The sequence below is a fragment of the Pongo abelii genome, chromosome 18, assembly GCF_028885655.2.
Source record: "Pongo abelii isolate AG06213 chromosome 18, NHGRI_mPonAbe1-v2.0_pri, whole genome shotgun sequence".
NCBI lineage: Eukaryota > Metazoa > Chordata > Mammalia > Primates > Hominidae > Pongo > Pongo abelii.
Window position 1 is genome coordinate 45,967,971 of NC_072003.2, and position 114,853 is coordinate 46,082,823.

General features: G+C 42.2%; 1 protein-coding gene and 2 pseudogenes across 9 annotated transcripts; 1 reads left to right on the forward strand and 2 right to left on the reverse strand.

Moving 5' to 3' along the window:
• Positions 1–846: 846 nt before the first annotated feature.
• C18H16orf87 (chromosome 18 C16orf87 homolog) lies at positions 847–73,547 on the reverse strand. 9 transcript variants are annotated; one of them, XM_054533849.2, is made up of 5 exons: positions 62,150–62,471; positions 55,434–55,530; positions 40,571–40,753; positions 5,488–5,610; positions 847–1,052 (listed from the first exon to the last, which is right to left on the reverse strand). In XM_054533849.2, exons 1-5 carry the CDS (start codon positions 62,213–62,215, stop codon positions 982–984), a joined length of 540 nt encoding a protein of 179 aa, XP_054389824.1. In that variant the 5' UTR covers positions 62,216–62,471; the 3' UTR covers positions 847–981. The 9 variants fall into 9 exon arrangements, with proteins under 9 accessions (XP_054389824.1, XP_054389822.1, XP_054389826.1 ...); XM_054533847.2 differs by lacking the exons at positions 847–1,052; positions 5,488–5,610; positions 62,150–62,471 and adding exons at positions 32,989–34,004; positions 38,940–39,098; positions 73,331–73,547; XM_054533851.2 differs by lacking the exons at positions 847–1,052; positions 5,488–5,610; positions 62,150–62,471 and adding exons at positions 32,989–34,004; positions 38,936–39,098; positions 73,331–73,526.
• On the forward strand, positions 9,250–23,213 carry LOC100450499 (nuclear factor erythroid 2-related factor 3-like; annotated as a pseudogene).
• A 1,081-nt stretch (positions 73,548–74,628) lies between the features above and the next one.
• LOC129050891 (creatine kinase B-type-like) lies at positions 74,629–75,499 on the reverse strand (annotated as a pseudogene).
• Positions 75,500–114,853: the final 39,354 nt, after the last annotated feature.

Sequence of the window (114,853 nt, forward strand, 5' to 3'; positions counted from 1 at the left end):
CAATATATTATTTATTTCAATGGAAATAATACGTTAATTTTAGTTCTTTTACTAGAAATATTACCCATGGGATAACAAATACTAAACGTGCATGTGGGTTTTTTTTTTTCATTTTTTATTAATAAACCAGGCAGGATGTCTCTGCCTTGACTCTTCAGATTGATGGACAAGAAGTCCAATAAGGAATAAACTCATACCCTGAGGACAGGGTAAGTGGGTACCACACAGGGATGAGAGTCCCTACACCCTGGAAGCTGAGGTCAGATGGGAGAGGGTTAACAGACAAACAGCAGGCAGCAGGGAAGTGCTGCCAGGAGGCCTGTGAGCCGGGAAAGCTCTAGGGTGGATCAACTGTACCCACCTGCTTCTCTCTCTCCTCCCCCACCTTCCCCCATCCCCAGGCCCTCAGACTCATGCCCTACAAGTCCAAGCAGCTGGCATCTACCCTCAGGCAAAAGTAAACAAACAAGTCCTTGACAGTTCTCTAAAGCAATTAAGCATTGGTCTGGGCGGTGGCTCACGCCTGTAATCCCAGATCTTTGGGAGGCCGAGACGGGCGGATCACAAGGTCAGGAGGTGGAAACCAGCCTGGCTAACATGGTGAAACCTCGTCTCTACTAAAAATACAAAAAAAATGACCTGGGCTTGGTTGCGGGCGCCTGTAGTCCCAGCTACTTGGGAGGCTGAGGCAGGAGAATGGCGTGAACCTGGAGGTGGAGATTGCAGTGAGCCGAGATCTCGCCACTGCACTCCAGCCTGGGCGACAGAGCAAGACTCCGTCTCAAAAAAAAAAAAAAAAAAAAAAAAAAGAGACAGAAAAAGAAAAAAGAAATTAAGCAATCCATATCGGAGAATCAAAGGCTTTTATTCATCACCTTGGTACACTAAAGTCCTCATTCTGGGCAATCAAGTGACCTCATCCTCCTTGACCCCACACCCAGAGCACCCAGTCAGAATTCTCACTGGGGAGAAGCCACCAAGTCACATAGACCTTCTTTTTAAGATATGACCAGACAACCAAAGATCACCAAGACATTCCCAGGACCAGCGGCCTGAAAAAGAAAGAGCAAAATATATAGGTGAAAAATTAACTATGATGGAAAGAAAGATCATCAGGGAATAGAAGAAAACTTGACTCAAAGAGATTTTTTGTTTTTTGTTTGTTTGTTTCGAGACAAGGTCTCGCTCTCTCACCCAGACTGGAGTGCGTGGTGCAGTCATAGCTCACTGCAGCTCCAACCTCCCAGGCTCAAGCCAGCTTTGCAAAGTGCTAGGACTACAGACATGAGCCACTGTGCCCAGCCGACAAGAAGAGGTTTAAGAAAAAGTTTATAAAACCAGAACAGGTTGATCTAAAAAGAGAATAATCAGAAAACAAGAGGAAGCAATTAGATAGATTAAAAATATGATAGCTGGCCGGGCGCAGTGACTCACACCTGTAATCCTTGCACTTTGGGAGGCCTAGGCAGGTGGATCACCTGAGGTCAGGAATTCGATACCAGCCTGACCAATATGGTGAAACCCCGTTTCCACTAAAAAAAAAAAAAAAAAAAAATTAGCTGGGCGTGGTGGCGGGCACCTGTAATCCCAGCTACCTGGGAGGCTGAGATAGGAGAATATCTTGAACCAAGGAGGCAGAGGTTGCAGTGAGCCAAGATCACACCTTTGCACTCTGGCCTGGGCAACAGAGCGAGACTTCGTCTTAGAAAAAAAAAAACAATGATAGCTGAAATAAAATGTTCAAGGAATCATAAAAGAGGAAATTTCCCAGAACCTAGGGGAAAAAATAAACTGTGAAAGAACGGATGAGAAACAAAAGGACAATTCAAAACTCCACAATTCACTAATGGAGTCCCAGGGAAAGAGAATAAAGACTGGGGTGAACTGCAGTCTGCCATTCACTGCAGTCAAAGACTGCGCTCCAGCCATTTCCCCACCTTTGCATCTTTCACTTCCAGGGCATCTGATGGGAACCTGTTTGGCGGCCACTGTGGGAGCTTAGCTCCTGGATTTACTATCCCACAAAGACTGCGGGATGGTATTTTGAGGAAGGGGAATTGACAGACGGTGGTCAAAAAAATGACAAATGTGCACGACTTTCTTAATGTGGCCTGCTCGCACCAAGGAAGCCAGGGCCATAGCCTGTGTGTGTGGATGCTTGCTGTCTAGGGATAACTCATTTGAGTCATTAAAAGAAATGCTAAAATCAGAGCAGAGTGAGCAGAGCCCTTCAGCTCATCACTGACGACTTGTCTCCAGGGTGACATCAGTTCACCCTCTTTGGGTGTGGTTGTTCAATTGCTTACAATCGCACACAAGTCCCCAGCTCATGTTTCTCCATGTTTGGACAAGAACATCACAACTTTTGCAATCCCTTGGTGTACAGCATAGAGCAGGCATTGTCTTGCATGAGTGCCTGGCTAAACCCAGTCTACATTGATGGTAGATTTCTATCAATTTGAAACAACTGGATTTTCCATCCTAGGAAGTTAAAAATTGGTCTGGTAAGACACAGATTCTAGAGACAGTCTTTAGGTTTCAGCCTAGAGAGGCCATCAATGCCCATAAATCAGAAAGGACAGGGTGAAAAAAAAAACACAAATGAGGATGTACAAGACAAAAGGCTCAGATAAGAAACAAAGTATCTTTGTCAACAACGGGGGTTGTGGGGTGAGAGTAGGGCTGTGATATAGATAGAAGTAGATTAACTAAACAGGGCGTGGTGGATTATTCTGCCTGTAATCCCAGAATTTTGGGAGGCTGAGGTGGGTGGATTACTTGAGCTCAGGAGTTCAAGACCAGCTTGGGCAACATGGCAAACCCCCCACCTTTACAAAAAATACAAAAATTAGCTGGGCATGGTGGCATGTGCCTGTGGTCCCAGCTACTTGGGGGGCTGAGGCGAGAGGATCGTTTGAGCCCCAGAGCCCAAGGCTGCAGTGAGCCATGATTGCACCACTGCACTCCAGCCTGGAGGACAGAGCAAGACCCTGTCTCAAAAAAAAGAAGTAGCAGATTAACTGGAGACCTGGAGACTTTCAAACCTCAAATGAAGAAGCAGAATCCATTAAAGACAGGTTTAGGGAAGTCATTAAGGTTAGAGGTAGAAAGATGAGAACATGGTAAGAATTCTTAGGAAAGGAGACTTTTGAAATAATATTTTGTTCAGGAAGAAGTGGTGACACCAATGAAGAGAGAACACAGTAACTGAAATAAAAGCCAATCAAAATATGAACAAGGGCAGGCGTGGTGACTCATGCCTGTAATCCCAGCACTTTGGGAGGCTCGGGCAGGTGGATTGCTTGAGTCCAGGAGTTCAAGATCAGCCTGGGTAACACAGCGAGACCCCTGTCTCTACAAAAATACAAAAATTAGCCGGGTGTTGTGGCGCACCTGTAGTCCTAGCTATTTAGGAGGCTGATGTGGGAGGACTGCTTAAGCTCAGGAGTTTGAGACTGCAGTAAGCCATGATCACACCACTGCAGTCAGCCTGGGCAACAGACTGAGACCCTATCTCAAAATCCAAAACAAAATATCAACAAAATACTTGAATCCACCATTTGAATCTGGGCCAGGTGCAGTGGCTCATGCCTGTAATCTCAGCATTTTGGGAAGCCAATGTGGGAGGATCGCTTGAGCTCAGGAGTCTGAGGCTGCAGTGGGCTGTGATCATACCACTGCACGCCAGCCTGAGTGACAGAGTGAGACCCTGTCTTAAAAAAAATAAAAATAAAAATAGACCCCAAAATCCCCCAAAATTTGAATCTGAAAAGAAAACCTACAACATATGTAGTGAGAACACCTGCATCAACCAGAAAGGTTACGATGAGCACTTGGCCTTCTGCGCTTGGAAGTAACATTACCAACACAGCTTATGGACAAAAAGGTCTTTATATCCACTGAAATCCTCTATTTTCTAAATAATACCTACGTTGCTTTCCTAGTCAGTTGCAATAATACTAAGCTATTTGAAATGCGTTTTCCTGTTTCTCCTCCACCCAACAAGCTGTCAGTACTTCTGCTCCAAAACAGGAGTCACACTGACCTAGGTTTGTATCCAGGCTCTGTCACGTATGAAGTATGTGACCTGGAGCAACTTTCTTAGCTCTTTGAGCTTTGTTTTCCTGATTTGTAGTGATCGAACACAATCATACATGGAAAGTATTTGGTACCGTGTCCAGAGCAGTGACTACTCCAGAAATGGTCACTCTTTTCTACTGTTTTTACTATTGTTTCTTGTAACCACACTCAAATGTTGGCACACCATAAAAGAATTCATAACTGCTCACATGTGTTCAAGTGATTTTTTTTTTTTCGAGACAGAGTCTGGCTCTGTCGCCCAGGCTGGAGTGCAGTGGCACAATCTTGGCTCACTGCAACTTCTGCCTCCCGAGTTCAGTGCCTCAGCCTCAACCTCCCCAGTAGCTGGGATTATAGGCGCATGCTACCATGCCTGGCTAGTTTTTTTTTTATTTTCAGTAGAGACAGGGTTTTTCTATGTTGGCCAGGCTGGTCTTGAACTCCTGACCTCAAGTGATCTGCCCGCCTTGGCCTCCCAAAATGCTGAAATTACAGGTGTGAGCCACCACGCCCAGCTTCAAATGATTCTTTTAACTTGTAACAAACATGAGTTCTACTTTTTTTTAGGTGTTTTATATTCTTACAACCTCAAAATCCCACTTAAAACTTTGGACCCCGGGTTTCCTGATGAAGAGCAGGGGTGATATTTATCCGTATCCCTAATGGCAAGGGCATGTGTCTCCCAACCGAAATGGGGCACCTGGCAAATTCTGGCAGAGCCATTGCTGTTGCTGGTGATGTGAAATGACAGCAACCAGAGGCCAATAAGTGAGCGGTTTGTTTTGTTGTATTCTCATTGTACTAAAGAGATAAAATTTTCCAAGCAAAAGAAAAGTGAAGCTTAACAGGTCTATCACGGGAGCCTTGGGAGTCTCATTCCCAGATCACATCCCTGGTCAGCCACTGGTTTGTTTTTTTTTTTTTTTGCGACGGAGCCTCGCTCTGTCTCCCAGGCTGGAGTGCAATGGCGTGATCTCTGCTCACTGCAAGCTCCGCCTCCCGGGTTCACACAATCTCCCACCTCAGCCTACCGAGTAGCTGGGACTACAGGTGTCTGCTACCACGCCTGGCTAATTTTGTTTTTGTATTTTTAGTAGAGACGGGGTTTCACCGTGTTAGCCAGGATGGTCTTGATATCTCCTGACCTCATGATCCGCCCACCTTGGCCTCCCAAAGTGCTGGGATTACAGGCATGAGCCACCGCGCCCAGCCTTTTTTTTTTTTGGAGACGGAGTCTTGCTCTGTCACTCAAGCTGGAGTGCAGTGGTGCACTCTCGGCTCACTGCAATCTCTGCCTCCCGGGTTCAAGAAATTCTCCTGCCTCAGCCTCCCACATATCTGGGATTACAGGCGTGTGCCACTACCACCTGGCTAATTTTTGTATTTCTAGTAGAGACAAGTTTTTACCATGTTGGCCAGGCTGGTCAGTTGAATTCCTGACTTCAAGTGATCCACTCGTCTCGGCCTCCCAAAGTTCTGGGATTACAGGCATGGGCCGCCACTCCCGCCTCCTGGTCAGCCACTCTATAGCTGCATAGAAACAGAAAGGGCAGACTCTGGAAACAGCTCGGATACATGGAAAGCAACTTGAAATCACCATCTGCTTCATCTATTGCAAAGAAAAATCTGTCACATATGGGCAATTATCATGGAAACATGAAGCAATTTTCTATGGAGTACTTTCTAGATATGTTAGATATAAAACATCAGAAAGAATACCAAAACTCCAAAGATCACTTGGAGAGCAGATAGATTTGGGCATTAAGACATAACCCCTCCCAGGCCAAGTGCGATGGCTCACGCCTGTAATCCCAGCACTTTGGGCGTTTGAGGCAGGTGGATCACTTGAGGTCAGGAGTTTGAGACCAGACTGGCCAACATGGTGAAACCCCGTCTCTACTGAAAATACAAAAAACTAACTGGGCATGGTGGTGTGCACCTGTAGTCCCAGCTAATTGAGAGGCTGAGGCAGAAGAATCACTAGAATCTGGCAGGCGGAGGTTGCAGTGAGCCGAGATCGTACCATTGCACTCCAGCCTGAGCGACAGAGCAAGACCCTGTCTCAAAAAAAAACAAAAAACAAAATAACCACAACCCCCACTGAAACAACCCCATTCAACGGTTGTTCTCAAAAATGGTCAAGTGATTTAAATAGACGTTTCTATAAAAAGGACACAGAAATAGCCAATAAGCACATGACAAGCTGCTCAGTATCACTAGTCATTAGGGAAATGTAAGTTAAAACCACAATGAAATACCACTTCACACCCATTAGGATGGCTATTACTTACAAAAATAGAAAAGAACAAGTATTGGTGAGGAGGTGGAGAAACTGAGACACTGTGCTTCGCTGATGGGAATGCAAAAATGATGCAACCACTATGGAAAACAGTTTAGTGATTTCTCAAAAAGTGAAACATAGGATTACCACCTGATCCAGCAGTTCCACTCCTAGGTACATAACCGAAAGAATGGAAAACAGGAACTCAAACAAATACTGGTACACCTATGGTCACAGCAGTGTTATTCACAGTAGCTCAAAGGTGGAAACAACCCAAATGTTCAACAGATGAATGGGTAAGCAAAATGTGGAATATATATACGACAGAAAATTATTCAGCCTTATTATTACTCATTCAGAAGGAATGAAATTCTGATACTTGATACAACATGGATGAAGCTTGAAACCATTATGCTAAGTGAAATAAGCCAGATACTGAAAGGCAAATGTTGTTATGATCCCACTTATATGAGGTACCTAGAATAGGCAAATTCATAGAGACGAATAGTAGAATAGAGGTTGCCAGGGGCTGGGGAAGGAGGGAATGAGGAGTTACTGTGTAAGGGGTACAGAGTTTTAGTATGGGATGATGAAAAAGTTCTAGAATTAGATAGTAGTAACTGATACACAGCATTGTGAATGCCCTTAATGTCACTGAAATGGAGAGTTAAAAATGACTAAAGCCAGATACGGTGCTTCATGCTTTTAATCGCAGCACTTTGGGAGGCCAAGGCGGGCAGATGGCTTGAGCCCAGGAGTTCGAGACCAGCCTGGACAATATGGAAAAGCCCTGTCTCTACAAAAAAACACAAAAATTAGCTAGGTGGGGTGGCAAGTGCCTGTTGTCCCAGCTACTTGAGAGGTTGAGGAGGGAGAATTGCCTGAGTCCAGGAAGTTGAGGCTGCAGTGAGCTGTGATCGTTCCACTGCACTCCAGCCTGGGTGACGGAGCAAAATTAGCTCCTGTAATGCGCCCACCACCACGCCTAGCTAATTTTTTGTATTTTTAGTAGAGACCGGGTTTCCCCATGTTGGCCAAGTCTCCAGCTCCTGACCTCAAGTGATCTGCCCACCTCGGCCTCCCACAGTGCTCGGATTACAGGTAGCGTGAGCCACCGTGCCTGGCCAGAAGTGACTTTTTTAATTGACAAAAAAGAAAGAGGCCAGGTGCGGTGGCTCACACCTGTAATGCCTATCTTGGAAAAAAAAAAAAGGAAAAGAAAAAATGGTAAATGTTGTTATATAGATTTTACCACAACCAAAAAAAACGTAACTCCACCTCAACCCACATTCTAAAGTTCTTGGACCATATATAATGCATAAAAATGTTCGATAAGTACATCTGGGAAACAGCTCAGCCTAGGAATGTGATACCATAATAGATAATAAATAATAAAAGGATCTGAAGCAGATTTCTCTTACTGGTAAGGTCAGAAGTGACTTTTTTTTTTTTGGAGACAGTCTCATTCTGTCACCTAGGCTGGAATGCAGTGGCCCGATCTCGGCTCACAGCAACTTCCACCTCCTGGGTTCAAGTGATTCTCACGCCTCAGCCTCCTGCGTAGCTGGGATTACAGGCGCCCACCACCACGCCCAGCTAATTTTTTGTATTTTTAGTAGAGACAGGGTTTCCCCGTGTTGGCCAAGTCTCCAGCTCCTGACCTCAAGTTATCCGCCCACCTCGGCCTCCCACCGTGCTGGGATTACAGGCGGCGTGAGCCACCCTGCCTGGCCAGAAGTGACTTTTTTAATTGACAGAAAAGAAAGCGGCCGGGTGCGGTGGCTCACGCCTGTAATCCCAACACTTTGGGAGGCTGAGGTGGGTGGATCACTTGAGGCCAGGAGTTTGAGACCAGCCTGGCCAACATGGTGAAACCCCATCTCTACTAAAAATACAAAAATTAGCCAGGTGGGTGTGTTTGCGCACACCTGTAATCCCAGCTACTCAGGAGACTGAGGCACGAGAATCACTTGAATCCGGGAGGTGGAGATTGCAGTGAGCCGAGATCGGGCCACTGCACTCCAGCCTGGGTGATGAAGCAAGACTGTCAAAAAAAAAAAAAGAAAAAAAAAAAGAAAAGAAAACAAAAGGGAAAAGGAAGGAAAGGAAAGGCAAAGCAAAGCCAGAGCTTTTTGAGAGCTATGCTGTTAATAAATACACAGTGAATGAAGATTAGTACGGAGATCAAAGCAAAGGCATGGGCTTTATCATGCAGCAGGAAAATTAGTTAGAATCTCAAGTGTTTTTTTATCAACAGCAACTGGTTAAAATCAATATGTAGCCTATTTGCACATTTTAAAACCTTACAGTGAATATGAATATGAGCTAAATAATAAAGGTGGGGTACTCCTACATTCAGCCAAGATAAAGCAGGACTGGATTTACCCTCCTAAGGTAACAAGTAAGGATCTGGACAGGATATAGGAAAGATCAGTGCTCAAGACACTGGACATGGGTGATGCGGACAGTGAGGCATGAGAAGTGAGGAGAAAATGAGGTGAACCCTCTGATGGCCCCAGCATCCAGATAACTAGAGAAAAAGTAGATGTTAAGCAGAGACATGGAACACATTTTTACTTTTAAATTTTTTATTTATTTTTATTGTTTTGAGACACAGTCTCACTCTGTCGCCCAGTCTGGAGAATGGTGGTGCAATCTCGGCTCACTGCAACCTCCACCTCCCAGGTTCAAGCAATTTTCCTGCCTCAGTCTCCCAAGTGGCTGGGACTACAGGCCTGCACCGCTAAAGGTAGTGGCTGCTGTAATCACGCAGGCTGCAGCAGGGGCTACACACTCCGTGGAGCCTGAGGGAGCCCCGCCCCTGGTAAGTTGGAGCCAGGAGCTCCCCGAGTGCAACTGTAGCCACCCAAACCCAGACGTCCTGCCCTATGGAGCAGGCCAGGAGCCCTGCCCCGCCAAACTACAGCTGTGGATCCAAGCCTACCTGTGCTCTTGTGGGGGCGGGGTGTGAGGGGAGCACAGGAACAGGCAAGATCTACCCTCCCAGGCGCAGCGGACCTGTGGCTGCAGACCTGGGCCTCCCACTCTACACAGCAAGCAGGAGCCGGGGGACAAGCGTGAGCCTTCCGAGTTGGCGGGATGGGAGCTCCAGGGTGCAGCTGCGGCTGCCCTCCCAGGTGCAGGACTGGACATCTCTGCAGCCTGCACCCTCCAAGGCCTCCAAGGCCCCAGGAAGGACCCTCCCCCCATCTCTGCAGGCTCAGCGGTGTCTGCTCCCACTGCCTGGCCTCTCTTGGCTCCTGGCGCCTGCTCTCATCTCAGAGCGGGGTTGGGGCCCAGCCCCAGGGCCATGAATGGCAGCGGGAGACAGACAGAGTCCTGGGCAGAAGAGGCAGGTCCCCAGGAAGTCCCCACCTTCAGACCAGGGAGGGCCAGAAGGCTGGGGACTGGGCTGCCAGTCCAATGGACTGGAGTGGGGACTTGTGCTGCCTTTTCCTGCTGGTCTATGGCGGCCCATAACACCCATGGACCAATGGGCACATACTTCCTCCCCTCTGAGGTCCATAAAAGCCCTGGGATCAGCCAGGCAGGGCAGAAGACAGCCAGAGGATGAAGGGGGCAGAGAGACAACAGGATGACCAGCTGCAGAGAGGAGTACCATGTCTGCTGAGAGCTGGAGAGGACGGGACCACCACCTGCAGAGAGGAGCTACCCTCTCTGCTGAGAGTTGCAGTGACTACCTGACCGCAGAGAAGAGGCACCCTCTCCAGGGCCTCCTCTCCACTGAGAACTGCAGACATCTGGGACAACCAGTTGCACAGAGGAGCTACCCTTTCCAGGGCCTCCTTTCTGCTGAGAACTGAACACTTGGTGGATGACCTGCCTATAGACAGGAGCTACCCCCTGCAGGTCTCCTCTCGGCTACTGTAACACTTAATAAAGCTCATTTTCATTTGCTGAGTTGTTGTAATACTTGATAAAGCTCATCTTCATGTTCACCCTTCGCTTTGCTGAACGCAGGACAAGAACTTAGACAATTGGTCACCCTTCACTTGTCTGCTCTTCCTGGACACAGGACAAGAACTCAGGCAAAGGTGCCATGGCCTGCAGAGGTTTCTGGGAAGAATATTGACACCCCAAAGATCCCGGCCATGCTTTAGTAGATGTTGACCAGGCTGTTCTCAAATTCCTGCCCTCAGGTGATCTGCCCACCTCCGCTCCCAAAGTGCTGGATTACAGGTGTGAGCCGCCCACTGGGCCCGCCTGAAAACATTTGTTAAAGTCCGAAGTTGAAATTCTAGAGATGAAACCTAAAACATTTTAGATGAAAAATACACTGGATGGGACTAAAGGCAGGTTAAACACTACAAAGGACAAAGATTAGTGAAGATAAGACACAGTCATAACAATAGAAACTATCCAAAAAAAAAAAGAGGAAAAAAAGAGCAGTGAGCTGTGGGACTTTAAGTGGCCTAATATATGTATAATTGGAATTTCCAAAGGAGAGAGGAGAAAATAATGGCCATGTCATTCCCAAATTTGATGAAAACTATAAATCCAGCCAGGTGCATTGGCTCACATCTGTAATCCTAGCACTCTGGGAGACTGAGGCTGGGGGATCACTTGAGCCCAGGAGTTCAAGACAAGCCTCAGCAACATAGTGAAACCTCATCTCTACAAAAAATTTAACAAATTAGCTAGGCATGGTGGCGTGAACTTGTAGTCCCAGCTACTTGGGAGCCTGAAGCAGGAGAATCGCTTGAGCCCAGGAGGCAGCATGCAGTGAGCCAAGATCGCACCACTGCGCTCCAGTCTGGACAACAGAGCCAGACCCTACAAAAACAAAGAAAATAAAATTAAAGAAGAAAGAAAGGAGAGAGAGACAGAGAGAGAGAGAGAGAGCACAACTATAAATCCACAGATAAAAAGAAGAAGCTCAATGAACCTCAAGCACAAGAAACATCACTCTGTCATCAGGCCTTAGTTAAACGTCATCTTCCCAGACAGACCTTCCCTTACCAGTAAATCCTTAGAATCATTATATCATTATCTTGTTTTTAAAGTGGTTTCCTTTTTTATTGTGTATCCTTACCCAGCTCCACAAGGACGGGGACCTTGTCTGCATCCTCACCACTGAGTTCCCAGGGCCTAGCAAAACACCTGACATTTAGCAGGTGCTCAATACGTACTTCATGAATGAAGAGTAAATGACCTCTTCCATTCGTAAGCTTTAGGAATCAATTCCTATTTCAAAATCCCTCTCAAATTATTAAAACCATTCTTTCTGCATTCCCAACCTTTCCTTCTGCTCCCAGACTAATAAAATGTTATCATTCAACAATATTGGCCAGCCGCAGTGGCTCAAACCTGTAATCCCAGCACTTTGGGAGGCCAAGATGGGTGGATCATCTGAGGTCAAGGGGTTTGAGACTACCCTAACCAACATGGTGAAAACCTGTCTCTACTAAAAATACAAAAATTAACGGGGCGTGGAGGTGCACACCTGTAGTCCCAGCTACTCAGGAGGCTGAGGCAGAAGAATCACTTGAATCCAGGAGGCAAAGGTTGCAGTGAGCTGAGATTGTGCTACTGCACTCCAGCCTGGGCAACAGAGTGAGTGTCCGTCTCAAAAAAAAAAAAAAAACACAAAAACAAAACCCCAAAAAAAGGCCAATATGGTGTTTATTAGCACTAATTCTATCTATCATCTATCTATCTATCTGAGTCAGGGTCACTTTTTAAAAATTGGACATAATTGTACATATTTAAAGATACATAGTGATATTCTGATAATACAGTGTAGAGTGATCAAATCAGGGTAACTAGCACATCCATCATTTCAACCAGTTATCATTTCTTTGTGTTGGGGACATTCAATATCCTCTTTCTAACTATTTGAAACTATATATTAGCCTGGGCAATATTATGAGACTCTGTCTCTACAAACTACTTTTAAAAAATTTAGCCAGTCATGGTGGCACCCACCTGTAGTCCCAGCTACTCGGGAGGCTAAGGTGGGAGGATTGCCTGAGTCCAGGAGTTTTAGGCTGCAGTGAGCCAGGATCGCTCCACTGCACTCCAGCCTGGCCAATACAGTAAGACCCTGTCTCAAAAAAAAAAACAAACTATGTATTATTAACTATAGTCATCCTACAGTGCTATGGAACACTAGAATTTATTCCTTCTCTCCAGCTGCAATTTGTAGCACTAATTCTTTTTGACTAATAGTAAAGTCACTTCATTTCCTGAGGAACGACCTATTAAAAAAACTATCCTTCCTCTCCAGACTGACTCCAGGTAAGGTTCTAGCAACCCCACTGCCTGGCGTAACATCCAGTTCTACCAATCGTGTATTCCTAGCACTCCAATAGACCATCATTTCCATCAATACAGCAGTTTACTAAACAACTGCTCTGGTAAACACTTTATGCTTTATATACATTGTCTAATCTATGAGGAGTTTACAGAGGAGCAAACTGAGATCTAGGAAGGTGATGCGACATACCGAGTCACATCACTAGTAAGTGGCAAAGCCAGAATATAAATCCAAGTCGGTCTGTTTGACTTCAAAATGTTGTTCTTTATGCCACACTAAGATGAAATTTAAACTGTTATGAAATTGTAGCTAAGAATCAAACAGCATACATCTCTCTAGGAGGGTCATAAACTTTTAATCATCTTTTCTGTCTGATAAAATGAAAAAAACCAAATTCTTAATATGTATGTTTGACAACTCAGTCACAGAGCCTCTGCTATCGCCTGAAATAAGAATCAACAACAAATCATCGCCTCGGCCAAAATATTTTCTCTTAAAGCTAGAAACATTTTAAAATCTGAAGTCTTGGAACACAAATTATTTTACAGAAATTCATGTATCAAAGACATGTAATTGAATCAAGAAAAATAAAGTCTCTATATTCTAGGGATTGGCTGAAGCAAAACATATTTCATTGACTTTAAGATGCACTTTCTTTTTTTAATTTTATGTTGTTGTTGTTGTTGTTGTTTTTTTGGAGATGGAGTCTCGCTCTGTCGCCCAGGCTGGAGTGCAGTGGTGCGATCTCAGCTCACTGCAAGCTCCATCTCCCGGGTTCACGCCATTCTCCTGCCTCAGCCTCCCGAGTAGCTGGGACTACAGGCGCCCGCCACCACGCCTGGCTAATTTTTTGTATTTTTAGTAGAGACGGGGTTTCACCATGTTAGCCAGGATGGTCTCCATCTCCTGACCTCGTGATCCACCTGCCTTGGCCTCCCAAAGTGCTAGGATTACAGGCGTGAACCACCGCGCCTGACCCTTTTTTTATTTTTTATCTTAGGTAAAGACAGGGTTTCACCATGTTGCCCAGGCTGGTCTTGAACTCCTGAGCTCAGGAGATCCACCCACCTCAAGTTCCTAAAGGGCTGGGATTACAGGCGTGAACCACCATGTCCGGCCAAGATGCACTTTCTTCCCCCACTTTTTAACATCTCTGAAATTCACGTGCATTATACAATCAATGGTATCTGACACCATCAGCCAGGTAGCAGTTGTGGTATGGTTATCATTGTCTGCACATGAGTGAACTTGGCCACAGCTGTTCATCATCATTAACTCTATGTCTAAATAAGTCTAAAATAATTTTTTTTTTTTTTTTTTTTTTTTTAGAGACAGAGTCTTTCTCTGTCACCCAGGCTGGAGTGCAGTGGTGTGATCACAGCTAACTGCAATGTCAAACTTGAGGGCTGAATCCTCCTGCCTCAGTTTCTTAAGTAGCTGGGTCTATAGGCGTGCATCTGTGCATCTTGTCTGGTTAATTTTTTTTTTTTTTTTTTTTTTGTAGAGAGGCTGTCTCCCTATGTGGCCCAGGCTGGTTTCAAACTTCTTGCCACAAGCAATCCTCCTACCTTGGCCTCCCAAGGTGCTGAGATTACAGGCATGAGCCACCATGCCCAGCCTAAAATAATTTTTAAGTATAAAATTAAAATGTTAAAGGTTAATTGGCTTCCTTATACGTGTTACATGACACAAAAGTGTATTTGACAGCTGATGGTGTCTTAGATCGAATGAGGTTCAATATTTTGTTCAGAGAGACTTTTTTTTTTTGAGACAGAGTCTCGCTGTGTTGCTCAGGCTGGAGTGCAGTGGCATGATCTCGGCTCACTGCAACCTCCGCCTCCTGGGTTCAAGCAATTCTCCTGCCTCAGCCTCCTGAGTAACTGGGATTACAGGCACCCACCACCACGCCCAGCTAATTTTTTTGTATTTTTAGTAGAGACAGGGTTTCACTGTGTTGGCCAGGCTGGTCTCGAACTCCTGACCTCATGATCCACCCACCTAGGCCTCCCAAAGTGCTGGGATTACAAGCGTGAGCCACCGTGCCCAGCCGCAATAAATTTCTTAATGGTTATCTCCTACTGGTCCTCTTTCCTTGGTTGAACCCTGACTAACAATGCTTTACCCTCAACAGATAAAAGCAAAAAGGAAACCCTATAGTAAGATTATGGCATAAAACATTACAATATTTCAAATGGCCATTTTGGGGGGCATCCTGGAGGTTTTTGCACTCCAGAAAATGCCCCACAGTAAGATTCAGATGAGTGAAGGTTTCAACTTTATTTTGCCAGGTGGGGGAAGGACTGGAGAGAAAGGGGTAGTAGAAAAGAACTTACATGATGCCACAGTAAATAATAAAATAGAAGTTGAGGTTCTGGAATTGAGTTCCTTAAAATTACCAGTTGGAGATAAATATAATAGAGAATAGAAAAACAATAGAGAGAATCAATGAAACCATAAATTGGGTCTTTGAAACGATCAACAAAATTAACAAACATTTAGCTAGACTAAGGAAAAAGAAGAGGCAAATGACTAAAGTCAGAAGTGAAAGTGAGGACATTACTACTGACCATACGGAAACACAAAGGATTATAAGAAAAGACTATGCACAATTGTATGCCAACAAATTAAATAACCTAGATGAAACAGACAAATTCCTAGAAACACGCAAACTACCTAAATGACTCAAGAAGAAATAGAAAATCTCAACAGACACATAACAAGAGATTGACTCAGTAATCAAAAACCTTTCAACAAAGGAAAGTCCAGAACCAGATGGTTTCACTGATGAATTCTATAAAACATTTAAAGAATTTTTCTCTTTTTTTTTTTTTTTTTTTGAGACGGAGTCTCTCTCTGTTGCCTACGCTGGAGTGCAGTGGCATGATCTTGGCTCACTGCAACCTCTGCCTCCTGGGTTCAAGCGATTTTCCTGCCCCAGCCTCCCAAGTAGCTGGGATTACAAGTGCGCACCACCACGCCTGACTAATTTTTGTATTTTTAGTAGAGATGGGGTTTTGCCATGTTGGCCAGGCTGGTCTCAAACTCCTGACCTCAGGTGATCCCCCTGCCTCAGCTTCCCAAAGTGCTAGGATTACAGGCGTGAGCCACTGCGCCCGGCCTAAGGAATTTTAATATCAAATACTTCTACAAAACAGAACAGGAGGCAACACATACTAACTCATTCTATGAGGCCAGCATTACCCTGATACAGACAGACAAAGACATCACGAGAAAAGAAAATTAAGCTGGGCACAGTGGCTCATGCCTATAAGCCCAACACTCTGGGAGGCCAAGGCGGTAGGATCACTTGAGCTCAGGAGTTTGAGACCAGCCTGGGAAACACAGTGAGACCTCATCTCTACAAAAAATTTTTTAAAATTCGCTGGGTGTGGTGGTGTGTGCCTGTAATCCCAGCTACTCAGGAAGCCTGAGGCCAGAGAACTGCTTGAGCCCAGGAAATTGAGGCTGCAGTGAGCTGTGATCATGCCACTGCATGCCAATCTGGGTGAGAGAGCAAGACCTTGTCTCAAAAAAAAAAAAAAAAAAAGAAAGAAAAAGAAAATTACAATAAACATTAGCAAGATGGCAGAAAAGGAGAATGCTGACTTTATCTCCTCTCACAGACACACCAAATAAACATCTACGCACAAATTAAATCCCTCTGAGAGAATGCCAAAAACTAGTTGAAAGACTCTAACACACTGAGCAACTGAGAAAATATTCACATCAAAACAGGTAGTAAAAGCTGAGACACCTTTGTGCACAAACCTCACAACAGGGACAGCACTTTACAAACAGGAAGCATCACCCAACTCCCAGCTTCTCCCTCAGGAATGAAGGGTTTGTTTGTGAGCTCATCTAGCTTGTAGAGTTAAAGGGCACTTCCAGTGGCTGTAGCCCACCCAGGATCAGTCCAGAGAGAATAAGCAAAGAGGCCCAGCTCCAAGTATCTCTCTGAAAGAGGTCTGTCTGCATACTTTTCCAGCTACTGCCTGAGGGTCGGGCTTCCGGCTAGCCTGTATCTGGGAGCAAACAGAGCAGATAAACAATAAACCTGTGAAAGGCTCTAGGGAAGAATGGGCACTTCCTGCACCTTCTCCCCCAGCTCAACTGAGTGATAAATCCAGGTCTGCAGATTTCCTGGAAAAAGTATATGTATGCATCAAGTGCCCCACTTTTAACAGTTCCCATATGAGGAATTGATTGCTAAATCACCTAGCTCTGGGAGTTGATAGGGCTCTGTATTCTGGAGTCTCCCCAGAACACAGAAGACAAAAAAAAGCTGGTTGCTAAATGGGTGCACATCCAGTGGATTCCTTTGAAATTCAGAATGTGCAGACTGCATAAAAGTGCAGGCATTTGCCACAGATCCTCTTCCAGGCTTAGGACAGAGTGAGTGGGAGATAAACTCTAGCTCCCAGCTTCTCCCTGAGGTAGAAGGAATTGGAACATAAATCTAGCACTCCGACTTTTCAAGCTGCATGTCAAGGGATTGGCTTCTATCTCACATATCTTGGGGCACTGACAGAACTTGGCACACCCTAGTATCCAAAGGGCCATGAAGAACAAAGCAATTTGGACAAGCAAAAAGATGTGAGAGGCATCTAGAATTAGAATATCTGGTAGGGCTGGTTGGTGAGGTCCATCTCCCAGATGAGGCCAGTGTGACAAGACTAGAAGAGGTGGCTGTCTTACCTACTGTGCAAAAACCAACACAGAAAGTCAAGAAAAATGAAGAAACAGGGAAATATGTTATAAATAGAACAAGATAAATCTCCAGAAACAGAACCTAGGGAAATAAAGATATGTGATTTACCTGATAGGGAATGTGAAATAGGTCATAAAGACGTTCACCAAGATTAAGAGAGTAATTCTTGAACTGAAAATTTCAACAGAAATAGGAAATATTTAAAATTATCAAGCAGAAATCACAGAGCTGAAGAATAACTGAACTGAAAAATTCAATAGAGTTCAACAGCAGACTAGATCAAGAAGACAGGATCAGTGAACTAGAAAAGAAGTCAATCACAATTACACAATCTGAGAAGTAAAAACAGAATAAAAGAGTAAAGATAGCTTAAAAGACTTATTGGAAACCATTAACTAGAACAATCTATGCATTACTGGAGTACTAGGAGGAGAGAGAGAGAAAGAGATGGCTGAAAACTTCCCAAGACTGGGGAAGAAAAGAGAAATGTGGATCCGGGAAGCCCAAAGGATGCCAAATAAGAAGAATCCAAAGAGATCTACACAGAGACATATTATAATCAAACTAACAAAAGGTAAAGACAAAGAATTTTGAAGCAGCAAGAGAAAGGCAGCTTGGTACATACAAGGAAATCCACATTAGACTAACAGAGTTTTCAGCAGAAACCTTGCAGGACAGAAGGGAGTGGAACAGTACATTCAAAGTACTCAAGGAAGAAAACTGCCAACCAAAAATATTATGCCCATCAAAACTATCCTTAAAAAACAAGGGGCTGGGCCAGGTGGGGTGGCTCCTGCCTGTAATCCCAGCACTTTGGGAGGCTGAGGCAGGCGGGTCACCTGAGGTCAGGAGTTCCAGACCAGCCTAGCCAACATGGTGAAACCCCATCTCTATTAAAAATACAAAAATTAGCTGAGCGTGGTGGCAGGTGCCTGTAATCCCAGCTACTTGGGAGGCTGAGGCAGGAGAATTATTTGAACTCAGGAGGCGGAGGTTGCAGTGACCTGAGATCACACCATTACACTTCAGCAAGAGTGAGACTCCAAAAAAAAAAAAAAAAAAAAGAGGGGCCATAAAGACTTACTCAGACAAACAAAAACTGAGGGAGTTTATCACCACTAGACCTGTCTGACAAGAAATAAGAAATGATATGGGGAGTCCTTCAAGCTGAAAGAATGCTGAACAACAACAGGAAAGCAAAACAAAGCATAAAACTCATTGGCAGATGTAAACATACAGGCAAAAAATCTTTTATTATTCCAACCGTGGTGAGTAAATAGACTGCAATCTTACTATAAAAGTTTAGGCCAGGCACGGTGGCTCACACCTATAATCCCAGCACTTTGGGAGGCTGAGGTGAGCAGATCACTTGAGGTCAGGAGTTCGAGACCAGCCTGGCCGACATGGCAAAACCCCATCTCTACTAAAAAAAAAATACAAAAATTAGCTGAGTGTGGTAGTGCACACCTGTAATCCCCCAGCTACTTGGGAAGCTGAGGCAGGAGAATCACTTGAATGTGGGAGGTGAGGTTGCAGTGAGCCAAGATCAGGCCACTAGCCTGGGTGACAGAGCAAGACCCTGTCTCTTAAAAAGCAAAAAAAAAAAAAAAATCGTTTGAAGTATTAGGCTGGGCTCGGTGGCTCACACGTGTAATCCCAGCACTTGGGAAACTGAGGCGGGCGGATCACCTTAAGTCAACATGGCAAAACCCCGTCTTTACTAAAATTACAAAAAAATTAGCCAGGCATGGTGGCAGGCACTTGTAGTCCCAGCTACTTGGGAGGCTGAGGCAGGAGAATCTCCTGAACCAGGAGGCGGAGGTTGCAGTGAGCCAAAATTGTGACATTGCACTCCAGCCTGGGCAACAAGTAAAACTCTATCCCAGAAAAAAAAAAAAAAAGGTTAAAGTATTAAAAACAACTAATACTAAAATATGTTAATGGATACATAATACAAATAGTAGACAATTGTGACATCAATAGCATAATGTGGGAAGAGAAGAGAGAAAAGCATTCTTGCATGCAAGGGAAGTTATCAGCTTAAAGTAGACTGTGAGAACTATATTCTGTGTAAGCCCCTTGATAACCACAAAGAAAAAGGGAATCAAAACCTAGCAATGTAAAAAAAAAAAAAAAAAAAAGAAACAAAATGACAGCAAGAAAAAAAAAGAGGAATAAAATAACCACAAGACAAATAAAACAATTAACAAAATGGCAAGAATAAATCCTTCCTTATCAAAAATTACTTTAAATTTGAATGGAATAAATGCATTAAAATCATGCTGAAGAGGTATCTGCACTCCCATGTTTATTGCAACATTATTCGCAATAGCTAGATATGAATTCAACCTAAATATTCATCAACAGATGAATGGATAAAGAAAATATGATATATACAACAATAGAATATTATTCAGCCTTTAAAAAGAAGAAAATCCTGTTATTCGTGATACTGTGGATGAACCTGGAGGACATCATGCTAAGTAAAATAAGGCAGGCACAGAAAGACAAATGCCACATGATCTTACTTATATGTGGAATCTAAAAAATGTCAAACTCATAGAACTAGAGTAGAAAGGTGGTTACCAGAGACTGGGGGTTGGAAGAAGGAGAGAACAAGGAATCAGAGTATCAGATAAATGATCTAAGAGTACAAAGTTTCCATTAGGATGAAATAAATACATAAGATCTAACACACAGTAGGGTAACTATAATCAATGATAATGCATTATGTATTTCAAAATAGCTAAGAATAAATTTTAAAAGTCTTACAACAAAAAAAAATGAGGTGCTAGGTATGTTAATTAGCTTAATTATTCCACATTATATAATACATCAAACCATTACATTGTGCCCCATTCATGTATCCAATTATAGTTTGTCAAATAAAAATATTTTTAAAAACAAAAAAATGTAAATGGAATAAACTCCACAAAAGAAAGATGTAGAGTGCCTGAACAGATTTAAAATTTATATGCTGTCTACAAGAAACTCATTTAGATTCAAGGACACACAAAGGCTGAAAGTAAAGGGATGAAAAAAGATATTGCATGCAAATGTTAACCCAAAAAAGGTAGAAGTGGCTATAACTCATATCCAACAAGGCAGACTTTGTCAAAAACTGTCACTAGACACAAAGAAGGTCATTTAACAAAAAATGGGTCAACAAGATATAACAATTAGAAATATATATACACCAAACAAAAGCACCTAACAAAGCAAATATTGACAGATCTAAAAGTACAAATTGACAGCAATAGTAGTAGACTTCAACACTCCACTTTCAGTAACAGACAGAACGTACAGACAGAAAATCAGTAAGGAGTGAACTTGAACACTATAACAAATGGACTTAACAGACATAAATAGAACTTTTCACTCAACAGAATACACATTCTGCTTTTCTTCCTCCTCCTCCTCCTCCTCCCCCTTCCCCTCCCCCTCCCCCTCCTCCTCCTCCTCATTCTTATTCTTATTCTTCTTTTCTAAGATACAGGATTTCAATCTGCCACCCAGGCTGGACTGCAGTGGTGTGATCAGAGCTCAGTGTAATCTTGAACTGGCCTCAAGCGATCCTGTCCCTTCAACCTCACAGTGCTGGGACTACAGGTGTGAGCCACCAAGCCTAGCCTACACATTCTTAAGCACACACAAAACATTCTCCCAGATATATTGATCACGTTAGGCCACAAGTCTTAACAAATTTAAGGTCAAAATCATATCAAGTATGTTTTCCAACTACATGGAGTGAAATTAGAAATCTGTAACAGCACACACACAAAAAAGGAACATTCACAAATACGTGAAAACTAAATAACATAGTCTTAAACAGCCACTGGACTAAAAAGAAAGTAAGAAAATGGACCTCACCCTCTGCCTAACACCGCCCACCCAGCTCCGCCCACCCAGCTCCGCCCAGCCAGCCAGCTCCGCCCACCCTGCTACCGCAATGAGCTGCTGCTCCCGAAAGGCCCCGCCAGCTCCGTCTACGCGCTCAGCCCCTTCCTCGCCTCGGGAGGGTGAGCGGGCCAGCTGCACACCAAGGGCCAGCCGCTCCGGGAGGTGCGCGCGCTCGGGGTCCCCTGCATCCCCCGCACCCAAGTGGATTCGTGGCTGGTGCACAGCGTGGCAGCTGGGGATGCAGACTTGGTTCACGGGCTGCTCGGCGCCACCGCCACGTTGGCCAGAGGAGTCGGCGCCAGCCAGGCTGCGCAGTGGGGGCGGCGGGGATCCCCAAGCAGCTCGGAGTAGCCCCTGGGCCGGCGGGGAAGAACGAGGAAAATGAGGCACTAAGAAAAGAGCATGAAGCTGGGGCTCCCAGTTCCCAGCACGAGGAAAATGTGTCAACCCAGAAGAACTCATTACAAAGCAGAACAATGAAGATGAAAACAAAGAGCAGATAAACCTGACTGGGAGGCAGAAGAGACCAGTGAACCTAGAAATGAGACATCTGAATGGGACAGATACTTCTCTCTGGAAGATTGTTGTTTTCATCATAGCCTGAAAATTCACTGGAGGGATCTCATCGGGAGATATTCCTCCTCTTCCAGGCAGTATCAATGATGGCATGAATTTCTTCAGCACATTATAATGGAGACTTTAGCCAGGCTGTAAGTCACGATGTCAATATTCATGAGGCCATGTTACTGTGTCCCAACAATACATTTAGAAGAGATCCAGTAGGAAGCACTTCACGGGCACAAGAACTATTTCTACAGTTACATTCACCAATCCTGGGCAAACCCTTCCTAGAACTAATTTGACAGGATCTCTTCCACATGTTGACAATCAGATGAGGAATCTAAAAAGCCAAGACCTACTATATGACCTTCCTGTAAATATATTTGATAAACTTAATGTCATTAGCCACAGACAATGACTTTGATCCAGTGGATGTTTCTCGGCTTTTTGACGAACCAGATTCTGATTCTGGCCTTTCTTTAGACTCGTCACAATAGCACCTCTATCACCAAGTCTAATTCTTCTCACTCTGTGAAGGTGCTATAGGGTTTTAGTATAGTCTCGTTCCCATCATGACTTAGAAGGTTCTGTAGGAGGCTGCTACCCAGAACCCAGTATGTTTTGTCACATGGATCATAGTAGTGATTATGGTTTCCATGGGGATCTTGCATTTCAAGACATATTTTATAACCACACTTACCACTTACAGCCAAGTGCACCAGAATCTACTTCGGAATCTTTTTCAGGCCTGGAAAGTCACAGAAAATAAGGAGTAGGTACCTCAGTGACTGATAGAAACTTGAGCTGTGATGAATGACATGCTAAAGCTTTGCATATCCCTTTTTCTGTAGATGAAATTGTCCACGTGCCTGTTTTTTGTTTTTTTGAGACCGAGTCTTGCTCTGTTGCCCAAGCTGGAGTGCAGTGGTGTGATGTCATCTCACTGCAACCTTTACCTCCTGGGTTCAAGCAATTCTTCTGCCTCAGCCTCCCAAGTAGCTGAGATTCCAAGCACCCGCCACCACGCCTGGCTAATTTTTGTATTTTTAGTAGAGACGGGTTTTCACCATGTTGGCCAGGCTGGTCTCGAACTCCTGACCTCAGGTGATCTGCTCAGCTCGGCCTCCCAAAGTGCTGGGATTATAGGCATGAGCCACTGTGCCCAGCCCACCTGTTGATTCTTTCAGTAGCACATTAAATAGGTACTATCTGACAGACCTACAAGTCTTGCTCATCTGTGATATCAGATGAAGAGGGAAAAATAAAGTTGCTGCTCAGAACTGTTACAAATGCAAATTAGACATAATTTTGAATCTAGAGGATGATGTATGTAAATTGCAAGCAAAGAAGGAAACTCTTGAGAGTGAGCCCAATGTAATAAAGCTATTAACATAATGAAACAGAAACTGCATGACATTTGTGATGTTTTTAGATTAATAAGAGATGACCAAGGTAGGCCAGTCAATCCAAACCAGTATACTCTTCAATATAGCTGTGATGGAAGAAGAGCAAACCCTCAGGTAAGAAAGAAGCTGTAGCAGGAAATATAAGTTGAAAGAAAATAAAATTAAAAAAAGAGCAAACACAGGAGATCTAATTATTTTAAGATATATTTCAGTTTTTTATGATTTAAAATGCAAAATAGCCTTATTTTCATTTAGTTTGTCAGCAATGAAGCAGTGGGCTTTTCAAACACTATTTTAGTTTAATCTTTATATTTAGCTTATAAATTTTTCTATATGGAAATAAATTTTATATGCGAATTTTAAAAAAAGAAAATTTAAAAATATCTCAAGCTGGGAATGGTGGTACACACCTGTAGTCTCAGCCACTTGGAAGGCTGAGATGGGAGGATTGTTAGTTTGAGCTCCGCCTGGGCAAAACAGCAAGACCCTGTGTATATAAATACATACATATACATACATACATACATACATATACATACATACATACATACATACACACAAATGAAGACAAAAATACTACATATCAAAACTTAAGGGATGTAGCAAAAGCACTACTAAAAGGGAATTTTATAGTGATAAATGCCTGCATTATAAAAGAAGAAAGATCCCAAATAACCTCAGTTTACCCCTCAAGGTACTAGAAAAAGAACAAACTAAACCCAAAGTTAACAGAAGGAAGGAAATAATAAAGATCAGGACAGAAATAAATCAAAGAGAGAATAGAAAAACTGCAGAAAATCAACAAAATCAAGTTGGTTTTTCAAAAAATATAAAAGTTGAGAAAACTTTAGCTACACTAAGAAAAAAAAGAAGACTCAAAATCAGAAATGAAAGCGGAGACATTACAACTGATGTCACAGAAATAAAAAGGACCATAAGGGACTATTATGAACAATTATATGCCAACAAATTGGATAACCTAGAGAAAATGGGTGTTTCTAGAAACATAGAACCTACAAAGATTGAATCAAGACTAGAAAACCTGAACATACCAATCACAAATAAAAATATTAAAGTTGTAATAAAACACTTTTCATCAAAGAAAAGCCCAGGACCAGATGGCTTCATGGTTGAATTCTACCAAATATTAAAATAATTAATACTAACCAGGTGCAGTGGCTCATGCCTGTAATCCTAGCACTTTGGGAGGCTGAGGCAGGCAGATCACCTGAGGTCAGCAGTTTAAGACCAGCCTGCCCAACATGGTGAAACTCCATCTCTTCTAAAAATACAAAAATTAGCCAGGCGTGGTGGCAGACGCCTGTAATTACAACTACTCAGGAGGCCAAGGCAGGAGAATCACTTGAACCCAGGAGGCGGAGGTTGCATGAGCCAAGATCACGCCACTGCATTCCAGCCTGGGCAACAAGAGCAAAACTCTTGTCTCAGAAAACAAAAAAAGAATTTATACCAATCCTTCTTAAACTCTGCCAAAAAGTAGAAGTTCTGAACTCACTTTGAGGGCAGCATCACCCTAATACTAAAGTCAGACATCGCAATGACATAACATCCTTTTATGATAAAAGAACTCTCAACAAAATAAATATAAAAGACAAATTCCTCAACGTAATAAAGGCAATTTATGAACAGCCTACATTCTCAGCTAATATCATTAATGGGGAAAAAACTGAAAGCTTTTCCTTTAAGATCTGTGTAAGGCAAGGATGCCCACTCAATACTTCCACTGAACATAGCACTAAAGATACTAGCAAGAGCAATCAGGCAAGAAAAATAAATAAAAGGCATCATATCAGAAAGAAAGAAGTACAATTATCCATTTGTAGATGACATGATCCTCAATATAGATAACCCTAACAACTTCATAGAAAAATTATTAGAATAAATGAATTAATAAGTTGTAAGATACAAAATCAAAATACAAATATCAGTTGCATTTCTTTACACCAATAACAATCTATCCAAGAAAAAAATCACATTTACAATAGCATGAAAATAATAAAATACTTAGACTTTTTTTTTTTTTTTGAGATGGAGTTTCGCTCTGTTGCCCAGGCTGGAGTGCAGTGGCGCAATCTCGGCTCACTGCAACCTCCACCTGCCAGGTTCAAGCAATTCTCTGCCTCAGCCTCCCAAGTAGCTGGGATTACAGGCACCCACCACCATACCCGGATAATTTTTGTATTTTTAGTAGAGATGGGGTTTCATCATCTTGGCCAGGCTGGTCTTGAATTCCTGACCTCGTGATCCACCTGCTTCGGACTCCCAGAGTGCTGGGATTACAGGCGTGAGCCATCACACCCAGCCCAGAAATAATTTTAACTAATAAAGATCTGTACCCTGAAAACTACAAAACATTGATGAAAGAAACCGAAGACACAAAAAAGGAAAGATATCCCATGTTCATAGATTTGAAGAATACTATTTAAACTACCCATATTACCCAAAATGATACAGATTCAACCCAACCCCTATCAAAATTCCAATGACATTCTTCACAGAAAAAAAAAAAAACTCTTAAAAAAACACAAAAGACCCCAAATAGCAAAAACAATCTTGAGAAAGGAAAACAAAGTTGGAGGTATCACAATTCATGATTTCAAATTATATTACAAAGCTAATCAAAACAGTATGGTACTAGCATAAAAACAGACACATACACCAATGGAAAAGAATAGCAAGTCCAGAAACAAACCCAATCATATATGTTCAACTAATTTTCGACAAGGCCACCAAGAAGACACAATGGAAAAAGGATAGTATCATCAACAAATGGTGTTGGGAAAACAGGCTATCCATATGCAAAAGAACTAGACTGGACCCTTACCTTACACCATATACAAAAAATCAACTCAAAATGGATTAAAAAACCTAAACCTAAGACCAGAAATCATAAAATTACTAGAAGAAAACAGGTAACAAGCTAGAAAAACTCCTTGATATTGGCATTGGCTATGATTTTTGACTATTACACCAAAAGCACAGGCAACAAAAGCAGAAACAAACAAGTGAGACTACATCAAACTAAAAAGCTTCTACACAGCAAAGGAAACAATCAAGAGTGAAGAGATAATCTGTTGAATGGGAGGAAATATTTGCAAAACATACATCTAAGGAGTTGATATCCAAAATACATAAGTAATTCAAACAACTCAATAGCAAGAAAATAACCCAATTTAAAAATGGGCAAGGGATGTGAATAGACATTTCTTAAAAAGAAGACATACAAATGGTGTACACATATATGAAAAAGTGCTCAGCATCACTAATCATCAGGGAAATGTAAATCAAAACCATAATATCAGCTCACACCTGTCAGAATGGCTATTATTAAAAAGACAAAAAATAACAAGTGTTGGTCAGGATGTGGAGAAACAGAAAATCCTGTACACTGATGGTGGGAATGTAAACTGGTACAGCCATTACAGAAAATGGTATGGAGGTTCATCAAAAAACTAAAAATAGAACTACCTTATGATCCAGCAATCCCATTTTTGGGTATATATCCAAGGAAATGAAGTCAGTACGTTGTACGTTGAAGAGATATCTGCACTCCCATTTTCATTGTAGCATTATTCACAATAGTCAAGATATAAAATCAATGTAAGTGTTCAACAGATGAATGGATAAAGAAAATGTAGCATAGACCGGGCACAGTGGCTCATGCCTGTAATCCCAGCACTTTGGAAGGCCAAGGTGGGCAGATCACAAGGTCAGGAGATCAAGACTATACTGGCTAACACGGTGAAACCCCGTCTCAATTAAAAAATACAAAAAAATTAGCCGGGCATGGTGGCGGGCGCCTGTAGTCCCAGCTACTCGGGAGGCTGAGGCAGGAGAATGGTGTGAACCTGGGAGGCAGAGCTTGCAGTGAGCCAAGATCACGCCACTGCATTCTAGCCTGGGTGACACAGCGAGACTCCATCTCAAAAAAAAAAAAAAAAGAAAATGTAGTATATACACACAGTAGAATACTCTTCAGCCATTAAAAAGGAAATCCTACCATTTATGACAATATGGATGAACCTGGTGAATATTAAGTGAAATAAGCCAGGCACAAAAAAACAAGTATTGTATAACCTCACTTACATGTGGAATCTAAAAAAGTCAAACTCATAGAAACAGAGAGTAGAATGGTGGTTACCAGTGGTGAGGGAGGGGAGCTAGGGAGATGCTGGTCAAATGAAACAAACTTTCAGTTAGGAGGCATAAGTTCAAGAGATCAATATACAGCATAACGACTATAGTTAATAATATATTGTATACTTGAAAATTGCCAAGAGAATTGTTCCAGCCACAAAAAAATGGTAAGTATACATGATAATGCATATGTTCATTATCTTTACTTTAGACATCCTACAATGTGAACATACATATTGAAACATCATGCTGTATACAATATACGATTTTGTTAACTGAAATAATTTATTAAAATAAAATAAATGAACAGAGGTTCTGAGATCTGTGAGATAATACCAAAGAGTCTAACATTTGCATCACTGGAGCCTAAGAGGGAGGAGAAAGTAGAGCAGAAAATATCTGAATGGTTTAAAACTTTACATAATTTGATGAAAGGCATAATCTTACAAATTTAAGCTCAACAAATCCCAAAGAGAATAAATTCAAACACCCAGGCACATCATAATCAAACCAATAAAAACCAAAGACAAAGATTCCTGAAAATACTCAGAGAAAAATAACATGTTTCATATAGGGGAAATATTACTTTAATGGCTGCACATTTCTCATCAGAAACCATGGAGGCTGAAAGAACAGAACTGTCAACACAGTATTTTATATCCAGCAAAAATATCTTTCATGAATTAAGGCAAAATAAAGACATTCTCAGATGAAGAAAAAATAAGAGAATTAAATGTCAATAGACCTGCACTAAAAGAAATTTTCCAGATGAAAAGGACTGATACCGATGTAAACTTGGAACATCAGGAATTAAGGAAGATTAATACAAATGATAAATATTGTGGTAAATGTGATAGACTGTTTTCCTCTTGGGTTCTTAAAAATATCTATGATAGTTGTAAGGAAAAAATACATTGTCTGATGAGTCTTATTTTTTATTTTTTGAGACACAGTGTCTAGCTCTGTCACCCAGGCTGGAGTGGAGTGAAGTGATCTTGGCTCATTGCAACCTCTGCCTCCTGGGCTCAAGTAATCCTCCCACTTCAGCCTCCTGAGTAGCTGGGACTACAGGAACATGCTACCACGCCTAGCTAATTTTGTGTATTTTTTGTAGAGTCGGGGATTCACCATGTTGTCCAGGCTGGTCTCGAACTCCTGGACTTAAGCAATCTGCTCGCCTCGGCCTCCCAGTCCTGGGATTACAGGGGTGAGCCACTGTGCCCAGACAAGTCTTATGATTTATAAGAAAATTATAACACAAAGGGGAGAGGGTAAAGGAATGTAAACAGTGGTAAGATTTTTCTACATTCCACTTGAACTGGTAAAACATTGACTTCTAAATGAACTGTAAAAAGTGAAGTATGTTTATAGTAATCCCTAGAGCAAATACTGCAAAACTATTCAAAGAACTATAGTTTAAAAAAACAATAAATTACAATCAGTATCAGAAAGATAACTGAAAAAAACTATATTTGAAAATTATAATATCAAGAAAAATCAGAAATATTCTAAATTGAACACAAAATTACAACACAATAACATTTGTGAGATGAAGCAAATGGGAAATTTATAGCATTAAATGCTTTTGTTAGAAAAGCACAAAAAGCCTTCTGATCAGTCTTGAATTAAATAAATAAATAAATAAATAAATCATAAAATCAATGATCTGAGCTTCCGCCACAATAAGCTAGAAAAGGGAGCAAATAAGCCCAAAGCAAAGAAAGGAGAAAATAGTAAAGATCAGAAATTAATGAAACTTAAAACAGAAAAACAGCAAAATATCAATAAACCAGAGCAGGTTCTTACAAAAGAGAAATGCAGCCGGGCGCGGTGGCTCATGCCTGTAATCCCAGCACTTTGGGAAGCCAAGGCGGGTGGATCACCTGAGCTCAGGAGTTCGAGACCAGCCTGGCCAACATGGTGAAACTCCATCTCTACTAAAAATACAAAAATAAGCTGGGCGTAGCGGCGTGCGCCTATAATTCCCGCTACTCGGGAGGCTAAGGCAGGAGAATCGCTTGAACTCGGGAGGCAGAGGTTGCAAGGTTGCATTGAGTCAAGATCGCACCACTGCCCCTCCAGCCTGGGCGACAGAGCGAGACTGTAATCCCAACACTTTGGGAGGCTGAGTCAGGAGTTGAAGACCAGCCTGGCCAACATGGGAAACACCTATCTCTACTAAAAATTCAAAAATTAGCCGGGCATAGTGATGCACACCTGTATACCCAGGTACTTGGGAGGCTGGTGAGGGAAGCTTGAACCCAAGAGGCAGAGGGTGCAGTGAGCCAAGATCGCACCATTGCACTCCAGCCTGGGTGACAGAGTGAGACTCCGTGTCAAAAAAAAAAAAAGAAAATCTATCAGTATGTTTCAACATATGAACATTCTAAAGGGGAGAAAAAAGGTCCTATCAATTATGCAGAAAAAGCATCTGACAAAATTCAACATCTGTTCCTGACAAAAAACTTCCAACAAGCAGAAATAAAAGAGACTACCCTCAATCTACTAAAGGGTATTTTTTTAAGCCAACAACAACAACAAAGTTATTTAATGCTTAATGACTGAATGTTCCCCCCTACAATTGGATCAAGGCAAAAAGTCCCAACCAGTGCAATAAGGCAAAGAAAAAAAGAAAGGAATTATCAATAAAAGAACAAAACAGATTCCTTAATAAGGCAAAAGGCAAATACTTGACTGGGGTAAAAAGAATTATTCTATTCCAGACTCTGTTATATGTCTCATAGTTTTAATCCTGGAGAGTCTGCTTTGTATGTTAGGATACTTATTAGTATAGTTGTAATCTTTGAGCAGTAAGTACTACTAATATTCAAACTATAATAAATGGGTTAAGGCAGCACAAAAGAATAATTTAAAAAAATAGTTCCCTAGAAAACAGATCCTGAGAATAAAAATATATAAACATATATACATGTACTTCCAAATGTAAAAATAAAGCTTGTCATGTAGTAAAAGAACCCAGCTGTACAGAAAAAACTTTAATTAACTTAAATAAGAGATTTGTTAACAACAATATGCCTTAAAGGCTAGAAAGACAGAAAATACTAGGAAAAAAATGCTTTTAACTAGCAAGAATATAAGGCATCAAACCAAACTAGAAGGTAAAGTGGAAATAATTAAGAATGAGTTTCAAAGAATGACGGACAAAATGTTTTAGAGAAGAACACAATTTGGCAGAATGACTACCTGTATCTAGAGCATATTTTGAAAGTGGAATCAAACAAATTCAATACTTTTTTCAGACAGTATTTTCTTGCTCTGCCTCCCAGGCTGGAGTGCAGTGGCAAGATCATCACTCACTGCAGCCTCGAACTCCTGGGCTCAAGTGATCCTTTAGCCTCAGCTGCCTAGTAGCTGGAACCACCACACCCAGCTAATTTTACGTTTTGTAGAGACACTGTCTCATCATGTTGCCCAGGCTGGTCTCAAAGTCCTGGCTTCAAACAACTCTCCTGCCTTGGCCTCCCAAAGTGTTGGGATTACAGGTGTAAGCCACCATGCCCGGCCAATTAATATTTTATATAAAAGTAAGTAAAGAGCTTAATTTTTCTAAATTTAAGACAAACATGCAGATTGAAAGGCAAGCCAAAATTAAATATTGCCAAGTCATTTTAATCGTCAGAATTAGAGAATCAAGTGCAATTACTAGAGTTAAAGAAGTCAAATACTCTTCAATTTGAAATCTTATCTGAGGGAGAACACTATCTGTTGAATCTCAGAAATCATACTGACCTTTTTTTTTTCCTTAAGTATTTCTGAAATTTAAAGAAATAAGAACAGACTCCGGCTAAATTTTCAGGTCATTTGCAATTTTAAATTTTTATCATAAACTGCTTCAAGCTGTTTGATCACTTCCACTGATTACTACACAAGAAATAATTTGCAGAATTTCCCTTACTTTTATATCATTTACATTTAAATACAGCCAAAAAATGCCCACAAAAATCTAAGAAATGTTCATTTCAAAAACTAACAAACAAAATCAAACTACAAGTATTAAAGTGCCCACAAAAACATTTTGGAATACCATGGAGTTGAGGCAGGGAGTAACAACTCTCAAACTACTTTTATTTAATCTTACTCATATTTAAGAATAAGTTATCTTCAACAGACCTAATCTAATTGTGGAATCATTTCAAGGTATTTTGAATAATCATATCATTTATAGATATCAGAGTGGAACAAATTTTGGATTAAGAACTATAATTATACTCTTAGGACATCTGCTGATGACAGAGGTTTCTCTGACACCAGTGACAAAGTAATATTTTCTGGGACCATTACAACATGCCTAGACAAATTAAATTTTTTAGCTTTATAACAAGAAAGCTCATAGAATACAATTTTTTGAAAAATTGGTTAATAGGTTATGTCACACAGGAAACCTAATTTGCCTCTCTGCCAAGGAAATTTTTAAACAAGCCAATAATTTAACATTATGAGATCTGAAGTAATTACTTTTCTACACGGCAAGCTCCAGCCCAGCCACCAGTACCTCCTTTACCATATCCAATGAATATTTTAACATGACTTTCCTGTAATGGTCTTCAGCTTTAAATGGATAGACTCTGACATCAATAATTCCTTAAAGAGGTGCTTATTCCACAAGCTGTTCTTGCTTTTTCTGAGGACATATATATGTATACAAGCATTTTTAGATATTAACCATTTTTAAGCTTTTTTGCTTAAAATCAAAAGTTTCCTTACAGTATGTTTCAAAGATAAAATCACGTTACATTCTTGGGGAAACTACTAGTTAAGACTCTAAAACGCATACAAGGCTGGGTGCAGTGTCTCATGCCTGTAATCCCAGCACTTTGGGAGGCCAAGGCAGGCAGATCACCTAAGGCCAGGAATTTGAGATCAGCCTGGCCAACATGGTGAGACCCCATCTGTACTAAAAAATACAAAAAATAAATAAATAAATAGCCAGGCATGGTGGCACACGCCTCTAGTCACAGCTACTCGGGAGGCTGAGGCATGAGAATCACTTGAACCCAGGAGGCAGAGGTTGCAGTGAGCTGAGATAGTGCCACTGCACTCCAGCCTGGGCGACAGAGCAAGACTCTGTCTCCTAAATAAACAAATAAAATGCATACAAAATAGTTATAGTAGTACCTGCAGATAGATACAGGGATTAAAGGAAAAGGTATCCTTAGGAAAATTCTATATCCTATCTAGAGAACCTCTTAAGCTCCCTCTGCTGGTTACCATTTAAATAAAGTAGGAAAAAATGTTGACCTTTTTTCTTTGAGGAGGTTGATGGGAGATGCAGGATGAAGTCTGAAGTTGATAATGTTACTGCTAAAATTGAAAGGGAGATTCTCTTAAAAGGGGGCTAAATCTAACTGATGACTATCTTCTGTAAGAAGGCTTTAAAAGGATTTCCAAACAGATTGGGGGAAGAGGGACTGAAAATAAGGGGAGTGATTGCCAAGTTTGAATATGTTAATCATTAAATTGATATGCCAAAATGCAAAAGGATTTAATATAAATCAACTATAAATGATTATGACTTAACACTAGAAAAATTAAGAATTTAAATATATTTCACAAACTTCACCAGAACAAAAAACTTTTATCACACTATTTAATCTACTTAGTTTCAATATTAAGGTTTATTTTTTCTTCCAGAGTGAAAGTAACAATTTAAATAATTATCAGGATGTATAAACGAATATCCATTCAGATAAAACATTACTGCTTAAAAGTGGCTAAGAAATATTTTGCATGTAATAAATATATTTCATGTTTAGGTTAACAGGCACCATCTTGAGAGCAGAAGTTTGTTTTTTTTTTTAACTAATAAATAAATTACATTCAAGAAAACAAGGTGTTTATATCTGAGTATATTATTAAATGTTTTTCTTCATATAGCACCCAAACTTCAAACTGTCTAGAAAGTATCTCCTAAAATATAACTCATACCTTAAGTAATAAAAATAAAGGCCAAGAAAAAAAATCAATTTAAGACAAAATTTACAGTTTATATTCTTAATTCCCCATTCAATAAAATATCAATTGCCAATTTAATAAAAGTAAATGAACTGTATATATGCAATCTGTTAGCACTGAAAATCTGAAATATATATTTTTAAAAATCACTCTTTCTGACAGTATTTAAAATATTGCATCTCTGGTGGCAAACCTGAAAACAATCAAGCATCTTATTACCCTAGTTTTCATACCTACCCCACACCCCATCACTTTTTATCCTTTAACATCCATCCAGCATTTTTTTTTTTTGGCAAATACACTTACTTATATCCCAAACACAAAACACTGACAATACTCCTTGGTAAACAAGGAAATCCCAGAATAGTCCAAGCCTACACAGCTTTGCTCCCAAAGTGTGGCACAGGCTAAACAACAGGAGAGAAAGAAACAATCAATGGCCCTTATTGATGCAGTCAGAATGCTCCTGAGAGTCCATAACTGTTTGAGAATTTGCTGATGTTATCCTTACAGAAGTTTCAGCAGATTTTGCAAACAAGTATCAGAGAATAAGTCTTTGATTGATAATTTTTCTATTTATTTCTGCCAAGGCGACTGAAAACACGAAAGCCTTTTCATCAGACAGGTTAGCATAGATGTCAATTTCCTTTTCCTGTTTCTCTGTTAAAAGAAAAAGGGAAAGTTTAATATAAAGGCAGTAGACGCAGTAAATTTAAATTTTTTAAAGCTTTCAAGTATTTCTTCAAATGACAGTATTATATATAATACTACAATATACATTAAATGTTACTATGCTACTGAACTAAAAAGTTTTTAAAATTATACAAAGGAGTTACTGAAATGAAGATTAAATGAAGACAATATATATTTCTATCCACAGGCACTCTAACAGCTACATCATTTCTCTAAGAATCTCATACATTTCTATCTCCTCACTGTCTCAATCAAAATGAATTTTCTCTGCTAGACGAAATTCACTCTGAGAGATGGTCCCCTTCTGAACATCAATGGTGACTTTATGAATACATTAACATATTCATCTTCATCTTCTTATACAGGAAATGACATTTATTTCTATTTTTCCCCTCTCGATTACAAATGTAATCCAAGTTCACAGAAAATTTGAAAAAGAAAATAAAAATCACTCGTAATCTCATGAGTCAGCAAAAATCACAATTAACATCTTGGTATATATTCTTCCAAGTTACTTTTTCAGGATCCCCTGATTCTATTTTTGTTTATTTTGTTTTGACATTCTAATCAAAGTTAAATGCATATAATTTACAATCAAATCATTTTTATAAAACTTGTTAAAAAAAAAACAGAAGTCCTTTGCCCCATGCACATTTCCCATTCTCCAAATGCAACTACTTTTTTTGTGACTACTTTTTTTTTTTTCAGTTGTTCCTTTTTGCTTTTACAAAAACAAGTCTCTAAGTAACATTTGTACAAGATGCTACTTCAGGGTTTTAGGCATTACTGATTCACTTTCCACCACGGAAAATAAGGGTTACATTGTTTTGCATCTCTTGCCCCAATAAACACTCTGCCCATCCCTCATCTTCTCACTATAATTAAATCACAACTTCAGTAACATCAATTTTCAGTGATTACATTATTATGCCTATGGTAAGTGATTTTTCACTTTTCCTTTACATTGTTTTCCCTGAAATGATTCTCTTTTTACTTGCTTAGTTTTCATTTCTAACTCAACCCAAAGTCTTTCCTAGATGTATAAACCATTTTTCAGGATGTTTACACATATCAGGTATTTTATCATTTTTATCTTCTTGAAGAAATCTCTCCAAGTCTTCCAACGTGCTCCAGTATGAAATGGTTGCTCTCTAGGCTTACTGCAAAATTATCATCTTGTGCTCTTTCATCAGCATCATGCTGGAGACTCTCATCTCTAGAGTCAGGTGGACCCACCTTTGTCTTGAATCCAAAGATCCTTTCTTGGTTTATTTCTTCATTTTGGTAGCAGGTAACTTGTAGGGGCTTCCTGAGAAAGGGAGTATTGGTAGCAAATTTTTTGAGACCCTGAATGTCAGAAAATATCTTTAGTCTACCTTCACATTAATTCATAGTTTGATTGAGTATAGACTTGTAGGTTTCCGCTTAGAACTGTGAAGGCAGTAAACTGTCTTCTGACTACTGGTGCCATTGTTGAGAAAACCCAATACCTTTTTTATAGTTATTTTTAAAATCAATGATAAATTTACATATAGTGAAATACACAGATCTTTTATGTGTTCAACTGGAGGAGTTCTGACAAACATATACAAACATGTAAACCATGTCACAATCAACATATAACAAATTTCCTCCAGAAATTCCTCATGCTTCTTTCCAGCCAATCCCTCTCTACACCTACAAGCAACCACTGTTCTGATTTCTATTACCACAGAATCATTGTCTGTTCCTAAACTTCATATAAACGGCATCATATATAGTATGTACTCTTTTGTGTCTAGCTTATTTTGCTCAACATGTTTTTGAAATTCATTGATGCTATTCATATATCAGCAGTTTGTTCTTTGCTGGGTAATATTCCATTGTATTAGTTCCAATATCATTTTGCTTTTCTTTTTTCTGAAAACCTGAAAAATTTTCTTTAACAAAAGATATGAGATATGATGACAAACTCTGGTATAATTTCTCTTTTTAACCATCCATTAGACTGGGAATTTGTAGGCCCTTTTAACAAAGAAACTCAATGTCCCTTCTGGTTGGAAAAATTTTCTTGAATAAATAACTGCCATTGTTAAAGTCGTTGATGACTTCCTTCTCCTCCATCTTCCATGTTCCTTATCTGAACCTTTAAATTATTTACAGATGTCAGACCTCACACTGGTCCTCTAAATTTCTTACGGTTTCCATTTTGTTTTTTCCATCTCTTTTCAATTGCTATACTTTCTGGAACCTTTCTTCAATTTTATCTTTAAGCCTTTTATTAAAGTTGTTCATTTCTGTGTATCATCTATGTTTTGGGGTTTTTTGGAATATTTTAAAGTTCATTTTCCAACTGGCTTTTTGACCTCTGCAATTTCCTTTTAAATATCATCTTGTTCGTTTTACAATTACAATTACTTCTTTTGCTAAAGATATTAATAATAGTTTCTATTTATAGTTTTTCTTTTCCCTGCAAAAACTTGCTTTTTTCCAAGTTATTTTTTCTCTCCTGTTGATTTGGTCTTAGATTTTCATACTATAATAGATGCTTTCTTCCAGATATCTGAGTAATTCTTGGCAATATGCTCATATTTAGGAGAGTGACCAAAGAAGCTGATTAGAAACGTACACATATGTGGAGCTTGACTGTAGTCATCAGATTAGGATGATCCAATTAGGCCACTTCTCTGTGAATCTCTAATGAGAGTATCTTTATTTAGGGCCTTTTCTCTTCGGTCCTTCGGATTCTCTAGAGAAGATATGTTCAATCTTTTTTTACCTGGACGCTAATAAGCCAAACTCAAGAACTCAGTATTTACTATGTCCAATTTTCACCTAGGCTTCCTGATCTTAACATGGTATCCTGGCTGTCAACAGACACCTGGTGTTCCTGAGACCAAAGACTGTATTATTTACCTTTTCAAAGGATAAACTTGGGGGATAAGAGGGTAAACAGTCCTAGCGGGCTATTCATAAAAAGACTTGCAAACAATCTTCTCATTTTTAGCCTCAATTTCACTTCTACTTCCAGACATAACTGATACACAAATTCCTGACTTTTAGGTAACTGTGTAATAAAAATCAGTTTCTTTGTTAGATTTCCCCAAAGGAGTTTAGAGCTAGATGTGTTTCTTCAATCCACAATCTTCAGCTTGAAGTCTACATTCATTCTTTTTTTTTTTTTTTTTTTTTTGAGACAGAGTCTCACTCTGTCGCCAGGCTGGAGTGCAGTGACGCGATCTCAGCTCACTGCAACCACCGCCTCCTGGGCTCAACTGATTCTCCTGCCTCAGCCTCCCAAGTAGCTGGGACTACAAGCATGCACCACCACACCCGGCTAATTTTTTTTTGTATTTTTAGTAGAGACGGGGTTTCACCATGTTGGCCAGGATGGTCTTGATCTCTTGACCTCGTGATCCACCAGCCTCAGCCTCCCACAGTGCTGGGATTACAGGCGTGAGCCACCACGCCTGACCCATTCATTCTTAAGTTCATTAATATGATGTTCAGAATTGCCTAACATATTTTAATCAGTCAAAATGTCACTTCTATATTATAATATTCAGAATACCCTTATATATAAAACGAAGACTTACATTAGACTAACCAAAAATTGTTGTTTAATGATTTGTTTTTATGACTTTATAAAGATATATTATTATGATGATGTCTAACAAGCTTTCCTTTTCCATTCTTCCTTCTTATTCTGTTTCAAAATAGAAAAGTCATTTTTCCCCCTTTGGATCTCTCATCTGACTAGATAGAAAAGTCCATTTTTAAGTTAGGTTTTTTAGACATATTGTCAGGTTTTCCTTAATTCATGGTTAAAATAAAGTTAAAACTGCTTCAAAATTTTCAAATGCTCTAAGAGCAAGGAATCAATAAAAACCAACTAAATAGCTATTTAGCACTAAGAAGCATATCCAAGAAATCTATTCTAAAACACAGACATTTCAAAAGTTCATGTTAGACTGGTACAAAAGTAAAACCGCAATTACTTCTGCACCAACCTAATAGTTCTTGTCCATATTATATTTAAGAGTACAATGGTTTACAACAAAGACTGGCTAACTAGGCCGAGTGCAGTGGCTCATGCATGCCTGCAATCCCAGCACTTTGGAAGGCCAAGCTGAAAGGATCCCTTGAGCCCAGGAGTTTGAGACCAGCCTGAGCAACATAGTGAGACCTCATTTATACTAAAAGTAAAAAAAGTAGCCTGGCATGGTGGCATGCACCTCTAGTCCCAGCTACTTGGAAGGCTGAGGCAGGAGGATCACTTGAGCCCAGGAGTTTGAGGCTGAAGTAAGCCATGATCACTTCACTGCACTCCAGCCTGGGTAACAGAGTGAGACCCTATCTCAGAAGGAAAAAAAAAAAAAAAAAGCAAGGAAAGAAAAAGAAAGAAAGAGATTGGCAAACTATAGTACAAGTACCAAATGTGGCCCACCACCTGCTTTATAAAGTATTACTGGAACACAGGCATGCCCATTCATTTATGCATAGTTTATGGCTGCTTTCCAGCTACAATGGCAGAGCTGAGTAGTTGTGACAGAGATAGTATGGCCCACAAAGCCTAAAACATTTACTATCTGGCTCTTTACAGAAAAAGTGTAATGACTTCACAGTCTACATAAGATTTCAGTTTGTGCTACAAAAATTAATTTAAGCAATTTCCTGCAATTTGTATCAAAAACAAAAAAATTAAAAGCATATCTTACTCTAGAAATAGCTTCCTTAAAATTTTTCTGTAATAAACAGAAAATGCCTAAAAAATATTTACAGCCAAATAAATGCTTCTTTTTTCAAGTAATCATGAAATAAAAGCTGAAATCCTGCATATATACAGTTCTACCACAAGTATATAGACTTCATTTCCCCAGCTAAAGACTGTCATTATCTGCTTTCTCATCTTCTCTCACCCACCACCAGAAGCATTCTCTTCTTTCAGCTGCATTCCCTCTCCTTCAACTGAAAAGAATGTTGTTTTCTGAGCCACGCAGTATTTCTTTTCCTTTTTCTCTGCTGACTTTTCTTTACCTAGTTTCCCTTCTAAAATAGTCCTCGGCATAGGTTTCCTGCACCCTATTGTTAAAGAAACATACAAATTGAACAAATAACTCAAACCCTCTGGAAGAGCATAATAGAAAGAGAAAAGCAGTAAAATTGCCCAAGGAATATGGAGTACCTTAGTACAGCCTTCCTAGAATACAGTCAAAAATGATATAAACCTTACTCCTTTAGCCATACAATACTAAGACACCTTTAACTTTGATAAAAACTAGGAATGGCTATACTGGTGAAGCTGTTTTCTAGCAATAGTAAATTTATTCAAATAAAAGCACATAAAGCAGAGAGAAATAGCGAACTGGTAGAATGTTCTTATTGTCTAAAATAAGTGAAATTTAGATTTATACAAAAAGCACTTGAGTTATCTAAGACAGAATGTCTGAAAAGCAAAGCACAACTCACAAATAGTGTAAGAAATTAAAAATGCATTTCAGTGAAGATGAAATCATTTTGACAGAGGTTTTTAAAGAACAATAAAGAGCAACTATCCCTTTAAATTAACTACTGGCTTGAAAGTCTCAATTTTAAAAAGGTATTTGTGGACATATAGAGGTTCATTATACTATTTTCTCTACTTTTGCATATGTTGAAATTTTCTGTAAGTTTTTAAAAAGATGCATAAATCAAAGAAAAAGAGAAACTGAAGTTTTAATGTCTAAAAACAAGTTATTGGTAGATATTCGTCAGAAGAAAGAAGACCTGTAAGGAGAAAAAGAAATATACTCTGGACCAAGAAGAATTCACCTACGCAAAAGCTGCCTCAGAGTAGGAAGCACACAAATCTCCCAATGAGCAATTAAAAACTCCACCAACACTTTCAACAGTAAAATTTTAAAACTCACAGTATAATAGTTTGAAGTAGTCTTAACAGAACTCAGACATGTCTTTAAAAGACAACAACAACAACAACAACAACAACAAAAGAGGTCCCAACACTTTGGGAGACCAAGGAGGGCAGACTGCTTGAGCCCAGAAGTTCAAGACTAGCCTAGGCAACATGGTGAAACCCCCCTCTACAAAAAATTAGCTAGGCATGATGGTGCACACCTGTAGTCCCAGCTACTCAGGAGGCTGAGGGAAGAATCACCGGAGCCCTGGAGGTTGAGGCTGCAGTGAGCCATGAACCGCGCCACTGCACTCCAGCCTGGGTGACAGAGCAAGATGCTGTCTCAAAAAAAAAAAAAAAAGTACAATCATTTAAACAGGCTTCTTCAGGATGTCATATACAAATTATCTTTGAACTCTATTATCATCAGTTTATAGCAAGGTAAATTTTACCTAACTAAGCCTTTAGGTTTCCAATAAGAATTAAATTCCTGTGATTAAAAAATAATAAGCATCTACCACAGAGGAAATGCTTTCAAACTAAAATATGAGTTGTGATTTTAAGTCCAGGAGCTCAATGCCTCCACTTTCTTCACTACTACCTAATTAAGATCCCAGATCAATTTAATACTTGAAAAAAAAACTGCTTGATTTGTTCATACCTCTTTCTTCCTCATGTTTTTTGGCAGATGCACTTTTAGGTCTTCCTCTTCCTCGTCTGATATGATCTGAATGGCTGTTACTTCGAGACCTCTTTCTGTTTTCTAAATCTTTATTTACTGTAGAATTTATCTTCTCTCTCCTAACTCTCTCTGTTCGCCTCCTCTTGGCCTCATGCTTGTTTTCTGTATGGATGAACAAAAGTGATATATTTTAGGGCTTAGCAAGAACTGTTTGCCCAAGTTCTCATTGTCTTCCTTTTCCTTTCTAAATAGCACTAGAGCATGCTTCCTGGCATATTTCATAGAACTACAACCATAACATATATGTCTCCCCCACACCCACATAAGAAAAAAAGAAATTCAACAGAATTCAGATCACAGTAACACATGAAGTAGGAGGAATCTTGGAAGAGAAAACAAGTTTCTTCATTTGGCAGCTTAAATTTCAGCCTCTACAAGTTCACACAATTCCATAGCAACCTTTCTGCCTTTTTCTTCCTGTTTCCAAGCTAAAAATAGTGAAATATTAAGAAAGGAAAAAAAATTGCATGCCTTTTTGCCCTCTACCTGAATTAAAGATTAAAATATGTTAAATATGCAAAAGCAAAAGTGATCTTAGAGATAATGTATTAAGGTTACAATAAAAATCAAACAGAAAGCATCCATAACAAATATAAAAACCCTAGGCAAGTGAGTAGTTTTTACTTTAGCCACAGATAAGGTAATTTCTGATATAAGAGCATGTTGTTCCATAAATGGAATAGCAATAGGGAAACTTTACTAAATATGGTGATTTAATTAGTGCAAGAAGCCACCCCTCCCACTCTAAACAAATCAAAATGTTGGATAAGACAAACAATAAACTTAAAGAAAAAAAAAAACAAAAACAAAAAATATGATACCTTGCTTTAACACATACCTGCACTCAAAAGCAAGAAAGAGAATTCCCCAAATGCCAAAAATCACAGTGGTAAAGGGGCAAAACAAACAGAAAAATTCATATTCAAAGAACTAAAGGGAACAATGTGAAAGACTATAAAATAAGTATGTTTAATAGACTGCTGTAAAAAAATTAAAAGTAAAATAGTAATATTATCCCCAAATACCATATCCTTGGAGAATTAATCTGAAGTTTCAAATTAGACATATACCAGATAATACAAGAACATTTAATTATCCCAGATTGCAAGAAAGTTATCAAAGACAAGCAGGGTGTTGTTAAAGACTTGGGCTAACATGAAGAGGCTCCCACTATTACAGGACAATTTGAGCATCAATAAAAATAATAACTGTAATAGATTGAAATATATCAAGCATATGAGTACATTAACATTAAAAACAAAAACTACTTGGCCACCATACGAAGATACTAAAGAACCAACTCATTACTTTGAAAACTTAAATAAAGGGCAAGAACAAAGCATTTCTTCTGCTTTTTCTATTTAAACTGTGCTACTCACAGGGTAACCAAAGGGCAAATGAAGAGGTTTCTCATATTAAAGCTAATAAATGAAGAAGGAATGACAGAATCAGAGTATCAACACTTTTCAACCTGCAATGAACTAAAGGTTCTAAGCACTAAACATCAGCAGGTACTAACATCACTAAAAGAGAGAAGCAGGCCAGGCACGGTGGCTCACACCCGTAATCCTAGCACTTTGGGTAGCCAAGGCAGGTGGATCACCTGAGGTCAGGAGTTCGAGACCAGCCTGACCAACATGGCAAAACCCCATCTCTACTAAAAATACAAAATTAGCTGGGTGTGGTGGCACGTGTCTGTAATCCCAGCTACTTGGGAGGCTGAGACAGGAGAATCGTTAGAACCTAGGAGGCAGAGGTTGCGGTGAGCTGAGATAGCACCATTGTACTCCAGCATGAGCAACAAAAATGAACTCCATCTCAAAAAAAAAAAAGAAAGAGTGAGAAGCAGACTTTAAGCACCTCTGGATAGAGGTACACATCACTACCTATTAAGTAGTCTTGTAAAAAAAAAAAAAAAAAAAAATTCCAATCTCTCCAGCCCTTAGATCTAACTTACAACTAATAGGAAAAAGAGAAGTTATTCAAGGAATATGTTAAGTGACACCATGGGGATACAAACAGCACATACAAATGGACAGGTGATGCCATTTCTTCAACATCTAACTTGCAAGGAGGAAAAGAGAAAATAATAGATAATAAGAGGGTTAAAAAAGATATAATCTAGCCAGGCTCAGTAGCTCATGCCTGTAATCCAAAAGCACCTTAGGCATTTGGGAGGCCGAGGCAAGAGTATTGCTTGAGGCCAGAAGTTTAAGACCAGCCTGGGCCACATAGCAAGACCCAGTCTCAGCCTGGGTGACAAAGCTACACCCTGTTCTTAAACAAATGATGGGGTGTGGTGGCTCACGCCTGTAATCCCAGCACCTTGGGAGGCCAAAGGGGGCGGATCACCTGAGGTCAGGAGTTCGAGGCCAGCCTAGCCAACATGATGAAACCCCGTCTCTACTAAAAATACACAAATTAGCCAGACATGGTGGTGTGTGCCTGTAGTCCCAGCTACTCAGGAGGCCAAGACATGAGAATTGCTTGAACCTAGGAGGAGGAGGCTGCAGTGAGCTGAGATCGTGCCACTGCACTCCAGCCTAGGTGACAGAGTGAGACTCTGTCTCAAAAAATAAATAAATAAATAAATAAGATAGCACCCATAAGCAATTTGTGGACCTTATTTAAAATCTCTTTTTAAAATTCTAAGACAATTTTTGAGAAAAGTGAAAATGTGAACACAAGTTGGATATTTAATAATAAGGAATTATCATTAATTTTTTATGTTATAATGGCATTGTGCTTACATTTTTTAATGTTCATCTTTTGGAAACATAATGAAATATTTATAACTGAAATTATATGGGATTTGCTTCAAAATGATGCAAGGGAAGAGGTATACAGAATTGTGGATGGGGCAGGGTTGGTCATTTTCTACTTTTGCATATGCTTAGAATTTCTCAAAAAAATAAAGGTTAAGAGAACTAGTGATAGATGAAGCTTTAAATAGTATGCCTATTAAAGTCTAACACTGAATTTAGGTTTGTTCCCCCAGCTACCCAGTCATCTCTGCAAACTTCTTCACAGCCAAACTTCTCAAAAGAGGTGCCTGTACTTTCTGCCTTCAGTTTCTCATCTCCCATTCCACTCATCAAATCTATTCCAGTATAGTTCCTATCCCAATGAAACTGACTGTCAAAAACAACAAAAACCTGTTATCAAATCTTAATAGACACCTCACTTATCATCTTACACCATCTCTCAAAAATTCAACAAAGATGACTACTACTTTCCTTGAAATTATTTTGCTTGATTCTCAGGCTCCCCCAGTTTCTTCATCTCATCAGTCACTCCTCCTAATCGCCTTTGCTGTGTGCCCTTCCCCCAGATGCTTTCCCAATCTAATGTCAAGGCCCCAGGATTCTGTCTGGAGCCCTCTTCTCTTACTTAGACTTTGCCTAGATCATCTCGTAAACCCACAGCATTAAACACTATTGTTATGACGGCTCCAAAGTTTTCACCTTCTGCTCTGATTTCTTCCCTAAACTCTAGACTGCCTACCTGACAACTTCACTTGAATGTCTCAAAGGCATTTCAAATTGTATCAAAAAAAACTCTTGATTCTCCCTCTCCCAAATCTGTTACTCCTCCTACTTTCATCATATTAGTAAATAGCATCACCTGGTTGTACAAGTCAAATAACTTGTAATCGTCTGTGACTCATCTTGCTTCCTGTACCATCGCAAAGGTCCACAGATACTCCTTGCAAAATATACCCATAATCTCTTCATTTCTCTCCACCTCCACGGGCAACATCCCAGCCAAACCTATTCTCTATGTACCAGCCAATATTATCTTAAAAAAAAACAAAAATCAAACTGCATAGCTTCCCTTCTAAAGCCTTTCATAAGCTTTTTTCCATATTTAAACTAAAAATTCCTTACCAAAGACAAGTCCCCAACAGATCTGGCATTTGCCTCTTTCTCCAGTCTCATGATGCTCATGCTCACCACTTTGTTCACTACAGTCCAGACGTGCCTTTCTTTTAATAAAACGAGCTCCTTCCTCCGCTGAGTCTACGTATACGCTAATCCTTCTGCCTAGAGCTCCCTTCCCAAGGCTCTTCATAAGATAAGCCTTTTTTTCCTTCAGATATCCATATACAGGTCACTTGCTCTGATTCTCCCAGCCCAAGTTACTTCCTGTAATCTACTACAGCTATAATCTGTTATTTATTTACTTATATGCTCAATGTGTCTCCTCCAACAAAATATAGGCTTTATGAAAGTTGGGAATCCTTTGCCTACCTTATTTGCAGAACCCAGAACATTACTTACACAGACTGTTGAATAAATAAAATCGGATAGGACACACATTTATCTCACCACCTTCTCAAAATCCCATTGAATGAGAAGAAACATGGGAAAAGGGGAAGGAGAAAAAGGAAAATATATCTGTGGTGCTGGAAACAAGAAAAAGGTACTATTAATGACCCAAAATTACAGAATTTCAGCAAACTGGCAACCTGATGGTTCTGATAAGAAACAAGAATAAAATAAACTACAATCCAAAAATAGGAGTAAGTGATAGCTGCTATAGAACGGAGAGCTGTTCCTCCCAAAGGAGGATTCTCAAGGATAATCCCAGGGCAGGACAAAAAGTACAGCAAGGGAGAGCAGGCCACCAAGGTGATCATCAAAATAACTAGAGACTATTGCAGTACAGTTGGGCCTATGTATACAGAGCAACTAACACAAGGAAGCTCTCAGGAACAGAGCAATGTGCAAGAGAACTTCAAACCTCCATAATATAGGAAAAAGCCAGCTCCTCACAGGAATGAAATACTGTAAGAGATTTCACATTCCACCCCAGAATGAAGCCTGCCTTATTTTGGCAATAAGGGAATTCACCAGTGTACTGCCTGCTCACCTCCTGCCACTAAACTCCCAATTATACACTGAAGAGACCTTTTGTCAAAACAAACGTTTAAAACAGTGTAGGATATTCATTAAACTTATCTACACTGATAAACCAAGTCCTTCATTTGTATCACACCAACAGTCAATTTAACATTACTAGCTATAAGAAGAAAATAATAGTCGAGAGAAGAGCCAAAATAAAACAGGAAGAACAAAGATAGTTCAACAAACAAGCAAACAAAAAATTAAAACATTCTAATGCATACCTTGAGAGATCTGAAAGGAGATTATCATTAAGAATAAGATTATTTTTGCAGAAACAGAAACACCCATCCTAAAATTCACATGGAATCCCAAGGATTTCCAAGTAGCCAAAACAATCTTGAAAAAATTCAAAGTTAGAGGTCCCACACTTATTGATTTCAAAACTTACTACAAAGCTATAATAATCAAAACAGTGTGGTACTGACATAAAGACAAATATACAGACCAAAGGAATAAAAATAAACCTCAGACATAAACACACACATACAGTCAAAGGATTTTCAATAAGAGTCTGAGACAATTCAAGGTAAAGTACAGTATCTTCCACAAGTTGTAACAGGAAAACTGGGTATCTACACAATGTAGCATAATTCACACTAGCCAAAAAATGAAGTTAGACCCTTATCTTACTCCATACACAAAAATTAACTCAAAATGGATCAAATATCTAAATATAACCACTAAAACCATAAAACTGTTTTAAAAATCATGAAGAAGCTTCATGACATTGGATTTTGGCAATAATTTCTTGGATATGATACCAAAAGTGAAAGCAAAAGCAATGAAAGAAAAAAAAAAACCAGACAAAATGGACTTCATCAAAATTAAACTTCTGTGTATCAAAGGACACTATCAACAGAATGAAAAGGCAATACATGGAATGGGAGAAAATACATGCAAATTATTATGAGATTAATATTCAGAATAATATAAAGAATTTAAAAGTCAACAACAACAACAAAAAAATCCCCAATTCAAGAATGGGCAAAGAACTTGAATAGGTATTTCTCCAAAGAAGATATATAAATGGCCACTAAGCACATGCAAAGATGTTCAATATCACATCAATAAGAAAATGCAAATCAAAACCACAGCAAGATACCACTTCATACTCTTCAGATTATTATAAAAAGCAAAGCAAAACAAAACCAAAAAATAAGTGTTGGTGAGGATGTAGAGAAACTGGAACATTTGTACACTGCTGGTAGAAATGTAAAATGGAGCTGCTATGGAAAACAGTAAATTCAGTCCTCAAAAAATTAAAATAGAATCAACACATGATCCAGCAATTCCGCTGGGCATATACCCAAAAGAAATGAAAGCAGAGATCAGGACAGATATTTGTATACCATGCAGCATTATTCACAATAGCAAAAAGGTTAAAGCAACCCAAGTGTCCACTGATGAATACATAAACAAAATATGGCATATACATACAATGGAATATTATTTAACCTTAAAAAGGAAATTGTCATGCATGTTACAACATGAATGAAACCTTGAGGACACTGTGTTAAGTAAAATAAGCCAGACCCAAAAGTACAAATATTGTATGATTCCATTTATATGAGATGCCTAGAGCAGTGAAATTCACAGACAGAGAAAGCAGAATGGTGGTTGCCTGGGGCACGGGGGAGAAGGAAGTGGCAGTCATTGTTTAATGGGTACAGGGTTTCAGTTTGGAAAAACAAGTTCTGGAATTGGATAGTAGCGATGGTTAAGAATACAATATGAATGCACTTAATGCCACTAAACTATACACTTATACATGGTTAAAATAGTATATTTTGTTATATTTTACCACAACAAAAGTATTTTCAAAATTCTATGAAAAAGAATAAATTAGAAAACAAGATACCCCGCTAAAGTTTAGGTGCTAATAAGCTAAATTTGACATGCTTGATGACAAAATTATAGATGTAGAAAGGAAAATCAACAAAATTTCCTGGAATAAAGCAAAAAGACAAAAAGAGAATGTGACAGAAAGTAAAGAAAAATAAAGGAAAGATCCAAGAAACCTAATAGATATCCCTATGGCAGAACTGCTAATTATCTACCCATTATTCTTTCTCCGCATCTTCTTTAAGAACAGAATCTTGTTCTGTTAAAGAGGACAATATGCCTAAAATAGGTATACATTCTCAAGACTCTCCCTGCAGGTGAGGTGGCATCTAGCTCTAGCCAATGACAGGTAAGTGAAACTGGGTAAGGTTTCCAGAAAGATTTTTTTCAAGGGAAGAAGCATAGCTGGCATGCCCCTTTGTCTCTCTGCTCTTCCCTCTTCTTCCTTCTTGAAATGTGTATAGGATGCTTAGGTGTGCAATAAGAACTACCTCAGAACAATGAGGATAACCCACATCTTCTTAAGGTGGAAGAAAGAGACTAAGTCTTTGATGACATCATTGAGCCAATATCCTTGTACTGCCTATCTTTATCCTTCTTCCAATACACTGTCAGTTTCCAAGACAGTGTACAAGGCAATCCTAACATGATCCTATAGGCATGCCAGAATGAAAAGAAAAGGAAATGGAGGGAAAAGCAATAATGGATAAAAACCGCCTTGAGTTGAAGACCTGAGCTTTCAGATGGAAAGGACCCACTGAATGCCAAGGAAGAATGAGAACAAAATTAAAGTGTGAATGCAAAACAAAGGCACTCTCCACAATAGAAGATAGGAAATGTACATTATGGCTTTTCCGGAAAAGTTTTTCCAGAAATAAAACAATTTCTGGGAAATTTGTTCCAAAAGTAAAAACACATGGGTAAAAAAGAACAAAGACATAGCATGTAAGAAAGAGTGGTACCAGGTGCGGTGGCTCACCACTGTAATTCCAGCACTTTGGGAGGCTGAGGCGGGCAGATCCACCTGAGGTCAGAAGTTCAAGACCAGCCTCGCCAACATAGAGAAACCCTGTCTCTACTAAAAATAAAAAAGTTAGCCGGGCATGGTGGCACACACCTGTAATCCCAACTACTAGGGAGGCTGAGGCAGAAGAATCATTTGAACCCGGGAGGTGGAGGTTGCAGTGAGCCGATATCAGGCCACTGCACTCCAGCCTGGGTGACAGAGCAAGACTCTGTCTCAAAAAAAAAAGAAAGAAAGAAAGAGTGGGATTATCCTGGGAGTACAATGGAAAGAAATCCTAGTACAACAGCTGTACGGCAGACCTAAAAACAATCAGTCTTAATTAGAAGTCAAAGAACTCCATGAAAAGTGTTTTAAAGATGAATATAGATATCATAGACTATATGATTAAGAACCTAAAAGTACAAGCTCAGAGGTAAAGGTATGCATTTTTTTCATCAAAAGGCAAAAAAAAAAACCCACAGTAATCAACTATATAAAAGCCATGTTCCATATAGGAATGTACAGCACTTTTATGCAATTAGCATGTAAGGGACGACGATTCCTTTTCTTTTTTTCTAATTTTTGTATTTTTAGTAGAGATGGGTTTTTACCATGTTGGCCAGGTTGGTCTTGAACTCCTGACCTCAAGTGATCCATCTGCCTCAGCCTCTCAAAGTGCTGGGATTATAGGCATGAGTCACCAAGCCTGGCCAGCAAGTAAAGAACAATACTTTCTCAATAACAGAACCAAACCTCCACAGTCAAGTAATTCAGAGTTGAGGACCACTTATACTACTGAATTAATACTCAATCACTTTGGATTTATAAAAGGTACAGGTGATAATCATTTCTCCATTTTTTTCCCTTAACTAAAAGTGAACTTGTCACTTATAAACTTCTTCGCTTATCAGCCTTAGCCTATTAAATTATATTAAAGAATAATTTGAAAACTAAGTTTAGGTTTTTTTTCCCTTTTTTCTTTCTCCCAATAAAAAAATGAGGAGGTTATTTGACTATTCTTACTCTAAACCTTTTACTCACTGAAAATTACATAGTTAAAATACTAATAAGCAATTATAATTTCCTATTATCTCAACTATTTTTCCTTTCCTTTACAGGAAACTCTAAATTTTAAATTTTATTAAATTTTAAATTCTAAATTTTATGAACCAGTGTCCATTTAGAAATTTACTTTTTCTTCTATAGTTTTTATAATTAAAATTTTCTTCTTCTTAAATTTGAGATAGAGTCTCACTCTGTCACTCAGGCTGGAGTGCAGTGGTGAGATCACTGCTCACTGCAACCTCTGCTTCCCAGGCTCAAGCAATCCTCCCACCTCAGCCTCCCAAGTAGCTGAGACAACAGGCACACACCACTGAGGCAGAAAAATAGGGTCTGGAGGCAGGGAACTAAGGCAATCTCACACTTCAGCTATAACAGGAAATATCCTCTTTATAGGGCATAGGCCAAGAAAATGACTTTGTAACTTTACTTCATCCTCTCCATAGGACATAGGCCAAGTAAATGACTTTGTAACCTTACTTCATCCTCTCCTTTTACATAGGGTGTGCCCCAAATACAGGGTATTTAAACTCACAAAAACTCTGTAACTAACAGGGCCTTTGAGCCCCTATGCTCCAAGCCCACTCCCACGCTGTACTTTCATTTTCAATAAATCTCTTCATTCCTTCCTTGCTTTGTGTGTTTCGTCCAATTCTTTGTTCAAGACACCAAGAACCTGGACACCCTCCACAGTTAACATCACCATGCCTGGCTAATTTTTTGTATTTTTCTTTTTTACAGACAGGGTTTCGCCATGTTGCCCAGCCTGGTCTCGAACTCTTGAGCTCAAAGTGAACTGCTAGCCTTGGCCTCCCAAAGCACTGGGATTACAGGTGTGAGACATTGTGCCCAGCCTGAGCATTTCTTTCTTTCTGTCTTTTTTTTTTGAGATGGAGTTTCACTCTTGTTGCTCAGGCTGGAGTGCAATGGTACGATCTTGGCTCACTGTAACCTCCGCCTCACTGGTTCAAGCAATTCTCCTGCCTCAGCCTCCCGAGTATTTGAGATTACAGGTGCACACCACCACGCCCGGCTAATTTTTGTATTTTTAGCAGAGACGGGGTTTCACCATGTTGGCCAGGCTGGTCTCAAACTCCTGACCTCAGGTAATCCGCCCGCCTCGGCCTCCTAAAGTGCTGGGATTACAGGCGTGAGCCACCGTGCCAGCTGAGCATTTCTTAACACAGTGTTACTGCTAACACACATCTCTTTCTCTCACCAAAATTAATTTTAAACTTTAAAAAACTCATTAATTCCACCAGGCGCAGTGGCTCATGCCTGTAATCCCAGCACTTTGGGAGGCTGAGGCGGGCGGATCACCCAAGGTCGGGAGTTTGAGACCAGCCTGACCAACATGGAGAAACCCCACCTCTACTAAAAATACAAAATTAGCCGGGTGTGGTGACACATTCTTGTAATCCTAGCTACTTGGGAGGCTGAGACAGGAGAATGGCTTGAATCCAGGAGGCAGAAGTTGCAGAGGTTGTGGTGAGCCAATATCGTGCCATTGCACTCCAGCCTGTGAAACAAGAGCGAGACTCTGTCTCAAAAAAAAAAAAATTTTTTCATTAATTCCTGCAATAGATTTTATGTGTACATATTTTCAGCTACACTAAGTTCTATATAGTTTTACTCTACCACCTCCCTATTTCTCTGAATGTTATGAAGGTATAAATAATTAATTAGTATATATGAAAAACGTGAGTTTTAAACAATTCATATCTAGCTAAATCTATTCAGCCTAACAGATTCTTTTCTTCCTGCACATCACAAATTGTGTACAATAATTAAATAAGAGCTTTCAAACTAGTGAAATTTTAAAAATATCTTTTATAGCTTTATTTTTAAAATCAATGAGCTTTAATTATACTTCTTTTTTAAAAAAGATGTTTACTTATGCAAACAAGTCTTCCTTGACTCTGTACTTGTTATATAGTTACCTATCTATCCATTTATGTATTTACTTATTAATACTATATGTAGAAATCATTTTGTGGGGTTTTAAAAACAAACAAGCTCATATCCAAGTATTGTTTTACAGTTTTTCCTTAAATTAACAATGTTTTAGAGATCTTTCCATTTCAGTACATAAAATCTGTATCATTCTTTCAAACTAGCATATACTATTAACTAAAAGATAATTTAGCTACTTAATTTAACCATTCCCCTACTGATTACATCTGGCTTACTAACAACCTTCTGCTATTATAAAGTGTTGCCTTGAAAACCCTAGTAAATGCTTCATTGTGTATATAAACAATTAGGCTCTCTAGGCTACCTACCTACTGATTAAGAGCTCTGCATTCTAGGCTATGTGTATTTAAACCTTTTAACAACTACTGGTAAAACTGGTCTCCAAAACGGCTGTACCAACTTATGCTCCCACCAACAGTATGAGACTATCCATTTTGCCATACTTATGAAAGTACTTAGAAATTCTTTACATTTATGTGAACTGTGGGCAAAACGAATGGCATTTCGTTTCAACTGTATTTCCCTGATAATTAGTGAAGTTGGTTATCTTTCAGATATATAATGTACATTTTCGTTTCTTCTATTAATTCTCTACTACTTTCCTTAAAACTGAAATGTTCTATATCTCACTGACAACATTGAGCACTTGATAAATTGTAGTGACCTTAAACTCTTCTCAATTCTCTACATACTATGGGATTATCCAAGGCAAATCTTACTTCTAAGAAATTTAATTGTAAAAACGAGTATTATTGAGTACCTAAAACTTACCATGCTTTGCAAATGTTGGACATTTTCATATGTACTTCAATCCTCTAACACTGGTACTATAAATCTATCTTATAAACAAACAACAGTTGCTCATGGAGTTTAACTAGGCTGCTTAGAAAGGGACAGAATTTGAATCTGAAGCCAGGTTGTCTGACCCCCGTGTCTGTACTCTACCAAACCGTTTTTGAGGCTTTGAATACTCTTAATCCTCTCCCTAAAATCTTTTCCTCCTGTGGTTTCTATGGCACAGCCTATCCTTGATGTTTCTCCTTCCTTTCTGGTTTGGTTTTGTTGCTGGTTCTTCCTCCTCCTGCAGGGATTTCTGGGCTTCAATGTTTCATCTTCACTTCAAAGTCAAAAGACCACTCTTACTAAACAAGGAAATCTCAGGAAACTCCAAATACAAAATAATAATGAATTGCTTCTTAAAACTCATCGCCATGACTTACATAACATTGTGCTGTTGGTTTTTCTCCTACAGCTCACGTTTCTTCTTAGTTGATCTGACCTGTCTGTAAAATTGGTGCTTGTCACAGTTTAGTCCCTGAACGCCTTCCTCTTCCTAACTTACAAACTCTGCACTGCGAGCTCATCCATTTTCCATGATGACAACTACCATCTAGTCACTGATGGCTCAAAAGTTTTACCTGCAGCTGAGGCTGCAGACTATATGTCCAACTGAAAAAAAAAAATCTGCATGGATGATGTTTCTATACCCAAAATTAAATTCTTCATCTTTCCCCCACAGCTTGTTTTCCCTCTTATATTCTCTTTTAACTAGCAATCCAAGTCAGAGATCTGGCAATCTTCTAAATTCTTCCCTCTGGTTTAACTCGTTAAACTTAACAACTCATTAACACTTGTATCATCTGTTCCTTCTTTTTTTCATTTTGTTTTAGACAAGGTCTCACTCTGTCACCCAGGCTAGAATACAGTGGTAGAATCACAGCTCACTGCAGCCTCAACTTCCCAGGCTGACGTGATCCTCCTGCCCCGGCCTCCCAAAATGCTGGAATTATGGGCATAAGCCATCATGCCTGGCCCTGTTCCTTCTTTTATCTTTGTTGACTTTCTTAACTCATTTCTCATCTGAATCACTGGTACATAAAAGGAGCTCAAAAATACTTGAATTAAAAAAAATAAGCACTTTGTCTCCCTAAGAACAAGGACCATGTCTTATTCATTTTTAGAAACTCAGCACTGAGCTGACACGCCACCCCAAAATAGCTACCGAGTGAATCATCATTTCAGGGTTCCTTTATCTAAACCAAACCCTCAAAGAGTAAGATCCAGAAATGCATTTTTAACAAGTTCTCTGGATGAATCCTATATAGCCAACCCAGCAACCACCCTTAAGAACCAATGAATTATGTTCATTCTCATGATGAGAAGAGAACTGAAACAGTGACAGAAATGGAACTAAACAAGTTTCCTGCCACTTCTATATAGACTTAAGATAAATAAACCTCTCAGACATAAATAAAAATTATTATTGAATCATCTGCTACTATAACCACTCTTTGTCTAACTCAGTATCCTTAGTTAACCTACTGCAATAATCCACTTCTATATTTGTACCCCTACAAACTATTCTCTACACAGCAGCTAGAATGCTGCTGTAGTCTTTCTAAAACTCAAATGAGAGGATGCCATCTTCTCCTCACTTCATCCCACCCCATCTCAGGGACAGTTTCTCCTCACAGTTTACAAACAAAATCCGAACTTCTTACTCTGGTTTACAAAGCCCTATATAATCTAGCCTCTGCCTAGCCCTGTGAACTCATCTTCCACTCTTCTAATCATACTGTCTACACTGCAATCACAATGGTCTTTTTTGTTCCTAAAATATAAAAAATTTTTTCCAACCTTAGAACTTTTGCACTTGCTATTTCCATCTGTCAAGAATGTTCTTCTCCCAGATCTCATCATGGCTAGCCCCTTCTATCCACTGAGACTCCATTTAAATGTCACCTCCTCATAGGGGCCTTCTCTAACCACCCAATCAAAAGTAGCCTTCCAGTCACTTGATAGGACTATAAAGCATTTATCACAAGGTTACATTTTCTCTGTATATTTGTTCACTGTCTATCTCCCACCCACAAGAATATAAGCTCCATGACAGCAGTAAATCTGCCTTAACAGTAGAATTCAGTGCTTTGTGCCCAAAGCTTGGAATAGTGTCTAGCATATAGCAGGTGCTCAGTATATATTTGTAATCAACCTACTCTTATTTCGAGGTCACCACCATATGAAGGTCTGCTTTTAGCCAAGAATAAGTAACAAAATTGTATCTTTTAATATTAATAAATATGTCTATTGAATAAATCCAATTTGTCTACGTTAATGGAAAAGCAACAAGTTCAAACAAAATCATTTTTTGGATATCCTCAGTCAGGGAACTGTAAAATATAGCCAACATGTCTAAAAACGTTTTTCATACCAAAACCAAGTTATATTTTTCAACAGCCACTAGTTTAAAAAAAAAACAAAACTTAAAAGTTGCTGCAAATTTTACCACCATCGTGAGAGAAAAAACTCAAATGTCCATCAACAGGAGAATAGATAAACAAATCTCCATACAAAGACTCCCACTAAGCAATAAAAATGAATGAACTCTTATTGGTACATACAACATGGCTGAATCCTAAATAATTACACTCAGTGAAAGAAGCCAGGCAAAAAAGAGTACACACTATATGATTCCATAAATATGAACAGTAACAGAAAGCAGATCTGTGGTTACCTGGGGTGGAGGTAGCAGGAAGGAGGGATTACAAGGGGAACTAGGACACTTTTGAATTGATGAATGTTCATAATATTGATTGTGGTGATTGATTGGTATATACATACGTCAAAACTTATCAAACTGTGCAATTCAAATACATCCAATTTACTCAATGTCAATTATTACTAAAGCTATTTTTTTAAAAAGTTTTTATATCAGATCAGGTCACTCCCTTGATAAAACCCTTCAATGGTTCTCCACCTTCAAAAATAAAAAATTTGTTACAAGCATTATCAGCATTGTAAGGGACTTAACATTTAAATGGAATGCACATGAAACCAACGTCATAAACTAATTCCAATAGTTAATAAAAGCCAAAAACACTTTAATAGATTTAAACTTTTAACTTCAACAAAAAATGTAAATAGTAAATTACAAAAATTAACTTTACATTTCTACATCAAAAAGCTAAAAATGTATTAAACTCACAGTTACCTGTAGAAGGCGGTGATTTCTCTGAGTGTTTTGCATTTAAAAGTTTTCTGCTAATAAATATGTAACCACAAGGACATGATTTACATGCAACAGGAACCTGTAGGAAAAAAAGAAAAATATATATTATTACTATTTTTCTATTGTTAAATTTCTCAGTGTCTATGTGGTCTCCTCAAATGAATGATAAATTACTTGAAGGAGGAATCATGTATTTATTTAAACCTCAACTCCTTACAACAAATGATCTGAGATGAGTATCATATCACATAGATATTCACATTCTTTTTTTTTTTTTTTTTTTTTTGAGACGGAGTCTCACTCTGTCACCCAGGCTGGAGTGCAGTAGCATGATCTAGGCTCACTGCAACCTCCGCCTCCTGAGTTCAAGTGATTCTTCTGCCTCAGCCTCCCAAGTAGCTGGGACTACAGGCACGCACTACCATGCCCAGCTAATTTTTGTATTTTTAGTAGAGATGGGGTTTTACCGTATTGGCCAGGTTGGTCTCAAACTCCTCACCTCGTGATCCGCCCATCTCAGCCTCTCAAAGTGCTAGGATAACAGAAGTGAGCCACCACACTCGGCCTGATACTCATATTCTTCTACTGCTTAACTGCTTCTACTGCTTAACAAAACCAGGAGGACTATACCATACCAATATATAAAATATACCAATATATAAAAAATAAATGCATATTAAATATGCACTGATGTGAGTGACCAATAGAAAACTGTAATAGGGTCACAGCAAGGGGAAGTATGTGGGGGAAAAAGGTAGCATTTCCTAAAATGTTAGTTTGACAGCATTTTACGGTATAGAACAAATTTGAAAAGGGTGAGTGGGTAGGAAGTCATTAAAGTAATCCCGGTAAAAGATTATGAAGGACCAAGTGGAACAGTGAGAATGGAAATGGAAAAAGGTAGATCTGCCAGAGTTTCAAAGGCAAGAAAAACAGACAAAGGCCCAAACAGATGACTGGTGATAAAGTGGGAAGAAGTGAAAATAACTCAGGATTCTAACATGAGAGAAGATATCAACTACCACTGACAAAGAATAAAGAATAGTTTACAGCAACCAGATTTTTTTTAAATTGTTGTGGGTAGATAGTAGGTGTACATGTTTATGGGGTACACTAATACAGACATGCAATGCGTAACAATCACATCATGGAAAATTGGGTATTCAACCCCTCAAGCATTCATCCTTTGTGTTATAAACAATCTATACTCTTTTAGTTATTTTTAAATGTACAATTAACTTATTATTGACTATAGGACTGGGCGCGGTGGCTCACACCTGTAAACCCAGCACTTTGGGAGGCCAAGACAGGTGGATCACTTGAGGTCAGGAGTTTGAGATCAGCCTGACCAACATGGTGAAACCCCGTCCCTACTAAAAAAAAATACAAAATTAGCCAGGCGTCATGGCACATGCCTGTAATCCCAGCTACTTGGGAGGCTGAGGCAGGAGAATCGCTTGAACCCGGAAGGCAGAGGTTGCAGTGAGCCAAGAGCGCACGCACCATTGCACTCCAGCCTGGGCAACATGAGCAAGACTCCGTCTCAAAAAAAAAAAAAAAAATTATTATTGACTATAGTCCCCCGTTGTGCTATCAAATATTAGGTCTTATTCTTTCTAACAACAACCAGTTTGAGGGGCAAAAGTATGCTGACATAAAAAAAAGAGAATGTAGGAGAAAGCAGGAATTTAGATCCAGAATCTTATATCTTAGTTCCAGGAATGACTCTGGACAAGATATTTAAGATCTTCAAGCTTCTGTTTCCAAATCTGCAAAATACGTAAATTTCCTTTCTCTACTCCAAACTTATAACTGTTTTTTAAGCCAAGTGCTACTGAAAATCACTGAAAAAATTTTTTAGTTTTCCCCATAATCATTTCACCCATATCAAAGTTAATGATCCTTGGAATCAAGACATGTTCACCAAAAGTCTGAAACTAATCTCAATGAAAAAGTATTTACAGAATAATTACAGTAAGAAAACTGCAATTCCCTTTGTAAGATAAATTCCCCCATTTGGCAGTTGTTCTGCTATGTAAAAACTGAGTTAAAATTATGAAGCTTTTTATCTATGTATGTACAGAATGCCTCATGTTATAGAATCTAAATACTTGATCTAATTGAGCTAAATTGAAATTTTGGCAGAATAATTCCTTTTCTTTGTATAAAAACATTGAACAAAGGATCTCCAATTTGTATTTAAGAAAAATAACAAAGAAATCAATAAAAATAATCAAACTCCAGATTTGTCTAACAGCTTGCTTTGTTAAGAATGTAATGAGATCCCTTCAAATCACGACAAAAAAATGCTACATTTTTTAAATAGTGTAAAATCTTTCTAAAATAGATGTCTGACATTTTTTCAAATTTCGTATCTTCATAGAAACCAAGCTCAAAGGCACTGACTCATTTCCTTTACACCTAAACATATCATTAAGGGCATCCACAGTAATGTAAATTGTTTTAAATTAATGCTATCCAAAATACGCAAATGCATGTTCTTACTCAACAGCTCCTTTCCTAATCAGCAAGCATTTTCTTCTAGCTACTGAAACTCAATAAATTTGAATTTGGGTTTCAGTCTTATACAAAAGAACATCATATCAATCCATCTCCAGAATTAACAGTGTTGCAGTTAGATGAGAAATGTACATTTGGCTTTGGGACCCAGAATGCACAAACACTGACTAACTGAATTGATAGGTTGATTTTCATCCACAAATGAAAGTGTTTTATGCTCAATAAACCCTCATGTGCCTGAGTTAATTCATTCTATAGTCCTGTTTAAAATAAAAAGTTCCTTCCCCACAACCTCTGCCCTGGAAAAAAAAAAAAAAAAAAAACACACCACCACCACCATCACCACCCTAGATCCTGTAAAAAGAATTATGAAATAGGTTGGACAACTTCAGTAATATTAACCTCATTTCATTAATTATAGTATAATTTAGATTTTAAACAAACACACTAAAGTTTCTTTAAATTTCAGTTGATAATACTAAACCTAACAGTAATGAAATTCTAATGTTACACTTTCAGGATTTTAAAAGAAAAGAAAATATTCAAAGTATTGTTTACTGATAGTTTACTGGGCATTAATTCACTTTTTGAAAAAAAGATTTAGGTTGTTTGTATGTTTTACAAGTAAAACAGATTTTTTATTTATTTATCTTTTTTTTTGAGACGAAGTCTCATTCTTGTCCCCCAGACTGGAGTGCAATGGTGCGATCTCGGCTCACTGCAACCTCCGCCTCCCAGATTCAAGTGATTTTCCTGCCTTAGCCTCCTGAGTAGCTGGGATTACAGGTGCCTGCCACCACGCCCGGCTAATTTTTGTATTTTTAGTAGAGACGGGGTTTCACCATGTTGGCCAGGCTGGTCTCGAACTCCTGACCTCAGGTGATCCACCCACCTCGGCCTTCCAAAGTGCTGGGATTACAGGTGTGAGCCACCGTGCCCGGCCTGGATTTTTTAAATCTGAAAAAAAAATAAAAAAAATTCTGGTCCTATAGTGTTTCACTGATTTTTTTTTTTTTTTTTTTGAGACAGAGTCTCTGTCGCCCCGGCTGGAGTACAGTGGTGCAATCTCGGCTCACTGCAACCTCTGCCTCCGAGGTTCAATCGATTCTCCTGCCTCAGCCTCCCGAGTAGCTGGAACTACAGGTGCATGCCACCACACCCAGCTAATTTTTTAGTAGAGACAGGGTTTCACAGTGTTAGCCAGGATGGTCTGGAACTTCTGACCTCGTGATCCACTCGCCTCGGCCTCCCAAAGTACTGGGATTACAGGCGTGAGCCACCATGCACAGCCATTTAACTGATTTTTTAAAAGCTCCAAAATAATTATATTACAGATAACTCATTTATATTCTCTACTACTGAAAGAACCAAAGGAACTTATACCAGACATATTTTCTATACATCACATAAAATGTCCTTTAAATTAAAAAAAAAAGCTGCTCTACTTTTTTAAAAAATGAAGGCAAAAACAGAAGCATACACAAAAGATACCAGAAAACTGACAAGAATCTTGAGCACTGATGCACACTAAACAGCTCAGTAATTTTGAGTGATTGATGGATATGAAACCCCTTGAAAATGAAAAGCACTGTGGTTTAAGATGTTTTAGAATGATATGTTCAATAGAAGCCTGCAAAGGAGATGTTATAAAGCAGTTGAAAATCTAGCTTTTTCTTGTTTGCTGATCTCTGTACCCGTTTTTCAAACTTACACACACACACATACCATTAAGTAAATCTAATCAACTGGGAAATCTCAAAGATTTTACATTTATGTTTATAAACTATACCTAAATTCGAATTTAATTTTTTTAGGCAACTTAGAATCATAGCAGTACTCTAATGTTTAGAAAATGGCTTTCTGGATTATAATCATATTCTGGCTTGTAACTTAAGAAGCTAGTACTTTTAAATAATTAGAAAGCTAAAATTAATCCATTATTTCTTCACATAAGGTTCATATCACCAAAAGTTTTAATTAGTCCTTATGTATGTTATATTCACTTAAGTATTTGCAAAAAAGGACAAAACAAACCAACTCATTAAATTATGTACTAGTTTGCTATGGGCGGAATTATGCACCCCCCGACATTCAAATTCATATATTGAAGCCTTAACCGCAATGTGATGGTGTTTGGAGATGGGCCATTTGCGAGATAATTAGGTTTAAATTAAGTCATGAGGGTGGGGCCCTCATGATGTAATTAGGGACCTTTTAAGAAAAGGGAGGGAGCTTGACCCTCTCTCTGCCATGTGAGGACATCAAGAAGACAGCCATCTGCAAGCCAAGAAGAGAGCCCTCACCAGAACATAATCATGCTTGCACCGTTTATCTTGGACTTGCAGCCTCCAGAACTGTGAGAAAATAAATTTCTGTTGTTTAAGCCACCCAGTCTATGGTATTTTGTTATGGCAGCGAAAGCTGGGTAAGCTGATTTTATATGAAAGAATAAATATGGGAGAGGGGGTGTATAACAAAATGAATGTGATCTGTCCAAATAAAACGCTGATCTTGTTTTGTTGAACAGTTTTTCTGAAACTCCTATGTTTATTATCCTTTGCTGTTTTATATAAAAATAGCCATAAAAAACTGGCTATTTTTCCTAAAAGGTTGCTTTATGCCAATTAGAACAAAGTCAGGATTTGCAAATACTTGTGCCTTACAGAAATTGGAATGCATAACGCATACCATGTAAACCTTATACTTCTACACAATTAATTGGAATAATTGGAAATGATTTAAACACTGAAATAATCTCCCACAAACAGTCATATCGCAAAGTCCAGTTTTGTCAAAATTTAACAAATTTAGTTCAGTAGTAAGAATGAAAGTAACTCTTTGGAAAACATGACTAAACTGTTTTTACACTGCATACTGGTATAGCTCCTCCAACTGTATTTCTTGCACAACCTTTTTCTGATGAGCATTTTTACTACAGCCCATAAAGGATACTTAATAAAACATGTAACATGTTTTCCGTTAAAAGATTTGAAAAACCTACAAGAATTCTCCTTGAAAAATGCACTAAAATCAGCTTATTAAAGTCTCCAGCCATTTCAAATTACTCTTGATTTTTTAAAAAAAGGCGGTGGGGGGAGGGGAGGAGAGAAAGGTAGTCATTTTGAAAAAATCCACTCAGTGGAAAAGGAAAAAACACACCCAGATCTACATGTTGGTAACAAACGAGGGCCTTACGAATGGTTTTAACTGAAGTAGTTTTAACTCATTAGATGTTAAGGCTTAAAGGAATGTCTATTATTCCAGTAAAGAATTGAGACACGCTTAAACACAGCGATCACTGAAATGAGATGTTTTGAATTACAACTATTACACCATGAACTCAATGTAGAAAGGAATCGTTTCAAATTCAAGAAACGAGATAGAGAGAGAGAGAGAGAGAGACAGACAGACAGAGACATTCAGACAGACTGAGATATAGATCTGGAAGCAGACAGGCCAAATTTCTAACAGTGGATACTGCGAGGGGTGGGGAAGTAAGGAGCGCCCAAAAAGGAGGAAGGGCTTAAATGGGGGCCTTATTCAATCATGACCCATTAAAAACAATGTAAAGGCAGGATTCGCGATTGCACAGCAAAAATATAATAAATACATGAGGAAGGGAAAAAAATCTCCAAATTCGCCGAAACTCAAAATCATTACACGCGGCCCCCTTTGTCCCACTCAGGCGCCCGCCCCGGTCGCGGAGGGGCCGTTTTGGGGGAGCCCCGCACCCGTCGGAACCGGGAACAAAGCCGCCCCGGCCGCAGGAGGGGCTCTCGGAGCCAGGGCCTGGCCTCGGAGGCGGGCGTGCGGCGCACTCTCGCCGGGGCTGCGGCCCGCAGGCTCCCACCGCTGTCACCGCCGCCGGCGAGGAGAGTCTGGGGCTCCAGACAGCCGCCCGGTGAGCCCACCACAGGCGCGCTCCTCCAGTGGCCGGGACACAGCAAGAAGGGGCTTGGCCGTCTGGCCGCCGCCAGGTGGACTGGCGGGCCACGGCCCCGGGCTTTTCCCGGGAAACCCCTCGGTGCAGCCCGACCGGCCCCGGACCCCCGCCGCAGCCGGCGGGCCCCAGGATCTGCCCACCGCTCGGCCGCCGGGAGCCCGGCAAGGCCCCCCTCCACAGACAACGGCCGCCAAGCCACTGCCGCCCGGCCGCGCGCCCGGCCCCCGGCACCCACCTGTTGGTCGCACTCGGGGCATGATTTGGTGGCCATCTTCACTTTCTTGGCTCGAGTTGCAGACATGCTCCTCTCCCTCAGCGGCGGCAGCAGCGACGGCTCGGGCTCCTCCCCTCGCACTTCAGCAGCCCGGCCTCCGCCCGCCCCGTCCCCGCGGGCCTCAAACAAGCCTCTGGCGGGTGCGCGCGTGCGCGCGTGCACGAGCTAGCGCGGGACCTGCGCGCCAAGGGGGCGGGGCGGAGCGTCGGCCGCCGGCTCCTGGGGACCGCGACACGCGCTCCCACGGCAGCTCGCGACCCACACCCCGCCCGCGAACTCGCCCAGAGTATCACGAGAGGAGAGGAGACCCGCCCCCCCTGCACCGGACCGCCCCGTAGCGGCAGTGGCCACGCCTCCTCTCGGCCTGGCCGACTACGAGGGGGCAAGGCCTGGGCGGGACTCGGCAGCAACGGGCGTCGAGTTCGACCAACAAATGCATACGTAGGGCGGGCCGTAGTGCTGGGCACGCCCCCTCCCCACAGAGAACGTGGGAGCGAAGGCTAGGGAATGAATGGTGAAGGGCATAGCGTGGATCCTGGCATTTAATAAACTTAAGTAGATGTTACCAAGGCTAATCATTGAGGAATTATGATAGACTTTTTATGAGAGCACTGGACCCAGCAGCAGAGTGAAAATTCATTTATTTATTCAATATATAATTGCCTAAGTCCCACTGTCAGGAAAATTTGAATAAAATGCAGTGTCAGCCTTCAAGGAGCAGCCTAGCTGTGTATACCAGTGCTACTCACTATCAAGATGAGGGATCAGTTGTTTTTCTTTTTCCAATCTGTCCGTGACTGATACTTACTAAATTAACATTAAAATTAAATTATTCGAGGCTGGGCGCAATGGCTTACGCCTGTAATCTCAGCACTTTGGGAAGCCGAGGAGGGCGGATCTCTTAGCCCAGGAGTTCCAGACCATTCTGGGCAACATAGCGAGACCCCCACCTCTACAAAAAGTAAAAGATTTTTAAAAATTAGCTGAGCGTGGTGGCCCATGCCTGGAGTCCTAGCTAGTAGAGAGGCTGAGGTGGGAGGATCGCTTGAGTTTATGAGATTGAGGCTTCAGTGAGCCGAGATTGCGGCCACTGCACTCCAGCCTGGGCGACAGAGCGAGACTCCGTCTCAAAAAAAAGAAAAAGAAAGAAAAAATGAAATTTAAAAACAACTATGCAAAATATAAGCTTACTTTTAAATATTTAATTTGACAGACCCAAAGTTATACTTAATAAACAATCAGAACAAACATAACAGAAAGAAAATTTACAAACTGTACACTTGGCTCAGAGAAAATTTACCAATATGTATTTATTACAGAGACTGGCTATTCCACTGATAACTTTTTATTCTACAATTGTTAACTAAAGCAAAGTTATGAGTTACAATTTTACATAGTAAATGCCTGTAAGCACACTTTGTATAAATAACAGGTATATAAATGTTTAAAGCTTTTAATATGAAACCCATGAGATTGCTTCCTGTTTGGTCATTTACAGGCATACCTTGGAGAGACTGGGGGTTCAGTGCCAGGCCATTGCAAAAAAGAGAGCCACACTCAATTTTTTGTTGTTTCCCAGTATATATAATAAACATGTTTCCACTATACTGTAATATATTAAAAGTACAACAGCATTATGTCTAAAAAACAGTGTCCACAACTTGATGTTAAAATTGGACTAAAAATCCTGGGCAAAATGGTGAAACCCATCTCCACAAAAAATTAAAAAATAGCCAGGTGATGACAGCATATGCCTGTAGTCCCAGCTACTCAAGAGGTTGAGGCGGAGGATCCACTGAGCCCAGGGGGTCAAGGCTGCGGTGAACCATGATTGCGCCATTGCACTTCAGCCTGGGTGACAGAGAAAATCTCTGTCTCAAAAAAAAAAAAAAGGAGTTAATCCTCTCAAACCCTGCCACTGCTTTATCAACTAATATTTATGTAATATTCTAAATCCTTTGTTGCCATTCCCCTATGTTCACAGAATCTTCCCCAGGAGATTCCACCTCAAAAAACCACTTTCTTTGCTCCTTCGTAAGAAGTAACTCCTCATCTGTTCAAGTTTTATCATGAGATTGCAACATTAATCCCAGCACTTTGGGAGGCTGAGGCAGGAGGATTGCTTGAGCTCAAGAGTTCGAGACCAACCTGGGCAACATGATGAAACCTCATCTTCACAAAAAAATACAAATCTTAGCTGGTCGTGATGTGCACCTGTAGTCCCAGCTACTTGGGAGGCTGAGGTGGGAGGAATGCTTGAGCCCAGGAGGTCGAGGCTGTAGTGAACCACAATCGTGCCACTGCACTCCAGCCTGGACAACAGAGTGAGACTCTGCTGTGTGTCCCGCATTTGCAATTACATCCTGCACTGAAGTCTTGAACCCCTCAAAGTCATCCATGAGGATTGTAATCAACTCCTCCCAAGCTCCTGTTAATGTTTATATTTTGACTTGCTTCCATGAGTCATGAATGTTCTTAATGCCATCTAAAATGGTGAATCATTTCCGGAAGGTTTTCAATTGACTTTGCCCAGATCCATCAGAGGAATTGCTATCTATGGCAGCAATAGCCTTACAAAATGTATTTCTGAAATAATAAGACTTGAAAGTCAAAATTACTCCTTAATCCATAGGTTACAGAATGGATTAGCAGGCATGAAAATAACATTAATTTCTTAAACCTCCATCAGAGCCCTTAGGTGACCAGGTGCATTGTCAGTGAGTAATAACATTTTGAAAAGAATCTTTTTTTCCAAGCAGTAGGTCTCAACAGGGGGCTTGAAATATTTAGTAGACCATGACAGATTTGCTGTCATCCAGACTTTGTTATTCCATTTATAGAGTATAGGCAGAGTAGATTTAATATGTTTCTTAAGGGCCCTAGGATTTGGTGAATGGTATATGAGCACTGACTTCAACTTAAAGTCATCAGCTGCACTTGCCCCTAACAAGACAGTGAGCCTCTCCACTGAAGCTTTGAAGCCAGGCCTTGATTGCCTTCTTCTCTCTAGCTATGAAAGTCTTAGGTAGCATATTCTTCCAGTAAAAGGCTGTTTTGCCTACAATGAAAATTTGTTCTTCAATGTAGCCACCTTTATTAATAAAATTAGCTAGATCTTTTGGATAACTTGCTGCAGCTTCTACATCAGCACTTGTTTCCCCACCTTGTACTTTTACATTATGGAAACGGCTTCTTTTTTTTTTCTTTATGATGGAGTCTCGCTCTTTCATCCAGGCTGGAGTGAAGTGGCATGATCTCGGCTCACTGCAATCTCCACCCACCTCGACGAGCTCAAGCAATTCTCCTGCCTCAGCCTCCCCAGTAGCTGGGATTACAGGCACCCACCACCATGCCTGGCTAATTTTTGTGTTTTTAGTAGAGATGGGGTTTCACCATGTTAGCCAGGCTGGTCTCAAACTCCTGACCTCAGGTGATCTGCCCTCCTTGGCATCCCAAAGTGCTAGGATTACAGGTGTGAGCCACTGCACCTGGCCAAGTTGCCTTCTTTATTTAAACCTCAAGAACCAACCTCTGCTAGCTTCAAACTTTTCTTCTGTAGTCTTCTGTAGAACTGAAGAGAGTTAGAGACTTGATCTGGATTAGGCTTTGGCTTAAGGGATTGTTGTAGCTATTATGATCTTTTATCCAGACTACTAAAACTTTCTTCATATCAGTAGTACTGCTGTTTTTCATTCTCATCATTTGCATGTTCACTGGAGTGACACATTTAATTTCCTTCAAGACTTTTTCTTTGCATTCATAACTTGGTTAACTATTTATCCCATAGTGTAATAGTTAAAATTTAAATTATCTTCAGTGGAAAAGTGGATTTCAGATCTATGATTTTTCTATGCAGGAATTTTCTTTTGAGGGAAAATAAACTTCCAACTGTTCTATCACATTTGTAAAATGTTTAATTATACCATTCACAGAGGTCCAATGTCAGGTTCATTGCCTCTTTAATAATTACTATAAAAACATGGAACATATTATAATAATATGTAAAATCTCTGTTCTTTCAAGTTTCTAACTTAAATTTGCATCCCTCAATCATAATTACCAGGGAAAAATATGCTGCCTTCCTTACTTGCGCTAAAATTTTAAGATCCAAAAATCCTGCACAGAATACTAGCAAACCATCTTCAGCACAGTTTAAAGGGATTATACATCATGATCAAGGAGGATTTATTTCTGTAATTCAGGAATGATTAAACATACAAAAATCAATCAATGTAATATACCACATTAATAGAATGAAAGGGAAAACGACATGACCTTTTTGAGACAGAGTCTCACTCTGTCACCCAAGCTGGAGTGCAGTGGCTCGATCACGGTTCACTGCAACCTCTGCCTCTTGGACTCAAGTGATCCTCCTTCCTCAGACTCCCAAGTAGCTGGGATTACAGGTGTGCACCACCATGACCAGCTAATGACATGACTATTTTGATTGATGCAGAAAAGACATTTGACAAAATTCAACACCCTTTCATGATAAAAACACTCAATAACAGAAAACAAGCGTTGATATGGATATGGATATGGAGAAAATGCAACCCTTGTGGGAATGTAAAATGGTGCAGTTGTTGTGGAAATGCAGCCTGGAGGTTCCTAAAAAAATTAAACATAGAATTACTATTTGAGGCCTGGTGTGGTGGCTCATGCGTGTAATCGCAACACTTTGGGAGGCAGAGGCAGGAAGATCACTTGAGTTCAGGAGTTCAAGAAGCCTGGCCAACATGGTGAAACCCCGTCTCTACTAAAAATACAAAAATTAGCCAGGCATGTTGGTATGTGCCTGTAATCCCAGCTACTTGGGAGGCTGAGGCATGAGAATCACTTTAACCTGGGAGGCAGAGGTTGCGGTGAGCCAAGATCGTGCCACTGCACTCCAGCTTGGGTGACACAGCAAGACTCCATCTCAAAAAAAAAAAAAAAAAAAAAGAATTACCATTCAATCTAGCAATTCCACTTCTAGGTATACACAAAAGAATTGAAAGCCAATACTCAAGCAAATATTTGTATGGCAATGTTCGCAGCAGCATTATTCACAATAGCCAAAAGGTAGAAACAACCCAAATGCCCATTCACAGATGAATGAATAAACAAAATATGTTACGTACAGTCATGCACCATATAACATCATTCCAGACTACACATTCGACTGTGGTCCCATGAGATTATAATACCATATTTTTACTGTGTTTAGATAAACAAATACCATTGTGTTACAATCACCTACAATATTTAATATAGTAACATGCTATGCAGGTTTGTAGCCTAGGAGCAATAGGCTACACCACATAGCCTAGGTGTATAGTAGGCCATACCATCCAGGCTTGTGTAAGTACACTCTACGATGCTCACACAATGATGAACTCACCTAATGACACCTTTCTCAGAACATTTCCCCATCGTTAAGTGACTCATGACTGTGCATACAACAAAATATGATTTAGCCATAAAAAGAAAGGAAATTCTGACACCACAACATGGATGAACCTCGAAGACAGGACGCTAAGTGAAATAATTCAGACACAAAATAACAAATATTGTATGACTCTACTTAGATGAGAGACCTAGCGTCATGAAATTCATAGAAACTGAAAGTAGAACAGTGGTTGTCAGGGCCTAGAGGAAGGAGGGAAGGGGGCATTATTGTTTAAAATGGGTATGGAGTTTCAGTATGGGATGATGAAAATGTTCTGGCAATGGATGCTGGTGATGGTTGCACAACAATGCCAATGTACTTAATGACACTAAACTGTACATTTTTAAATGGCTAAAATAGTAAATTTCATGTTATGTATATTTTATCACAACTAAAAAGAAAAAATATTCAATAAACTAGGAATACGAGGAAACTTCCTCAACATATTAAAGGCCATATATGAAAGACCCACAGCCAACATCATATTCAATAGTGAAAGGCTGAAAGCTTTTCCCTTAAGATCAGGAACAAGACAAGGTTGCCTGGTTTCACTTCTATTCCACATAGTATTAGAAGTTCTAGCCAGAGGAAATTAGGCAAGAAAAAGAAACCAGAGGCATCCAAATTAGAAAAGAAGTAGGCCGGATGCAGTGGCTCACGCCTGTAATCCCAACACTTTGGGAGGCCAAGGTGGGCAGATCACCTGAGGTCGGGAGTTCAAGAACAGCCTAGCCAACATGGTGAAACTCTGTCTCTACTAAAAATACAAAAATTAGCCAGGTGTGGTGGCACACGCCTGTAATCCCAGCTACTCAGGAGGCTGAGGCAGGATAATCACTTGAACCTGGGAAACAGAGGCTGCAGTGAGCCAAGATCACACCACTGCACTCTAGCCTGGGTGACAGAGCAATACTCAGTCTCAGGGGAAAAAAAAAAAAAAGAAGTAAAATATTAGGATCATTAAAATACTGAAGATATTAGAAAAATTAGCACATCTGATTGACCAATCCTTGTCTTTAAAAGTTGGCACTTGGCCAGGCACAGTGGCTCACGCCTGCAATCCCAACACTTTAGGAGGCTGAGGCAGGCGGATCATGAGGTCAAGAGATGGAGACCAGCCTGGCCAACATGGTGAAACCCTGTCTCTACTAAAAATACAAAAATTAGCTGGGAATGGTGGCATGTGCCTGTAGTCCCAGCTACTTGGGAGACTGAGGCAGGAGAACTGCTTAAACCTGGGAGACAGAGGTTGCAGTGAGCCAAGATCACGCCCCTGCACCCCAGCCTGGTGACAGGGCAAGACTCCACCTAAAAAAAAAAAAAAGTTGGCACTAAGCTGAGCACATGCTCATAATTCCAGCTACTCAGGAGGCTGAGGCAGGAGGATCGCTTGAGCCCAGGAGTTTCAGACCAGCCTGCACAATGCAGCGAGACCCCATTTCAGAAAAAAAAAAAAGTTGATATCTCAAAATTGTACTGGAAGTTCTGGCCAGGGCAGTTAGACAAGAAAATGAAATAAGGCATCTAGATTGAAAAGGAAGAAGCAAAACTATCTCTATTTGCAGATGACATTGTCTTATATGTAGAAAATCCTAAGAAGTCAACCTATTATTAGAATGAATAAATGAGTTCAGCAAAGTTGTAGGACACAATATATAAATATCAAATCTATTTCTATACACTTGGACTCAACAATATGATAATGAAATTAATTCCATTTATAATATCATCAAAAAGAATAAAATACTTAGGAGTAAAACAAAAACGTGTAAAACTTATACTCTGAAAACTACAAGAAACTGTTGAAAGGAATTAAAGATCTAAATACATGAAAAGATATCCTGGCTGGGTGTGGTGGCTCATGCCTGTAATCCCAGCACTTTGGGAGGCTGAGGTGGGCGGATCCCTTGAGCCCAGAAGGTTGAGACCAGCCTGGGCAACATAGCGAGACTCTGTCTCTAGTTTCATTTTGTTTTGCTTTTTTTAATGTATTAAAAAAATAAGATATCCCATGTTCCTGGATTGGAGGTCTTAATATTAAAATGGCAATATTCCCCAAATTGATCTGCTGATGAACACAATCCCTATAAGAATCCAGCTGGTTTCTCTGCAGAAATTGACAAAATGATCCTAAAATTCATATAGAAATTACAGGGACTCTGAATTTTTTCCCCAAACAACCTTGAAAAAGAATAATGAAACAATCTTGAAAAAGAAGAGCAAACCTGGAAGACTCACACTTCCAGATTTTAAACCTACAAACCTACATAACAAGCCAGTGCAGTACTAGCAGAAGGATAGACATACAGATCAGTGGAATAGAGTTGAGTGTCCAGAAACAAACCACATGCGTGGAGGAAGGCAGCCTCTGATCTCTTGGCCAGACTGACTTCACTCACATACCCAATATCTTGGCAGACTGGAATCAACTGGGCTCCTCTCCTTCTCCACATAGACTTAGGGCCTTGCCATATGGTCTCTCTTTTTACACAGTCAAACCTCTTATGTGGCAGTTCAGGGCTCTAATAACAAGTATTCCAGAGACCAAGGTGGAAGCTGCAAGGCTTTTATGGGCTCAGAAGTCATGGAGAATCGGCCAGGTGTGGTGGCTCACACCTGTAATCCCAGCACTTTGGGAGGCCAGGAGCCTGAGACCAGCCTGGCCAACATGGCAAAACGCTGTCTTTACTAAAAATACAAAAAATTAGCCAGGTGTGGTGGTGCGTGCCTGTAATCCCAGCTACTTGGGAGGCTGAGGCAGGAGAATTGCTTGAACCCAAGAGGTGGAGGTTGCAGTGAGCCAAGATCACACCACTGCACTTCAGCCTGGGCAACAAGAGCAAAACTCCCATCTCAAAAAAAAAAAAGTCATGGAGAATTGCTCCCACTGAGTTCTATTAGTAACACAGGGTTAGGCCATATTCACTGGCCTGGTGGAAGAGAGCTACACAAAGACATGCAGTTGATTCTTGTTATTTGCAGTAGTTATGTTCTAGAAAGTCACTGTGAACACCTAATTAGCAAATTCTGACCATTGCTCCCAGGGAATATGCAGGATTCGTTTCCTGCAAGCCTCTGGTCACGTTTTTCTCAAGAGATTAATCCAGAACCTTAGTCTATGTGTACTTCTGTTTAAAAACACGTTAGTTAATATATATTGTTCATTCATTAACATTGAACTCATGGCCAGCAGCACAACAATTTGTGCCTGAAGCTTCTCCAACACGCGTATTTTTTCTGTAAAGCACATGAGACTTCTCGCACTTCGGAACATGAGGCAGCACTTCGGCATTGTGCTTGGAGGCATTTTTTGTTTGTTTTTTTGTTTTTTTTTTTGAAATGGAGTCTTGCTCTTGTTCCCCAGGCTGGAGTGCAATGGTGCCATCTCTGCTCACTGCAACCTCCGCCTCTGGGGTTCTCGCGATTCCTTGGAGGCCATTTTAAACAGCAAAATCACTAACAACATCCCCCCACCCAAAGTGTCACTAAATAGACCACAAAATGGGACGTTTGTTTACAGTATAAGAGCCAAAACAAGAGGCAAAGCATCGACTTTGACCACTGCTGGGAATGGGAGTGTCAGTCAACTCAACTTTTTTACCACTCTGAACATGTCCACAAATGACCGCAAAAGCACTTCAAGTATTGATTTTCGGATTACAAATAAATTTTAGTGAGTAGGCTAATTTGCAAATACAGCATCCATGAATAACGATTCATAAATAATAAAGATATCAGGACTTGCTACAAGCTACTATGGCATACAGTAACAATTGTTTATGATCACCTTCCATATTATCACCTAACAAAAAGAATAATCTCAAATTTAATGCATTCACTTTTACATAATTCACAATTTTTACTATATGCCTAACTGCACTGTTTATTTCAGCTGACTTTTTTTTCATAGCATGACTTTCTTAAGGAAAGAATCATTGTTTTCACTGACATTTTGATCTTTGCTCCTTAAACTGCTCCAGGGTATTTTTTTGTTGCAGCTGTGCCATCCAAACATACTTCTCCACAGTTCTAAAGCTCCACACCACATTTGTTGACAATATCAGACCTAGTTGTGTTTGTGACCAAAGAAGCAGGAAAACAATTTTTTTCTTTGTATCACCTTCATGTTCAAAATGCACATCTTAGCAATATCTCAGCATGTATTATATTGCAATGAAAAATACTTTGCTAGCTTCCTTTTTTCTATTTTTTTTTTTTTTTTTTTTTTGAGACGAAGTCTTGCTCTGTCACCCAGGCTGGAGTGCAGCGGCACAGTCTCGGCTCACTGCAACCTCTGCCTTCTGGGTTCAAGCGATTCTCTTGCCTCAGCCTCCGGAGTAGCTGGGACTACAGGCGCGCACCACCACGCCCGGCTAATTTTTTTGATTTTTTAGTAGAGATGGGATTTCACCATGTTGGCCAGGCTGGTTTCGAACTCCTGACCTTATGTGATCCTCCCGCCTCGGCCTCCCAAAGTTCTAGGATTACAGGCTTGAGCCACCATGCCCAGCCCTTGTTCTATTATTCTTGCCATAGATTCACACAATATTGTGTGACCGGAGGATCACTTGAACCCAGGAGGTTGAGGCTGCAGTGAGCTGTGATTGTGCCACTGCACTCCAGCCTGGGTGACAGAGCAAGAGCCTGTCCCCCTCCCCCAGCCCCGCTCCCCACAAAAAAAGAGAGACTGAGGTTGCAATTACTTTCATGACCAAGTCTCAAAAGTCACAAACCATCATATGTGCTATATTCTATTTATTAGAAGTAACTCAAGTCCGGCCCACATTCCAAGTAAATATCTTTGTCATCTTATGGTTTTATTTATTTATTTTATTTATTTATTTTCTTATTTTTATTTTGAGATTAAGTTTCACTCTTATTGCCCAGGCTAGAGTGCAGCCGTGCAATCTCGGCTCACTGCAACTTCCTTCTCCGGGTTCAAGCAATTCTCCTGTCTCAACCTCCTGAGTAGCTGGGATTATAGGTGCCTGCCACCACGCCTGGCTAATTGTTGTATTTTTAGTAGAGATGGGGTTTCACCATGTTGGCCAGGCTGGTCTCGAACTTCTGACCTCAGATGATCCACCCGCCTCGGCCTCCCAAAGTGTTGGGATTACAGGTGTGAGCCACCTCGCCCAGCCTATCTTATGGTTTTAGTGCACCTTTATAAGAAGCCAAAAAGCAGTAATGTTTATGTGGGAAATATTGAATGTCTGCTTCTGCTGGCTTTAACAGTAGCTTTATAGAGACATAATTCACATACCACCTAAAGTGTGCAATTCAGTTTTTAGTATATTCACAGATGTTATGTAACTATCAGCACTATTTAATTCCCAGATATTGTCATCCCTGCAAAATGAAACCTTATACCCAATAGCAGCCACTTCCCATTCTCTATTCTCAGCTCCTGGCAACCACTAATCTATTAATACTTTCTGTCTCTTTGGATCTGCCTATTTTGGTCATTTCCTATAAATGGAATTCTACAGTATATTCCTTTTGTGTTTGGTTTCTTTCATTTAGCATAGTGTTATCAAGGTTTACTATGTTATAGCATCTATCAGTACTTGATTCCTTTTTATGGCTGAATAATATTCCATTGTATGGATATACCACATTTTATTATCCATTCATCAGTTGATGTACATTTGGATTGTTTCTACGTTTTTTTTAGGCCAAAACTCTAGTTTATTTCAGCATCAGCAATATCTTACCATTAAAAAAAAAATGCTAGCAAGGTGACAGAAGTCTCTACAGCAAGGCTAAGGGCTCACCAGGTGGCCAACATCAGGGGTGCATGGCAGGCACTGGCCGGGCGATAAGTTAGGAAGCAGCAAGGGCTGGTGGCAGGTGCGGGCTGGGCAAGCATTAGGCCATAGGTGGCCTGGCCCTGGTGATGCCACTGCTCCATCTCAATGAGCAGCTTTATGACGCCCACCCGCATCTGCACCGGCTCCACCTCCGAGAAGCCCGGGAGGTCAGCGTTGCAGACGTCGAAGACCCCACCCACCGCGGCCACGTCCACACCGTCTGTCCCTCGCTTCTGAAGTCACAGCCTCTTTTTTTTTTTTTTTTTCCTTTTTTTGAGACGGAGTCTCGCTCTGTTGCCAGGCTGGAGTGCAGTGGCGCTATCTCGGCTCACTGCAACCTCCGCCTCCTGGGTTCAAGCTATTCTTCTGCCTCAGCCTCTGGTGTAGCTGGGAGTACAGGCGCGCGCCACCACGCCCAGCTAATTTTTGTGTTTTTAGTAGAGATGGAGTTTCACCATGTTGGCCAGGATCATCTTGATCTCTTAACCTCGTGATCTGCCCGCCTCGGCCTCCCAAAGTTTTGAGATTACAGGCGTGAGCCACCACGCCTGACCGTTTTTTGTTTTTTGTTTTTGAGACGGAGTTACGCTCTTGTCGCCCAGGCTGGAGTACAATGGCGCGATCTCCGGTCACTGCAACATCCACCTCCCAGGTTCAAGCCGTTCTTCTGCCTCAGCCTCCTGAGGAGCCGGGATTACAGGCATGCGCCTGTAATTTTTTGTATCTTTAGTAGATACAGCTAATTTTTTGTATCTTTAGTAGAGATAGGGGTTTCTCCACGTTGGTCAGGCTGGTCTCGAACTCCCGACCTCAGGTGATCCGCCTGCCTCGGCCTTCCAAAGTGCTGGGATTACAGGCGTAAACCACCGCGCCCAGCCACAGCCTCTTTTTTTTTTTTTTTTTTTTTTTTTTTTGAGACTGAGTCTGGCATTATCTCCCGGCCTGGAGTGTAGTGGCGTGATCTTGGCTCACTGCAACCTCTGCCTCCCAGGTTCAAGCGATTCTCGTGTCTCACCCTCCCGAGTAGCTGGGATTACAGGCATCCTCCACTACGCCCGGCTAATTTTTGTATTTTTAGTACAGACGGTGGTTTCACCATGTTGGCCAGGCTGGTCTCGAACTCCTTGACCTCAAGTGATCCGCCCCCCTCGGCCTCCAAAGTGCTGGGATTACAGGCATGAGTCACCGCGCCCAGCCTGAAGTCACAGCCTCTTAAGCACCTCCGAGAACTCGTGCTTGCCCAGGTGGGGCAGCCTGATGTGCACACTTGCCCCCGCAGCCCTGTGCCCAGGTTGGGAGGGCAGGTGAGGATGGAGCCCAGGTGAGGATTCCACATGAACTCGTCGTTCCTAGACTTGAAGAGTTTCAAACCGGGAGAGGCCGAGGCAGAAGCAGTAAACGCCTCCTTCGTGTTGCCCCACTGTTGCACGGAGATGGCCCGCAGGTGGTCCTCGTCGCCGCCCCACACCAGGAAGGTCTTACTGTCCTTGTGCCAGATGCCCCGGGCGTTGGGCCATGCCCGAGGCCAGGAGCAGGGGCGGCACAGGCTCGTGGAAGAGGAAGTGGCTGTCGAGGAGCTGCTGTTGCTGCTCCGCGTCGGTCCTGCTCTTGCGCGCGTCGTCCGGGCCAGCCAGGTCGCTGACCAGTCTCTAGGGCGTCCACCGCGGGACCCACAGGAGGCAGAAGTCGAGGCCGTGCGCACCGCGAGCTCAGCACTGTTGGGGGCCAGGTGGCCGCCGCCCGGCAGGTTGTCGGGGTTGAGCTGGGTCTTGTGCTCATCGCTGGGCTTGTAGTGCCGTGCGGGTCCTCAAGGATGGGGCCAAAGAGGTCCTTGAACACGTCGTAGGACTCCTCGTCGGCCGCCACGTGGCTCACGGCCCTGAGTACGGGTGGCCCGGGCTGTCCACGTGGGTCTGGATGGCGCCTCCAGCGCGAAGCCACCCCTGGCGCGCAGCTCCGCGTTCAGCTGAGGCAGCGCTTCGGCCACTGGGTCTTGGTGGCCGCTCAGGTCGGGAAACTAGTCCTGCGCCAGGAAGCGAGCTTCAGTGCCCCGCGGCTGTCGGAGAAGGGCATGTGCGGGCGCTCGGTCGGTCCGCAGCTCTGAGCGTGGCCACTTTTTAACCGTTATAAATAATTCTGCTATCAATATTCATATGTACACTTTTCTTATGAGCATATTCTTAGTATTGAAATTGTGGGATCATATGGTAACACTATGTTTATTTTTCTTTTTTCCAGACTGGAGTGCAGTGGCCCTATCTCGGCTCACTGCAACCTACCCCTCCTGGGTTCAAGCGATTCTCCTGCCTCAGCCTCTCGAGTAGCTGGGATTACAGGAGCCCGCCACAACACCCGGCTAATGTTTGTGTTATTTTAGCAGAGACGAAGTTTCACCATGTTGGTCAGGCTAGTCACTGACCTGAAGTGATCCACCCGCCTCGGCCTAACAAAGTGCTGGGATTACAGGCGTGAGCCATCCAGGTTCTATGTTTAAATTTGTAAAGAACTGCCTGTTTTCCAAAGGAGCTGCCCTATGTTTCTGTTTTATCTTTAGCAATCTTTGTTTTAAAATATTATTTTGGTTTTGAATTTATTTCTTTGGTTTTTTTTTTTTTTTTCTTTTTGAGACGGAGTCTGGCTCTGTCGCCCAGACTGGAGTGCAGTGGCGCAATCCCGCCTCACTGCAAGCTCCGCCTCCCGGGTTCACGCCATTTTCCTGCCTCAGCCTCCCGAGTAGCTGGGACTACAGGCGCTCGCCACTACGCCCGGCTAATTTTTGTATTTTTAGTAGAGACAGGGTTTCGCCATGTTAGCCAGGCTGGTCTCGAACTCCTGACCTTAGGTGATCCACCCGCCTTGGCCTCCCAGAGTGCTGGGATTACAGACATGAGCCACCGCGCCCGGCCCTGAGCTCCTGGCTGTACCTTTTGGCTTTCTCGAAAAAACAAAAATATGGCCAGGCACGGTGGCTCACGCCTGTAATCCCAGCACTTTGGGAGACCGAGGTGGGCAGATTGAGCTCAGGAGCTCAAGACCAGCCTGAGCAACATGAGGAAACCTAGTCTCAACAAAAATTAGCCAGGCATGATGGCACACACCTGTAGTCCCAGCTACTCAGGAGGCTGAGGTGGGAGAATCGCCTGAGCCAGGGAGGTCAAGGCTACAGTGAGCTGTGACTGTGCCATTGCACTCCAGCCTTGATGACAGAGTGAGACCATGTCTCAATCAAAACAACACAACAACAAAATACTGAAAAAAAACAAAAATGATAAAGTTTGTTTTGCCACACTTGGGTGAAAAATAAATGAAACAAATTTTAATTCCTTAATTTAGCTAATAAGATTAAACCATATACACATATTTTAAAGGCCTAATTTAAAAAATTAAATGATTATTAGGAGCAGCTTAATTCGGTGGTTCTGGCCCAGAGCCTCCCAGAAGGGAGTTGTAATCGTGCTGTTGGCCAGGGCTGAGCATCTGAAGGCTTGACAGGAACTAGGGGATGTGCTTCCAAGATGGTGCCGGCCCCTGGCTATTGGCAAGTGGCCTCATCCCTTGCCACATGGACCTATCTATAGGGATGCCATAATGTCCTTGTGACATGTCAGCTGACTTCCCTCCCAAATGAAGTGATTCAAGAGAGAGGCCCACTTTGGGAGGCCCAGGAAGGTGGATCATTTCAGCCCAGGAGTTGAAGACCACCCTGGGCAACACAGTGAAACCCTTTCTCTGCAAAAGAAAAGAAAAGACAAGACAAGAAAAATTAGCTGGGTGTGGTAGTGCATGCCTGTAGCCCCAGCTACTTGGGAGGCTGAGACAGGAGGATCACTTGAACCTGGGAGGTTGAGGCTGCAGTGAGATGTGATCGTGCCACTGCACTCCAGCCTGGGTGACAGAGCAAGAGCCTGTCCCAGTCCGCAGGCCCCCCCCAACCAAACAAACAAACAAAAAGACTGAGAATAAGGTTGCAATTACTTTCATAACCAAGTCCCAAAAGTCACAAACCATCATGTCTGCTATATTCTATTTATTAGAAGTGAGTCAACAAGTTCGGTCCACATTCAAGGAAAGGAGAAAATTAAACTCCACTTTTTTTTTTTTGAGACGGAGTCTCGCTCTTTCGCCCAGGCTGGAGTGCAATGGCACAGTCTCAGCTCACTGCAACCTCTGCCTCCCAGGTTCAAGCGATTCTCCTGTCTCAACCTCCTGAGTAACTGGGATTACAGGTGCCTGCCACCACACCTGGATAATTATTGTATTTTTAGTAGAAACGGGGTTTCACCATTTTGGCCAGGCTGGTCTCGAACTCCTGACCTCAGGTGATCCACTCCCCCCAACCCCCCACAGCCTCTGGGATTACAGGCGTGAGCCGCCATGCCCGGCTTTTTTTTTTTTTTTTTTTTTTTTTTTTGAGACGGGATCTCACTCTGTTGCCATGGCTGGAGTGCAGTGACATGATCTCAGCTCACTGCAGCCTTAGTCTCCCAGGCTCAAGTGATCCTCCCACCTCAGCCCCCACCTCAACCCCATCCCTCCAGCTGAGACTACAGGCCCGAGACACCATGCCCAGCTGATTTTTGTTTTTTGTTTGGTTGGTTGGGTTTTGGTAGAGATGGGGTCTCGCCATGTTGCCCAGGCTGGTCTGCAACTCAAGCTCAAGCAATCCACGTGCCTCAGCCTTCCAAAGTGCTGGGATTACAGGCGCGTGGTTTAAACTACACTTCTTAAAGGGAGACATGTCAAAGAATGTGTGGACATCTTTTAAAACTACTACACTGGCTGAGGTCAGGTGGCCTCAGTTACTTAGAGTGTGGGCTTCCCCAAGGACTGCTTAAGTATCCTTTTAACATAGCAACTGTTCTTCTACAGGGCACATTTTCCATCAGAGAACGGGAGGGAATCCACAACGTCTTTTATAACTGAACTTCAAAACTCACACTCTGCCATTTTTGCAATATCCTATTAGTTACACAGGTCACCCCAGCCAGTGTGGGAGGGGACTAAATAAGGGCATGTATCCCAGGAAGTAGGGATCATCTCGGATGCCGGCTTTCATAGGTACTCAAATGAAACAATAATTCCATCAGGGCATGCTGGGGAGAGGTCCACAGAGGAAGTGACAGAGAGATGGGCCTTTGGGGTCCCACTGACCTGGAGAAAAATGAGAAGGATCTGTGTAGGTCATCTATCCTTGACCTGAAGACAGAAAGAAAGAACCAGAATGGGTGCCAGAAGAGTCCACTTTTCACTGGTTTTTGATCCTGTTTCTAACTTTGCTCAAGATTTTTCATGCTTGCTATTAAAGTGACTGCAGGTGCTTCTAATCTCACAATATGCAATTAGACCTAGCAAGAGGTTCTTTAATAATAAGTACTTGATGAATGAACCAAAATGGCTATTCAAAGCCACTTTTTGTTCTCTCTTGTAATTAGGACCTGAGCTTACCCCGGAGATTGGGAGAAATGAGATGTAGCCTCCACCTCTACACCTGTCACTGTTAACATTCAGGACACAAAGCCCCTATCAATGAGCCTTTTAAGGCTTTTACATTTTTAGTGGGAGAAGAGGAACAGTAGGAGCCTTAGCAATCTTTAAAATATAAACATAACCACTTATCTTAGAAAATAGATCCTAGGCTGGGTGTGGTGGCTTGCACCTGTAATCCCAGCACTTTGGGAGGTCGAGGCAGGTGGATCACCTGAGGTCAGGAGTTTGAGACCAGCCTGGCCAACATGGTGAAACCCCGTCTCTACTAAAAATACAAAAATTAGCCAGGCATGGTGGTGCATGCCTGTAATCCCAGCTACTCGGGACGCTGAGGCAGGAGAATCACTTGAACCTGGGAGGTGGAGGTTACAGTGAGCTGAGATTGCACCACTGCATGCCAGCCTGGGCGACAGAGCAAGACTCCGTCTCAAAAAAAAAAAAAAAAAAAAAGAGAAAAAGAAAATAGATCCTGAGTTATAAATTAGAGGGGTTTGTGTTCTTTCTTGTTTGTTTTTTCACCAGCAGCTTTGGGAACCATCACAATGCTACAAATATGGTCATCGTTTGTTTATTCTTTTAATTTTTTTTTTTTACAAATTTTATATATTTGCACAAAGGAATCATCTTTAAATAACAACAGTAACAAAAATGAATACAAATAATTGTCCAGCTGGGAGCAGTGGGCTCACATCTGTAATCCTAACAGTTTGTGAGGCCAAGGCAGGAGAATTGCTTGAGCCCAGGAATTTGAGACCAGCCTGGGAAACATAATGAGACTTTGTCTCTACAAAATATAATAAAATTAGCTGGGCATGCACATCGAGGCTGCAGTGAGCTATGATCATGCCACTGCACTCCATCTTGGGCAACAGAGCAAGACTTCATCTCGAAAAAAAATAAATAAATAAATAAATAAACAACAACAACAACAACAAAACCCCCAAAACTGTCCAGATGAAGAGAAAGGGTATGAGAAGCCTCATTTTTGGCTAGAAAGAGTGCTTTTCTTCTCCTCCTACAGAGCTAATAACACACTGGGTGGGCACATTAATTGTTGAAAAGCCACAGGCTCAAAGCAGCTCAAGAGGCAGCTTCCTTTGTAGCTAGGTAACTCTGGACAGCCCAAACCAGGCACCACCCTCGCTGAGCACTGAACTCAGCCCGCTGCCTGCCCTGGGCACAGAGGAGTCTCCAGGAGTCCCACACCTTGCTTTGCCTCCTTTGCTTTTCCCTTTCATGCTATTTGCTATTTATTGGGCATATACTTTGCAGCTTGTCCTTTACATTACTTGTCGTTCTTTCTCTCAAACCCTGCAAAGTGGAATCATGAGCCCCATCTTACAGTTAAGGAACATGAAACTCAAAGAGTATATAAATCAGGAATCAGAAATTTTGTGAAATAAAAACTCAACTCAAAATGGCTTAAGCAAAAAGAGTATTTCCTGGCTCACATAACCAAAAGAGCCAAGAATCTGATGGGCTTCAGGCACAGCTGGATCTATACACTCATGTGAGCCATCAGGGCCCCATTTCTCTCTCTGCCCCTTGTTTCTGTACCCCTTGCAGGTAGGGTCTTCCTTATTGGTGTTGGAGGGATGACTGGAATAACCAAATACACTACATTTCATTAAGTGTGGCAGCCATGAAAATGCTCCACTTGGATTTCTTTTCAAAAATAACTTGCAGGCTGGTATGGTGACACACCTTTCATCCCAGCACCTTGGGAGGCTGAGGAGGAAGAATCACTTTGTTACCGGAAAGGGGTCCTGATCAAGACCCCAACAGAAGGTTCTTGGATCTCACGCAAGAAAGAATTCAGAGCAAGTCTATAAGGTAAAAGCAAGTTTATTAGGAAAGTAAAGGAATAAATGAATGGCTACTCCATAGGCAAAGCAGCCCCAAGGGCTGCTGGTTGCCCATTTTTATGGTTATTTATTGATTATATACTAAGCAAGGTGTGGATTATTCATGCCTCCCCCTTTTAGACCATATAGGGTGGCTTCCTGATGTTGCCATGGCATTTGTAAACTGTCATGGCACTGGTGGGAGTGTAGCAGTGAGGATGACCAGAGGTCACTCTGGTGGCTATCTCAGTTTTGGTGGGTTTTAGCCGGCTTCTTTACTGCAACCTGTTTTATCAGCAAGGTCTTTATGACCTGTATCTTGTGCTGACCTCCTATTCCATCCTGTGACTTAGAATGCCTTACCATCTGGGAATGCAGTCCAGTAGGTTTCAGCCTTAATTTACTGAGCCGCTATTCAAGATGGAGTTGCTCCAGTTCAAACACCTCTGACAACTTGATGCCAGGAGTTTGAGATGAGCCTGAACAACATAGTGAGATGCCATCCCTATAAAAAAAAAAAAATGAGCAGGCATGATGTTGCACACCTATAATCCCACCTACTTGGGAGGCTGAGGCAGGAGGATCACTTGAGCCTGGGAGTTTGAGGCTGCAGTGAGCTGTTTGTGCCACTGCACCCGAGCCTATGCAACAGAGAAAGACCCTGTCCCAAAAAACAAAACAAAACCAAAAACACAAAAACTTGCCATTCAGCTGCAAGGAGCGTAGTTAGTTACCAGCCTCCAGCTGTACCACCTTTAGGATTCATGCCTGGCTCAGTCAGCCACCAGCCAATGACCGGACATAGCAAAGTGTACCAGGGCTTGGTCATTTTTGCCCAATGCATGACTCCTGTAATAGGTAATCTTTGCTCCACAGCTCGGCAGATAACGTAAGATCTGATTGTGTTCTGAGCCTCTCCCTGCCCGACCCTACTTCCCCATCCTTTATCCTTCACAGCTGTTGCCCTTTCCCCCAAACACACCTCTGATACTTCAAACTCCATCTCTGCATCTTCCTCCCAGACACACTACACCTCACTGGCCCCCCATCCCCATTCACAGCAGCTTTCCTGGCTTTACTCATATTCCTTTGGATCTCTGTATGCTTTTCAGTTGCTCTGTAGAGTATAGCAGGCTAGTCAACCTTGTGGGCTGGTCAGAGGCATCTGCAACAGTTGTGACAGCTGCGGAAAAAATGGATGCAAATTCTACAGCCTCAGAAGAAACGAGTGAAATTTTCCATGCTTGGTTTATTAGAGCTATTTCTGAAGTAAGACTTTTAGGACTTATAAGACCTACCAAACAGAAGACTGACCATGTGGCAAGGCTAACATGGGGCGGCTGCTAGAAAGCAAATGAGTGAAGCCAAAATATCACGTTGAGTTTAAGAGAAAAAGGATGCCCGTCATATTTACATACCACTTACAGGAGCCAGTTTTGGCAAGAAGAGAAATGTGTAATCCCTTGTGATGTTTAACCAGAAAGTATGTTGCTAACCCCAAACAGGTGTCTATCAAAACACCTGCGGAGTACTTTAGAATTCAACAAATAACATACTTACATTATAATTAAAATCTCTCATACATTATTGCTGTACTTCTCACAAAGTCATTACTAAATTATGAGTAAATTTTCTTTTCTTTTTTTTGAGATGGAGTCTCGCTGTGTCACCCAGGCCAGAGTGCAGTGGCATGATCGCAACTCACTGCAATCTCTGCCTCCCAGGTTCAAGTGATTCTCCTGCCTCAGCTTCCCCAGTAGCTGGGATTACAGGTGCCCGCCACCACACCCTGCTAATTTGTGTATTTTTAGTAGAGTTGGGGTTTCACCATGTTGGGCAGGCTGGTCTCGAACTCCTAGCCTCAACTGATCCGCCCATCTCAGCCTCCCAAAGTGCTGAGGTTACAGGCATGAGCCACAGCACCCAGCCTATAAGTAAATCATTCTTGAAGATACTTGGTTCAACCCAACATGCAGAAAGTCAAAGTGCCTGGGATGACTCCCCCACTTCCCCTCCTGCCCTCCCACTTGATCAATGACTGATAGGTCAGGAGTTCAATGCCAAGCTCTTGGCCTGCAGTCAGACCTCCTGAAACAACTTCCCTTTCAGGGTTGCCCTGCAGGTCAAGCTGGAGCTACCTCCACAGGTATGCCTGCGGTCACACCTGCTGGCTTCCTCTCCTCTGCCCTGCTCCCTGCTACTCCATTTTCTCTCTCCCCTGGGAGCACTCCTTAACGAGTCAGTCCCAACTGAATCCACAGCTTAGGGAGTACTTCTCCGAACCCAACTAAGAACCAGTCCCTGGGGTTGGTGCCTGTGCAGGAGCTCTGGCCTACGGAGCCATCCTGCTGAGCTCCTGCCCTCTTCCTGTCCCATCAGTTCCAGAGGGTGGAAGCAGCTTCCTCCAGTCACTGACCCTGGCCTGCTTCCCTGGACTTTGATTGTTTCCTTTGGTCCCTTCTCACACCTTTGTTAGTAGCCTATCATTAAACTCTCCCCAGGCATCCCTTTGTAGTGTACTACTGAAACCACCTTTGCAAAATTTATAACTGAGGAAATTATGACAGTGAAAGAGATCAGACTTAATCCACTCTATCTTGCTTCTAACCTTTAAGCGCTCCTTTTTTTTTTTTTTTCGAGATGGAGTCTCACTCTGTCTCCCAGGCTGGAGTGCAGTGGCACAATCTCAGCTCACTGCAACCTCTGCCTCCCAGGTTCAAGCAATTCTCCTGCCTCAGCCTCCTGAGTAGCTAGGATCACAGGTGCCCACCACCACGCCCAGTTAATTTTTGTATTTTTAGTAGAGACTGGGTTTCACCATGTTGGCCAGGCTGGTCTCGAACTCCTGACCTCAGGTGATCTGCCCCTCTTGGCCTCCCAAAGTGCTAGGATTACAGGCTTCAGCCACCTCGCCCAGCCTAAGCTGTTCTTACTCATTCCTGGGTGTAGGCCAAACTAACCTTGGGAGCGAATTCAGTTTCATGGTTTGACTCTGAAACAAAATTGATAATAGCCCTTTCCTGAAAAGACCCCCTTTTTGCCTGGGGCCCAGTCTGCCTTTGCCAGACTAACAAATTAGCTACAATATTAGAAATTGTGGTTTCGGGGTCATGCAGACTCTGGCTCCAAAGAGTATGAACCTCTCCAAATTGCTCCTGGGGATACATAACTATTGTAAAACCTAAAATCAGTGCTTGAGATATTTTGCAGACTCTGCACTTGATGAATCAGCTGACACCACCCAGACCCGTAATCTGGCTCACCCAGTTCTGCCATCCCACCCAGGAATAGAAGACAGCAAGAAAACCTCACTTCAACCCCCTGTGATTCTATCTCCAACCCGAACCATCAGCACTCCCTACTTCCCAAGCCCCTATCTCCCAAATTATCTTTAAAAACTTCGATCCCTGAATGCTCTGATTTGAGTAATCATAAAACTTCAGTCTCCTGCACAGCCGGTTCTGCATGAATTACTCTTTCTCCATTGCAATTCCCCTGTCTAGGCAGGTCTAGGCAGCGAGCAAGGTGAACCCACTGGGCAGTTACACTACCTGCCTATTTTCTGCCAGAAACCTGAATCATAAATAGGACCTTTACAGGATTTATTTTTAAAATATCCATCTTTTTAAAAATCCTTCTTTTTTTTTTTTTTTTTTTTAAAGAGGTAGGTCTCACTCTGTGGCCCAGGCTGGAGTGTGCAGTGGTGCTATCATAGCTCACTGCAGCCTCAAACTCCAGGGCTCAAGCAACTCAGCCTCCCGAGTAGCTGGGACCACAGGCATGCACCACCATCTTTTGTGGAGACTGGAGCTTGCTATGTTGCCCAGGCTGGCCTCGAACTCCTGGACTCAAGTGATCTCTGGCCCTCAGCCCCCAAGGTGCTGGGATTACAGACATGAGCCACCATGCATGCCCTTAAATGTCTGTCTGTCTATCTATCTATCTATCTAATCAATCTATCATAGCACTCTAGAGATTTGGAATGAAACAGAAATTAATGTTGTTCAATGATTGCCCATTTTTGTCATCTAGTCAATTTGGCTCTCGGAATATATGTATAATAGTCTGATTTAGAGATAATACTGAAAGTCTGATTTTAAGGTTCTTCCTGAATATGAAGGTAGAGGTACTGGCCTACCCCTTTCCCCCAAAATTGGCCCTCAGAAAGCCCTTTCAGCTGGAAACAGCCAGTAAACAACTTGCAAAAGCCGGCATCCAGCGCTAGATGGCAGCTGTGACCCACTGGTGTTGTTGCTAACTGAAGCCCATTAACAATTCCAGCTTGCCTGGCCCAGCAGGTTCACCATTTGCAGTCCAGCAAAAGCCAGCTCTCCTGCTGGCTCTCCACTCTCCAATCAGGGTTAGTCCACATTCCTCCAATGCAGAGGCAGTTCGTGATTTTCCAGCCCTTTGGGTACCTGGGACTCCCTGCCCTGTCAGGGCCTGGGAAGGTTCCTATTGGTATCTCTCTCCAACCACCCTCCCTCAGTGCACCCGTTGCTAGACACTCAAACAAATGGAAACCCAAGGGTCAGGGTCTCTGAGGAGAAGACCAGAATACAGACACTTAGGGGGAACTTTCCTGGTGCAGGAAAGATTGCTGTGTTTGGGCTCTCCCTGGCTAGATGACCTCCATAATCGCTTTAGCTGGCCTCCCTTACCCTCTTTGGACTTAACAAATAAGTGCCATTGGTCTTGCAAGTAACTGAAGCCCTGTGCAAACTAGCCTAAGCCATATAAAAAGATGGATAGTTATTTAGTTAATAGCTTTTTTTTTTTTTTTTTTTTTCAGACATCCAGGCTAGAGTGCAGTGGTACTATCATGGCTCACTGCAGCCTCAACTTCCTAGGCTCAAGTAATCCTCCCACCTCAGCCTCCTGAGTAGCTGGGACTACAGGTGCGCACCACGTTTTTGTTTTGTTTTGTTTTGCTTTTGTTTTTGTTTTTTGTTTTTTGTTTTTGGTAGAGAATGAGGTCTTCCTATGTTGCCTAGGCTGGAAACTCCTGGGCTCAAGCAATCCTCTGACCTCAGCCTCTGTAACCACAGAGTGCTGGGATTACAGGCATGAGCTACTTCACCCAGCCTAGTTAATAGCTTTAAAAGCCATAGGTGTGTTAATTTAGACACAACTATAGCCACACGAGTTTCAGGTATGGCTGGATCCAGGTGCTCAAAAAAAAAATCAGAAATCAATTTGTCTCCATCTATCTCTATCCTTCTCTTTCAAGCACAATATCCAAAGTGCTGAAAGAAATGCAGGTCTTTCTTCCTAGTTATGCCAAAAATCCCAGACTTGAGTTAAATTCAAACTCATTCCTAAATTAATCACATGGGAGGAGTCCTGGTAGATGACATACTCAATTTGGCTAGGTCAAGTGCCCATTATTAGAAAGAGGGGTAGGTCAGGATGAGAAGGAGGGAGGCTTGGATCCTCCAAAAATCAGGGTCCTGCCACCTGGAGAAGACACAAAACAAACCAATTCATTGATGCCCACAATGACCAGAGGGCGAGTTTCCATCCCCTTCCCACTCACTTTCATCGGTTTACTCATTCGGTACACTTCAGGACATCCTGAAAGCACTTCCAGCCCTCCCTCTCCCTTCTTCCCAGATAAAAGTCCTGCTTATCCAATCTCTGGGTGCTCCTATCAGACAGTCTCCTAACATTCTGTTTTTTTCCTTCAAAGCATTCTGTTTTTTCCCTTGATCAGTTCAAGATAATATTGTGATATGTGTGATTATTAGCCTAGTGTGTAACTTTCCGCTAGACCATAAACTTCAAAGGGACAAGGTCTTGGTGTCCCCAGACCCTCATACAGTAACTGGCACATAGAGGGTATTCAGGAAATGTACATTTGTTCATTCATTCGATAATTGTCTATTAGAAACTGAGGAAAATAAGTTCAATCAGACATAGTCCCTTTCTGGCCTTTACTTTAGTGATGGAGGCAGACTAGTAAATCAATGATCACTGTCCAATTGTAATGCTTTCTCCAAGAATGGTGAACTCAAGGGAGCCTGGGGAAGGAATATCAAAATCAGAGGGCTCCAATAGCGTTTCCCAGCAGAGTCATGACGTTGGCCTAACTTTAGAAAAATGAGAAGGCATTAGACAGATGAAGGAGAGGAAGAAGATTCCCTCTGAAGCGTATTTGAAAACATGGAAATGTAACATAGCCTGATGTATTCTGGTGGGACTTGATGACCTTAGTCTCATTGTATTAACTCTCTAGAACAGGAAGTAACTCTCTAGGAACCAGGTCCTTTAGATAAGCCAATGCCTTTTTTAAAACAGTAGAAAATAAAGGGGCAGACTGGGCATGGTGGCTCACACCTGTAATCCCAGCACTTTGACAGGCTGAGGTGTGAGCATTCCTTGAGGCCAGGAGATTGAGACCAGCCTGGGCAACATAGCACGACCCCATAGCTGGACATGTTGGCATGTGCCTGTAGTCCCAGCTACTTCAAAGGCTGAAGCAGGGGGACTGCTTGAGCCTAAGAGTTTGAGGTTGCAGTGAGCTATGATCACACGGCTGCACTTCAGCCTGGTGACAGAGTGAGGCCCTGCCTAAAAAAAAAAAAAAACAACAGTAACAAAAACAGAAAGGAGATTTATCAAAAGTAGTTTTTTTTCTTTTTCTTCTTTTCTTTTTTTTTTGAGACAGAGTCTCACTCTGTCACCCAGGCTGGAGTGCAGTGGCGGGATCTCAGCTCACTGCAATCTCTGCCTCCCGGGTTCAAGTGATTCTCCTGCCTTAGCCTCCCGAGTAGCTGGGACTACAGGCGCACGACACCACACCTGGCTAACCTGGCTAATTTTTGTATTTTTAGTAGAGACAAGGTTTCACTATGTTGGCCAGGCTGGTCTCGAACTCCTGACCTTGTGATCTGCCCACCTCAGCCTCCCAAAGTGCTGGGATTACAGACGTGAGCCACTGCGCCTGGCCAAAAGTAGAATGTTTCTGGAAAAAGACTGGATATATAGCTGGGCGCAGTGGCTCACGCCTGTAATCCCAGCACTTTGGGAGGCTGAGGCAGGCAGATCACCTGAGGTTGGGAGTTTGAGACCAGCCTGACCAATTTGGTGAAACCCCGTCTCTATTAAAAATACAAAAATTAGCCATGCGTGGTGGCCGGTGCCTGTAGTCCCAGCTACATGGGAGGCTGAGGCAGGAGAATTGCTTGAACCTGGGAGGCGGAGGTTGCAGTGAGCCGACATCGCGCCACTGCACTCCAGCCTGGAAGACAGAGTGAGACTCTATCTCAAAAAAAAAAAAAAAAAAAGACTGGATACAAAGAATATGGAGACAGTCTCTGATGATATCATTGCCTGGTAGTAGGACCTTAGTAAACATGCAAATGCCTGAATAAAAGTAATTGGCATCGATATGGTTTGTTTTAAGCAGAGAACAAGCCAGCCAGGGATCTAGCCCATTAAGAATTCAAGCAGACTCCTAAAGGCACACAAAAGAAATAAAGGGTAAAAGAAATCACTTTAAAACAGGAAGATTTATATAACCCTGTCTGTGTAGAACAAAAATGTTCCCAGTTTCGCATGCCATTCGCTGCCAGGATTTGAGATTGTTACTAAGAAAGAGATGGGAGGAGGGTGTTGAAGGAAATAAGATGTCAGGCCAGGACACAGGCACAGAGAATTTGACATTTAGGGTTTGAAAAGACCTGGAACACAAGCCTCTTTTGCTTTTAAGGCTTCTCTTAATTGCCACATTTGAGGCCTGGGATTTATGAAGAAAGCACTTTTCAAAAGGACAATTTACACTTCATTATAAAGTTCAAGTGCAGTCCCCAATTTCCCCTCTAGTCGCAATCCTGAGCCATTTGTGGAGCAGCTGTGTCAAGTGGGGAGGAGAGCTATAAATGGTTTATAAATCAGTGCACGACGTCACAGATGGAAGCAGTTGCTGCTGCACCGGCTGGCAGCGAAATTGTGAATCAGTCTAAAGTTCTAGAACAATGTTTGTGAATCAAACCTCACAGTGAAATGCCCTTAATGGTATTCAACAGCTATGCCCTCGCCCCCAGACCAGCCTCAAAGCAAACTACACCCCAGTGTGTGTGGAGGCCAAGGAGACTTTTACTTCACCCTTGGAAGGTTCACTGAAAAATCAGCTCACAAAAGGTAGGTTAATCGGAGAAGAAGCATGACATGTATACACAGGAGCCTTCCGAATGAAGACCCAAAGATGCAGGGGAAGTTGTCCATTTTTACGCTTAGATTCGACAAAGTCTGGACAGCCATGTAGAAATAGGATTAGGCAAAAAGGGTCTGCGCTAACGCTAATAGACAGAGTGGGGAAACCCGGCAAGGGCTGTCGGTCTGGATTCTTCTTGGCCTCTCTGAGCAGCATTCCTTCCCTCTAGGTATGGGGCAGGATCCTCTTTCCAATAGGGATCTTGTGACCTACAGTCAAACAGGGTAGGCCAGTTTTTCCACAGAATATTTTTAGGTTTTATGGCTGGCTTTGGGGAAAAAGGGTTTTGGTGTCTATGATCTGCCTTGAGGAAGAGGGATTCCAGTTTCTATAACTAGTTCTGGGGGAGAATGGGCCTAAAAGACAGGAGGGCAGAAGGTCAGTGAAAACCTTTTGCTTCTGAGGCTGCTTCTGCAGACTTCGTCTTGGGGTATCATTTTCTGAGCCCCAACACATGCGAAGGGGTGAGACCTGGAAGTTGCTCCTTGCAGACTAAGTTGGGTAAACTGATGAAAGGGGTCACTTCAAGCCACAGCATCACTGTCCTAGGCCAAAGGAACACTGCCCTTTGTTGAACACTTGCTGCATTAGGAATTTCCCCTATTCTCTCCTAAGGATCATGACATCTCAATAATGGCAAAGACATCTAGATCTTGTTGCATGCCAGTCAGAGTTCTAAGTATTTTATACATATTAAATCAATTTTATGTCAATCATTTTATGAAGGTGAGGCTATTAACTCCATTGTACAGGTGAGGAAACTGAGGCACAGAGATTGGTGACTTACCCAAGGTCACATACCCTAAATGGTAAAGCCATTGTTAGAACCAAGGTGGTTTGGCACCACAGTACACACCCTCAACCACTGTGACATGCTGCCTCTTGGCACCGCAGTACACACTTTCAACCACTGTGACATGCTGCCTCTTTTTGTTACTGTTGTTAATTCAATTTTTTAAAAAATTGAATTACACCTGTAATCCCAGCACTTCGGGAGGCCAAGGCGGGCGTATCACTTGAGGTCAGGAGTTCAAGACCGGCCTGGCCAACATGGCGAAACCCTATCTCTACTGAAAAATACAAAAATTAGCTGGGTGCGGTCTTGGGTGCCTGTAATCCCAGCTACTCGGGAGGCTGAGGCAGGAGAATCGCTTGAACCGGGAGATGGAGGTTGCAGTGAGCCGAGATCGCGCCACTGCACTCCAGCCTGCGTGAAAGAACGACACTCCGCCTAAAAAAAAAAAAATAAGATGGGGTCTTGCTACATTGCCTAGGCTGGTCTCAACTCCTGGGCTCAAGAAATCCTCCCACTTCTACCTTCCAAAGAGCTGGGGTTACAGGTGTGAACCACCATGCCTGGCCCTTTGTGTGTGTGTGTGTGTGTGTGTGTGCGTGTGTGTGTGACAGAGTCTCACCGTCGCCCAGGCTGGAGTACAGTGGTGCAATCTCGGCTCAGTGAAACCTCCACCTCCTGGGTTTAAGCAATTCTTGTGCCTCAGCCTCCCGAGTAGTTGGGATTACAGGTGCCTGCCACCACGCCCAGCTAATTTTTGTATTTTTAGTAGAGACGGGGTTTCACCATGTTGGCCAGGCTGGTCTTGAACTCCTGACCTCAGATGATCTGCAAGCCTTGGCCTCCCAAAGTGCTGGGATTATAGGTGTGAGCCACTGTGCCCTGCTTTTTTTTTTTTTTTTTTTAATTGAGACTGTTGCCTTTCAGAGGGGGTGCCATCTGAGCTATGCTGAGCTATCCCTTGTCACATCCCCCCTCCCTTCCTCTTCATTCAAGGAGTTCTGACGAGGCTGCCTTCTTCATTGGTAACCAGCAGTGGAGCGTTTGACTAGGTATGAGCCAGTCGGACATCAGCCTTGCCCTGACCTCAGTGATCTGGGCGGGACTCAGGCTGGGGCTGTGATGCAGTGAGAGCCAGTGAGTCACGATGAGACTTTTCCTGAGGCCTCTGAAGTTCTCTGTTCTCTGCTGATTTTGGATGGCAGGGAGTTCAGCAAGGATCTACTGGAGCCCTTTCACTACATGAGGGGAGGCTGCCTGAGGGGAAGTCGACAAACAGAGAAAACAGAGCAAAGAGGGGACCTGGGCTGCAGACCAGGAGCCACAGCAGTGACTGGGGCATCACCAAGAGCACATAGTGTTGGGCTCATGTCACATAATATAAATGGGCCCTGAGGCTGGGAAGGGCAATATTGCCATCACCTCATTTGAATCCTGAATCCAGCCACTCCTGAAGTGTCAAATACCTCCACACTCCATGAGCCAATACATATGTTTTTAAAAGGCAATATGAGTAGGGTTTTCTGCCACTTGAATCACAATGCATCCTAATCAAAACAATCTCAATAAGCCTAGCAAAAACCAAGCCAGAAAGCCCATTAGTTACCAATGCTGGGATGCAACAGTAAGTCTGCCAGTCAAAAATGAAACTGTGAATCAAGGTCCTCACCATGCTAAACAACAGAGAAAGAGCCAGGAACATGTTTCTAAAATCCTCAACCATTCTCAAGCTTTCATTTTTGTACAAATGGAGAATGGCAACAGCACAGATAATCCCTCACAACTGCATTAAAGGATTCACTTTCATGATTGCATTTCACTCTGGTTAATGTTAAAATGACTTTGTCCCATCCTCAGCAGACTCCGGTCCATGGTCCTCAGCCCTACTGAGATGGCATTTAAGTCAGCCAGGCATCCAAAGGGAACCCAGAGACAAGGGGACTTTAGCCTCATCTATGTGTTCATCTTTTATGAAGGAAGGTCATATAATTGAAAGTTATCTTTAAAAAGTTGAAGTTGGAGGCTGGGCATGGTGGCTCACGCTTGTAAATCCCAGCACTTTTGGGAGACCGAGATGGGAGGATCACTTGAGCTCCGGAGTTCAAGACCAGAGACTTGGCAAAATAATGAGACCCCGTCTCTACAAAAAATAAAAAATAAAAAAAAATCCAGGTGTGGTGGCATGTGCCTGTAATCTCAGCTACTCAGGAGGCTGAGGCAGGAGGATTGCTTGAACCCAGAGGTCAAGGCTGTAGTGAGTTGTGATCACACCACTGCACTCTAGCCTGGAAAACACAATGAGACCCTGTCTCAAAATTAAAAATAAAAATAGGCCAGGCATGCTGGCTCACACCTGTAATCCCAGCACTTTGGGAGGCCAAGACAGGCAGATCATCTGAGGTCGGCAGTTCGAGACCAGCCTGACCAACATGGAGAAACCCCATCTCTACTAAAAACAAAAAAAAATTAGCCAGGCGTGATGACACATGCCTATAATCCCAGCTACTCAAGAGGCTGAGGTAGGAGAATCACTTGAACCCAGGAGGCAGAGGTTGTGGTGAGCCAAGATCACACCATTGCACTCCAGCCTGGGCAACAAGAGCTAAACTCCATCTCAAAAATAAATAAATAAATAAATAATAAAAATAAAAATAAAAAGTTTGAATTAAAGAACAAGTCATATATAATTACACTATCTTAGATGAATGTTTTTATACTTTTTTTTTTAAAGTAGTGGAACCCTCAAATAAAACCTGATATGAAACACTGTAATAAACATGTGTTATGTTTTGCCTTCTTTGGGTGTAGAATCTAATATAAGATAGCTTGCTTCCTGGGAACCACATCCTATTCACATCTGAGTGTGGTTCCAGCACATGGTCCTGTCCTGGCCATGAGGGCAAATATAATAATTTGCTTCCTGAGCTCTCATGGTTCTTTTTCCCTTCATAATTCTGGAAAGACACAGCAGTGGTATAGTTTTTTGATCTCCTAGAATCTGCCTTGCAGGAAAAAAAAAAAAAAAGGCAGAGCAACTAGATGGTAAAACCAAAAACCTATGAAGAGCATTTTCAACAAAGCCAGATTATAAGGTATCCCCATGAACTGTAAAAGGTAAGAGCATGATGACAACCATTCCCACCACTGTAAGATCTATATGATATTCGCATTTATACAGAAGAATGCAGAGGGAAGAGATAGGGCACCTGAGGGGCCAGCAAACAGGTCTTCGCAGGAGGGCAGAGTGAGCCAAACTGAGAAAAGCAGCTAAAGTGGGAAGTGTTCTGCATGCTTCAATATGGGTGTGTACAAGGAGTCTCTGATAAGACTGGAGGGGTTGGAGCAATTGAGGCAACATCAACTTTTTTTTTTTTTTGAGACGGAGTCTTGCTCTGTCACCCAGGCTGGAGTGTAGTGGCGCAATCTTGGCTCACTGCAAGCTCCGCCTCCCTGGTTCACGCGATTCTCCTGCCTCAGCCTCCCGAGTAGCTGGGACTACAAGCGCCCGCCAACACGCCTGGCTAATTTTTTTTATTATTATTATTTTTAGTAGAGACGGGGTTTCACCGTGTTAGCCAGGATGGTCTCGATCTCCTGACCTTGTGATCCGCCCGCCTCAGCCTCCCAAAGTACTGGGATTACAGGCATGAGCCACTGCGCCCGGCCACAACACCAACTTTTAAAGCAATTGTCTTAGTCCTTTTGTGTTGCTATGAAGAAAGAGCTGAGGCTGAGTAATTTATTAAGAAAAGAGGTTTATTTGGCTCACAGCTCTGCAGACTGTATAAAAAGCATGAGCCAGCATCTGCTTCTGGTGAGGCCTTAGGAAGCTTCCACTCATGGCTGAAGGGGAAGGGCAGCCAGCATGGGCAGAGATCACATGATGAGACAGAGAAGCAAGAAGAGAGAGGAGGAGGCACCAGGCTCTTTATAACAACCTACTTTCTTGGGAACCAGTAGAGTAAGAACTTACTCATTACCACAAAGAGGGCACCAAGACATTCATGAGGGATCCACCCCCATAACCCAAACACCTCCTGTTAGGCCCTGCTGCCAACGCTGGGGATCAGATACCTTTTTTTTTTTTTTTGAGACAGAGTCTCGCTCTTTTGCCCAGGCAGGAGTACACGGCACAATCTCAGCTCAAGTGCTTCTCCTCCCTCGGCCTACTGAGTAGGTGGGATTACAAGTGTGAGCCACCATGCCCAGCTAACTTTTGTATTTTTAGTAGAGACAGGGTTTCACCATGTTGGCCAGGCTGGTCTTGAACTCCTGGCCTCAAGTGATCCACCTACCTTGGCTTCCTAAAGTGTTAAGATTACAGGAGTGAGCCACTGCCCGGCTGGTGATCAAATTTCAACATGAAGTTTGGAGGTTTAAATATTCAAGCTATAGCACTAATCAACCAAGCTCCCTTCCACGAAACAGATAAACAGTATAAACTAGTATTTTGAAACTAGCTAAAAGACATTTTGAAAGATACAAAGAACAACATACATACGTAAATCAGAACTAGAAAAATATAGCAATTAGGTGATAAAACTCAGGGAAAAAAATAGTAATAAATAAAAAATTCATTTCAGAAATGAAACTAAACCAGAAGGAAAACAAAAGTAAATAAATAAGCTGGGCATAGTGGCTTACACCTGTAATCCCAGCACTTTGGGAGGCTGAGGCAGGAAGATTGCTTGAGCTCAGGAGTTTGAGCAACATAGTGAGACCCCATCTCTATCAAACATTAAAAAAAATTAGCCCGGCATGATGGTGTGTGCCAGTAATCCCAGCTACTCCAGTGGCTGAGGTGGCAGGATCACTTAAGCACAGACTTCAGTGAGCTGTGATTGTGCCACTGTACTACAGACATAGTGAGGCCCTGTCTCAACAACAACAACAACAAAAAAAGGTAAATAAACGCTACAAATATTGCCTGATAAGAAATAGAAGGTGAAAAAAATTAAAATTGAAAATAAGGAAAAAAGAAAACAAAAAGCATGTGCAAAAAAGTGACAAATATTGAAGCCATGCAAATAAGATCTCTGAAAATAACTAAAAATCTAAGCTATTGGAACTCTAAATTATTTTGAGCCTTAGAGGTATGTTACCTGACAGGCAGCTGTAACTTAGGCAGCTGTAACCCTTTGCTTCTGATTATAGATTAGTCTTCTTACTTACCTACATTGTTTTGTAAAATGTTTCAAATGACTAAAGGGCGTCAGGAAAGACTCTTCACTGTTGATCTTCATTATAGATTGACTTCCCTCTTACCTTTCTCACACAGACTTTTTGGCCATCACATTGCATAAAATGGAATGCTAAATACCTTAAACTGGAAAGGAGGGCCAGGAGGTGGCTCACACCTGTAATTTCAGCACCTTGGGAAGCCTAGGTGAGAGGATTGTTTGAGGCCAGGAGTTTGAGAGCAGCCTGCTCAACAGTGAGATCCTATTTCTTCTTATTATTTTTTAAAAAATTAACCAGACATGGGGGCAAGCACCTGTAGTCCCAGCTACTCAGGAAGCTCAGGTGGGAGGATCCCTTGAACCTGGGAGGTCAAGGCTGCAATGAGTCATGTTTGCACCATTGTACTCCACCCTGGATGACAGAGGAACATCCTGTCTCAAAAATAAATAACTATGTAGGAAAGGAAATGAAAACCAGTTGTAAAGAAAAGAAACCAAGCCATATAGAAAAGGAAAGAAGCTGTAACTAAATGGTTGTAACTCATAAACCAGCCTCATATAGAAAATGATCCTTCTTCTTTGTTTTCTGCCTACTTAAGCAAGAACTTAACTCTCAACTTCAGAACACTGACCCCATTTCCCTACACGCTGTGTCTCCCTGATAGTCATTCCCAATATTTCACTTTAATAAACTCTTTAAAACTGGATTCTGGGATTCTGTAATCCCAGCACTTTGGGAGGCCAAGGCAGGCGGATCACGAGGTCAGGAGATCGAGAACGTCCTGGCTAACATGGTGAAACCCCATCTCTACTAAAAATAAAAAATTAGCCAGGCGTGGTGGCGGGCGCCTGTAGTTCCAGCTACTCAGGAGGCTAAGGCAGGAGAATGGCGTGATCCCAGGAGGCGGAGTTTGCAGTGAGCCGAGATCATGCCACTGCACTCCAGCCTAGGTGATAGAGTGAGACTCCGTCTCAAAAAAAAAAAAAAAAAAAAAAAAAAAAAAACTGGATTCTGATCCTTTCGATTATTTCAGATTGGCAGTTCCAACGTATTATAAATAGAAGTAACTGCAAAAGAAAACCAAATTAAAGGAACAACGTGGCAAATACCAAAAACTATAATTGGTTTTGTTTGTTTGTTTGTTTGTTGAGACACAGTCTCACTGTGTTGCCAAGGCTAGAGTGCAGTGGTGCGATCTTGGCTCACTGCAACCTCCGCCTCCCAGGTTCAAGCGATTTTCCTGCCTCAGCCTCCCGAGTAGCTGAGATTACAGGTGTGTCCCACCACACCCAGCTAATTTTTGTGTTTTTAGTAGAGACAGGGTTTCACTATGTTGGCCAGGCTGGTCTTGAACTCCTGACTTAAGTGATCCCCCAGCCTCAGCCTCCCAAAGTGCCAAGATTACAGGCATGAGCCACCATGCCCAGCTCAAAACCTATAATTCAAGACAACTTTCTTAAAGATTACATGTTGGCTGGGCATGGTGGCTCATGCCTGTAATCCCAGCACTTTGGGAAGCCAAGGCAGGTGGATCACTTGAGCTCAGGAGTTGGAGACTAGCCCGGGCAACATGGTGAAAACCCATCTCTATAAAAAATACAAAAAGTAGGTGGGCATTGGGGCACACACCTGTAGTCCCAGCTACTCAGGAGGCTGAGGCAGGAGGATTGCTTGAGCCTGGGAGGTCGAGGCTGCAGTGAGCTCATTGCACCATTGCCTCCAGCCTAGGTGACAGAGTAAGACCTTGTCTCCAAAAAAAGGAAAGTGTGAGCCAAGATTTTGTATCTGAGTATAAGGGACACAAAAACTAACAACCTCTCAACGTGCAAAAACTCAGGCATCTTGCTTATAATCATGGTCACTTTGAGGGAGGGATGGTTGTGATTGGGATGCAGTATGTGGATAGTTTCAGAGGTAGCTGGCAGTTCTATCTCTAGTCCTGAGTTGTAGCTGTAAGGGTGCTCATTTTTAATAATTCACCATATGTATGTTTGGTGTTTTTTAAATATCTGTGTTATATTTTATAATAAAAAGTTTAAAAAATAATGGTGAAATAAAATATATAATAATTACATTAGGGAAACTTGAATATGGACTGGGGTAGTATCATGGAACTATTGTTAAATGTGTACATATAATATAATGGTATTGTAGTTATGGAGTAGAATATTCTTATTTTTGGAGATACATATTGAAGAATTTACTATAATTTACTTTAAGGGCTGGGCATGGTGACGCATGCCTGTAATCCCAACTACTCAGGATGCTGAGGCTAGAGGATGGCTGGAGCTCAGAAGGTTGAGGCTGCAGTGACCTCGATTGCATCACTGCACTCCAGTCTGGGCAACAGAGTGAGACTCTGCCTCAAACAAACAAAGAAACAAGCTTGGAGTGTTACCAGCAAGATGGTGGACTAGAAAGCTTCAGGTCCTTGTTTCCACTATGGAAACATTAAATGAACAACTAGAAACTGGCTAAAATAACTTAATAGGGACTGTGGAAATCAATAAAAAGACCAGCAACCAAGTGAATGCACATCTAAGAAAAAGCCACATTAAAAATGGAAGGAGCCTGGCATGATGGCTCAGGTCTGTAATCCCAGCACTTTGAAAGCCGGGGTGGGTGGCTGACTTGAGCCTATGAGTTTGAAACCAGCCTGGCCAATATAGTGAAACTCCATCTCTACTAAAAATACAAAAACTAGCCAGGCATGGTGGCACGTGCCTGTAGTCCCAGTTACTCACGAGGCTGAAGCAGGAGAATGCTCAAGCCTGGGAGGTAAGAGGTCGCAGTAAGCTGAGATCATACCACTGCGCTCCAGCCTGGGCAACACAGCTAGACTCTGTCTCAGAAAAAAGGAAGGAAGTTTCATGTTTTGCTTGCTGTATTAGTTTGTTTACACATTGCTAATAGAGACACACCCAAGACTAGGTAATTTATAAAGAAAAGAGGTTTAATAGACTTATAGTTCAGCATGGCTGCGGAAGCCTCAGGAAATTTACAATCATGGCAGAAGGGGAAACAAACACATTCTTCTTCACATAATGGCAGCAAGGAGAAGTATAGAGCAAAGGGGGCGGAAAGTCCCCTGTAAAACCATCAGATCTCGGCCGGGCACAGTGGCTCACACCTGTAATCCCAGCACTTTGGGAGGCCAAGGCGGGTGAATCATGAGGTCAGGAGTTCAAGACAAGCCTGGCCAACATGGTGAAACCCCATCTCTACTAAAAATACAAAAAATTAGCTGGGCGTAGTGGCGGGCACCTGTAATCTCAGCTACTCGGGAGGCTGAGGCAGGAGAATCACTTGAACCCAGGAGGTGGAGGTTGCATTGAGCCAAGATTGCGCCACTGCACTCCAGTCCAGGCAACAGGGTGAGACTCTTGTCTCAAAATAAATAGACAAGTAAATAAATAAATAAATAAATCCATTAGATCTTGTGATAACTCACTCACTATCATGAGAACAGCATGGAGGTAACCACCCCCATGATTCAATTACCTCCCATTGAGTTCCTCCTATGACACATGGGGATTATGGGAACCACAGTTCAAGATGAGATGTGGGTGGGGACAAAGTCAAACCATATCATTCTGCCCCTGGCCCCTCCCAAATTTCATGTCCTCACATTTCAAAATGCAATCATGCCTTCCCAACAGTCCCCCAAAGTCTTGACCCATTCCAGCATTAACTCAAAAGTCCAAGTCCAAAGCCTCATTTGAGACAAGGCAAGTCCTTTCTGCCTATGAGCCTGTAAAACCAAAAGCAAGTTAGTTACTTCCTAGATACAATGGAGGTAGAGGCATTGGGTGAATACACCCATTCCAAATGTGAGAAATTAGCCAAAACAAAGGGGCTACAGGCCCCATGCAAGTCCAAAATCCAATAGGGCAGTCAGTAAATCTTAAAGTTCCAAAAGATCTCCTTTAGCTCCATGTCTCACATCCAGGTTATGCTGATGCAAGGGGTGAGCTCCTACCACCTTGGGCAGCTCCACTCTTTTGGCTTTGCAGGGCACAGCCCCCTCCCGGCTGTTTTCATGGGCTGGTGTTGAGTGTCTGCAGCTTTTCCAGGTGCATGATGCAAGCTGTCGGTGGATCTACCATTCTGGGGTCTGGAGGATGGTGGCCCTCTTCTCACAGCTCCACTAGGCGGTGCCCCAGTGGAGACTCTGTGTGGGGGCTCCAACCCCACATTTCCCTTCCACACTGCCCTAGCCGAGGGTCTCCATGAGGGCTCTGCCCCTGCAGCAAAATTCTGCGTGGACATTCAGGTGTTTCCATACATTCTCTGAAATCTAGGCAGAGGTTCCCAAACTTCAACTCTTGACTTCTGTGCACCCACAGACTCAACACCATGCAGAAGTTGCCAAGGCTTTGGCTTGCACCCTCTGAAGCCATGGCCCAAGCTGTACCTTAACCCCTTTTAGCCATAGCTAGAGTGACTGGGATGCAGAGCACCAAGTCTTGAGGCTGCACACAGCAGGGGGGCTCTGGACCCAGCCTAGGAAACTATTTTTTTCTCCCAGGCCTCCTTCTGGGCCTGTGATGGAAGGAGCTGCCATGAAGGTCTCCAACGTGCCCTGGAGACATTTTCCCCATTGTCTTGGTCATTAACATTTGGCTCCTTGTTACTTATGCAAATTTCTGCAGCAGGCTTGAATTTCTCCTCAGAAAATGGGTTTTTCTTTTCCATTGCATCTTCAGGCTGGAAAACTTTCAAACTTTTATGCTCTGCTTCCTCTTGAACACTTTGCTGCTTAGAAATTTCTTCCACCAGATACACTAAATCATCTCTCTCAAGGTCAAAGTTCCACAGATCTGTAGGGCAGAGGCAAAATGCTGCCAGTCTCTTTGCATAGTAACAGTGACCTTTGCTCCAGTTCCCAACAAGTGCCCCATCTCCATCTGATCACACCTCAGCCTGGACTTCATTGTCCATATCACTATCAGCATGTTGATCAAAGCCACTCAACAAGTCTCTAGGAAGTTCCAAACTTTCCTACATCTTCCTGTCTTCTGAGCCTTCCAAGTCTCTCTGAAGTTCCAACCTTTCCCATATTTTTCTGTCTTCTTCTGAGCCCTCCAGACTGTTCCAACTTCTGCCTGTTACCCAGTTCCAAAGTCACTTCCACATTTTTGGGTATCTTTACAGCAGCGCCCCACTCTCTGTGGTACCAATTTATTGTATTAGTCTGCTCTCATGCTGCTAATAAAGACATACCTAAGACTGAGTAATTTATAAAGAAAAGAGGTTTAGAGGCTAGGTGCAGTGGCTTCATGCCTGTAATCCCAACACTTTGGGAGGCTGAGGCGGGTGGATCATGAGGTCAGGAGTTCAAGACCAAACTGACCAACATGGCAAAACCCTGTCTCTACTAAAAATACAAAATTAACCAGGCATAGTGGCGGACACCTCTAATCTCAGCTACTCAGGAGGCTGAGGCAGGACAATCGCTTGAACCCAGGAGGCGGAGGTTACAGTGAGCAGAGATCATGCCATTGCACTCCACCCTGGGCAACAAGAGCAAGACTCCATCAGCAAGGCAAGGCAAGGCATTTAGGTCAGGCACAGTGGCTCACGCCTGTAATCTTAGCACTTTGGGAGGCTGAGGCAGGCAGATCACAAGGTGAGGAGATCGAGATCACACTGGCTAACATGGTGAAACCCCCGTCTCTACTAAAAATACAAAAAAATTATCTGGGTGTGGTGGTACATGCCTGTAGTCCCAGCTACTCGGGAGGCTGAGGAAGGAGAATTGCTTGAACCCGGGAGGCAGAAGTTGCAGTGAGCCTAGATTGCACCATTGCACTCCAGCGTGGCGATGGAGCAAGACTCCGTCTCAAAAAAAAAAAAGAGGTTTAATTGACTCACTGTTCAGCATGTCTGGAGAAGCCCCTCAGGAAACGTACAAGCAAGGTGGAAGGGGAAGCAAACACGTCCTTCCTCACATGGTGGCAGCAAGGAGAATTACAGAGCAGAGCAGGGGAAAAGCCCCTTATAAAACCATCAGATCTCGTGAGAACTCACTCACTATCATTAGAACAGCATGGAGATAACCACCCCCATGATTCAATTACCTCCCACTGGGTCCCTCCCATAACATGTAGGGATTATGAGAGCTACAGTTCAAGATAAGATTTGGGCGGGGACACAGCCAAACCATATCATTTGCCCTACCTGTGTTTATGCCACCGCACTCCAGCTTGGGTGACAGAGTGAGACCCTGTCTCAAAAAAAAAAAACAACAGCAACAACAACAAACCCTCAAACAATGGAATTGGCTGGAGCATTTCTTCATCTCTGAGAGGCTCTGACCATAATAGAGTTCTGGATACTCTAGACTAGTACAAGATTGTCCGGTCTTTGTAAAATTTGTATTTTTCTCATATTTTTTGGTATACTCTGTTTCCCCAAACTGTTCAAAAGCTGAGATCCTCTGCTCTCTGTGTCCTGAGACAACAAGAAAGGAGAGCTCTGCATTGGTGGCCAAACTGTCTAACCAAGTATCTAATCCAGCAAGCTGAATACCTGAGTCTAAGGCAAAAAAGAAAAGATAGGGCTGGGTGTGGTGGCTCACGCCTGTAATCCCAACACTTTGGGAGGCTGAGGCAGACAGATCACGTGAGGTCAGGAGTTTGCAACCAGCCTAGTCAACATGATGAAGCCTCATCTCTACTAAAACTACAAAAAATTAGCTGGGCATGGTGGCACGTACCTGTAGTCCCAGCTACTCGGGAGGCTGAGGTGGGAGAATGGCGTGAACCCCAGGAGGAGGAGCTTGCAGTGAGCCGAGATCATGCCTCTGCATTCCAGCCTGGGTGACACAGGGAGACTCCATCAAAAAAGAAAGAAAGAATGAAAGGAAGGAAGGAAGGAGAGAGAGAGAGAAAGAAAAAGAAATAAAGAAAAAGAAAGAAAGGAAAGAAAGAAAGAAAGAAAGAAAGAAAGAAAGAAGGAAAGAAAGAAAGAAAAAAGCTGGGAGCTAGAGAGAGAGAGAAAGAAAAGAAAGAAAGAAAGAAAGAAAAAAAAAAAAAAAGCTGGGAGCTGGAACCAGAGCCTTGCAGCTAGATGAACACATCCAGTTCATCCCCAGCTTATGAGCTGGCACTTTTCTTTGCACCTGTAGGGAAGGAGCCTGTGGCCGGCAGCCCGTGGCCTCATCTGGGGCTTGCTTGCATCACTGCCTTATCATCTATCACAAACAGTCCTCAAAAGCCTATCCTTGGCTGGGCATGGTGGCTCATGCCTGTAACCCCAGCACTTTGGGAGGCTGAGGCAGGCCAATTACCTAAGGGCAGGAGATCGAGACCAGTCTGACCAACATGGAGAAACCCCGTCTCTACTAAAAATACAAAATTAGCCAGGTGTGGTGGCTCATGCCTGTAATCCCAGCTACTCAGGAGGCTGAGGCAGGAGAATTGCTTGAACCAGGGAGGTAGAGGTTGCAGACAGCCAAGAAAACACCATTGCACTCCAGCCTGGGCAACAAGAGCGAAACTCTGTCTCAAAAAAAAAAAAAAAAAAAAAAAAAGCCTATCCTCCTCTCCTGTCCTGGAATCTGGCTCTACGTTGGCCCCTTTCAGCCACGCTAGGACGAAGGGCACCAAGTCCCTAGGCTGCACACAGCATGGGGACCCTGGGCCTGGCCCACCAAACCATTTTCTCTTAGGCCTCCGGGGCCTGTGATTGGAGGGGCTGCCATGAAGGCCTCTGACATGCCCTGGAGACATGTTCCGCATTGTCTTGGGAGTTAACGTTTGGCTCCTAGTTACTTATGCAAATTTCTGCAGCCGGCTTGAATTTCTCCTTAGAAAATGGGTTTTTCTTTTCTATTACACGGTCACGCTGCAAATTTTCCAAACTTGTATCCTCTGCTTCCACTATAAAACTGAATGCCTTTAACAGAACCCATCTCACTTCTTGAATGCTTTGCTGCTTAGAAATTTCTTCTGCCAGATACCCTATATCATCTCTCTCGAGTTCAAAGTTCCACAAATCTCTAGGGCAGGGGCAAAATGCCGCCAGTCTCTTTGCTAAAACATAACAAGTGTCACCTTTGCTCCAGTTCCCAACAAGTTCCTCATCTCCATCTGAGACCACCTCAGCCTGGACCTTACTGTCCATATTGCTATCAGGCTTTCGGTCAAAGCCATTCAACAAGTTTCTAGGAAGCTCCAAACTTTCCCACATTTTCCTGTCTTCTTCTGAGCCCTCCAAACTGTTCCAACCTCTGCTTGTTACCGAGTTCCGAAGTTGCTTTCACGTTTTCGGGTATCTTTTCAGCAACGCCCCACTCTAGTGGTACCAATTTACTGTATTAGTCAATTTTCATGCTGCTGATAAAGACATACCTGAGACTGGAAAGAAAAGTAAGTTTGTTTTTTTTTTTTTGAGACAGAGTGTTGCTCTGTCGCCAGACTGGAGTGCAGTGGCATGATCTTGGCTCGCTGCCACCTCCGCCTCTCAGGTTCAAGCGATTCTCCTGCCTCAGCCTCCTGAGTAGCTAGGACTATAGGCGCATGCCACGACGCCCAGATAATTTTTGTATTTTTAGTAGAGACAGGGTTTCACCATGTTGGCCAGGATGGTCTACATCTTTTGACCTCAGGTGATCCGTCACCTCGGTCTCCTAAAGTGCTGGGATTACAGGCGTGAGGCACTGCGCCCAGCCAGAAAAAGAAGTTTAATCGGACTTATAGTTCCACATGGCTGGGGAGGCCTCAGAATCATGATGGGAGGCGAAAGGCACTTCTTACCTGGTGGTAGCAAGAGAAAATGAGAAAGATGCAAAAGCTGAAACCCCTGATAAAACCATCAGATCTTGTGAGACTTATTCACTACCACGAGAATAGTGTGGGGGAAGCCACTCCCATGATTGAAATTATCTCCCGCCAGGTCCCTCCCACAACACATGGGAATTATGAGAGTACAATTCAAGATAAGATTTGGGTGGGGAAACAGAGCCAAACCACATCACATATCTAAACATAGAAAAGACACAGTAAAAATATGGTATTATAATCTTATGAGATCACCATTGTATATATGCTATGTCATTGAAACGTTGTTATATGGCACACAATTGTATGTAAGGTGCTGAAAGAGAAAACCTGTCACTGATAATTCTACATCCAGCAAAACTGTTCTTCAAAAACAAAGGAGAGGCCGGGCACAGTAACTCACACATGTAATCCCAGCATTTTGGGAGACTGAGACAGGTGGATTACTTGAGCCCAGGAGTTCAAGACCAGCTTGGACAACATGGTGAGACACCGTCTCTAAAAAATAATAATAATAATTGGCTGGGTACAGTGGCTCACGCCTGTAATCCCAGCACTTTGGAAGGCCGAGGTGGGCGGATCACCTGAGGTCAGGACAAGACCAGCCTGGACAACATGATGAAACCCTGTCTCTGCTGAAAAATACAAAAAATTAGCCAGGTGTGGTAGCAGATGCCTGTAATCTCAGCTAATCGGGAGGCTGAAGCAGGAGAATCGCTTGAATTTGGGAGAGCCGAGATCGCACAACTGGGCGATAGAGTGAGACTTTGTCTCAAAAATAAATAAATAAATAAATAAATAAATAAATAATATTAAAAGTGAAAAACAAAGGAGAAAATAGACATTTCTAGATAAACAAAAGCTGAGGGAATTTGTTATCACTAGACTCACCCTACAAGAAATGCTAAAGGGAATCCTTCAAGTTGAAATGCGATGGCACCAGACAGTAACTCAAAGCCACATGAAAATATAAATTTCCATAGCAAAGGTAAATACACAGACAAATATGAAAACCAGTATTACTATAATTTCTGTTTGTAACTATACTTATGGGATGCTGAACACATCAATGTAGTGGGAGGGTGGCATGCCCAAGAGAGGGCATGGAAGCTCTGTGCCCCTCCCAGCCTCCCACGCTTTGTTCTTTGGCTGTTCTTGTTCTATTCTTTAAAACAAAACTGTAGTAATAATTATAGCACTTTCCTGAGTTGTGTGAGTAATTCTAGTGAATTATTGAACACAGGGTGTAGGTCATGGGAACTCCTGAATTTTTAACCAGCTGGGCAGAAGTGTGGGTGCCCTGGGGACCCCACCTGTGGCTGGTGTCTGAAGTGGGGGCAGTCTTGTGAGACTGAGCACTGAACCCATGGAGTCCTAAGTTCAAGTCTTAGCTTTGCCACCCTAGCTATGTGATTTTTTTTTTTTTTTTTTCTCTGTTGCCCAGACTGAAGTACAGTGGCATGATCACAGCTCACTGCAGCTTCGGCCTCCCAGGCTCAAGGGTATCCTCCCACCTCAGGCCCCTAAGAAGCTGGGACCACAAGTGTATGCCACCACGTCCGGCTAATTTTTTTATGTTTTGGTAGAGATGAGGTCTTGCTATGTTGCCCACGCTGGTCTCGAACTCCTGGGCTCAAGCCTCCCAAAGTGCTGGGATTACAGGCATGAGCCACTGTGTCCAGTCTAGCTATGTAATCTTGATAAGTAGCCCAACCTCTCTGAACATCAGTTTTCCTATCCGTATAATGGAGATAACAGTGGTATGTCATAGGGTTCTTCTAAGGCATCTATGAGATGATGCAGTAAAGCACTTGGGGCAGTATCCAGCACATTAAAAATATCCAATAAGGCTGGGTGTGGTGGCTCAATGCCTGTATATAATCCCAGCACTTTGGGAGGCCGAGGAGGGTGGATCACTTGAGGTCAGGAGTTTGAGACCAGCCTGGCCAACATGGTGAGACTCCATCTCTGCTAAAAATACCAAAATTAGCCAGGCGTGGTGGCAGGCACCTGTAATCTCAGATACTTGGGAGGCTGAGACACAAGAATCGCTTCAGTCCCGGTGCAGTGGCTCACGCCTGTAATCCCAGCACTTTGGGAGGCCGAGACGGGCGGATCACGAGGTCAGGAGATGGAGACCATCCTGGCTAACAAGGTGAAACCCCATCTCTACTAAAAATACAAAAAAATTAGCCAGGCGTCGTGGCAGGCGCCTGTAGTCCTAGCTACTCAGGAGGCTGAGGCAGGAGAATGGCGTGAACCTGGGAGGCGGAGCTTGCAGTGAGCCCAGATTGCGCCACTGCACTCCAGCCTGGGCGACAGAGCCAGACTCCATCTCAAAAAAAAAAAAAAAAAAAAAAAAAGAATTGCTTCAACTGGGGAGGTGGAGGCTGCAGTGAACCAAGATCATGCCATTGCACTCCAGCCTGGGCAACAGAGCAAGACTGTCTCAAAAAAAAAAAAAAGTCCAATAAGGCCAGGTGCAGTGGCTCAATGCCTGTATGTAATCCCAGCACTTTGGGAGGCCAAGGCAGGAGGATGGCTTAAAGCTCAGGAGTTTGACACCAGCTTGGGCAACATGGCAAAACCCCATTTCTATTAAGAAAATTTATTTTAAAAGTCTAATAAATATTACCTATAAATGTTATATAATATTATTATTAATAAAGCTGGGGGTGGGGTGGAAAGAGAGCATAAGGAGGAATAGCTAATGGATTAACACCTAGGCTTAACACCTAGGTGATGGGTTGATCTGTGCAGCGAACAACCATGGCACATGTTTACCTATATAACAAACCTGCACGTCCTGCACATGTACCCCGGAACTTAAAATAAAAGTTGAAGGAAGAAAAAAAAGAAAGCTTTGTGCCAGGACTACCTGGTGCTAAACCCAAATCATAGATAATACTCTAGGTAAATATTTCTGCCTGTTTCTTCTGAAGAATGAATAAGAACTAGAATTCACACTTTAGGAGACTGAGGTGGGAGTATCACTTGAGCCCAGGAGTTTGAGACCAACCTGGGCAACATGGCAAGACCCTGTCTCTAAAAATTAAACATAAAAAAATCAGCCAGGTATGGTGGCAAACTCCTATAGTGCCAGCTACTCAGGAGGCTGAGATAGGAGAATTGTTTGGGCCCAGGAGTTCGAGGCTGCAGTGAGCCAGGATCATGTCACTGCTCCAGCCTGGGCAACAGAGCAAGACCCTACCTCTAAAAAAACAAACAAAAAAAGAGGCCAGGTGCGGTGGTTCATGCCTGTAATCCTAGCACTTTGGGCAGCCGAGGCAGGTGGATCACGAGGTCAGGAATTCAAGACCAGCCTGGCCAACATGGTGAAACCCTGTCTCTACTAAAAATACAAAAATTAGCTGGATGTGGTGGTGCATGCCTGTAATCCCAGCTACTCAGGAGGCTGAGGCGGGAGAATTGCTTGAACCCGGGAGGTGGAGGTTGCAGTGAGCCGAGATCATGCCACTGCACTCCAGCCTGGACAACAGAGCGAGACTCCATCTAAAACAAAAAGAAAAAAAAAAGAAAAGATACCAAAAAACTAGAATTCAAAAAAATAAAAGTATAGGCTGGGCGCAATGGCTCACGCCTATAATCCCAGCACTTTGGGAGGCCGAGGTGGGTGGATCACCTAAGGTCAGGAGTTCGAGACCAGCCTGGCCAACATGGTGAAACCCCGTCTCTATTGAAAAAACACAAAAACTAGCTGGGCATGGTGGTGGGCACCTGTAATCCCAACTACTCGGAGGCTGAGGCAGGAGAATCACTTGAATCCAGGAGGCAGATGTTGCAGTGAGCTGAGATTGCACCATCGCACTCCAACCTGAGCGACACAGTGAGACTATGTCTCAAAAATAACAAAAACAAAAAAATAAAAGAATAAATGAGAACTACAAAGCATAGGGCTTATGGTATTGTATGATTATTTTTTTCTCCTGTTTCTAGGTCCCAAAACTATTTTGTGAGCTTCTCTAGTTGAAAAATTCTGTGGCTTTATGAAAATATCTAGGAAAACTAGATAAGTAAACCTTTTGGAAATACTGATTTGAGCCATTGCTTAGTATTTTGTCCGTGTTTTAGCACATTCAACAGCTGAAATCACTGAGTTTGCAGATAAGGATTCTATTAGTCCCTTGGGGTGTTTCTGAAATTGTTTCCACATGTCTTCCATGGTGCAAATAAGAGTCCTCAGATCCCTAAAGATCAGGAAGCAAGAAATCAAGGAATATGGAACAACAAACATCCTCTGAATGAAAGGTTTTATGTGCTCATGAAGCTTATACAATTGTTCATTCGCTACAGCTCTTCCAGCCTCTCCTCATTCTCCGAAACCACCTGGATTTGGTTGAGCGCACTGCCAAGACCGAAACGTGCCTGCCAGTGCTTTGAAATGTTATCAATGCAGTACTGAATTGTAAATACCACTTTTGTAAAATGTCTTTACTCAGTTTTAACCTCTGTAAGTTACATAAGAATGTGTCCCTTGTTTGTGTATAGCTTAGCTTAGTATCATAAGTTTATCTTTAATCCACTTTGAACGTCATGGTGAGAGAGTTGGGATACATGTGTCCTGGCTATTAGCTCACCTAAACTAATATTTGCTTGTTAGAGGCAATGATTTGCTTCAAAGAGACTCAGAGCAAGTAGGATCTCAACAAAATTTCCCTGACCATCCCCTAAAAACTTGAGCCTGACTTAAATTAAAAAAAAAAAAGAAGGCCGGGCGCAATGGCTCACACCTGTAATCTCAGCACTTTGGGAGGCCAAGGCGGGTGGATCCCTTGAGTCCAGGAGTTCAAGACCAGCCTGGGCAACATGGCAAAAACTTGTCTCTATGTAAAAACAAACAAACAAACAAAAAATGAGGCCTTCATTTAGAAAGAAGAACATGGGCCGGGCGCGGTGGCTCACGCCTGTCATCCCAGCACTTCGGGAGGCCGAGGCAGGCAGATCATGAGGTCAGGAGATCAAGACCATCCTGGCTAACATGATGAAACCCCATCTCTACTAAAAATACAACAAATTAACTGGGTGTGTTGGTGGTGCCTGTAGTCCCAGCTACTTGGGAGGCTAAGGCAGGAGAATGGCGTGAACCCGGGAGGCGGAGCTTGCAGTGAGCCAAGATCAGGCCACTGCACTCCAGCCTGGGTGACAGAGCGAGACGCCGTCTCAAAAAAAAGAAAAACATGAAGGGCAAGGATTAAAGCTGACTAAAATGTAGGAGTTGGAGGGAGATTCCAAGTAAATACCCAAATACCTTCTAACACCCCCAGAAACTGCTCAGTCGCCATCTCTGAAATAAGGCCATAAACACTCTAAGATTTACACTCTTTCCCTTTTTAAATTATCTTCCATCACACAGGAAATCCTTGTTCATATTATAATATGGTAAGATGTACATTATATACATCCACATTATATACATCCACATTATTATGCAACCATAACCACTGTTCATCTCCAGAACGTTTTCATGTTGCAAACTGAAACTATGTACCCATTAAACAATAACTCCCAGCAGGGTGCGGTGGCTCATGCCTGTGATACCAGCACTTTGGGAGGCCGAGGCAGGCGGATCACAAGGTCAGGAGATGGAGACCATCCTGGCTAACACGGTGAAACCCCGTCTCTACTAAAAATACAAAAAATTAGCCAGGCATGGTGGCATGCACCTGTAGTCCCATTTACTTCAGAGGGAGGAGAATCACTTGAACCCAGGAGGCGGAGGTTGCAGTGAGCCCAGATTTTGCCACTGCACTCCAGCCTGGGCGACAGAGAGAGACTCTGTCTCAAAAAAAACAAGAAACAGTAACTCCCCATTCCCCCTCCCCCCAGCCCTTGGTAACCTCTATTTTAATTTATTATTTATTTACTTTATTTTTAGTAGAGATAGGTTCTTACTATTTTGCCCAGGCTGATATCAAACTCCTGGGCTCAAGGGATCTGTCTGCTGTGGCCTCCCTAAGTGTTGGGATTACAGGCGTGAGTCACCACACCTGGCTGGTAACCTATATTTAAATTTCTGTCTCTATGTATTTGCCTATTCTGGGTACCTCAAATAAGTGGAATCACACATATTTATCCTTTTATATCTGGTGTATTTCACTTTATATAATGTCTTTAAGTTTCATCTGTGTTGTAGCATGTGTCACAATTTTCTTCCTTTTTAAGGCTGATTAATACTTCTTTTCCTTTTTTCTTTTTGAGACAGAGTCTCGCTCTGTCGCCCAGGCTGGAGTGCAGTGGCACAATCTCGGCTCACTGCAACCTCCACCTCACGAGTTCAAGCAATTCTCCTGCCTCAGCCTCCCGAGTAGCTGGGATTACAGGCACGCGCTACCATGCCTAGCTAATTTTTGTATTTTTAGTAGAGACGGGGTTTCACCATGTTGGCCAGGCTGGTCTTGAACTTCTGACCTCGTGATCCGCCTGCCTCGGCCTCCCAAAGTACTGGTATTACAGGTGTGAGCCACCACATCAGGCCTGACTAATATTTCTTGTGTATATATACCACATTTTGTTCACCCATTCATCTGTCAATGGACATTTGGGTTGTTTCCACCTTTTAGCAGTTGCCATAATGCCATGATGAGCATTAGTTTATAATGATCTGTTCAAATCTCAGCTTTCAATTCTTTCGTGATATACCCAGAAATGGAATTGCTAGGTCATATGACCATTCTAGGTTTCTTTTTTAAAATTTACTTTTATTTATTATTTTAAAAATTTCTTAAAACTTTGAAAGCACATTAAACAAAAAGAAAAATTAGTTACCAATAATCCCACCACTCAAAGATAACCACCATTAACAACAGTCAGGCATGGTGGCATGCAGCTGTAGACCCAGCTACTTGGGAGGCTGAGGAGGGTTAATGGCTTGAGTCCAGGAGTTCGAGGATCTAGTAAGATGATCATGCCACTGCACTTTAGCCTGGGTAACAGAGGGAGACCCCATCTCAAAACACACACACAAACACACACACACAACAATAGAGTGTTGATGCTTTCAGACTTCCTAATCTAGCCAAACATCCATAAGAAAAATAAAAATTTAAAATATCATCTCTAATTTTCTCAGCAACACTTTGAGGCATGTACTGTGGTCACTCTCACTGGCAGGTGAGGAAACAGAGGCTCAATGAATAGAGGCAGGGGCTGTGACTCAAGGAGTCAGTTGAGTTGGAAGGGGAGGCTGTAACATCTTCAAGCTTCTCAGAAGAGCAAGTGACTGGAAGTCGGGCAGAAGTGTAGGCAGTGCTGCAGAAGAAGCAAAGGCTACAAGGCAGGGGCTGTGACTCGAGGTGTCAGTTGAGTTGGAAGGGGAGGCTGTAACATCTTCAAGCTTCTCAGAAGAGCAAGTGACTAGAAGTCGGGCAGAAGTGTAGGCAGTGCTGCAGAAGAAGCAAAGGCTACAAGGTGAGGATAGAACTCGCTCCAGGTCATACCGGAGATTATTAACAAATTTGGAATCAGAATTCAGACCTCCCTGATCTGGATTTTTCCCAAAGAGACACACCCTGCACCTGGTCCTGCACCTGGATTTCTCAAACTTTAGTGCATATTATAATCCTAATTATAGGAAAATTCCTGGGCCAACCCACCCCTGGAATTTCAGAATCAGCAAGTCTGGGGCAAGACTCTGGAATCCACATTTTAAGCAAATGCTCAGGTGATCCTTGGACACTTTAGAATCACTACCCTGGACCGTGAGCCAAGGCATTTGATTAATTACATGCTAATTTTTTTTTTTTTTTTTGGAGACAAGTTCTTGCTCTGTTACTCAGGCTAAAGTGCAGTGGCACAATCATGCTCACTGCAGCCTAGAACTTCTGGGTAGAAGCGATTCCCCTGCCTCAGCATAGCTAGTCCTCAGTATAGCTAGGACTATAGGTGCACACCACCACACCCAGCTAATTTTTTAATTTGTAGAGATGGGTCTTGTTATGTTGCCCAGGCTGATCTCCAACTCCTGGCTTCAGTGATCCTCCTGCCTGGGCATCCCAAAGCACTGGGATTACAGGTGTGAGCCACCACAACTGGCTGAGAGCACTAACTTCCATCAGGCTCCCTTGAGAGCAAGAGACTAAGAGTTACCTTTGAAAGAGTTCCCCAAGCCTCCAGACCAGGCATGATCTGGCATTCTGGGAGATTAGCTGTCCCTCCTTGCAGCCCCACAGTGCCCACCTGATCTCAGAAGATTCTCTCACTTTCTGTTCTGCTCTGTGGTTATTTATGAACAGACCTCCCTGCCTCCAAGGATGGGGTAGCCTGCATTCTTGGGGGCTGCCCTTAGGATACTTACCTACGCCACTCAGGTCCTGCTGGACTGCAGATATCTGGAGAGCATGGACCTTACAGAATCTACTTCAACATCCATTCAACATTTTACTGAAGACCTGTGTGTCAGGTAATATGCTGGGTGTTGGGGATACAGAAGAATCTAGCCACTTCCCATCCCCCACACCCTGGTCCAGGCCAACGATGGACCTTGTTGGAGCCACAATTAATCCTCCTGCAACCTCCCTTGCACACCTCCAATCCATCCTCCATGCAACAGAATTTAAAATAGAAATCTGATCATGTCACTCCCCTGCTTTAGGCCTTCCAGACGCTTCCATTTATTCTTAGGATGAAGACCAAAATTCTTACATTCAGGACCTGGCCTGCCTGTCCTGACACAGCTCACCTCACTGATTCCCATTTTGCTTAATTGTTTGCCCTGCAGTCACTATGGCCTTCTTAGAGTTCCTCAGGGTCTTCAGTGGTCCCAGACCGGGAAGCTGTCCATCTCACCACTGACACTGAGATGGGGTATAAGGTGCAAGATGGGTATTAGGGATCAACTCTTGCAAGAGGAAGTGGGAGAATGTAGGATTGGGCAGGGAATGAAAAATAGGCCTGACAAAGCCTCAGGTAACCTGCTGGGGAAGCCCCGAAGCTATGGAAACGGCTGGATTCTTACATGCTGAGTACCTGCCTCTTCACTTAGAGTGCCACGGCAATCCCAGGCTAGGCGCATCTCCACACTGGCCAGGAGTAATGTCTCTTATCAACCTTCCAGGGCTGGGGTGGGAGCAGCTCATGGGCCACCTCATTTGGGAAATCTTTGCGCAGACCTCTGAACTCTCAGAAAACCCCATCCTTTTTATCCCCAGGGGTTATCACAGTTTGTAATCGCGTGTGATGACCTCTGCCTTCCCTAAGAAACTGTATGTTCTACACAGATAGGAACAGTCAGCTTGACTCTTTGTAGTCCCAGAACTCAGCCTCATGCCTGGCACAGGGTAAGTGCCCAAGAAGAATCTGTTAAACTATGGAATAAAGACGGGTATTATGTCTTGCAAACATATGACTCTCCAGCTATGTGGGTTGATAGGAGCTTGCTGTGTATTTGAAGCTCTCATTTGGCTTATAGGGAGGGCTTTAATGATCATTTCAATCAGGTTTTAGCTTTAATATTTAGGAGCCAGCTCCTATCCATCCTCACCTGGTCTATAGGGCAAAATAAAAGCAAATCATTAGGCCGGGTGAGGTGACTCACCCCTGTAATCCCAGCATTTTGGAAGGCTGAGGTGGGTGGATCACTTGAGGTCACGAGTTCGAGACCAGCCTGGCCAATACGGGAAACCCTGTCTCTACTAAAAATACGCCCCCCTCTCCCCTCAAAAAAAATTAGCCAGGCCTAGTGATGCATGCCTGTAGTCTCAGCTACTCAGGAGGCTGAGGCAGAAGAATCGCTTGAACCCAGGAGGCAGAGGTTGCAATGACATGAGATCATGCCACTGCATTCTAGCCTTGGTGACAGAAACAAGACTCTGTCTCAAAAAATAAAAATAAAAATAAAATTAAAAAAATCAGATGAGAACAACAAAACAAAATGAACACACACACACACACAAGCTCTTGGACTGGGTTAGCTGTGTACAAAAATAAAAAATCAAAGCAAAGTTCATGCTATTGCCACCATCGTCATCACAACCACCACCCAGGAACTTTTCAAAGGCTCTGTGCATTGTAACAGCAAGCTCGAATTTCCAAACCCAGAGAGCTACACAAGACTGGTCCCTGCATGCATGGGCTGTAGCACTGGGTTAGAAATCACAATTCCTGCTCTCCTTTTAGCTGTACCACCTGAACAAGTCACCTAACCTCTCTGAGCCTCATCTATAAAGTGGGAATAATACTGCCTGTGCTTTTGGGTAAGAAAGTGCTTTGCAAATTGTACAGTGGTTCGCAAGAAATCAAGGAAGCTTTTTTCCTCACGCAATCTCAGAGAGAAGGGTTGGCAGAGGGCATATTAGGCACTCGACTTGTTTTTCACAGTGATGACGTGGGAGCACACATAAGAAGGCTGTGTGCTTGTTGTTCTCAGTTGTGGAAATAGATTTGTGATCACCTCTCTAAGCCCCTCCTCCCCTGTCCCTACTGATCAGAGACAGAGATAACATAAGAGCATAGTACACTGACCCGTGAGTGGGCAGCAAGGGACCGCATGGACATCACATGCAAGTCAAGGTCAAGCGTGTTTTGGAGGTGGAGGGTTATGTTTGTGTCTCAACTGGGCAGTTGATAACGACGACACTGGAGGAGCTAAGCTCACTGGGGAAGACTCTTACCTGGAGACTGAATACCTGGCCATCAAGACCTAGTGTAGACAAAGGTGCGGGGGTGGAACCAGTACATGAGAAGCCCAAATAACTTTCCAGCTCCTTTGGTGGACCAAACCAGTTTGCAGACATAGGAATACTCAAAGATATCTTCGGTTTCTGTTGTTCTCCCCACCTCCTTTCCTCTTTTATTGGCAACCAATGTATTTAATCACAGTATGAGGTAGGTGTTACCCTGACTTTACGCATAGGGAAACTAGGCTTTACGAAGACGAGGTAGTGCAAACTCGGTTAAGCAGTGCACGGCTGTATGCAACTGTGGATATTCCGACTCAGGTCTACCTTCTCCCCTACACCGCTGCCCCAACCTTCATAAACCTAATGTGAGTGTGTGTGTGTTGGGATGTGGGAGCTCTGGGCTGTTTTTCTGCTTGAAAACACTCAGACTCACAGAATTTCCAAGGGGAAGGACCTTAGAGGGTATTTAACCCATTTTGCCCATGGA

What these genes read in the sequence shown, in the direction of transcription:
- C18H16orf87 (XM_054533846.2), bottom strand. Translation starts at nt 62,215, where the DNA reads ATGTCTGCAACTCGAGCCAAGAAAGTGAAGATGGCCACCAAATCATGC. An exon ending in GCCCCGAGTGCGACCAACAG is followed by an intron (nt 55,531 to 62,149) that starts GTGGGTGCCGGG and finishes TTTTTCCTACAG; the next exon opens with GTTCCTGTTGCATGTAAATC. An exon ending in AGAAGAGAATGCTTCTGGTG is followed by an intron (nt 34,005 to 38,939) that starts GTGGGTGAGAGA and finishes TTCTTTTAACAG; the next exon opens with AGAAACAGGAAAAGGAAATT.